The sequence below is a fragment of the Puma concolor genome, chromosome B3 (genome assembly GCF_028749965.1).
Source record: "Puma concolor isolate L17-30 chromosome B3, mPumCon1.1.hap2, whole genome shotgun sequence".
NCBI classification, from domain to species: domain Eukaryota; kingdom Metazoa; phylum Chordata; class Mammalia; order Carnivora; family Felidae; genus Puma; species Puma concolor.
The window spans coordinates 104093683-104237861 of NC_141672.1; the positions used below are offsets into that span (position 1 = coordinate 104093683).

General features: G+C 41.6%; 1 long non-coding RNA gene across 2 annotated transcripts; it reads right to left on the reverse strand.

Annotated features, from left to right (window-relative positions):
* Window positions 1-20165: 20165 nt before the first annotated feature.
* On the reverse strand, window positions 20166-92335 carry LOC147580250 (uncharacterized). 2 transcript variants are annotated; one of them, XR_015251911.1, is made up of 3 exons: window positions 92225-92335; window positions 76061-76361; window positions 20166-21207 (listed from the first exon to the last, which is right to left on the reverse strand). It is a non-coding gene; the product is annotated as an uncharacterized LOC147580250 (long non-coding RNA). The 2 variants fall into 2 exon arrangements; XR_015251912.1 differs by lacking the exon at window positions 92225-92335 and adding an exon at window positions 86317-86437.
* Between the last annotated feature and the right edge of the window lie 51844 nt (window positions 92336-144179).

The window sequence follows — 144179 nt, forward strand, 5'->3', positions numbered from 1 at the left end:
CTTATTGCTGTGTGACCTCAGGCAGGTTACTTAACCTCTCTGTGCCTCAGTTCCCTCATCTGTAAAATAAGGAGAATATTAGTACCTACTTCACAGGGTTGTTACAAGCATTAAATGAGTTGATGTGTACAAACACACTTAGAACCGTATTTGGTACAATTTATTTATTAAAAAAAAATAAATACAGATTTACTATAGTCTTCTCCAATTCCCTCAAAGTTTGCATACAATGAAGACCACCTCCTGACCCAACCTGTGTGAAGTTATCTTTTAAAACTACAAGTGAGCTTTGGTCTACCTCACTGCCTACTGCACTGCATTCAAACTCCTTGGCCAAGTACAGAGACCTCTTACAATGCCTTCTTTCTACTCCTTCAGTTCCTCAGTCTTATCTCCAGTCAGCCTGTGCATTCCAGATACACGAAATTATTTGCTCTTCCCCAAATCCGGCAAGTTCCATGTCTCCAAACTTTGCTCATGCTGGTCCTTCTACATGAAATGCTCATTTCTCTTTGTCTAGTTGGTGAACTCTGCTAAGTCCAGCTCAAACAATTCCTCCTTTAAACAGTTCTTTTTAAATGTTTATTTTGGGGGGGGGCAGGGGCAGAGAGAGAGGGAGAGAGAGAATCCCAAGCAGACTCCATGCTGTCAGCACAGAGCCCAACACAGGGCTTGATCCCACAAACCGTGAGATCATGACGTGAGCTGAAGTCAAGAGTTGGCCGCTTAACTGACTGAGCCACCCAGGCGCCCCCATTTCCTCCTTTAAAAAGCCTTCCGGGGCGCCTGGGTGGCGCAGTCGGTTAAGCGTCCGACTTCAGCCAGGTCACGATCTCGCGGTCCGGGAGTTCGAGCCCCGCGTCGGGCTCTGGGCTGATGGCTCAGAGCCTGGAGCCTGTTTCCGACTCTGTGTCTCCCTCTCTCTCTGCCCCTCCCCCGTTCATGCTCTGTCTCTCTCTGTCCCAAAAAAAATAAAATAAACATTGAAAAAAAAAAAATTTAAAAAGCCTTCCTTCATCATTTCTCTTTGCCTGTCCCTCCTCTCCTAGCATCACCACCCCCTGCCCAATGAGTTATTTTCTATCACCTCCATCCTCTCATTGAAACTATGTGTCATCCATCATATTAGCTGTTGCTCTAGAGTATAAATTTCTAGAGGTCATCTGGTTCCCCAAACATCTGGTAAATATTTATGGTATGGTGGGTTACTATACAATATTGCCTTTCAATGCAATGCTTTCATCTTCAACTATTCCCATTCTGGGTTTTGATTTCCGGAGAAACCCAGGTTTTCTAGTGAAGTCTATCTGGAATCATGTGAACTTGACAAGCTCCCACAGCTGCAGCCAGCTCTCACAGCTCATTCTTGGTAATTAGGAGCTGGTGCTGGATTCCAGCCTTCCCCCCACCACTCCGCCCCCCCAGCCAGGAACTTGTGCAGCATTCAGGCCACTGTACTTTGGCTCCTGAAAGCAGCCTGTTATAGACTTCATTTCTCTGCAAACGAAAAGGAATAAGCACAGATGACTGTATTTTGGATTGGAATATTCGATTGAAGCAATGTGTCTAAATACAGAGCATGAGAACTGTCCCTGACACCTATATTAATCACCACCTCTCTCTGATTCCTTCCCTTTGTCTTAGGGAAAAGGAACACTCTGAGGCAAGTGCTGTGAAAGTTCCTCCTTTACCACAGCTCTGTGTGAGGTGAGTGATCAAACAAGCATCACTGTTCTCTTGTGTAATCACTAAGCACCAGAGTCACAACGCGCTTCTCTCTCAGACTGCTAACAGCCACCATTGTGTTACGCTGTATGGAATATGTGTTTTGGTATCAACATCACATTTTTTTTTTTTCATGTTTTAAAGGTTTTGCTAGGAGGAAACTGCTAATCACGACCCCCTTGTTGGGACTAAAATCCAGTTCTGAAGGGAGATTTCTTTTCAGTCCCATAGTTTTATTTCTCTGGCTTTCATGAAACACAATTTTGGCCCAGTGGGGTCACGAGGATGTAAAGTACCACTAAGACTTCTCATTTCTTTTTCTTTTGAGTCTCTGAAACATTTTATTTATTTATTTATTTATTTATTTATTTATTTATTTATTTTCTAAATTTTTTTTTTCAACGTTTATTTATTTTTGGGACAGAGAGAGACAGAGCATGAACGGGGGAGGGGCAGAGAGAGAGGGAGACACAGAATCGGAAACAGGCTCCAGGCTCTGAGCCATCAGCCCAGAGCCTGACGCGGGGCTCGAACTCCCGGACCGCGAGATCGTGACCTGGCTGAAGTCAGACGCTCAACCGACTGCGCCACCCAGGCGCCCCTTGAGTCTCTGAAACATTTTAAATCCAATCAACCGTCTTCAATCAGCAGAGACCCTGAGTGGAAAAACAAACAAACAAACAAAAAAAACTACCAGAAGCCATGTTTCTTAGACACAGAGACAGAAACTAATGGAAGTACTCTGGGTGGTCAAAAAGTTTTGAAAACCCACAAGTAAGAACTATTTCTTTGGAAGGTAAATAAATGAGGCGTTGATATGTTCTGATCATACCTCCTTTCCATTACTAGGAATGAGGTGCATGACAATAGGCATCGTTACGAACATCAAGGAGAGAAAAGAAGACTCAATGACTCAAAGACTCAAAGAAGATTCAATGACTGTTAGCAGGAATACATGATGATGCCCTTACATGTTTTTCATAGAGGAGGTGTGTGGGTCAACCTGTGTGAACATATGGGAGCCAGCGTTCGATGCCTCTGATTCTGCACGACTCTTCCCCAACATGAACCTTACGAGATATATTGTGTTCATTTTAAGTTACATGTGGGGTGTGTGCTCCAAGCATTCTGTAGTCATTGCCAGTGAAGTGGAAAGTAAAGGCCTCCAAACAGGTCACTTTGCCACTCTTTACCCTATTTCACAGCTTGCCCTACGAATTTTGCTTTTAGCTGTAAAATAGTTCTGTTGTGGGTAAATGCTGGTGTTAGGATTAGTTTATGAGGGGTGCCTGTTAAGCATCTGACTCCTGATTTCAGCTCATGTCATGATCTCATGGTTCCGTGAGTTCGAGCCCTGTGTCAGGCTTCGTGCTGACGGGGCTGAGCCTGCTTAGGATTCTCTCTCTCTCTCTCTCTCTCTCTCTCTCCCTCTCCCTCTCCCCTTTGCCACCCCCCCGACTCATGCTGTCTCTGTCTCTCTCAAAATAAATAAACCTTAAAAAAATTTAAAAAAGAATTAGTTTACTAAAAAAAAATCTCACTTTATTTAATGTGCTTAATTATTTCCCCCAGTTGTGCTATAAAAAGAAGGCAGGCAGGAAACAACCACTTAACTATGTGTACTGTTGGGTGAGATTTCTTACACGAATCTTCAAGGGAGGTATTATTATTTCCTTTTTACGTACAAGGAAAGCAAGTCTTACAGGGTTATACAGCTCGAGGCAAGGGAGTGAGGGCTTAAACCTTCATCTATCTGCTTCGCTAATGCTTCTACTACACTGGGGGTTGTAGACTCACAGCCTGACTCCTGTTTCTGTAAAGTTTTACTGTGACCGTGTCAAGTGTACTCATTTACCTACTATCTATGGATGCTTTTGTACTAGCATGACAAAGTCAAATGATTATAAAATCTACGCATGGCCCATGAGCTTAAAGTATTTACTATCTGGCTCTTTATAGAGAAAGTCTGCTGATTCTCAATCATCCACCATTTCTTTCTTTCTTTTTTTTTTTTTAATAAAGAGAAGGAGAAAGAGAGAGGGAATGAGAGAGAGAGAGAAAAAGAGAGAGAGAGAGAGAGAGTGAGAGAGAGAGAATCCTAAGCAGGCTCCACGCTGCCAGCACAGAGCCTGACGTGGAACTCTATCCCATGAACCATGAGATCATGAGCTGAGCACAAATCAAGAATTGGATGCTTAACCGAATGAGCCACCCAGGCACCCTGATCACCCACTACTTCTTAAGAGCTGTCATTTGTACATTTTTCTGAATAACATATGGGATAAGAAATTAGTGAGGTTTTCTTTTTTCCAAACTTACCACCCCCCCACTTCAATGTTAAAAAATACTTCAGAACACAGGAGGGTAACAAAGAAGAAGGTAATGATGGCTTATAATCCTGTGATCCAGGGATAACTAAGGCCATCCTTCAAAACTTTTTCCTGTGTGTATATGAATACATGCGATTTTTTCCCCCACAATGAAATAATATTATATATGTTGATTTGTATTTTGCCTTTTTCACTTACTATATTTTGGACATTTTTTCATGCCAACAAATGCACATTCATGTCACGTTAATGGCTGTATAGTATTTGATTTTATATTTTGCCATATTCATTTATTTATTTATTTTTTTTTGGCAGCAAGGAGGAGAAACTCAACAAAGTGCTCAGTGCTAGAGTAAGTTGTAACTAAAAACACACTATCCAGGGGCGCCTGGGTGGCTCAGTCGGTTGAGTGCCTAACTCTACTCAGGTTGTGATCTCGCGGTTCTGGGTTCGAGCCCTGTGTCGGGCTCTGTGCTGACAGCTCAGACCCTGGAGCCTGCTTCAGATTCTGTGTCTCCCTCTCTCTCTGTCCCTCCCCCGTTAGTGCTCTCTCTCAAAAATAAAAACATTAAAAAAATTTAAAAAACACTAAAATCATAAAGATTTTTTTAAATTACAGTAAAATTATAGGTTTATTTGCAACTCAAGCTAGTGTTGGGCTCATCTGAACGCAGACAAGTCTCGAGGAATGTGCAGCATTTTACCTTGTAGTCTAGAACCTGTGAGGGCTATTTGACTACTTTCCAGTGACCCATGTTAAAGTGAGCATTTTATATCTGAGACCAGCTCTCAGTTGATATACTGCTGGTTCCACGCCTGAATGTTTTACTTCCTTGTTATGTTAAAAGGGAGGTAAGCATGCTGTTTGATAACATGGCATAATTAGATTGTTATACCAAATAATAGCCACATCTACACTAGCGTTTTGGCCTGGAATATAAAACAGTACATACCATGGAATAGGGGAATGCTAGAAACCATTACATACAAACTCTTCATGTTGCAAACGAGGAAATGGGGCTGAGAGAGCTGGCTTCTAGAACAGTGTTCTTTTAACTATTAAGTGTCTTTGTTCTTTTCATTTTTAAGTTTTAAAAATAGCCAGTTCTCCTTTCTGCATGAACTCTTACTGGGAGCACCAATACATAACATGGGCAAAAGGAGAGCTGCTCTCGCTGAAGCAGGGGGAGGGGTGCAGGGTACCTGCTTGGCCTTCTCTTTGTCCCCACATGTGGCCCTGTGGGTTCAAGACGATATATCCAGGGGCGCCTGGGTGGCGCAGTCAGGTAAGCGTCTGACTTTGATTCAGGTCACGATCTTGCAGTTCATGGGTTTGAGCCCTGTGTTGGGTTCTGTGCTGACGGCTTGGAGCCTGGAGCCTGCTTCCCTCTCTCTCTGCCCCTCCCCCCTCACACTCTGTCTCTCTCTCTTTCAAAAATAAATAAACATTAGTAAAAAAAAGACCATATATCCCGATACTTGCTTGGATCTTGAACCCTACATTAGGCTCATTTCAGGTGTCTCCTTTGTCCTGTCCTTCTCTATTTTATGAAGAGTTTTTATGAAAAGGCATCTGATTGGGAGTTATTTTCTCCCTTGTCTGTCAACTATGTCTAAGTAGGAGGGGAAGAATAATAATTGGGGTTAAATGCATAGAAGCATTTGTTTCATGCAGACTTAGAGACCAGAAAAAAAGATATTTTCCCTTGATATTGCTTCAACATCGGAAAATGTTCTGGCGATGAATGTTATGTTATTGATGGTCAAATATATTCGACGAAACATTCATTTTTGCTATTCAGTGGCACTTGGCCACAGAACAGATCACAGTAAGCAGATCACGAAAAATTTACTGTAATTTTAGGGACATTTTTATTCCAACCTTTTATGAAAGGTGAACCATTCTATTACCTAATCCAGTGGCATAAATAAGAATTATTAAAACCCATCTAGATTATTACTTTATTGATGTTTCTCACCTGCACATCCTATTATATACAATGTTTATCTTGGATGACAATACCTTGCAGCACAAAAAGAAAATTGAAAGCCAGATCTTCTCTAAGAGAAAATCAAGATCATTATGTAAACAGCAGGCGGGTCTCATCCAGAATATGTCACATAAATATCACACCATGAAACAAGAAATGTAAATTATTGTACATACGCTGTAATGGAAAATTGTATTATACATTAGTGGAGTCACCCATTTATCTAATCACAATCAGTTCCCATAAAATCTCATTTAGGAAAGTTGAATGCAATTCAGGGGAGATGGCCATGGGAATTTCAATCAGGGGAACCTGAGTTTGGACCGAGATCTCACCCAGGCCTGTGAGTCAGCTTTTATTGCTTTCAAATACCTTCCAAATCTCTGGAATTATCTGTATCTGAATGGACCAGCCCCGCCTCGCACCTGGGGGGAAGACATGAGACCAGCCAGCATCCATGGCCTTATTTCTATAAATCCTGGTTTAAAGACAATGTTCAACCCACAGTGCCATCTAAATGTTTTCTGGGCTTTCCCACTCCTCTCTGACCAGAATGTGGTCACTCACACTCATTCATTTGTTCATAGAGTCTCTTACTCAAGAAATACGTACTCAGCGCCTTAAATGCTTAGGCTTTGTGCCGTGAGGTGTGGGTCCAAAGAGACGGAAGCACTGTCCCAGACTTCAAGGTGCCGCCAAGTGTAGCGGGGACAATAAAAGTCATCGAACAATCACCAACCTATGTGTCATTTCAATGGTGGATGCAAAAGAGGGAGCACAGCGGGTGCTATGGGAATGCAGAACAGATCTGGTCTGTGGACAGCATGATCCAGGAGTGGCTTCGGGTACGGAAGGGACAAATATCAAGCAGAGGGAACACCACATGTGCAGGTCTGGAGGGGAGAAGGAGCTTGCAGCATAAGAAACACTGGGATGAGGCTGGTGTAGCTGGAGCCCAGGGCACGAGGAAGAGAGGTGTGCCAGATGATGGTGGGACGCCGAAGAGGTAGGGAGGGGCTACAGCTGGCAAAGCACTCAAGACTTTGGTTTGTATCGTACAGGCAATTGGAGACCACCGAAACAATTCTTAGGTTTTAGGGGGTGGGGAGATGAGAGCAGAGAAATACACACCCTGATTTGCATTTTAAAAGGTCCCTCAGAGCACAGATGAAGAGCAGAGGACGGAGGCCAGTTTGAAGGCTGTTGTTGCACTGCAGGGGGAATAATGGTAGCTCAGGAAGGATTGATATGGAAGGGACTGGAGACTAGTGAGTGGATTTGAGAGATACTTAAACGTTTTTTTAAAATGTTTATTTATTTTTGAGAGAGACAGAGAGACAGAGCACGAGTGGGGGAGGGGGAGGGAGAGAGGGAGACACAGAATCTGAAGCAGGCCCCAGGCTCTGAGCTGTCAGCACACAGCGCCAGGCTTGAACTCATGAACCATGAGATCACGACCTGAGTCAAAGGGACGCTTAACCGACTGAGCAACCCAGGCTCCCCAAGAGATATTTAAAAGTTAAAATTAACAGGGTTGGGGATGGATCGGGTGTTGGGGTGTGGAAAGGCAGGAAGGTATCAGGGACACCTTGTAGGTTTGTGGCTTGAGGATTTGGACGTATGACATTGCCAACCCCTGAGACAGGGAGTGGGGGAGAGCACGGCAGCCTTAATGTGCCACCCGGTATGCCTTCTTTGCTGTCCTTACTACCATAAACAAATGATAAGCTGTGGACCAGAGCTATTCCCTATAATGATGACAAATGAAGGGGTTGAAGCTACTTCCCAGCAGTCTCTGAGAGAGCACCGTGAATCTCCTTTCTGAATTTATCAACATAAAATGCGTTAATGGATATTAATATTAGGTCATGGTAAATAGGAATTCAGTTGTATTTGAATCTATCACCAACTGCCAGAGTAGCCTCACTGTCATTTTCTTAGATCTTCAATGGATGAAACACAAAGGCTTTTAAAAGTTTCCTGTATGTAGTGTCTTGATTATGCATTCTGGTGAGAGAGTATATTTTTGATCCATTGTGAACAATAATCATCATAATACATTATAATTAATGGACAATCCATGGCTGAAGGCCTCTCGGCATTTTAACAGAAACCAACCAACAGAGTAACTTATGATCAAACAAGGCAATGTGCCCAAATAAATAAACCACAGATTTGGTCCATAAATAAACTCCTATACCCAGGACTCAACGTTAAAGAAATGCTATATGTGAAACTGGCAAAGATTAAAAAGGTAAGTCGAAATTATTCTTACCTGGAAGTCATGCAAGCTAAGTACTAGGATACAGCCTGGACCTTCAGCTATTTTATGTGCATTATCCCTCTGTGCAGACAACACCTATCAGATGGAAGGCTGCCCATCATCTTTGGTTAGCCTCACCGAGAGAAGCATCAATCTGGCAGTTCCCAGCTTACCTTGCAACAAGGATGCAGGCCTGAGAACGAGGCTCCAGCAATCAGATGCACCTGTAGGACGGACTCATCTGAGCCACCTGAGAAAACTCCTGTGGGTAGAATTTCCATAGCTGCTGGTGTGGTGGGTGGCACAGGTGATCGGCTTTTGGCTTGGCAGAGGCAACAGGGGATTTACCCAAGGGGCTTTTCAGGGTAAATTCCTGGCACAGAGGGAGCACTGGGGGCAGATACAAACGGGGCCCTCTGGTGGTGAGGGAGGCGCCATCAGCATTGGTGAGCCCTCACCTGGCCAGCTGTGGTAGGTGATTTGGGACTTTGGGAAGCTTAGCCTTACACTGCCGCCCCCCACCCCCCACCACTGGTATCCTTCCCCAGCCCTCTCTGGAGAACTGAATTACTTCCACCTAGCTTCAACAACCAGTCACCTTTAACTATATTTGCTTTATCCCTTTCTCCGTGTATGTATATATCTTTTGCTCTCACTTTTGCTGGATCACTTGAAAGTTGTCCACTTCAAAGTTGTTGACCTTCTGACACTTTGCTCCTAAACACTTGCAGAGCACATCTCCAAAGCATAAGTTCCCACAGAACCACAATACTGTTATCAAACCTAAGAAAATTCATACTAATTTCATAATGCCATCTGGAATACAGTCTATATTCAAATTCCTCCAGCCTAAGAATATCTTTTATAATGATTGTTTTTTCCAAAACAGGATCCAATCTAGGTTCAGTATTGTAATTGGTGATTATATGTCTTTAGTCTCTTTTGGTCTAAAGTATTTCTAACTTTTAAAAATGTATCCATGATGTTGACTTTTTTGAAGGGTGACATCAGTTGTGTCATGGACCTTCCTACGGTCCTGATTCGTCAAACAGTTTCCTCTTTGTGGTGTTTATTTTATTCCTCTCTCTTCTTGTATTGCCTATAAATCCAGAGTTAAGAGTTAGAGTCCTGACTGAATTCAAGTTGACATTTTTTGGCAAGTGTGTTTCACCGGAAGGGCTGTGTGTATCACTGATAGAGTGTTCCACTATCTGTGATACTAAATTTGATCACTTGGTTAGGGTGATCACTGCCAGATCTCCCCATCGTAAATGTATGTCTTTTCCTTTTGCAAATAATCTGGTAATAAGAGACCTACTTTATCTCCTGTGAATATCTTCTTCTTGAAAAACTTTTCATCTTATGATTTTAGTTATCTATTTGATAATGTTTGCCTGACAAGATGCTTTTTCTTCAAGATTTTATTTTTAAGTAATCTCTACTCTCAACATGGGGCTCAAACTTACAACCCCGAGATCAAGAGCTGTGTGCTCTGCTGACCGAGCCAGCCAGGAACCCCTGGCAATACCTTTTCTAAAAACTCCTTTTCTCCTTTACCAGACGAAATTAGTCTCTGTTGCTTATAACTGAGAATTCTGACTTAGTAAGCCACCTCCTATTAGTAAGCAATAGCTTGGAACTGGAAGACCAGAAAGCTAGTATTGGCTCATTAATGGGATGTGTCACTCTGAGCAAGTGCTTAGTCTTATGTGTGGCTCTGACAAAACCAGTCCCACTGGTTCTGAATTCAGCCAATTTTTAACTTTCCCCCGCCATTTCCATGACTCTTCCCATTTACGTCCTTTTCCTCTGGGCCATTTTCACATTCAGGGAGCAGTGGGCAATGGGTAAGGGGAAGGTGAATAGGAGGGGAGAAGGACTGAGGCACGCCACTCCATCCCACACGAGGCTGGCCCAGACAAGCCTAAGAAATCTGACTGCCCTACTTCTCAGTTGCCAGCTGCCTCACAGGATTCAAAGAATGATGCAAGGCCAGCCTTCTCTTTGGAGCACTCACAGATTGGTGGACTACAATGTAGGTAGCTTTTGTTGGATGCTTCCATGTGGGTTTCTCACTTCCAACTGAACCTGTCTTTTCTTCACTGTTAATCTCCTTGAGAGAAATGAAGCCCTGATACATAGTGGACACATTTAATGTTATGAAGGTTGAATCAATACCAATGTATACACATATAATCACCCATAAATATACACCTTTCCTGGCTATTCTCACACACACACACACACACACACACACACACACACACACACACACCACTCTCAAAAGACAATGTTTTCACGAGGCGGTATAATCTAGACAGCAGAAGAAACTGAGACACCTGGTGGTCAACTCCGTTGCCTAAATTTCTAGTTAGTCAATCATTTCTCTTCATGATAATGAAGTTCTGTGAAAAAACCTTCATCTAGACCTGGCTTGGAGAAGCATATAGCAGGCAGAGCCCATTTAGACCTTAGAATCTCCATGCAGACCACCACCCACGGGAAGCATTTCTTACACTGTGGCCACTTGGCTGCCTCCAAGCCATGGCACCCCATAGCTGGATCAGTAAATATCAGAGCATCCAAGTCTCCCCGGGCTGGATGGAGGTGACCCCGAAAGTCCTGCGCCTGATTACCAATTCCCGTAGATGCCCTCAGATTTTAGTGTAATTGACGTGTCATGGGCTTCATCCTGTGATTTGTTATGGCCTCATTGATTAACGGGGGGCTGACAGAGCCCAGTGTTTCCCTGCTGTTCTCTCTGGCAGGAATGTTTGCTCAGCAAACAACAAGGATGGGGGTAGGGATGCCAGCTCAGAGACTCTGCTCCCCCTCATGTCTCTCTTCCCTTCTGGGTATCACAAAATCCGCCAGGGCTGGATTAATATGACAGGGGCTTGAGGATGTGGGTCCTATTACCACTGGTCCCTATAGTTTCCTGGAGGAATTACAGTGGCCTCCTTCAGTTTTACAAGTAACTGGAGGCTTACAAAAATTTGTGAGAAGTTACTGATAAAATAAAATAAATAAAAATAAATAAAATAAATAAAAATAAATAAAATAAAATAAAATAAAATAAAATAAAATAAAATAAAATAAAATAAAATGCAGCCTGCTGGCGAAAATGAATCGAGGGTGATCAAAGAAGAGTTTTCTCTGGAGAGGTTTATTAACAGGGAAAGGCAGGAATAAACCTGGAATGATGGAAAGATTTTAGTTCTTGATCGGGGTTGTGGTCACACAAGTGCGCATATGTGTATGTGTGTGGTGTGTGTGCGTGACAGAGAGAGAGAAGGAGAATTCATTGAGACGTACACTTAAGATTTATGCACTTTACTCTGCATATGCTACAGTCTTATTAATTTTGTTATTAAAATATAGCCTGCTGTAATGGAAAGAACACTGCATTCAGGGCCACCTTCCTCTCACTGTTTACATCTTGGCTGCCTTCACTTCTTCGGCAAGGTCTTCACTGACCATCTCCAGAACAGCCCGTCCTCTCCCCTCCGCTCTATCCAGTTACCTGGTTAATTTTCTTCATTGCGCTTGTCATCATCTGGATATAGCTTATTTATTAAAGTACTTATTAGCTATTTCTCACCACTAGAATATTGATCCTGTGGTGGCAGTTCTTTTCATTATCCAGTTTCTGGTGGATTCCCCAGGAAGTATATGTGGTTTGACAGACTGAGGTAGAGATACTTCAGGTGATATTAGGACTCTGTTGTGGGATGAGTATTACTAAAATAAGGTCAGGAGGTCAAGTGATGGTCAGAGTAAAGACTCAAGACTGTGGCTAAAGTCAGGTTAGAGTTCACCAGGCCGAGGTCCAACATCCAAGCCAAAAAACAAAGTCGTGGTCAAAATCAGGCATGAATGGTCATCAGGCCAGCTCCAAGGACAACTCAGATGTGCTGGGCCACCAGTGCATAGTCCGGTCTTTGAAAAGCCATTAGACAGATCAGTTTAGGGGTTTGAGCCAACTTCCTGAGGTGAGAATAGACTTGCGGTTCCCAACCAGGACTGTTTTGCTTTCTGGGGATAGCCAGCAATGTCTGGAGACATTTTTAGTTGTCACAATTACAGCGAGGGAGGACTACTGTCATGGGGGGGAGGGGCGGGCAGGTAGAGGCCAGAGATGCTGCTACGCATCCCACACTATACAGGGCACCCCCACCCATTATGCACAAGGAAGAATTATCCAGTCCAAAATTTCAATAGTGCCCAGATTGAGAAACCCTTGAAAAGAGGATAGGACAGAGAAATTGGGATCTCAGCTTTAAATATGTACAAATACTGTGCTCTTCCACTGAAGGAGGCAAAGGCCACAGATCTTCCAGAAGGGAAAAATATACCTATCTATAAGCATCCTATCCATACTCTAGTCTATAAAGTATTTTATTTTGTGGCTATCTCTTTCTCCATAAGCACCAGCAGACCAGTGTGTAAACAAGCTGGTATTCCAGAATTTAAAACCTAAAACTAGTTTGAGTTTTCCTCACTGGATGGGCACCTAGCTACTGGCAGCTGTGTCTGACAACCAGTCATTCTTGGGCTCCAGGCCAATTTCTTTAATGAATCTCTCTAATTTAATTCATATTTCCCCACCTCTCTTTTAAGTACCACCCAGGCTCATCGAGCCTAATATTGGAACCAAACACATTTAATGGCCGTCCCTTCATTAAACATTACAAGCTCTTTAAGGCCTCGGCAGACAGGTGCCCCATTTGATAACCTAGCGCCCTGGCAAAGTCAATAGCCAGTGCCAAGTTCATCCCTCTGTTTCCCATCTTACAGCTGAGGCTGGAGCCTCGTGGGCGAGACAGGCTTTATCACTGGGGAAGCATAAGTTTTCCAGGCCAATGGATTCAGCGCTCTGGCTATATCTCATGCCTTGACACTAGATGTCAGCGAAGGGTAATTGTTGTCTCAATTTAGAGGCCAGCTCAGGTAGCTGCTGGCACCCTTGGTTCATGTTTTATAGCAAAGGTGAAGTATGGCTCCGTTCCCACTGCACACATATATTACAATAAAAGGGGATATCGGTGCCTAGTGTTTTTAAAGGCTAGTCATAAAAGATGAATAACGAGGCAGTTTAAAGCTAAAAGACAGCTGCCAAGCTCAATGGCCATGATGGATGCCGAACACCCAGTGTGGAGAAAACCCATTCCTCCGAGACCACCATCCAAAAAATTAATTACTACAATTCAGCATCTTTAAATGTGCCACTTAATATACTGCTACCATAATTAAATTTCCAGCCCTGTGACCTTGAGACCATTTCCTGAGATAATAAATGAGATCAAGGTTTAATTGATGCGGATGCAAGTAGAAACTGTCCAAGGATGCAAAGAGCCTCCACACTGTGAGTCAAGGTTGGGGGGTGGGGCTGGGGTGGCTGAGGTGGAGCAGAGTTCTGCTGCCCTGTTGAGTCTGTCCTTCAGTGACGGGGCAGGAGGGAAGGGATGTCTCTTAAACTTTCTGTGTTTGCCACCAGAACACCAGAACAGCACAGTGAGGTGGCAACGGCACAGAACTGGGAATCGGGAAGCTAGTGCTGGGGTCAGAGATGTGTTGCTAAAATTCTGTTTGGCCTTGAACCAGTCATTTCTTCCTGGGCACTGGAAGCTGTTCTCTGTAGGAAGAAGGGCTAGACAACACACTCTCCACAGTTCTTTCTAGCCCTAATGGGCTATAATTCTTTTGGGTAAGCTGAATGGAGAGACATGTTAGTTGGCCCTTTCGCGCTCAGCAACAGAACCCCTGCCTCACCCACCAGCCATCCTTTAGAAACTGTTTGGTAAGCCAGTAGGTTTCTCTATCAACTGTCATGAGTGCTGATGGTGGGTGAAAGGGGTTTGCTAGTATCTCCCCCTGTAGAAGGTCACTGTCTCAAGAGCCAAGTTCCTTGGAGGGCTATGGATGACCCCTTGTCCAGCTAACTTGGGGCATACTTAGGATATATTTAAGGCATGAATCTGGCTAAAATGAAAGCAGAAGGCAATTTTAAAGAGTGGAGCCACATGCAGTCAGAGAGTGGGAGTGGAAGCTCCATGAGTGGAAGAAAGAGTGGGTGATCTTAACCCTGTATGTTGGGCCTCAAGTAGTTTCAATTAAAAATTACTGAACACCAATGAGGCACTAGGGACTGTGCTACAGGCTGGTCTTTGCCCTCAATTTGCTCCTAGCATTTTAGGGAAATGGGAATAAACAAATTCACAACAGTATCCTAGTATAATAATACAGATATGTATAAGGTACTGCTGATCTGGATGGGGCCTTATTACTTTTGTCTTTCTTTAGTCCCCCATTTCCAGTAGTCTTTCTGAATACTTGCCAGTTGATTGATCTTTGCAGCAGTGCCCCCTCCCCAACATAAACATGGAAACTACAAGCCTTAATTCACCATAGCCTAGGAAGGCTCTATGTTAGCCTTTTCCCCCCCTAGATCAATGCTGAATAAATTCCTCAACCTCTCTGCCTATGTGCACGCAGAGCATATCATACATCCAAGAAAGTGAGTTTAGTACCCGAGGGGACATTTGGCAATGTCTGGAAACATTTTGACTATCATAGCTGGGGTGGGGCTGGCTACTGGCCTCTAGTGGGGAGAGGTCAGGGATGCTGCTAAACAACTCACACTGCATAGCACAGCCTCCCCCCACCTCCCCTGAAGTCCTGGTCTAAAGTAGTCTATCTAACTTCAACTCAACCAGTTGAAGAGTAATAAAATCAAGCCTACACCTATTGTGACTTTGGTCTTAGTATATCAAAATAACTGGTTTCACTGATTTTTTACAATTAGTTAATTACTTTCACCTGAATTGGTGGAGTCATAGCACAAAGTGCTGCCAGTTGGTTAAAGCAGATGTTGAGTGTTCCCAGAATCCTGAGCCTCACATCAAGCAGGGGTCGTGGCAATACAGAAGCAAGCTGCGATCAGAGGGGGTGGGGATAAGAAATATTTTTAAGTTTATTTATTTGAGAGAGAGAGTGAGTGCAGGAGAGGGGCAGAGAGAGAGGGAGACAGAATCCCAAGCAGGCCCTGCACTGTCAGCACAGAGCCAGACTCGGGGCTCAAACTCACGAACCATGAGATCATGACCTGAGCTGAAACTAAGTCGGATGCTTGACTGAGCCACCCAGGTGCCCCAAGCCGTAATCAGAGGGGGTAGAGATAATAAGGACATATTTCTTGAAAAAGAAAACTGACCCAAGAACTGAGCCCTGGAGCACTCCACCCATGGGGTCAGGAAGGTAAGGAAGAACCACCTGAGAAACCTTAGGAGGACTGATCAGATCTGAAGACTAGGAGGAGGACCAAAAGAGAGAAGAGCACCAGAGAGAAACTGAAACACATGTTTTAATGGTGTTTAAGGCTGCTGAGAGGTCAACCCAATGGAACCAGTGGATATTAGTACTGAGATCATGCGATACCCTGACAAGAGCTTGTTCTGTGGAGTGGAAGAAGTGATCTGAGGGGGTTCAGCACAGGATGAAAAGAAAGAAAACAGAGACAGAGACTATACACTCTCTTTTGAGGAATTTTGGTATAAAGGGAAACCAAGAAATTGGGCTGTCGCTAGAAGGGGTTGTGAGACCAAGAGGTGTGTGTGTTTGCAGTTAGATGGGAGATCTTACAACATGTTGGCATGCTGATGAGAATGCTCTACTTACAGAAGGAAATATCAGTGGGGACCTGGGTGGCTCAGTTGGTTAAGCATCCAACTTTGGCTCAGGTCATGATCTCACGGTTCGTGGGTTCAAGTCCTGCGTCAGGCTCTGTGCTGACAGCTCAGAGCCTGGAGCCTGCCTCAGATTCTGTGTCTCCTTCTCTGTCTGCCAATCCCCTGCTCACACTCTGTGTCTTTCTCTCAAAAATAAATAATAATTTAAAATTAGAAAAAAGAAGAAAGTATTGGTGATGCAGGAATGAAAGGTGACACTTTGCCTGAACAATATTTTTGAGTTAGTGAGAAGGGATGGGACTTAGTGCACAAAGGAAGAGTTGACCTAGGACAGCAGGATGGACAGTGCATCCATAGTGTGTGAGTTATCTACTGCTGTATAGCAAACTGTCCCAAAATTTAGTGGCTTAAAAACATGAAAACCCAGATTTATTATCTCACACAGTTTGCTCTGGTTAGGCACTTAACAGCATCTAGGCTGGATGGTTCAGGCTCAAGTGTCTCATGAGGTTGCAGTCAAGATGTTGACCAAGACTGTAGCCATGGGAAGCTTTCACTGGGGGCTGAAGAGCCACTTCCAAGATGACTTACTCATATGACTGGCAAGTTCATGTCGGTTGTGGACAGGAAGCCTCAGTTCTTCACCAGATGGACCTCTCCATAGGGCTGGCTGCCTGAGTAGACTCACAACATGGCAGTGATCCAAGAAAGAACAGGGTAGAAGCCTCAATGATTTTATAATCTAGTTCGGAGGCTATACACCCTCAGTGTCTCCACATTCTGTTTATTAGAAATGAGTCATAAAGTCCCAGCCAACAGGAAAAAATTTAGACTCAACTTTTTGAAAATTCTTTGAACGTCAATGAATTTGTGAATATATTTTTAAACCACTACATATAGTAACAGGAAGGAAGTCGTCAGATGCGGGCACAGATGTGGTGAGGGGGGAATCGGTAGATGTTCTCTTCTAAGCACTTCTGTGTTTTTATTGAAATGGTAAGCAAGGCATCGGCTGGGAGTGGGCATGGGGAGAAGGTCTTAGAAGGTGGAGGAGATAGAATATAGGATCTAGGAAACAGTTGATGAGATCAGGAAAGTGAATGGACTGCTAGGACTTCCAGGTGAACTAAGCGTCCCTCTAGGGGATTGATCATAAACTTGAAGGGCAGCAACTCAGCAGTTTGGATGACTTTCTCCAACCCCCAACCAGGGAAATCTGAGGATGTAACTGAGAATAAGAAACCCCAACCTCCATGAAGTAGACCATATTTCCCCACCCCCTGCCCTTTTTAATTAAATGTTAACACACAATTGTTTAAGGAACTTGTTTGTATTAATAAATAACATGTGTATTTGTTTGCTTCTCTCTACAATTTCTTTCATTCTTTTAAGTTTTCCAAAATTAACCACATGTAGGATTTCCCCTCCCTGTTCATTTCACATGAGCAAATGTTCATAGACAGGTGTGAATCAGAGCCTCACAGGGCCCAGAGCTGGTCAGGCCCCACAGGGAGTACTGTTTTCAGGGTGGACTCAGCATTTTAAGAGAGTTCAAGTTTATACTTGATAACCTGGGAAGTCTCGAGAAGAAAGTAGCCAGAATGGCAAAGTGCCATCTTGTTACGGGGAAATGATAGGAGGAGCTGGAATGTTTTGGAAGATACCTGGTCACTGTCTTCAAACACCTGAGAGACGGTGTGGGGTTGCTGCTTCCGGCTGTCTTCAGCTTCTCAAGGATGTGCCAGTCAGGAGGGGTAATTGGGGTGATTATCCTGGAACAGGGTGCTCATCACAGGATGACGGACAGAAGGCGTCCCTTCTGACATACATCAAGAGTTGCTTTTCTGAGAGGATAAGGCTTCTCCATCCAGCCGGATAGAAGTCAATTCCCTCCTTAAAGGGACAGATCGTGGGAACTTATGCATGGGGTAGGTTGGGGCAGTGGGTAGGTTAAGCCCAACCTCGGGGCATGCTGTCGGCTACCCCAGAGCGAAGTTGGAGGATGTGAAAACAAAGGCTCTCATCTTCCTGTTTCAACACTGCCTTCACCCACGACCTCACGCACAGGTGCTATGTGGCCAAGGAAGTGGCTGCGTTACACCGCTGAGGGCCACGCTGGAACTGGTGGTAGAAGTCCCAGCAGGACAGACTTCTGTTCTTGTGAGGAAAACGTCCCAGTAGGTGGAAATACTTAAAACATGAAAAGGACTCCCTACAAGCGGTGAGCTCACTCCCCCTTTCAGGAAGCATCTGCCAGGCTCCTTTGGAAAGAAAGCCTGCAACAGGAGGGAGGTCAGACGGGCTGACTTCACTTCCAAGCCCTCCTCCGCCTCTGCGATGCTGTGATCTGGTCACCTGGGGTCTTCTCAGCGAACAAATGTTTATTGAGCTCCTACGGCGTGACGTCCCGTGTACTGAACACCTCTTGTACTTCACCTCAGGTGTTCTCGGACTCGCCTGCCATGCGGCCTCGGCTGTGGTGCCCAGGTTTCTGCAGCCTGCCATTTTACTATTCATAACGTCCCCCGGAGACATTCATCTTGGTTCAAATTTTAATTACAAACTAGTATGGCCACTGATAGTTCAACATCAGAGACCCTGGGTCACAGGGAAGCAAACCAACTTGTTGAAGCCTGTATTTATTTGGTATGGAATATGACTTAAGAAATAGAGAATGTTTTCTAGAATCCTTCTCAACTCAAAGGGTCTGATGTGAACTTGGCGACTTGTCTTAAATTCTTTATACACTTTTTTGAGGGTATTTTCCAATACACTGCTATTTGATACTACATCGTTGGTGTGGAAGTTTTTCTTTGGCATCAAGTGGACGTTATTAAGTTTTTCATAAAATATGACTTTTGTAATTTGATTTTTTTGATATGAAATATAGTCACACAATTCAAGCTTCTGTCTCTTGTCCCACAGCTGAGTCTCCTCATGAATGACCAGTTACTGGTTTCTTATTTATTCTTCCAATTTTTATGTATATTCAGGCCAATACACATGCACATATTTTTCTTCCTGTTTTAATAATATTTTTACATGATAGCATACTATGTATATCTTATGCATCTTGCTCTTTTAATATATCTTTGAGATCTTTTCATTCCAACATATATATAAATTTATCATTCATTTTTATAGTTGTATAGAATTCCATTGTATGTATATCGCAATAAACAATTTTATACGAGTGTCACATTTATGCGGGCAAGTATATCTATAGAATACATTTTCTGGAAGAGGAAATGTGGCATCAGAAATCACATGCATTTGTAGTTTTGATATACATTGACACCCTGCCCTCCATTGGCCTTGGAGCACCATCCACAATGTATCAGAGTGACTGATAATTTTTTATCACTAAATATTTTTTTAACTTTTTAAATATTAATAAATAACTTCAGATATTTTTTAATGAGGGTTAAGCAAGTGAGATCAAGCTGTATCTACTTGAAACATATTTTCAAGAAAGAGAAATTGGAATCAACATCACTCCAAAACAGAAGTCTATAGAGGAGTGCCTGGGGGGCTCAGCAGGTTAAGCATCCAACTTCAGCTCAGGTCATGATCTCACAGTTTGTGGGTTTGAGCCCCACGTTGGGTTCTGTGCTGACAGCTCAGAGCTTGGAGACTGCTTTGGATTCTTTGTTTCCCTCTCTCTCTGTTCCTCCCCCACTCATGCTCTGTCTCACTCTTTCAAAAATAAACTTTAAAAAAATTTTTAAAAAAAGTCTACAGAGAACATTTTATGACATAAACCCTGAGGTTAAATTTCTATTCCTATCACTCGTGGGTTTAGAGGTTTTATTTCCAAAGACTGAAATGCTCAAGCTTCTGATCTCTCTTTTCTCTTCCTTTGTGGATCAGTTAAGTGGGTTTCTCAGCTCCCCTGACTGCCAGGAAGGGTGGTTCTCTCTGTTGCACATCACAACAGGTTGTGATGATATCATATGCAATGAGCTCTTTCTCTCTCTCCTTGAACTTATTTCTTTCTCCTGGGACTTTGTCTCTTACCCGGGCACACGCCTATCAGTGACCAGTCCCCTTTTCAATTCTTTCTCATTGATTTTTCTTCTCATAATTAGTAGACTCTTGAAACTGCCTTAACCTACATTCCCTATTGTGCTAAAGGGGTCTAGCCTTTGCTTACATCATTTATCTCATGTTGAATTTTGCAAGTCAACCTAGCAGTTCTTGCTTAATAGAGATTTTAGTATAGCTGACTCTTGAACAACACGGGTTTGAACGGTGTGGGTCCACTTACATGTGGATTTTTGTTTTTTGATAAATACAGTATACAACTGCAGATGGATTTTCTCAGCATTTTTTTTCTAGCTTAATTTGCTGTAAAATTCAGTAGATAATACATGTAACATACAAAATAAGTGCTAATTGACTATTTATGTTATCATTAAGGCTTCCGGTCAACAGTAGGCTATTACTAGTTGAATTTTGGGGAAGTCAAAAGCTATATATATTTTCGACTGTGCAGGGGGTCAGTGCCCCTCATCCCCACATTGTTCAAGGGTCACCTGTATATCTCAACAACTGTATTTACATGTTGCCATTCTTTCCCCATCCAGGAGTAACATACATACATGTTCGGAAGGGGGCGCACTCCTTCCAAGGCAGCATGGGCTTGTAGTGGTTGATGCCCAAGGAAAAGAGCCCCAGAGCTGAGGTGACTGGCCTTTTGGCCTTTAGAATTTACTAGCAGCGGCTGCTACTTTAATGGAACAGTGGTCATTGGCCAGGCACTTCACACTCATTAGCTCGTTTAACCCTGGTCATAAACTCATGAAGAGACTCCTGTTATTAATCCTATTTTACAGATAAGGAATCAGAGGCTTACAAAGTTGGAGTTACTTACCCAAGGCCACAGCTCACAAGAGCCCAAAGTCAACATGCAGTCCCACCCCACTACTGGGCACTCACCGGGTGAATTTGAACAAGTTTCCTCCCCCCTTACTTCTCTACATCCTTTGTCCCTTTCATATTTGGTTAAAAAAAACCCTCATAATTTCTCTTTCTTCCTTTGTTTTTAAATAACTGTCATAGTGTTCTCTGTAGTAGGAGAGACCAAGGAACAAGCAATTAGCACTTGCCTTGACTGATGCTCAACTTCTTCTTTTGCATCCTCACCTCCACGTCTCACAGGCTCATTACAAAATCCACTTCCAAACGTGTGGGAGAGTATTTACTGAAACCTGAAGGGAAAGGGAGGGCAAAGGGTAAATCATACCTTTTAGAAACACATTCCTGGATTCAACCAATGTCTGCTGATCTCTAGCCCCATGCCAGATAGATGATTGCGTGAGCCCTTACTTTAAGGAATTGTTAAAAAACCTCCTGGGGTGGGGGTGGGGCGGACAAAGTCATTTAAGCAACTATGGCAGAAGACAGAATGAAAACAAGTGCTTATGTCTCATAAAGGTCCCTCTGTCACCCTGTATCGCATCTCTTATGCATAGAATTCCATAGACAACCTTATTCAAAAGCAAAATTTCCCTTTAAACAGGAAGAACTTGGAAAGCAAGGGAGCATACAAAATTGGTTTCCAAATGATTTGCTAGTGGATTTTCTTTGCAACTTTGATCGCATTGAATTCTCTTTAGTAAATTAGGGTGAGATGTAGAAAGATTAATGAAGGTGCTGACCATAGTATATTGCCTTCTCCACTAACTTAAAAAAAATAAAACTATGAGGACAATATCATGCAAATACAAGATTATAAAGGTGTTCTATGAAGGAATAAAGTTCATCTTCAACAAGGAATCCTATTATTTTATAGTCACATGTATTGAACCTTAGGAGTTAGTTCTATAAGCCATAAGCCCTATGCCTCCCCAAATAAAATAATACACAAAAGTCTGAAAAATTCTGTTACCACTTTCTTTTCATATATCCTGCGAGAAGGAGAAAAGATGGGTGAGAAAGAAAGCTGTCAAATGATGCCCTCAAACTCTCAGTCATCCTGTCAAGCAGATCATAAATAGATAAGACCACTGATAGGTAGACAAAAGCTCAGCATGATCTTGCTAGAAGCCAAATAGGGGAAGCCCCAAACCCAAAGGTCATGAATTAGTCTGATTTTAAATTTTTACATTGTTTAATTATAGGAGTCCAATCGTTAAATTTAGTCAACAAGAAAAAGCCCTGAAGGATCAAAGTACATTGCCGTAGTGGCATTGAACAACCTCTAGGAATATACTTTTTCCCCATCTGCTGCTTAGGTAGCCTGTGCTGTCAGCAGAAACCCCAAGATGGCATTCTTGCCTTATTTTTCTAAATGACTCCTTTGGTTTAAAAAAAAAAAAAAAAAAAAAACCTGTCTGAAATCCTCACGAGGTTGGGTGGCTAGCTTTGGCGGAAGGGGTGGAGAGGGGAAACATGACATTCTTTCTATTATTTAATCATCAGTGTTGAGTGGGTCAAAAAGGCAGTTGCCTACTGGATATGATTTCAGGTATACCATAGAAAAAGCCCCTTGTTCACAATGATTTCTGCCTGCTGGTCAGCAGTAGCCCAGTAAGTCATTATCAGAAACAGATAAGAAAACTGGGGGTGTTAATTATCTAGCAGGGACCCGAAGGAAAAGGACGTAGAAAAGATAAACTTTGGCTGAACCAGAAATTGAGGGGAAATCATCATTGGTAACCTCTTAATTTGATTTTATAGGATAGAGCCTCTGTTCACCTATTATTTAATATTCCTAACAATCCTGCATGAGGCAGCAATATCACCATTCCCAGATTCCATACAAAATGCAGTTCGGGAGATGCTCTGAATTGTCTAACACTGTGCAGAATAATCCCAGAACAGTTAGGTCACTGGGATGATGCTGGAGAGAGTCACAATGGGAGTCATGTGGCCCTTCCCTCTCGGGCAGCTCCTTCCCATTGATATTTAAACATACTCCAACCTTTGCCATCCTTTGCTCTGCTGTGAAATCCAATGTGTATGCTTGAGTCTAGGTTCTCTTGACCTCTAAGCAGAAACTGACGCTATTGATCATTCTCTTCTTCTTAAAACACTCTTCCCCCCTTAAAGCTGAGATACTTCCCTGGTTTTCCTCCTAGCTTCTGGCTCTCCCATTTCAAGTCTCCTATGCAGGCTTATTTGTCTCTACCCAGTCACCATAGACAAGCTCCTCCTGGTCTCTCCTAGTTCTTCTGTCCTTTCCCCTTACCTCACTCCATACATTTCCACTGTGGTAATTGCTAGTGACTTTCCAATTTAGGTCTCCAGCCGTGACCTCTCCTGTGAGCCCCAAACCTACTCAGCACCTTTACGTGGCTATCTCAAAGACATCTCGAATTCAGCATGTTCTGTCCCACACTCAAACTGGGTCCTCTCATATTTCCTAATTAGGTGATTTTTGCCAGCGTCTGAAAATGCTGGCTAAGCCAGAAACCTTCAATTGGTCCTTGGCCCTTTTCTCTTTCTTCCCCCCTACAGCCATCCATCACCATATCTTCTCGGTTTTATCTAAATGTGCCCACTTTCCATCTTTGCCACTGCAGCTATACTAAACCTAAGCCACCACCACCTCTTGTCCACACTTCCCACCCTTCTCCCTATACACTCTGGTTTCTTATTAATCTCCACAACGAAATCAGGGTAATTTTTTCAGAACATGAATCTGGTCATCATTTGTTTCAAAATATGTCAGTGACTCTCAATTGCCCTTGTGATGAGGACCAAAATCGTTAGCATGTTTTACAGGGTGTGGTTTGGGCCTTGCTACCTTTCTAGCTTCATCTTACACCTTCAGCCCCTGTCCCCAACCTAAACTTGTCCTATGTACTTTAACTGTATTGTTTCTTGCTCCAAGGCCCCCACCCATATCTTTTCATCTAGCAGATCTCAGATCAAGGGTTATCTTCTCAGGCAAGGCTCCCCTAACCCCTTCCTCTCTCCCAAGTAAAGTACCTTTGACATTACCCACCTTCAAAGAATGGTTACCAGCCTTCAATGTGTTCATCTCAGTTTGTCACTATGCATTCCTTGACATGGTTATTTGATTAAAGTATACCTTTCCTATTACAGTCTAGGCTTGGTTTGGCTTGCCATTTTAATACTAACTACAAGCATAGGGCCTGACATATAATAAGTGCTCAGTAAATATTTGTTAAGAGAAGGAATACTGAGAAAGGAATAGCAAGATCAACATCTATTTCACTATTTCACCTGATTCCAGTCACACTATAGATTTTCACGGAGAGCTAATATTATCCATATCACACTTCAGGGGTCTTAAAGAAGAATGTCCAATTTGGTTACTTTTTAATGTCATCAAACAAGTCCCATAGTTGGTTTTAACTTAAGAAGCAAGGGGATACAACCTTAAAAATAAACATCTGCTTACTGAAACCCCTCTCTCTCTCCTAAATAGACATCCAGATATATTCCACAAGTTACCAAGTTGGGTTTTTGTCATCGGGAAAAGGAAAGCATTCCACAGACAGAAGGCCTTGTTGGAGAAGATGGATGTCCTTGCTCAAACCAGAGGAGAGCGGACTCAATCCCAGTTGCTAAGAAATGAAAATTTCCCTAGTACAATGTGACTACTGGAAAGTGAGCCGAGAAGAAAGAAACAAGCGGAAGGAGGAACTGCAGTAGGAAAACAGCCATGTTATGTGGGGCTGAGAGTATCTGAGAGCCATCTACCTCAGAAAAGGACAATGGTCAACACAAAAATGTGATAATGATATAAACATACTAGACCAACATAAAACACTCTATAGATTTTCCTTAGGGCTAATGTGAGAGAAAGCTTTCAAAATTAAAGAAGCTACACTCGGGAAGCACACGCTTCATGCTAAATCTAGTAACTGCTAAACCCAGTTCTTGCAGTTAAGAAATGATAGGATTCCTCTGAAAACAAATCTGTAGATAAGGAAATGTGACATTTCAGTGGGCCGCAGTTTTTATTACAAGTTTACACATTGTGGGTTTTCTCCAAAAGCACCTTATGGTTATGTTGATATACACACTGGCTTTCTGGAAACATTTAATTTATTCAAGCTGCTTGTTAGTAGCCAGATGTTTTTTTTTTTTTTTTTATTTAAAAATTTTTTTTTTCAACGTTTATTTCTTTTTGGGACAGAGAGAGACAGAGCACGAACGGGGGAGGGGCAGAGAGAGAGGGAGACACAGAATCGGAAACAGGCTCCAGGCTCTGAGCCATCAGCCCAGAGCCCGACGCGGGGCTCGAACTCACGGACCGCAAGATCGTGACCTGGCTGAAGTCGGACGCTTAACCGACTGCGCCACCCAGGCGCCCCAGTAGCCAGATGTTTTAAAGATTTTACCACTGTGGTTGAATTCAACAACAAATCGGTGGGTTATTTCCTAAACCAATTTGTTTGGGTAGAAATTTAATAGATCTCTTTTAAAGCCCTGAAGTATATAGCAAAATTAATATCTAACTATAAACATAGAAACTCATGATGGATAATTTATCTTTTGCATTTACTTGTCATGTTTATTCATCAAAATCCATGCATAACTAAGAAAACTAAATAAATATTACTTTTCTTTTTTAAAAATTAAAGAGCTCTAACTTCTGATTCTAAGACAAGTTAAATACAAACTCTAAGAGATGTATTTTTAAAGGTAGGGTTTTTTCTTTTTCAGTCTAATTTAGGATCTCTGGGATAAACAAGATGTTTTACATATGCTGCTAGGAATAATTGATAGTTCAAGCTTCTGTGTGTTATACTTGTTAAAATATTTGCATTCAAAAGCAAAGTCAGAATTGTAGCTCAAGGCTATATGTATATCTTTCCTAAGGAACATAAGACATAAATAGCATTTTGAATTGTAATTGTTTTGAAATTATAAATTTAAAGATACAGACATGCAATTTTTTTTTTTTTTTTTAAAGATGATACTGTCTTCTTCATTCAAGCTTTTGCAGTGAATGTGTGTATGTGTCACACACCGGCAGGGATTGCATATAAGAATAAGGTTGAGTGCCTGTCCTTAAGAAGCTCGGAGTCTAGTGAGGGCATACTGACTATAATCTGCTAATTGCAGTGCAGTGTAATAGGTACTGCAATTGTGGTAAGTACTGGGATTTTGGGAACAAGCTGGAGGAGTTGTGTCCTGGCTATTAGTGATACTCACTGAGATCCTGGGGCTTCTTTCTGACACATGCTAGGATTGCATTTCTTCACTTCTTTAAAGTTAGGCATGGCTTACTTTGGCTAATGAAATATGAGTGGAAGCAATGCAAGTCACATCTAGGTGGAAAGGCTTTTTCCTCCATCATGACCAGCAGTAAGTATTCCAGACGGTAGAGGATCCACTGGGCTGGAACCCCAAGGGAGGATGATATGGAGCAGAGCCCCCGGTTAATGTGCAATAGACATACAGTGTGCATCGGAAATAAACCTTTATTTGTTTAAGCCACTGAGATTTGGAGGATGTTTGTTATTGCAGCACAAGCTAACCCCTACTGACTACGATATGCTTTACTCCAGACTTGGAGAACTAGAAGTTTCTCAGTGTGCACAAGGCTAAGCTGAGACCCAAAGAATGAGTAAGAGTTGTCCAGGTAAAGAATTGAAGGGAACAGTGTTCTAGAGGTAAAAGTACATGCAAAGCCTGGGAACAGGATGAGAATTCAGCATGTTTGGGGAAGAGTTTTTTTTTCTTATTTTTCAAAATACAGTAGAGTAGAGCAGTCCAACAGAGCTATTGGAGACTATGCCGAGTAGAGGTAATACTAATTACTTATCAAGGATATTATTCCAAAGCGTTTCTAACTGGTTTATGTGGGCTCTTGGACACAGAATGGAGAAATAAAGAACCAAATTACTGTAAGCCAAAATAATGGAACTTGTCCTTTATGGAAAATTCACCAGCAAAGGTCTCCTCTTTCCAGAAGGGGTACTTTTTTAATTTAAATTTTTAAAATTTAAATTCTAGTTACTTAATATATGTGGTAAATTGACTTCAGGTGTAGAATTAGTGATTCATCACTTAGAGATAACACCCAGTGCTCATTACAACAAGTGCCCTCCTTAATTCGGATTACCCATATAACCCATCCCCTGCCAACCTCCCTCCATCAACCCTCCGTTTGTTCTCTATAGTTAAGAGTCTCTTATGGTTTATTTACCTCTCTCTTTTTTTCCCTTTCCCTATGTTCATCTGTTTTATTAAATTCCACATATGAATGAAATCATATGGTATTTACCTTTCTCTGACTGACTTATTTCTCTTAGCATAATACACTCTAGCTCTATCCACGTTGTTGCAAATGGCAAGATTTCATTCTTTTTGATGGCTGAGTAGTATTCCATTGTGTGTGTGTGTGTGTGTGTGTGTGTGTGTACACACACATCTTCTTTATCCATTCATCAGTCAATGGACATTTGGGATCTTTTCATTATTTGGCTATTGTTGATAATGCTGCTGTAAACATTGGGGTGTGTGTGCCCCTTTGAATCAGTATTTTTGTGTCCCTTGAGTAAATACCCACTAGAGCAATTGCTAGGTCATAGGGTAATTCTATTTTTTTAAAATTTTTTAATGTTTCTTTTTATTTTTGAGAGAGAGAGAGAAAGAGAGAGAATGAGCGGAGGAGGGGCAGAGAGAGAGGGAGACACAGAATCAGAAGCAGGTCCCGAGCTGTCAGCAAAGAAGCCTGACGTGGGGCTCGAGCTCACGAACTGTGAGATCATGACCTGAGCCAAAATCGGACATTCAACCGACTGATCCACCCAGGCGCCCCTCTATTTTTAACTATTTGAGGAAACTCCATTCTGTTTTTCAGAGTGGCTGTACCATTAGAGTGCAGCATTCCCACCAACAGTGTAAGAGAGTTCCCCTTTCTCCATATCCTTGCCCACATCTGCTGTTCCCTGTGTTGTTAATGTTAGCCATTCTGACAGGTGTGAGGTGGTATCTCATTGTGGTTTTGATTTGATTTCCCTGATGGTGAGTAATGTTGAGCATCTTCTCATGTATTTGTTAGGCATCTGTATGTCTTTGGAAAAATCTCTGTTTATGTCAGAAGGGATATTTATATTCCTTATATTCTTGCCTCACTTTGCAGTTACTTCTTTGTATATAGACTCAAATGAATTTTTTTGCCTTATTAAAGTCAGCTGTGCCTGTGTCCATGCATATCTACCATACTGTAAGCTCCTTGAAGGCAAGGTCCACATCATTTTTATTTTTATTGTACTGTATTTTGCATTGTAGGTAGTCAATAAATTCCTATTAAGACAGCTACCACTATTTGAGGAGTCTAAAACCAGCTCACAGCCTTGACTAGCTTCTAAATAACTGCTTGAAAAAGGAAATAAACCTCTGTGCAGAGCTGGGGATATATCCATTTAAAAATGCTCCAGAAACATACTGAAGTCTTTTGATGACAGTGAAGGCTGTGGACTTATGAAATTTGCTGCCCAAGACCTAGATTTTAGAGCTACTACATCCTGGTTGTGAGTCCTCGGGTTTAACTTTCATCAAGTTGGTTTCCTAACTTATGAACTGCAAGGAAAGTCTGCCCTACTCCTCTCTCAAGAATACTGGGGGACCCAAAACATATGAGAATTTTAACGTGCTGTAGAATATGATGTGATATTCAGGTTACTGCTGTTAGCAGCATGGCTCTTGGATCATTAGAGGAAGTGGATGTCATGCAAAGCCTGTGCAGTTGATTAGACCTGGGTTTGAATTCTTTCTTCAATTAATAGTTCAATTTCAATAGTTCCATTTCTTCAATTAATAGCTGCATAATCTTGGTCAAGCAATAAAATCCCAGCATATACCAATTTGCCACTGATTTAAACTAGAATAATGTACTTATTTTATATAAATACTCTTAGGGAAGGCTGGCATACTAGAAGGGCATTGAACTTCGAAATCATAGAGGCAGAGTTCAAATCCCACTTCTACCACTTATTAGACAGGTGACTTGGCATGTTAATTAACCTCTTAGAGCCTCAATTTCCAGATCCATATGATGGGGATGGTATTACCTCGTTTCCCAAGGTTAAGAGACTACCTGAAGTAGAAAATGCTGACTAATTATGCCTCTGAAATGTTAACATATCTGTTTATCACAGAGCAAAGTCCATCCCTAAAAATTCTGAACTCATGCCATTCGTGGAAAAGGCTCGCTAAGCCTCAGAAACTTGTACAGGGGCCTCTTCCCTTATCTCAACATAGAGAAATGACTGAATGAATTTGAAATTAAACCTCTTGTCAATCTGAATCTGTGACTCACCAGACCAGACAAGATTCCTGTTCACCTGGAGGGATCCAAGGCAGCTCATGGGAACTCATCATCTTCCCTTTCTGGGGAGTGACAAGGACTTGTTTTCCCTGGGGTCGTACAAGGAATGTTAGGAGAGAAAAAAAAAGAGAGAAATCTGGGCCACATTCCAATAAAGACCGTGGCACCACATGGGCACCACAGTCAAATTTTTGTCTGTTTTCTGAAGGACACACTCTTGGCCCAATACAATGACTTGCTGTGGTCATCTGTCATGGTCCAGAGAGGAGCAGATCTGCCAGTGTGCCACGTCGCTCCTCACACACAACTGCTGACGTCCGTTCTTGACAAAATGGTATGAGCAAGCTGTCTGCCAGGCCCCTGCATTTGCCGTGAGTGTGGTTTGCACAGTAGCATCGGTATCTCCTGAGATCTTGTTAGAAATGCAGACCCTCAGGCCCCACCTCAGACCCACTATCCCGATCTACAAGTTAACGAGGTTTGTGTGCACTTTGCAGTTTGTGAAGCACTTGGCTACAAAGTCTAAATAATGCCTGACACCAGGTGCCAAAGAGAGCCATTATGTAGGAATTACTGGGGAGGAAACCCTCAAATCTCTTCACCAAGATTCTTAAACTAGACAAGGTCCTCAATTAATGAAGCCCAGGTCTCCCTGCCCTACCACACATGTATACTACTCTGAATGCAATAAAGACATTATTCACTTTCTAACAAGGATCTTTAGATTTTGGGAGTTGCATAAAATCATATAGCTAGGCAGTCGCTAAAATGTAAAATAACCTTCCTTTTTTGTAACTATTGGTTTTGGCTGATAGAAGTCATGCATATAGTCATATTTCAGAGAAATTACCATGCCTTAATGAGAACTTTAGGTTGAAGGAAGACATTTCAGTCAAATGATACTGAAATTGATATGATCAAAATGAAATATGTGGCATATTTATCTAATCAGCTAGAGCTGCAATCGCTAACCATAGTCATTTACAGCTCAATCAACTCATCTAGTCATTATCAGCTAATGATACAATGAGTGATTACTCCCACATGGAGATAATAAGTGAGTTCATGAAAATCAGCACTTCTGTTATGAAAGTGTGACAGGTAGGACTGAAAATAAGGTCTTTGAATGCCGTTAGCGCCTCGCTTACCTGACAAAAATCTAATAGGAAAAAATGGAATGGCAGAGATATAAGATGAGGTACAACCCTTTTGAAAAGCAACTTAGCAACGTGTATCAAGAATCATTAAAAAAAAAAAAAATTAAAAAAAAAAAAGGGGGCGCCTGGGTGGCGCAGTCGGTTGAGTGTCCGACTTCAGCCAGGTCACGATCTCGCGGTCCGTGAGTTCGAGCCCTGCGTCGGGCTCTGGGCTGATGGCTCAGAGTCTGGAGCCTGTTTCCGATTCTGTGTCTCCCTCTCTCTCTGCCCCTTGCCCACTCATGCTCTGTCTCTCTCTGTCCCAAAAATAAATAAACGTTGAAAAAAAAATTAAAAAAAAAAAGAATCATTAAAATGCTCACACCTTTTCATCATGTAAAATATTTCTTCTTTTTTCTGTTAGTTTGAAACAGTATCAAACTTTCCAAAATTGGAACTGGAGTACGAAGAACTTCTCCTGTACCGTTTGAGAGTAAGTTGCTGATAAGATACCCTTGTCATCCTTGAATATTTCAGAGTGAATTTCCTGCAAATGAATACATTCTCCACCATAACCAGAATACAACCTAAAAATTAGGAAATTAACATGGATGCATCACTATCCTCTTCTCTTGTCTTCACACTCTATTCAACTTTTGCCCATTGTTTCAATAATGTCTTTACAGCAAAAATATCCAATTCGGAATTACGTGTTGCTTTCAGTTGTCGTGGCTCTTTAGTTTCCTTCAGTAAGAAACAGTTCCTCCTTCTGCCCTCGTTTTTCATGGTCATGCCACTTTTTAAGACTACAGACTTGTTATTAGTTTGGGTTAGTCTGATGTTCCTTTATAATTTGATTCAGGTTATATGACTTTGGTAAGAATATCAGAGAAGTGATGGCGTGTTCTTCTCATTGAATCCTCTCAGGTGACACATAATTTTGATTAGTCTCATTACTGGTTATATTACCTGCAATCACTTCATTGATGTGTTATTTACCAAATTTCTCTACTGTAAATTCTTTTTCCCTTTGCAACTAATATCTGTTAGGTAAGAAGTTACTTGGAAATGATATAAACATCCTTTGCCTCACTATTTATTTATTTATATCATGTGTTTGTTTAGATTAGTATGTATTTATTCCTCTTTTATTCAATGGGTTTTCATCTGTTACCTCATTATTTGTTTTACTGCTCAAGTTGTCCAAGATTTAGCTAGTGGGAACTCCTTCAAGTTGGTTTTTATATTGTTTTGACATGTCCCTATTATTCTCTGAGGACTTTTTCTCTTTCTGGTACAGGATGTTTTACGCTCATCATACTTTGCCTGCACCAGCACAGGAATCTTCTATTTTTCCAAGACTCCCTGGGTCCCTTTAGCGGAGAATCATATTTAGAAACGAAAATCTGGAAGCTAGATGTGTTCATTGCACAGTGACACTGGGAGCCATGACACCCAGGCCTCTTCAGTATCCAGAGCTAGAGGATGAATATCTATATATATCTAGAAATAAACAGGATAAGGAGAGAGATTTTTTTTTTTTTCAACATTTATTTATTTTTGGACAGAGAGAGACAGAGCATGAACGGGGGAGGGGCAGAGAGAGAGGGAGACACAGAATCGGAAACAGGCTCCAGGCTCCGAGCCATCAGCCCAGAGCCTGACGCGGGGCTCGAACTCCCGGACCGCGAGATCGTGACCTGGCTGAAGTCGGACGCTTAACCGACTGCGCCACCCAGACGCCCCGAGATATTTATATCTACATATTCAACCATGAATACAAACTGATACTTTCAATTTGAATCTGACACCACATGGTTTCTTGTAGTTTTCTTCTTTTCAGTAACTCCCTTCTTTGACAATGAGAAACTGTCAATACATTATTGTCAGTATATTTACTTATCTGGTTAACCCACTTGTGTGTAAGTAATTGCCAGTCACCGCTGCTACCCTTCATCCCCACAGGACACCTTTACTGTCCCTCTCTCAGCCTCCAGGGTTTCCCTCATCCCACCTATTATGCTTTGCTCCATGTAATAGCTTTTATGTTTAGCAGACTTAATATATTTGGAGTTCAATTTACTTATTTTTCAGGAAATTTTAGGAATATTTGATTTGTAGGATCTTATTTATCTCTAATAAATAATAATAGCCAATCAGAACAGAGTTCTCTTAAGTTCTCTTCAAGAGACTTTATAATCTAGATTATTACAGAGATAGGAAAACGTTTTGTATTCACTTTATGAAAGGTAAAAAACTTTCTGAATTGTAGACACATAGACACACATACATGTGGAGAGTGTACGTCTTCAGTTCCACAATTTTATTCAAAGGTTAATAGTAAGATAGCCACACAAAAACTCACAGGTCCAAATATCAAAGAACTGTTCCCTCTCCTGATGAGCATGAAATTCTAATTGGTTTGAGCCCAAAATAGACAAATGAGCAAACAAAAGAGACTAACAACCTAGATTTTCTATTTTTTCACCCATTAGAGAACAGACCTCTATAGTCCATTAATCCATTTACCTCTTTTACCAAATAGTCAGACAAGGAAACCAAATTTCACTATATATTGATGCCACCATAACTTATTCCTCATGTGTGAACCAGAAACAAAACGAAAATATAAAATTAGTGGGGAGAGAGAAGGGGGGAAACTCTATAGGAGCACAGAGGCAGAAAAGTTCAAGTTCTATTACCACTTGAGATTTATCTCTGGAAGCCAAGAAAAGATGTGCCGGGTCTTAATCCACCCCTCACCCCTACCCTCCAGCTCCTCCTAATAGGTGTAACTCTGTGGCAATGCAGTTTACTTGACTCTGACAGGGACAGAGGATTCCGTCCTGGTGGCTGAATTCCAAACTGTTAAAGGATAATTAAAAAGAAATACAGTCATGCCTCTGCTACAAATATCAAGTGAATATGTACCAAAGATTTCAGTTAACTTATTAACTAATGAGGGAACCAGTAAGATATTATAACCCGTTTCTCTAATGACTTTTAGAAAAAGGAAAGAGAAAGGAAAGAGAAAGGAAAGGGGGGGGGGGAAGAGAAAGATACAGAGGAAGAGAAAGAAAAAAGCACTTACTACATAATTTTAATTCAGACCCTTAATCCAAAGGAAAAATCTAAATAAAAAATACAGTTTATGCATAAAGATGTTCATTTCAGTATTATATTTAATAGATGCAAATTGGAAGCAGTCTAATTGCCCATCAATAAGGAAATGAATAAACAATGGTAAACACATGGATTATTAAGCAGTTACTAAAAATGGTGGTTGGGGACCTCCTGCTTAAGAGGGCAATTTGAGCACGTATTGAATCCGAGAACAACAAAATCCGGAAGCAAGTGCATGCTATGATTTCAGTAACCACATATTCCAGCTTACTTGGGACAGTACCAGTTTGTCCTTGTTGTGTGGTTATTAATCTCCGTTTTTGCTTTCAAAAGTGTCTCAGTTTAGATGATAAATTATATGGTCACTTTAACTATCATGGGTTGGCTGCAGGATCAAATCTCATTCTCGGCAATTCTTCTGGGAAACCTCCTAGAAGAGGAGACCACGGATAATTAGAATCTTTCTGCAGTATTTACACTCAGTTTATACTTAGATAGATCAGAGCAGTGGCTGGCATATTATAAGCACTAGAAAATGCTAGCTTTTGTTGTTATTATTACATTTGATGTGACTAGATAAGCTAAGTTCATATAGGGCACTTGCTACAGCTGTTCTTTATGAGAACAATCTTGGACTTGGTACACTGCCTGGAGTCATCTGGGCTTTCATAACGAAGATGTGAACAAAACTCACAAGCACAGAGGTGACGCTCTCTGCTGTAACTACTTCTGCTATAATAGCTCGTTCATTATTTTCCATTGGCTTCTACACATAAGAAAATGACAGCACATTTAAACTTTTCCTTTCTCCACTTCAAAATGTTTGAATAGGGTCTCAACAATTTTCAGACTCATCTGAACTCATACAAGCAGACCAGCACATATCTTGTGGAAAACCTTTGAAAAGACAGAGCAATTCAAGAGAAGGGGACAAAGCTCAGCAATCAAATTGTCTCTTATTACTGAACCAACAGATAAAACTGTGTAAGATTTCAAATAAGTGTTCTCATCAAGATGCAGGAGGAATTTGAACGTACAAAGCTAGAGAAGAGATGAATAGAGCACTGTGCAGAAAATGCAGCTCAAAAAAGATGTTGTAGAGATGAAAAATACAAGCACTGAAGCAGAAGAAGCAAACTACAGGTAATTATAGGAAATTGATCGCTATTGATGTTCTCTCCTGACTTAGAGAAGATTTATAAGAGAAGAGATAAACTTTGAAGACAGGCAGCAAAAATTCAAAATATGTATACTAGAAATTCTAGAAGGAGAAGACCAAGCAGACAGAAGAGAAGTAATAATCAAAAGTTCTATCAGCTGATGAAAGGCTTGAATATTCAGAGCCAAAGGGTTAAGTGAGTGGCTGGCAAATTAGTGAGAAAACTCACACCTAGACAGGTTTTATTGTATTGTGTGTGTGTGGGGGGGGGAAGGATTCCTTTAAGTATTTACAAAGTAAAATGAAATGTCAAATTTCTTTACTGCAACACTAAATTTGAGAAGACAATAGAGCAAAAGCTACCAGAGGGTTGAAAAGAAAGGAATGGGACCTGAAAATCTGATTTCAAGTGTAGAAGCCTCAGAAAGATATAATCAGAAACGCAGATATGTTGAAACTACCAAAAGCATATCTTTCTTTTAAAAGTAAAAATATGTCAGGATGCCTGGGTGGCTCAGTCAGTTAGGTGCACGACTCTTGATTTCCGCTGAGGTCATGACCTCATGGTTCATGGGATTGAGCCCCACATCAGGCTCCACACTGACAGCACAGAGCCTGCTTGGGATTCTCTCTCTCCCTCTTGCGCTGCCCCTTCCCTGCTTACACTCTCCCTCACTCTCAAAAATAAATAAATAAACTTGAACAAAAAATAAAAAAATAAAAGTAAATAAGTGAATCAAAATAAAGAACTCAAGAATATATAAGGCTCAGTATAGAAGAAATGGTAGAAAAACAGAGACAATGCAAATGTTAAAAAGCAGTCTTCAAAAGCATCACAATGTAAATGTAGTAATAATCAGCCTGGATATAAAAATCTCTGCTCATACCAAGAAAAGAAGTAAGACAGAAGGAGAGAAAGGAGGTAATAGTCTGGGAAATTATACAAATTTTATAGGAAGAAGTAAACATATTTTGATGATTGATACTGACAAAGAAACAGGCTCAAACAATTTTTAGAAAATTCAACAATGTAGTTACAGAGACAAGCATACAGAAAAAACACCATTATTACATGGAATGTCAAAGAAACACAAAAGAATAAGACAAGATGGTACAAGAAAGCCCAACCATATTAGCTGAGAACCTCCTAGTTATAAAAAAAGAAAAAGAGAAGTATAAGACTTGAAAAATTGGAGAAAAAATTCAGGTTCCTGGATGGGAAAGTTTCACTTTGTACAAAGGTAAGCTCTTTCCAAATAAATCAATGAAATTACTGCAATTACAGTAAAAAAAAAAAAAAAAAACAAAAAAACTAAGGGAATTTTGGGAGGCAATCTCAACAATCTTATTTCTAAACTTTAGCTGTAAGTATAAATGAGACCAGCAAAGGCTATTTTGACAAATGACAGTAAGAAGCACACAAGAACAAGTCTCTTGGGGCACCTGGGTGGACTGGCTGGTTAAGCGTCCGACTCTTGCTTTCAGTTCAAGTCATGATTTCACAGTTTTGTGGCTGTGAGTTCAGTGTCTACGAGTGCAGAGTCTGCTTGGGATTCTCTCTCTCTGACTCTCCCCCACTCACACGGTCTCTGTCTCTCTCAAAATAAAGAAATAAACTTTAAAAAAAACCTTTAAAAATTTAAAAAGAAAAAGAATAGGTAGTCTCAAAGGCAAATTAATTGATGCAAAACGAGTTAAAATTTGATCCATAATTGCTATATAACATTAAATATATCACAAATATACACTGATATTTTAAGATACATGATGTTCTCATGACCATGGAATGATCAGTGACAACAATGGATGTATATATATATATACTAGGTATTTTCTCGTGCCACTTTCTGACATTCTCAGGTATAACTGATTATATCCCAAAAACAGATATCAAATAATAACCACTATTTTATTTGTTCAATATTTTTCTTACATACACGCCTAAAAATAATTGTTTAATTAAAATTAAAAAAACATTGTTTCATAAACAATATCTCCAGTATCAATTTTTTTTTTCAATTTTAGCAGAACATTTATTATCATTTCATGGAACACGAATTCTCTGTGGAACACAGTTTAAGAAACGCTGCTTGAAAATATAGTAAGATACTACAAATCAACAAGAGAATGATGGTTATTTCCAATAGCAAATGGTCAAAGAACACTAATAGGTAATAAAAAATTAAAACTGGCCAATAAGCAGATGGAAAATATTCAACCTTACTTCTAAACAGAGATAGACATTTAACTGAAATCTGATTTTCCACTTATTAAATGTAAAATGATTACATGTTATGTTCCCTACCAATGAAGATACTGCTCTTACATGGTTGATGAAAATATGTATCAGCACAAACTTTGAGAGTACAATTTATCGTTAAGCACTAACATTTTGCTACAAAACTCTGCACCTGGGATGTAAAGTCTTACCTAAGAATGTTTAGTTCTGTCTTATTTCTATTAAACAAAAATTAGAAAATGGGGAACTGGCTAATTAACTTATGATGTGTGCACACAACAGAACACAAGACAGCCTTTAAAACACTCTGGAAGAGGGGTGCCTGGGTGGCTCAGTTGGTTGAGTGTCCGGCTTCGGCTCAGGTCATAATCTCACAGTTCGTGAGTTCAAGCCCGCGTTGGATTCTGTGCTGACAGCTTAGAGCCTGCAGCCTGCTTCGGATTCTGTGTCTCCCTCTCTCTCTGCCCCAACCCACTCGCATTCTGTCTCTGTCTCTCTCAAAAATAAACATTAAAAAAAATTAAAAAACAAAACAAAACACTACATTAGAGGCGCACCTGGGTGGCTCAATAGGTTGGGCATCTGACTTTGGCTCAGGTCATGATCTCACGGTTCGTGGGTTCAAGCCCTGTGTTGGGCTCTTGCTGACAGCTCAGAACCTGGAGCCTGCTTCAGATTCTGTCTCCCTCTCTCTCTGCCTCTCCCCCACTCACACTCTGTTTGTGTCTCTCAAAAATAAATAAACATTAAAAAAAATAGTATGGGGGCGCCTGGGTGGCTCAGTCGGTTGGGCGACCGACTTCGGCTCAGGTCATGATCTCACACTCTGTGAGTTCGAGCCCCACATCGGGCTCTGTGCTGACAGCTCAGAGCCTGGAGCCTGTTTCAGATTCTGTGTCTCCCTCTCTCTCTGACCCTCCCCCGTTCATGCTCTATGTCTCAAAAATAAATAAACGTCAAATAAAAAAAATTTTTTTAAAAAATAGTATGGAAGAGTAACAATGTCATGAACAAAATCAAAACTACTATAATGAAAAAATAAGATTTAAAACAATATAATTCTATTTATTTTTTGAAATTTTAACAATAGCTATTTTAGGTGACTGAATAAAGTTCTTTGATCTGTGCTTATTTCTATTTTCAAATAGTATTTTTATTTTTTATTTATTTTTCAAATAGTATTTGTTAAAATGATGAATAATCATTGTTGAGATTCTGTAAAACAATTTGGCAATACGTATAAGGGCATTAAATATTTCTGTTATTTGATCTACCAGGACCCAGCCTAAAATAAATATGAAACACAGACAAATGTTTGCAAGCCATGTTACTTAAAATATTATTTACAATAGTGAAAACCTGGAGACAATGCCAATGTTCAACACTATGAGTTGATTTTTTTTTTAATTTAACACTATGAGTTGATTAAATAAATCCTGGTACTGTCCTCTCATAAAATATTAGGCAGTTGTTAAGACACGTGGTCAAGGGGCGCCTTGGGTGGCGCAGTCGGTTAAGCGTCCGACTTCAGCCAGGTCACGATCTCGCGGTCCATGAGTTCGAGCCCCGCGTCAGGCTCTGGGCTGATGGCTCAGAGCCTGGAGCCTGTTTCCGATTCTGTGTCTCCCTCTCTCTCTGCCCCTCCCCCGTTCATGCTCTGTCTCTCTCTGTCCCAAAAATAAAATAAAGGTTAAAAAAAAAAAAAAAAAAAAGACACGTGGTCAAATAATTTTTAACAACAGTGGAGAAATACTTAGGATACAATGTTAAGAGATAGAAGCTGGTATTGAATTTATGTAATCCATTCTGTAAATATAGATCCTATAAGTAAAATAAAGAAATGCACTGAAAAATACTGAGAGAGAATGCACTAAAATTTAATAGGATTCTACCTCAGTGATCTTACATTTTCTTCACTCTACTTCCCTGAAGTGACCCAAACTTTTAGCAAGGAGCATAGATGAGAATGATACGGCTGAAACAGGTGAAAAGGTGGTTCTGAAGATTGTGCTGCATCAAGATTATGTGTGATGAGTGGGAAAAAGAAGACAAAATGAGAGGTACCTTCCGTGTTATGGACTGAATGCTTGCCAAGTCCTGACCCCCAGCATGGCTGTATTTGGAGATGGGGACTCTCTGGAAGGACTTAAGGTTAAATGAGGTCACACAGGTGGGGGCTCTTAGGATAGGATTAGTGTCCTTACAAGAAAACACTGCAGAAATCTCATTCTCTCCCTCTCCCCGAGCGCATGCTGAGGAAATGACACGACAAGAACACAGCCAAGAAAAGGTTTCACCAGAAACTGAATCTTGATCTTGGACTTGGAGTTTCCAGAACTGTGAGAAATAAATGTCTGCTGTTGAAGCAGACTCCTACACTAGGTCAAAAAAGAAATCAGTCTTTTTAAAGTGGAAGGAAATGCTCCAAAGAGTATTGGAGTATTGGTGCTGGAATACCTCCCTCTCCAGTTTCTAAACACAACAGGAAGAGAGCAGGTTATCTGGTGATGAATTGGGGGTCACTGGAACAAGTCTGAATGCTTCTGGAGAAGCACAAACTCAATGTAGGCCACCACGGTGTGGCTGCCCTTGTGCTGAACTATTGCCTTCAGGGCTGGTGCCTGATTTTTAAAGGTCATAGGCCCAGAAACACATTCAGAAGAGATTAACTAGATCTGTGAAGGCTCTTCCAGAAACACTGTCTAGGCTGGAGAGGGAACAGTGCCCTCAAGTAATAACACCTAACACCTTTGCTGTTCCCTTCTACCTCTCAGATTTGCATAGCAACTCTCTTAAAATAACAGATAGGCATTTTAGTGATTATATATCAGACCTCAATTTTCTTTCTTTTTCTTTCTTTTCTTTCTTTCTTTTTCTTTCTTTTCTTTCTTTCTTTCTTTCTTTCTTTCTTTCTTTCTTTCTTTCTTTCTTTTCTTTTCTTTTCTTTTCTTTTCTTTCAGAGAGAGAGTGAGCGTGTGTGAGAGCAGGGGAAAGGGGCAGAGGAAGAGAGGGAGAGAATCTCAAGTGGGCTCCGTGCTCAGCACGGAGTCCAACACCGGGCTCGATCCCAACCTGAGTTAAAACCAAGAGTTGGATGCTCGACCAACTGAGCCACCCAGGCTCCCTTAGACTTCAATTTTCTTTATCCTGCCCCATTCTAAAGAAAGAAAAGATGGCTTCATTTTCCATTTTTGTAAAAGGAGCTAGTAAAGGAGCAATGGTGTCACACATAATCTTATTATCAGGTAGGACACAAAAGTCATAGCGGATGTAAAGACCCCAGTGAGCAAGCAAGAGGGAGTGTCAGGAAAGATGGCAGATGTTTGCCCACTGGAGACTGGGCTGCACACCAGGTTATCAACATTAATGTGCTCTTCCTAAAAATCTCAAGACTTTTTCATTAAGTGGGTAAAATTCAAATAACGTAATCTCTGCTTTTGCAAATTAGCCACAAACCATCTAGTTTCTTACCAATTACTTGATATTTTTATCTACCTCTAAATGTTACTGACCTAAAAAAAAAAAATCTGATCAAAGGCTGTAGAAATTCTAACCCCTGCGGCAATTATTAAATTGGTCCACTCTGTGTCCTATGCTGACAAATTGTTATACTCTAGAGCCTGACGACCTACAAGTGTCTCAATTAGACGCATGGATGTAGCAGCAATGTTTTAAAGTTGTCTACACTTGACTTCATTCCTTTAAAACAATAACCAACCTGCCCAGCCCCTTAAAATCTTCTCAAACCTAATAAATAGAAATGTCTTTCCTTTTACACTCTAGAGCAGATGTGAGGACGACCATACCTCCTGGGTAGTCAACATTAAATGAAGATAAGCACTTTTGCGGAATAAATCTCTTTCCTGTAACCAGCTTCTCACATCAGGCTTCTCCTTATGCTGTGAAGATCCTTGCATTGACATAGAACCTTTTTATCTATTCTACGCCTTCCTCCATGTCTGCCCTAATGGGCCCTGGTGGTCTAGAACCGTATCAAGTGAATCAATAAGGGCTTGATACTGTGTGCCAAACTCTTCCAAAGAGTAGCAGTTAAGACCTCTGACATCTCTTAGGCCATGAAATTGGCCGCTTGAGGGAACAATGGAAATATAAGTTATGGCAAAGTAATTTGGTATTTAGCAAAGTTTATTCCTGTCTTGAGAAGTTACCTGATTGGTATGTCTAGATGTCATGTTTCACACAAGACTGTGAATCTCCCAACATTAAAGACAACTTATGCATTCCTGCTGTCCACACTACAGTGCCAAGCACTGTAAACTGTTAGGTTGAAATTAATTTTCTATCTGGATTAGTAGCAAATACAATGTTGCTATTTTTGTCCAGTGAATTCAGTGAACAAACAGAGGGAACTGAGTGTTTTGGGACCATGCCGATTCCTTTCCTGTTTTCCTACTGTGTGTTCTTTATTAGAACAATGTGCTTGTGTGTGTGTGTGTGCACGTGTGTGTGCGCGCGCACGCGCGCATGCATGACAGGCAAGGTAAACTCTCTCTCAGCCTAAATGACAACAGAAGCAGTCTGACATCTAGCTTTCCTGACAGCTTGTATCTGAAACAGTCAGCTGCAAATTGCTTCAATAACCATTTAAGAGAGGTCATTTTTCTTGAACAAAAGTTAAACCATTTGCCTAAGTATTTATGGAGTTCCTTCCCGGTGCATAGTGAGACCTGGTTCCCCACAGGTGAAACAGTTGTTAGTGCTTCTAACAGCTTCCATCCCACCCAACAGGCTCTACAACAAGCCCTCAGCACCCATCTTTGGAAACATATGAATCTGAATCTCTCCAGAGGGGAGATGAACTGCTCTTACGTCTCTTGGGCTGGTTCTGAGTGTCTCTTGATGCCTTTCCACCCACCTCCTTTAGACCCATACTTTGTTTGCACTATGTGTTTGGTACATGAATGACACCTACATTTGGACATTGTCTCTCAGAAGTACGCTTCTCACCCACTACCAGCTCATGGTCTCAGAACCCTTGACCAAATCAGAGCCCCAACCTTTTTTTTTTTTAATTTTTTAATGTTTATTTATTTTTGAGAGACAGAGACAGAGACAGAGACAGACAGAGCGTGAGTGGGGGAGGGGAAGAGAAAGAGGGACACACAGGTTTCGAAGCAGGCTCCAGGCTCTGAGCTGTCAGCACAGAGCCCGACGTGGGGCTCGAACTCATGAACTGTGAGATCATGACCTGAACCAAAGTTGGACACTTAACTGACTGAGCCACCCAAGCACCCCGGAGCCCCAACCTTCTGACATGCTCCGTGGGCAAGGTCAGACACCTGGAATGCATTTTAGACTTGACTGTGTCACAAATAAAGATGGGCTTCCTATAGCAGTGAAACCTAATTATGCAATTGAAAGATGTTATAAATCTTTTTGTTTTTGTTTTTATTCTTCCAGGCTTTTAAGGGAATTGTAGAAAACAGTACCCATGAGGACCTGGTCTACAAGCAAAAAAAGAGAGAGAAAGAGAGAGAAAGAGAGAGAGAGAGAGAGAGAGAGAGAGAGAGAGAGAGAGAGAAGTGAACGTTTTGTTCTTTATTTGCCCTGTTCGACCAGTTATCCCTTCAGTGAGGTCTTCCAATTACAGCCTGGACAGAAAAAGCCACCTGAAAGAAAGTAGAAACAAAGCTATTTCTTTAGTATTTCTGGCGGTTAAGAACACCAAGGCTTGACTCTCAAGCTGGAGTGTCCTGAGCGTTTGTAAGCACATCCTCCACCCGGTTTTAGAGGTTCTTAGAGGGTTATTCTTTCTCTCCTGCTACTTCCCTTTGCCTCGCCTGTTGCAGAAGCTTAATGAAAAGGCCCACATGGCTCCTATCTGGAAAGTATATGATAAATCACTGCAGACACGATTTCTAATGAATATGTTTTTGGGTGGCTTAAAGGAAAACGTTGTGTGAAAAACACTCAGAACATTACTTGGCACATAATAAGTATTCAATAAGTGCTATTTGTTTATTTATTTGTTTGTATATGTCCCTACCATGGTTCCGGAGAGGATTTAAGGCAGTGTCTGAAAATAATCCCAAAGACTCTATGATATAATCTACGATTCTGGACTCCAGAGTAAAAACATGGACGACATTCTCCCTACGTTTTTCCCACATCTTACCATTCAGCCTGACCAGGTTCTGCTCGTATGTCTTGCAAGACATCTTCTATTTAAATTAATACATGTATCTCTAAAAGTCTGGCCCTCAGAGGGGCGCCTGGGTGGTTCAGTTGGTTGAGCATCCCACTCTTTGGGCTCAGGTCATGACCCAAGGGAATGAGCCCCACATCAGCCTCTTCACTGAGTATGGAGACTGCTTAATGTTTTCTCTCTCTCTCTCTCTCTCTCTCTCTCTGTGCCCCTCTTCCCTGCTTGTGCTCACTCTAAAAAATAAAAAATATATATAAAAAAAGTAAAAGGCTGGCCTCAGAGAAGCAGTCTGCATATTGCACAACCTCTCCATTGACTATGCCACCATCCTTGGGGTTATGGCCCTTAGAGATAAGTACCACCCTCTGTGGTGTAGGCAGAATCGATACAAGTTGGAAGACCGTCAAAAGGATACCTGTGTTCAATCAGACAGCATGTGCCTTGACAGAATATACATATTGAGACAACGCAGGCAATTTGACAGAGCATCTACTCCATTTACGTTCAGCATTATCAGTGAAATATAAGGATTTAGTGTTACTGTGTCATCTGTAGGTTTCATGCTTGTGGTGATGTCTCCGGTCCTTTGTAGTCTTTGCAATATTCCACTTGCAGAGTCCCCCTTAGGATCTCTTGCAGGGCTGATTTAGGGGTCATGACCTCCTTCAGTTTTTGTTGGTCTGGGGAAACTTTTCTCTCTCCTTCTGTCCTGAATGACAGCCTCGCCGGATAAAGGATTCTTGGCTGCCTATTTTTCCTATTCAGCACATTGAAGATTTCCTGCCACTCCCTTCTGGCCTGCCAGGTTTCAGTGGACAGGTCTGCTATTACCTTTATGCGTCTGCCTTTTTAGGTTAAGTCCTGTTTGTATCTAGCTCCTTTCAGAATTCTCTCTTTATCTTTGTATTTCAGGCAGATTGACAGAGAACCCGATCAGAAGTAGGAAGCAGATCATCCGTGCATGTGAGCCAGGGAACTGCAGAGCGGTAACTGTGATGGAAAGCTACCTAGTGCCTCGTGAGGAGATGCCAATGACAAGCTTTTTTTTTGTTAATGATAAAACACCATGTACTTATCAGAATAGATTCCTGAAGTATATTGAGTGGAAAATGAAATACCTCCTCCATCCCCTCACCTCTCTCCCTCTCCTAGCTCATTTCTTCTCTCCAGAGGGCACCTGTTAACAGTTGGAGATGTGTCCATTCTGATCATTTTCTATCCATTTAAAACCACGGAATACACACCAACTGTTTAAAAACACGTAAATAGGATCATATTATATGAGTATACATTTCTACCACTTGCTTTTTTCACTTAGAAATATGTCATGGGAGTTGGGGGGGGGTGCCCGGGTGGCTCAGTTAAACATCCGGTTCTTGATTTCAACCCAGGTCATGATCTCACGGTGTGAGTTTGAGCCCTGCATTGGGCTCTGTGCTGAAAGCTCAGAACCTGGAGCCTGCTTTGGATTCTTTGTCTCCCATTCTCTCTGCCCTTCCCCCACTCACACTCTGTCTGTCTCTTTCTCTCCCGCAAAAATAAATAAACATTACAAGCATACATCATGAAAATCTTTCCTTGACATTATGGTTTAATCTACTTGTTAAAAAAGAGATGTATTCGAAGTATAACTAAACCGTCATTTATTTAACCATTTTCCTACCTATAAATGATTAGGTTGTTTCCAATATCTTGCTATGCAAAAAATGCTATAGTAAACAGCCCTGAATCCATATCACTGTGCACAGGTGTCTACGGAATGACTTGGTCAAAGGGGATAGTAATACTTTACAGGTGCTAGCAAACTTACTTCTGTTATATACTCTGACAAGTTGTATATGAGATTACTTGTTTCTCCAAATCCTTATCAAGAGAAAATGTGATTTGATCCTTAAACGTTTTGTCATTCTTGGAAGCAAAGAAAGCCGACTTTGGATTGTTCAACTGCCCCCTTTCGGTCCCATATTCTTACACATTTACCTGACCAGAGCATGCTTCCTAGAAGTAACACCATGGTAAGAACAGGTCCAGTGGTGGTGCTCCCAGATTTTTTTCTCCAGGAAAATCCGGAAGCCAGTGGGGTGGCGGCCAGGAGACTGCTCTGGAGCTGTGCTTGCCTCAGAGGCCACTTTTTCTTGATATTGTATGTTATATGACTTGGCTTTTGAGACACCGATGAAGATTATGGAATGGCTGAAATTTCTCCCCGTTCCTTCCACCCTCCCAGCTGAGGCAGACGTGGAAGTGTTGGGAAGGAGCCTGCCACCACCCAGTCCGTCTGAAACAGACAAATTCTTGGTGGTGAAAAGAATGTTATATTCACATTCACTTCCACTTATACCACAGCAATTTGCATTTCTGGGGCAAAAAAAAAAAAAAATTAAGATGGACATAAAATGCCCGAGCAGTCTGGTTTTTATTTGACTTCCTCGCCTGGCCACCTGGAAGTGGCTAATGCTAGAATACTTTCATATCAATGAACTTAGCTTCTTTGGGAAATAATTTTGCATTTATAGAAAAAAAAAACCCCGTAGAATATGTTATCCCAGTATAGGCTGGTGAATGTTACAGTTCCTAAAAGGGGCTTTGGAGTTTGATGTGGCATGAACTATATTTAGTTCTGAGCAGAGATAACCACTGGGGTGGCCTACTTCACTATCAGTTTGAGAAATGGCTACTGTACCACATGATTTGGGGAGAATCAGAAAGAGGGCAGCTGGGGTTTTCCTTACTGTGAAATCAAAACACCTCCCAAGTACTTCTTCTTTTAATCCTGAACACAAACTTCCTTCTAATTACACTACCGACCATAGCTGAACAGTGTGAGATCCACTGTGAAATGAATATTACTAATGTAAAAAAAAACCCCAGCATATCCATCTTTTAAAAATTTAGTATCTTAATGTGATCCATGACTTAGTCACCTTTTGTACTGCTTTCTGTTTGATTATAATTTTATCTATTAATCATGTTAATCCAATAGACTCTGCCTTAATCAAATGTGAGTCAATTACCCAGTTCCTCAAATTATATTTTTTAATGAAAGACATTTTTTAAAATTGAATGCCAATTAGGGCCAAGCCAAACTTGTTCATAAAGTTTGGGTTATCGCAGAACAGTATGAACCCTTGATGATACCTGTAATTCCAGTTCCTTCTGATGAGGGCGTGCTGTGTGCTTTTAGACACAGCCATTAACCTCTCTGTAATTCCCGGTTTTCCACCTGTGAAATGAGGATAATGATACTTCTGGCTTGGGAAATGATTTTATGACTCTTAGCTGAAAAATGCAGCTAGAATACCAATTTTTTTTTTAAAAAGCCTTATGTAATTTTGCTCTTAATTTCTTACCATAATTGTTTTTGTTTTTCCTTAGCACCAAACGGCTTTTTGACATCATTAGAGAACTATATACATAACTCCGCCGAGAGGGAAGTCAGACTGGGAAGGGTCTCTGTAGAGCAGATTCTTTACCACGAATGACTACAGATAGAGTGACAAGGATACTCTCCCCACGGGGCCCCCAGAACTCTGCTGGGAAAGGTTGAAATGCTGCTTCCTAGGTCAGCAGACGAGAGCCCCAGGCTTCATCAAGGAGCATGTTACAGACCCAGAAATGGGGAGTGGGGGGGCAAGAGTGCAGAGAGGACTAGCTCACGGTTTAAGGGGCTCCATGGTTGGGTTTCTGGGGTCCTTGTGCTCCAATGATAGTCCAGAATGTGAGTCCAGAGTTATTATGAATTTTCAGTGTGATTCTAAATGGAGTCTACAAACCACTGCTTAAGGATTGAACTGACTATGAGGTCAGAGGCTCAAACCTTGGGCTGGGACAGATCCGGGGCTCATCTCCACCATTTAATGGGAGAGGAAAGAGATCTCATCAGCAGACAAGTGTTTCTGCTTCTGGTCTGCAAAGCTAGCTGCCATTACACTGTCTGAAATTAGGGATCTGGACTTGTCAGGAAGAGGGCTCTTTCATAGCTGTTGAAGTTTAGGGAGGTAATGATAGTGATTTCATTCCCTTTCTTTTCAGCTCCAAGTACCCTCCTCCTCTGGTATTTTGCTCTGTTGTTTAGTTGAAATCACGTTAGTGTATTACAGGCTGATCCAGCTGAGTGCATTCTGCAGAGAAACAACAAGGAGCCTGGTGGTGGTAAAAAGCTCTCCTAATGGCAGGTGGCAGCAAGGCGCATTAGTGCTTCTTGACGGACAGCGAGGAACCACTGCCCGTTTCTACGTTCTGTGCCACCATGGTTCCAAGGAAAATCACTTGTATTAATTAACACCAACGAGGGGCTACCTGGGCAGAGAGCTTCTGGTCCATAAAGAGGCCTGGGCAGCTGGCTGGGTAAACTGAGATGTTCCCATCCTTCTGCTAATACACTTTTGAAGCCGTTCCACTTGAATTGAAGCCCCACATTCCCAAGGTACTCAAGGCCACTTGGAGATAACATTCTGCAGGAGCAGCTATTTCTGAATTGAAATGCTACTGATTGTGAGCAAAACTTCCCATTTGTATATAGTCAGAATGAAAGTCTTTTGCACTCCAGCCCTGTGATTATTTGAAAATCTCTTTTTGTGCCTCCATCAGGCTCTGGTATTGATGGCTGCCACGGGGACGCAGTGTTACTCACTGCCAGCAGGCAGCATGAAACTCAATCGTGGGCAAACATCTAGTGTTCTGGAATGTTCTAGTAACCTTGCTGTTGACTCTGAATGCCTGGATTCTGGGTCCTGACTCTCCTCCCACTCTAGCCCCAGCAAAGGGGCCAGAGAACATCTTGTGAGGAAAAAAGAAAGGCCCTACTATGCTTGAGTTAGATAAATAAAACGTTCTCTTCCAAAATTTACAATTCTCTTAGATGTTTAGCAGTGGAATTATTAGGTCAAATAAAGTGAATACTTTGAGGCTTTTGAGAGCCAAATTGGTTCCAAGGTATTGTGTTCATTACAGTTTAATTCTAGCTATATTTTCTCCTTTGAGAATTGTCTTTGAGGTATTTTGCCCATTTACCATATCAGTTTTCATTTTTCTCTCGTCGATTTGTGTGAACTCTGTTCAAACTAAAGATGCCAGCTCTCTGTAATATTTGCTGTAATTATTGTCCTAAGGCTACTGGGAATTTTCTTCACATACAGAAAATTTTGCTTTTATCAAATAAAACCCATCCATGGAGCCCCTTTCTTTTCTGACTTCTTGGCAATGGTATTTCAATAAATATTTATTAAGAGTGTATAGTGTGCCAGGCATCGTGTGTGCCCTGGCCTCCAAGAACTTGCAATCATTATAGGAGGATATGATGGCATAGAAAATCTCACCATATTGGACTGGGGAGACTTCCATTCTGGAATGATGGCCAGCTTGGCACTCAAAGGAAACCTTTGGCTACTGAACAGTACAGGGGTTCTAGAATTATATCCTAGAAAGGACGCACTCTTGGACATATTGCTAGTTTTACAAGAGGTACAGGAAGACTCTAAAGATCCCTCCTTTTCAAATAGAAAAAGGGTAGGATAGGGCCAAAGTGGCTAGCAACAAGAAGGAGGATGGTTACCTGACCACAACTGTGTTGTAGATGGTTAGGCAGCCTTGGGCCAGCCAGGATGGGAAAGCCGACCTGGCACTACCCTGAGAGCTGGGCAAGAGAGGACCTCCTGTGGGCCCATGTGTTAGAGAAGGTTCTCACATCATAAAACACACACACCAAGTGCCGACACAGCATCATCATACGCTACACAACCACTCTCATGACTGACTCCATTAAGGCTCCAGACTTGTTCAGGATAGCATCTAAACAAAGGGTGATAAAGTCTAACTGTGGTGAGGTTTGGGTTGTTGGAGATGGATACTGCTTTAGAAGGCAGGGAGGATTCGAGGGGACAGAAGACTTTAGGTAAAAGAAAAAGTAAGTTAATCTGCTTGTTAAATCCTTTCCTTTTGAGTGAGTGCAAAAGGTCCTCACACAATAAATATTGCTCCATAGTCTCAAGTGTCCATTTTTTGTCTTTGTGTCCAGTGTGTGGTTGTAGAGGGACTCACAAATTAACACAGTATTTGCAACAGCTGCGCATGACGGTACAGAAAAATTTCCAGTATTAAACAAGTCGTATTACTCTTTCATTCACAGATTTAGAGGCTTAATACAGCACATGCAATGTGTGATACCCACTGATTCGTTATATTAAAAACTAGAGAGACATCAAGGACTAGGTTTCAAATGATCTTACACACATGTATAACAATAACTAAAAATTCTAAAATTTACACTATAAAGTTTCAGTTTCCTGAAATATTTCTGAATTGTATATTTTGGTGGGCAAATATTTACATATATACTTGAGTGCAACTGCAACCGATTTATTTACTTATTTATTAAAGTTTTAAAATTTATTTTGAGGGACAGAGAGAGCAGGGGAGGGGCAGAGAAAAAGAGAATCCCAACATGGGGCTCCATCTCACCAACCCCGAGATCAAGGGTCAGATGCTCAACCGACTGAGGCACCCAGGAACCCTTACTTTTAAATTTTTTAGATCATTAATGTTGGTGGAAAACAAATTATGTAAGTGTCTTGATTATAATATAATAAGTGATTTTTCTGAAAGACAAATTTCAAATGATTTCACTCATGTGGAATTTAAAAAACAAAGCAAATGAGCAATGGGGAAAAACAGACAGGGATAGAGAGAGACAAACCAAGAAACAGACTCTTAACCATACAGAATAACCTGATGGTTATCAGAACGGAGGTAGGTAGGGGGATGGGTGAAATAGGTGATGGAGATTAAGGAGAACACCTGTGATGAGCTCTGGGTGATTTATGGAAGTGCTGAGTCACTATACTGTGCACCAGAAACTACTACTGCACTGCAGGCTACTTAACTGGAATTTAAATAAAAACTTAAAAAAATAAACTGATCAAGGAATTTAAAAGAATAAGTAACTTGGGGCACCTGGGTGGTGCAGTCGGTTAAGCGTCCGAGTTCAGCCAGGTCACCATCTCGCGGTCCGGGAGTTCGAGCCCCGTGTCGGGCTCTGGGCTGACCGCTCAGAGCCTGGAGCCCGTTTCCGATTCTGTGTCTCCCTCTCTCTCTGCCCCTCCCCCGTTCATGCTCTGTCTCTCTCTGTCCCAAAAATAAATAAATGTTAAAAAAAAAAAAAGAATAAGTGACTTTTCGGAAATGAAGGCAAAAAAGTAAATCTAATCAAATAAGTATATAATCAGTTATGAATTATGGTGGTTTTTATTTCATTCCTCAGTCAACATTCACTACCTTATCAAATGAACACCTGGAGAGATGCAATGATAGTTAACTTCAGGGGCGCCTGGGGGGCTCAGTGGACTGGGTGTCTGACTCTGGATTTCAGCTCAGGTCATGACCTCACAGTCATGAGATCAACCCCAGGCTCCGTGCTGGTCATGGAGCCTGCTTGGGATTCTCTCTCTCCCTTTCCTTCTTTCCCTCCCCCACTTGCATGCGCTCTCTCACCCTCTTTCTCTCTCAAAATAAACATTTAAAAAATAATTACCTTCAGTTGTTATTACAATTTTGCCAACTTTAAGTGACATAAAAACCGTAATTTTACACAAAATCTTCTACTTTGTTGGGTGGATGTCTTTTTCAAAGTCGGGGGATATAACATGTTTTATGCATAGTGTGTAGACTTGATTTACAGCTTTTACGCATTTAGATATGGAAAGATAGACATCCCAGTTTTACCCTTTCCCAAGCCGCCAAACATGTCAGGGGAAGACTTGCCTACATTTTCAAGGGGTCTGAAGTGGTCAGGTTGGTGGCTTTTAAAAAAAGTGTCTATTACAGGCACTGTGAAAATTATACATGTCAAAACTTTCACTAGGATACAGTGAAAGAGGTATTTTATACCTTTAAGTGGCTGTGGTGGAAAAGAATTTAACAAATGATGTCTAATTAAAAAGGTTTAAAAGGTAGAACAGAATAAACCAAAATATGTAAAGAGAAGGACACAGCAAAGGTCAAAGCAGTAACCAATGAGAAAACCAAACGATAGCATAAAAGAACCAAAAGTTGCTCTCTTAAAAAACAAATCAAAGACATTTTCGGCAACACTGATCAAGAAAAGAAAATAGAAATAATCACTTCATGGAAGACAAGGGAAAGATAACAATATATACAGGTGAAATTTTAAATATAATTAAGGAATATTACAAATAATTTTATGCCAGTTGAATTAAACAACTAGACGTAATGGACAAACTCCCAGAAAAATACAACTTAGAAAAACTGATTCAGGAAGAATAGCTTCAATTGTCCCTTAATAATAAAAGAAATGAAAACAATCATTAAAAATCTTCCCATAAAGAAAACACTAGTTGAGTTCTAATAGACCAAACCAATATTCAACCAACTGTTCTAGAAATACAGAAAGAGGAAATACTTCCCAACATAAGACTTATTTTTCTGACAAGAATAGAGAAACTGCTCTTTCTTTTTTCATGTTTATTTATTTTTGAGAAACAGAGAAGAGAGAGAGCCAGAGCGCGAGCAGGGAAGGGGTAGAAAGAGAGGGAAACACAGAGTCCAAAGCAGGCTCCAGGCTTCACGCTGTCAGCACAGAGCCCAATGAGGGGCTCGAACTTACAAACCAAGAGATCATGACCCAAGCCAAAGGTGGGTGCTTAACCAATTGAGCCACCCAAAGCTTATATATCTTTGTACCAAAACCAGACAAGGAGAGACTGAGAATGGAAGATTATAGGATTTTTATGGAATTTCAGGTACAGACATATTCGTTTTCTTCAAGAGATTTGATATATAAAATTTCTTTAAATGTTTATTCATTTTTGAGAGAAGGAGAGAGACAGAGTGCAAGCGGGGGTGGGGCAGAGAGAGAGAGAGACTGAATCCGAAGCAGGCTCCAGGCTCTGAGCTGTCACCACAGAGCCCTATGCGGGGCTCCAACCCGCAAACTGTGAAATCATGACCTGAGCCGAAGTTGGACACTTAACTGACTGATCCACCCAGGCGCCCCTCATATAGAAATATCTTTACAACTGTTTAATTAAAAATTTTTCACTTGAATTCATCTAGAATTTACTTAAATATGTGACATGAGCTGAACACACACATATATACACCTATTTCCCAAAGTGTAGTTCTCTCACTAGATAAATAATCTTTTCAGAAAAAGTGAGACTTTATTACCAGGAATTTTTATTAGTAGGCATTTTAACACATGCTGACTCAGTTACTTGGGGTTTATTCCTGGTAAACCCTGATAAAAACAGATTTTGATGCTGACACACACACACACACACACACACACACACACACACACACACACAGTAAGAGAGACCCAGGCAATCATTCAATTTAAGTTAAATTTAGTTTTAAAATTAACCCACTTTATTTGAAGAGCTTGTGTCAATAACTTAGTATCCACCTATCTTTTTAATTACCACAGTGACAGTTTAATTACCATGGACAATTAAAACAGTTAGTATTATTTTGAGTTTTTTATGTTATAGTAGATTATTTCACATTAAAAGTTAAATACCTGTCAGTTTTCATTTCCTGTTAATAAATTCCCACATTCATCAACCTCAAATATCATAACATTTCCTAACACACACACACACACACACACACACACACACACACACACTCAGAGGGAGAGAGGGAGGGAGGGAATGGGAGAGGGAAAAGAGAGGGAGGGAGCCCAAGCCGACTGTTTCAGGCCTTTGCAGGAAAATTATTCAGGCAGCTGGTATCTTGTTGGCTTGGGGTTCTGATTGATGACAGACAACATAATAAATAATCTATTTACTAACTCCTAACAACTAAATAATGCCCTTATTTTTCACCGTAACTGAATTGCCAATATGGTATTGACAAAGTGTCACAGGGCTGGGGTTAAACTGACCTCATGTCACCATTTTTCTTTCTACAGCATCAGTGAAGACCCCAGAAAAGACCCTTATTACTCTGATTAATGGAAGGCACTAAAGGTTACCAGTGAACTTGGTTGTATTTATTTATTTACACTTAATTCACTGGTAAGGGGTGGATGGATGGGAATCCAGCGGGTAATGGAAAACACAGTAATTTTTTTCTGCTCTCCCACACTGTCTGCAAAAAATGACTGCTTTGCATATTGCAAGGTGCTTACTGGTGCAGGGAGCTTCTGATCTCCATTCCACATGGCAAGGGTACAGTGTGTGTGGCACGGAAATGGAATCTTCCCAGGGCTGAGCACAGAGTCTCGCTCCATAAATATTTGTCAATTTGGCTTGGCGACCACAGACCCTACAGAGTAGGTGGTGGCAGAGAGTAACTTTCTATGACTTTGAAGAAAGCAACCACTTAGAATCTCTGATGGTGCCTTCCAAATACAATTGTTCAACACCAGTTTAAAGTTTATTTATTTATTTTGAGAGAGACAGAGACACCACGAGTGAGGGAGGGGCAGAGAGAGAGAATCCCAAGCAGGCTCCACACTGTCAGTGCAGAGCCCGATGCCAGCCTCAAACCCCACTGAACTGCGAGATCATGACCTGAGCTGAAACCAAGAGGCAGAAGCTTAACCAACTGAGTCACCCAGGCACCCCACTCATTACCAGTTTTGGTTTTTTTTTTAATTCCTTCGTCTCTGAATATGCAGCATCATGGTGATCTGCTAACCTTCACCTCCCCTACAACTCCTTCAGTTCAGGTCCTGGGTGGGAGACACCTCTGAAGTCATCTCCCCGTCTCTAATGTAATCCTTCCTTGGCTTCCACAAGACACCAAAAGCCACTGCAAGTCTCAGCACACCACAGGGCCACCACTCACGCATCTACTTCCTCTAACCCCACAGACCCATTTCCTCCTTGGACTGTAAGAACTCAGATGCTCTGCCCCAAAGCCCTAGTATTTTAGTTCCTGATTCAGTTCTTACTTCGCTGATTAGTTTGTATCTTCAAAGTGTTGTCTCCCAATTAGGCTGTAAATTCTTTTGGTATGAGTTTCGATCAGACTTTTAATGTAGCAAGTTCTTGGGCTCAGAGTAGTTGTTTATTAAGCGTCTGCAATGGAGTAACATTTGCAAGAGAGTACAAATTTAACTTCAAATCGTGTATGTGTGTGTGTACAAAAAAGGGAGAGATCTTATTCATTCACCAATGTGTACTCCTTAGAAATATACATCCTTTTGCAGATTGCACTGCAGCAGAAAAACAATTCATAAAAGTGACAAGCTCTTTGAAGCACTATGGAAATAATTACTTATCAAACTAGCTCAATTACATTTCTTACTACTGATTAAGATTAATCTGGACCTTTGTATGAACAAAAATTTGGTTGCTGGGGTGGGATTTTATAGCTGTATCACTATAAATTTATATCCACCATATAAAAATTGTCAATGTATATAATTAACTGTCAAAATATTCCCTAGGGTTAACTGTCAACTGAATTAACTACAAAATACAGTTAGGTTTTAATTAGGCATTTTTAAGGCCTGTAGAATTAGGTGCAGAAAGCAGTATGATGATTTCATATAAAAAAGCGCCTCTTCTCAACTTACAGATTCACATGAAATTCTAAATACATAAATATATACTTTTGAGTGAAATATGATTCCTTTCCTCCGTTCTTCCCTACCTTCCTTCCTTTATTCCTTCCTTTCTTTTTGTAGCTTTGCAACTCATGTTTTAACAGTAAAATGTGAACACTTCTAGACAAGAATATTTGTCAAGGAGGAACTGCCAGTTCTTTCAAAGACTAAATTTTACCATTCCCCAACTTTCAGTATTATTTTTTAAATGTCTATGGGAAAAATCTCTCAGCTATCTGTGACATGAGTTTTTTTCATTATGTTAAAAACAATCTTATCAAATAGTTATGAGCTCATAAATCTGTGAAAAAAATTGGTTGTGGTTGGCAGATGATGACAAACTCAAAATATTGTTTATACATCTTTTGAGATCTTTGAGCATTGCTAATCTACACACACACACACACTGACTACACTAATAAATCAATAAAATACCATACACTTGGCTATGCCTAAGCTACATTTAGAAGTGATAAAAGTTTCAATTATTTGATTGCATTCATCTGGCTATAAAGCATCAGAATAAATTATGGAAGAGGCAGTTTATTTCCAAAGAATGAAGCTATTACGACATTTTAACTGATGATTATTTGATATACTCTCAAATAGTAATTGACCTGATACCAAGTCCCTGGTCATCTGAAACCTGAATAAGTTGAAAATAAAATGTGGAAGTTTACAAAGAGTATTCCACTGTTTTCCAGCTCTCGGTCTGAAATCCTTTTTGGTTTCAGTTACCTGCCTTGAATGGGTGCAATGATCCAATAAACTGAAGATTGAATATAGCTCCTCTTCTTTTTGTGTTACGGAGCCAATCTAACAGATTTTGGAATGATTCCCTCAAGCACTTGAAGAAACTGACATCTTCATCTACTTTTACCTCATTAAATAAAAAGGAATTCAGGATTAACGTATTTTGATTAGGAGAGTTTTGTGACATGGCAGCTTATTAAACAATGGGACTTGGTTTTTTTTAATGGACATTTTTATTTTTTAATGTTTATTTACTTTTGAGAGAGGGAGAGACAGAGTGCGAATGGAGGAGGGGCAGAGAGAGAAGGAGGTGCAGAATCCAAAGCAGGCTCCAGGCTCTGAGCTGTCCGCACCGAGCTTGATGGAGGGCTCGAACCCACAGACCACGGGATCATGACCTGGGATGAAGTTGGACACTTGACCTACTGAGCCACCCAGGTGCCCCCGATGGGACTTGTTTTTAACATGGGTCCATATCCTACCAAGGGGACATTATCACTCCCTAAATCTCAGGCTGTAGTTAAGTATTCCAGTGACCAGGGTTTGACATTCTGCTATGTGACCTTAAACCAGTCACTTAAACCCCATGGGCTTCAGGTTCCAAATTTATAAATAGGCAATAATAATATCACATCCAGTGTGTTATTTGGAGGATCCAATGAAACAATGTATGTGAAAATGCTTTACAAAATATTATACTATCAAACTGTACATCTATCACCAGTGTGTTACCATTATTATGTTTCTAGGAGATACTAGTCCTCAACACATACTGCCCACATAGTGTGTGATATTTATGCGGACTTACAGAAGAGGAAAATGTTACTTCTCTGGACCAACAGCTATACATATCTACCTTTATAATAGCATTTGTTACACACAGGATTTTCTTGACTTCAGTATTCTCTAAGCTTTGTTGGTCAGTTATCTCATCAGTAAAAATATGCAGGAAGCATGCAACCTAATACATTTGTATGTTATACATGTTTTAATATACTGTGGGCCTTAAAAGTTATATACAAATAAGAGTAATTCTGAAAGGATGGAAGAGACTTTGGGTGTATGTCTGTAAATTATTCAAAAGCAAGAAGGAAAATGAAGAGGAAAAAGATATACTCCATTTCTAATGAAACTAAGAAATAGCTAGAACCTCAAACTACAAAATAAGTGGAAGGGTAGTGGAGATTATTTAGGAATACATTAAGAAAGAGGATACTGCAGCACAGATCTTGGAAAAAGAAAAAGTAAACCCACACTTTTGAAAGGTGGAGGTTTACCCTGAGATGGAAAACCTATTATCTTATATGAAACAGCAAAAAGTGAGTGTATATGCTGGCAGGAGGAGCACCCTTATACTTGGTTTTATTCCAGAAGAAGAAAAAAATGAGGCTACGAGAGAAATCACAGAGACAAGTTATACTTGTAGGAAGCAGTTTATCCCTGCCAGAGGGGGAGAAAAGTAAGGTCGCTTTGGAAAAACTTCATGGGTGCTAAACCCCACTGACTCAAGAAAACGAACTTACACACAAAACTCTGCGACATAAAGAGTGTTCCAGTTGGCTTTGGCCCTTCCCCAATGTGAACTTTTACAAGTACCTACTTGAGGAAATACCCATATTGCAGAGATGAAAAGTCAAAAAGAAACAATCAGAGGATTAACGGAGGCGAGGAAAACAATGAAACAAGTCGCAGATAAGCACCAGAAGATACTGCCACAGGGTGGATGAAAAGTATGACCAAAGTTTTTGCCAAAAAATCTCAGAAGCTTGGTGAAACAACTGATTCTATGAAGGAAGAACACAAATCAGTGATGTAACAGTCAGAGAAGAGAGCAAGAGGCAAGAGAGGGGAAGGTGAAATGGGATCTGGCAGAGCTTAGGAAAAAGGTTGAAGGAAATTAGAATCAAAGGAAATTAAAACTCCACAGAAATAAAAGGGGAATTGGAAGAAGCACCAGGGAGACTGGACACTGCTAAAAACACAGTGGGATAGAAAAGGAAGGGGGAGGCACAGGAAGGAAGGAAGGAAGGAAGGAAGGAAGGAAGGAAGGAAGGAAAGAAGGAAGGAAGGAAGGAAGGAAGGAAGGAAGGAAGGAAGGAAAGAAGGAAGGAAGGAAGGAAGGAAAGAAGGAAGGAAGGAAGGAAGACAAATGAGTAAAAGTGAAGAAAGAGCTTAAGGATAAAAAGGAAGACATGGAGAAGGTAGGCAAAGGAAAGTCCACATATGTATAATTGGGGTTGCTGAAGAACAAAGCATTGTTATCAAAATACTTAACATAATTTGAGAAAATTAACCTGAAATAAAAGAAATTTGTATCCACACCAGAAAGGACACACCATATTCTGGGGAAAATGGACTCAGAACAGCCAACACTGAGACATATCCTAGTAAAGTCATTGGACTTCAAGACAACACAATAGCAACAACATTCCTTAGACAGCTGGGCAAAGAGTCATTTATTATTTTTTTAATTAAAATTTTTTTAATGTTTACTTATTCTTGAGAGATAGATACAGCACAAGCAGGAGAGGGGCAGAGCAAGAGAGGGAGACACAGAATCTGAAGAATGCTCCGGATTCTGAGCTATCACCACAGAGCCCGACATGGGGCTCAAACCCACAGACCATGAGATCATGACATGAGCCAAAGTTGGATGCCTAACTGACTGAGCCACCAAAATGCTCCAAAGAGTCGTCTCTAAAAGGAAAAAGGGTGTGCTGGCCTATGACTTCTCCATAGAAGCAGTCAATGCTAGACTGACTTCTAAGTCAGGGGAATAACACCTATGGCAGCCTCAAGAAAAGAATGTGTAACCTAAAGATGTTATCTGGGTAGAAGGACAATAGGCAAATACTTTTGAACATGCAAGAATTCAGTGACTATTGTTCCCATCAGTCCTTCTGAAGGACTAGCTTAGAGGACAAACTTCAGCCAATTGAGATAAAATAGAAAAGGGATCAACACGAGCACTGAATGTATTAGCACTAAAATAAATGTGTGGTTCCGATCACAGAGCAGAATGTAAATATTCTGAGCCCTAAAAATGCAGACACGATATAAGTAACATAAGTTGGGAGAGTAAGGGCAGAAGAAGCTGGAAAATAAAGGCTAAGCAAATTCATACACAAAAACTTGTAGTTAACAGATTTTAATATTAACAAATCAGTTAATATAGGCAAGAGTACAACTTGCCTATATTGTACAAAAAGGAAGAACACTAAGAAAGATGAAATAATTCTTAAAAGATGAGTGGTAGAAAAGAGAAATGGGAAGAAAGGAATACATGTAATTTTTTATGCTCTGAATAAGTTATAATGCCTAAAGAACTCTGAGGGCTCATTATCATATAAATGTAAAATTTAAGGGTAACCGCTTGTAAAAATATAAAACTTCCCTATTTATCATGCAAAAATAGGTAAGGAAATAAAACAGATGTCGGAAGATTTTCACAAAACTATAAAATAGAGAACACAATATAAAAAATAGGACATGAAACTTATCTGTCATACCAGTAAATATAAATGGATTCACTTCACCTAGTAAAAGAAAGTGACTTTGAGAATGGATCACAAAGCAAATCTAAACTTTGTCATACATAAGAGATGTCCCCAAAGCAAAGGGATTCAGAAAGGTTGAAAACAAAAGATGAGTAAAATATACCAGGCAAATGTACACACACACACACACACACACACACACACACACACACACACACGTTAATCATCTTAATGTTAGACAAGACTGAATACAGGACAGGGGTGCCTGGGTGGCTTGGTCAGTTAAGGGTCTGACTTGGGCTCAGGTCATGATCTCATGCTTTGTGAGTTGTAGCCCAGAGTTGGGCCCTGTGCTGACAGCTCAGACCTGGAGCCTGCTTTGGCTTCTGTGTCTCCCTCTTTCTCTGCCCCTGCCCCACTCATGCTCTGTCTCTCTCAAAGATAAATAAACATTAAAAAATAATTCTAAAAATTTTTGAATTTTGAGTACAGGACAAAGAGCATTAAATAACCCCCCAAAATGGGTTTCTTATTTTGTTAGCCTACACATTTAACCTGATCCCAGTAAATACAATAATTGAGTTTATCTTTTCTAGAAAATATATTAATTAGCAAGGTTAGCTAGGGAAAATCTAAAAAAAATAGTATAAGAAGAAGGAACTAGCCCAAAGGAATAAGAAAATCTCTCATAATATTCTAATGATTTAAATAATGTATCATATAAATAGAAATGGCACAGAATTGAAGGTCCAGAAATTGATATACATTTGGGTTTGCAGGGAGCAAAACATCATTCTTAAGAGCAATATAAAACAAAATTACATTGAAATATTTTTTTTTCCTATAATTTGGCAAAGATCAGAAAGCTCAGTAACAGACTGAGTTGACAAAGTTGAAGGGAAAGAGGCATTCTCTTACCTCCCTAGCATGCATATAATCTCTATTGTGAGACATGTGGTAAATTCCATCAAAATCCATATACCCAGCAATTCTATTTCTAATTTTTTTAAAACAGAGTTACTCATACACAGGTGAAACGACCTACGGCATTTCAATACCTTTGTATCTGCTTTGTATTAGCAAAGGACAGAAACAATCCAAAAGTCCACCAGCAGCAGACTGGTTAAGTAAGTTTCAGTACATCGAATGCATATTTTGAAATGATCTCCCAATTACATGAAGTAGAAAAGTAAGGCACAGGTTTTGTATATGTATTATGGTAGCCTTAGAACATAAGGAGGGACAAAAATACAACTATTTACTTGTATGTGCATAAAATATTTCTGAAAAGATTTTTTTTTTTTAATTTTTTTTTCAACGTTTTTTATTTATTTTTGGGACAGAGAGAGACAGAGCATGAACGGGGGAGGGGCAGAGAGAGAGGGAGACACAGAATTGGAAACAGGCTCCAGGCTCCGAGCCATCAGCCCAGAGCCTGACGCGGGGCTCGAACTCACGGACCGCGAGATCGTGACCTGGCTGAAGTCGGACGCTTAACCGACTGCGCCACCCAGGCGCCCCATGAAAAGATTTTTTTAACGATGGGATAAAAATACATACATATAGGCATTTTAAGATTTTCTTCCCAAGCCCCACTGAGCTGCTAAGGGCACTGAACTCTGGGGACTACTGCTCCAGGTCCGCCCTGTTCGATACCATAGCCACTACCCACATGCGGTTTACTGAGCATGTGAAATGTACTAATCCAAATTGAGATATGCTGAAAGTGTAAAATATACACTGGATGTTGAAGATGCAGAACAAGAAGAAAATGCAATAATATCTCAATAATTTTTATGTCAATAAAGAGTTTGGGATATATTGGTTTAAATAAAATGTATTATTAAAATTAACTTTACTTATTTATTTTGACTCTTTTAAGGTAGCTACTAGAAATTTTAAAATGGCATAGGTGGCATGCCTGGTATTTTTGTTGGACAAATGAACTTAGGGAGAAGAGAGGTCATGCTCTAAACCATACCCTGTGTCCGTTACACAACACTACAATAGAGCTCAATAAAATTCTGCTGACGCTAAATACATTTTGTTAAGAAGTAAGCTACTAATTCTTTCACATCATTAGGGACTGTGTGGGCACAGTACGTGGGTAAAGATATCGCTTAAGATATTTCTCAGAAACATCACAGAAGGAAACAGAGTGAAAATATCCACTGTGAGGTTATTTACTCCACACTCTATTCAAAGATTAGGCTGCCTCTATGCACTACAATTAAGTGTTTTCAAAATTGCCTTAAGGGTTAGCATATAGAAATTACGGAGGAATACAGGGGTGCCTGGGTGGCTCAGTCAGGTAAGCATTTGACTTCCACTCTGGTCATGATCACATGGCTCGTGAGTTTGAGCCCCACATCGGGCTCTGTGCTGACAGCTTGGAGCCTGGAGCCTGCTTCAGACTCTGTCTCCCTCTCTCTCTGCCCCTCCCCTGCTAGTGCTGTCTCTGTCTGGCTCTCAAAAATAAACAAACATTTAAAAAATTAAAAAAAAAAAAAAAGAAATCAGGGAGGAGCGTTTGGCCATTCTCAATGTGAATCATCGTTACCATATATGACTTGATGAAAGATAATCCTGACAGCTAAAAATCTAAAGTCTCATGTATATCTAAAAATATTTTCAAGAGTAAAAAGAAGAAACCTACTTAAATTTCCATATACATCTGTCTTGGGTTAGTATGAACTTGAAAGAAGATTAATGAATAAAGCAGTATTTGCAGTATTATTTGAAACAACAGATTTTTTTTCTTTTTACAGATTAAGTTCTTTAAGAGAAACAACCTACTGCTAATTTCATTTTTTATACCAATTGAAGCAAATGAGCCGCATCCAACTTGATGTCATAAATTTAGCATTTTTCCCATTTGGAAGGATACAGGCTTTATTTTTTTCATACACTCATTTATTTTATGGAAAATATAAGTGATTTCAATAAACAAAAAGTATAAATGTCAAAGAAAGAAGGAAGGAAGAAAAGACAGGAAAGAATGGAAGAAAATAAGAAATGAAGGAAGAAAGGAGGGAGGAATAGGGAGGGGAAAAGGATCAATTCTAAAGATTCATCCGTTCTCATTCCAGTCTAGAAGGGACCTAAATCATGCCATATTATAAGGTTGGCAAGACATGTAAAAGGCAACAAAACAACGTGATTTGATTGACTTCATGTCTATTATCTGCAAGTAAATGAAGCAATTACTAAATATGAACCCCCAAAATAAATGAGTAGATATTAAGCCCAGAACTTGAACTGTCTTTGAGTTCTCACTGATACCATATCTTTTGTGCATTTTAGAGTTTAAAATAAGAATTTGCACTTCAGGCTTTGAAAGTGCATGATATTGAGTGTACATAGAATGCCATGCTGCTTCATATGCTGTAGTGTGTCTTTCTTTCCTTCGCTGTCTTTAGTAATATTAGAAATCTTTTGTATCCATCTCTAACCCAGTGGTTCTCAACTGGGGGTAATTTCGTCCTCTCCTGGAGGACAGTTGACAATGTCTGGAGATGCTTTTGGTTGTCACAGATGGAGTAAGAGTGCTACCGGCATTTAGGAGGTGGAGGCTGGGCTGGGGATACTTGTAAATATCCTACAATGCACAGGACAGCCTATCCAAATGAAGAATTACCTGAATCAAAATGTCAAGAAGTTTAAGAAACTTTGTGCTAACCTGAAAGAGACGTCATTTTTGGTTCAAGTCCATTTTCCCTTTGGCAGCATCCTTTAGGAGGTAAACTGAGCCTGCAAATTTCAAAGAGCTGGCCTCAATTCTCAAAGTCTCTGTCTACATGCCTACATAGATTCATTTATCCATACATTCATTCAACATTTCCTAGCTTAAAAAATTTTTTTAATGTCTATTTATTATAAGACATTAGATAAGATAGAGTGCGACATTTTTAATGTCTATTTATTATAAGACAAAGATAAAGAGAGAGTGTAAGCACGGGAGGGGCAGTGACAGAGGGAAGCAGAATTGGAAGCAGGCTCCAGGCCTTGAGCTGTCAGCACAGAGCCTGATGCGGGACTTGAACCCACGGGCTACAAGACCATGACCTGAGCCATCGTCAGTCCCTTAACCAACTGAGCCACCCAGATGCCCCCAGCACTTCCTAGCTTAATTAGGAATAAAAGCACATCATATGTAGGGTAAAAAATATTGTCCAAACTGGGACACTATGGAGGGTTGTTTATTAATTACACTGGACAACAGGAGTAAGTCGAGAATGTTTTTGGTAAATCAGATCACGTGGTCACCTTAATCCGGTGGCAGTATGCAACGTCCAAAATGATAAATGAGCCACAGAGGAACTTCTAATGGCAGCCAGTTGGGTGAATGGTGTTTGGGCCCTGGAACTAGGCATCGAGGCAGAGGTCTAAGAACGTTCCTGGTTTGTGTGTTGATAAGACCATGACATTCAAAAAGAGCCAGTATAATACCATTCCCACTACCATAGGGTTTGGTATTAGAAAGGAAAAAATAGGCATAAAACGCAGGACATCCAAAGGATACCAAGCCTGCTAGAAGGCATTATAAAGGACACTTTTTACAAAAGCACTTACACACATTGCTCACACATAGTAGGTACTCAACAGATGTCTGCTGAAGAATAAATCTCCACAGTCTGATGTGACATGTGAAGAAACCGTCTCTATGTAAACCGTCTGTATGTGTTATTTTAACTCTTGGGATTTCCTAAACGTATGTCTAAGATGCACAAAGTAGTGCTCCTACCCCTTCTGCACCACAACCAAAACTTGCAAATTTTGGATTTGTCAAAATACAGCAAAACTGTTCAGGCAAGGTAAATAAGTCTAAGTGCCAGCACCGTCGCTTTCCTATTTTCTTTTTGATCTGTAAGGTTACTAGGGGATGAGATCATCTTTTATTTATATTGCATGTGGTAAAATTTTGACACTGGATTTTTGCACCCACCATTCTCTCCCTCCATAATTAAGCCTGTAGGGCTGGCTGGCTGATATTTTTGAAAGCAGAGCTTGTCAATTTCTGTTAACACTAATTTAGAGTTCATAGCTCCATATAAGCATGGAAATGCGAGGGCAAAACAATTTGTCTAAAAAATATTTTGAGAGGAGTTGAACAAATTGAGGATCATCTGTGCACTGACTGCCAAGCGTTTCTGTTCCGATTACGGCACCGATCTCACAGTAGTATGGGAGCTCACCTTCTGTGGCACGCACATTTGATTTTCCCAGGTCCCTTTGCTTTGCCCTCCCTTTCCTTCCATTTATGCGCTCCCGCTATAAATAAATGCCTTTTCCCTCCTCTTTGCCATGTGTTGTCTTTTTAATTATGCCCCAAACTCTAATATAGTCAGCCCAGATCTTGTTTGGCCATTAACTTGGGAAGAAAAGAGGCTGCCTCCTGCATTTCACAGGAAACATTACAAGGGCAGACCAGGGACTTTCATCTCTTCCCACCTTCAGCAGACAGAACAATAGGCGGCTATAATCTTGTGACACCCACGCCTAATTTATCCAACCAGCAGACAGGTAGCACTCTGCAATGCTGCTCCTGTCTGAATAGGTGCAGTAAATACTCAGCTTAATAGTAGCGTCTCAGGCAGGAGGGCAACATATCACAGCGTGGCATTTTTATAATCTTCCTGGCATGCCGACAGCCAGGAGCACAGGCCAGCGCGTGTTCCCCCTCGGTGGGGCTTAGGATGCACGTAACTGTTAGACGGTGACACACTGTGCCTTTAAGCAAGTTTAACTGTTTTATATCCCCTCTGATCTGCAGCTTTGTACATCTGGTAAGCTGCCTCTTCAACTTCTGTGGGCACATCTGTGGAGCAGTTACTTGAAGCTTGCTGTGCGTGGTGGGCCTGGTGCGGGGTTTCTTTGTGACTGTCTCCTGTTTATCTGTGAGGAGTTTCTCTGTGACACGGCAAGGCCACAGTTGAATACATCATCCTGGCCAAAAAGACGATAATAACCTTGTGACAGCCAGAAGGAATACACTTAGCAAAGGCCGAAGAGAAATCTTGTCTGGAGAAGCACTGATTAAAAAACATTTATTTCTCCTATGTCTGTGGGTCATTTGGGCTTTGACTGATCTAGCTCTAAGCTTGTATTAGGGTCCTCCAGAGAAAGAGAAATGACAGAAAATATGTAGATTCATGAGAGAATTATTATGGGAATTGGCTCATGAGGTTATAGGAGCTGAGAAGTCCCATAATATGTGGTCTGCGAACTGGAGAACCAGGAAAGCCAGTGGTATTATTCAGCTCAAGTCTTCAGACCTGAGAACCTGGTGCTCTGATGATTGAGGGCAGGAGAAGGTGGACATTCTGGATCAAGAAGAGAGAGTCTGAATTCGCCCTTCCTCCAATGTTTTGCTCTATTTGGGTCCTCAGAGGACTGGAGGACACCTGCCCACATTGGTGATGGTGGATATTCTTTACTCAGTTTAGTGATTCAAATGCTAATATCTTCCAGAAACATCCTCAAAGACACACCCAGAAATAATGTTATACCAGCTGTCTGAGCATCTCTTAGCCCAGTCAAGTTATATAAAATTGACAATCACGAAGTTGTAGGCTGGATCAAGTTCTGTTCCATGTGTCTCACTGTCCTTAAACAAGAGGTTACCCAAGGCACCTTCTTTCTCTGGTGCAATGCAACTTGTTTCAAGTCTTGTATCTCCAGCTCATTTCCCATTGACAAATCACATGGGTGGCCAAGCCCAAGTCAAGAGACAGGGCAGTACATCCTGCTTATGAAACCAAAACAAGTCATAGAGCCAAGCTTAGCATCAAAGAGTCAGGGTAATATATTCCTTCCAGGAAACTGAAGGTGAAGGGGGAGGTAAATATTTGCCAAACAATAATCTAATCTAAAGCCCTGTCCCTGTCTATAAAATGAACAGAGCACAGCTATTTGCTAAACAATGGAATTATCGAGTCCATCAGTGTGGGTTCCATTTGTGGAAGATGCCACAGACACTACGAAAGGATGAGTAGCCACATAATCTTGACCATGATAAAGTGGTCATCTCTATGACCTGTCACAAAGACTCACCAGACAATTTTCAGAGCTCGGTCCTGACTCTTCAAGTCTTAGTGAACTATGTCATGGTTTGAAAGCTGACCTGCAAGGTGTGTGCAGGTATTTAATATTTGTCTCTTCTTTTGATGTTGTAAATTTCATTTGCTCAACAGACCTGTGTTCTGCTCTTTCAGCACTTCTGGTGTCTAAATACTTCCAGAAAATAAATGTGTGTGAAAGCACTTGAGGGTTATATTAGGCTTGATATTCATTTGTAACACCAGGATGGCACATGGCTGGCATCCACTCTGAGCAGCTGAGCGATCATTTGGGAAGGTTGGTGCCCTTACCATACACTTAATGAAATATTTTGAATATCACCAGTGACTGGTTATATTTACAGTCTGTGATTCTGGCTCTTAGGCACATAAATTATGACTTTGGATCTGCTCATCAATTCTTCCAGAGAAACTGTCTTGCCCACGGCTTTGACAGAACATCAGCTTTCGGTTGAATTATAAAGCTCCGCGTCCCAACCACACTTTCCATCGTGGCCACAGCTAATTGGACCAGCAATGGGCACCTGACCCAAAGACAGCTAATGATTATGTTTGGGTCTATTAGGTAGTCTGTTATTAGGTCCCTCTTTGAGTGCGTTAGGCCCATTAGATTTTTCCATCACAGAATAATGAATTGGGAAATGTGGAATAAATCAGATGGCATCAGTGGCTAAAATTCATCCAGAAGTATGAGATTTTTCACTGTGTTTTAAAATCAATTTGTTGGAGTCAATCTGTCTTAGTTATCTATTGTAGCATAACAAATTACCCCCAAATTTAGTGGCTTTAAACAACAATAAACAACTTTATCTCCCAGGTCCCAGGCATGGCTTAGCTGGGGCCTAGTGTGTGGTTACAGTCAAGGTGTTGGCTGAGGCCACAGTCATCTCAAGGCTCATCTGGGGCAGGATCCACTTCTCAGCTCACTCAATGTTGGCAGGATTCATTTCACTGGCCGTTGGACTGAGGGCCTCAGTTTCTTGCTGGTTCTTGGCTGAAGACCTCTCTCTGTTTCTTGCCGTTGGCCCTTTCCATCAGAGCAAGCATGTGCGAGGGGCCGTGGACAGAATCTGAGCAAGGTGAAAGTCAGTCTTTATAAGTTAATCTCTGAAGTGGCATCTGTGTCCGTCAGGGTTCGACCAGACAAGCAGAACCAGTGGAAGATACATGTTAAGAGATTCATCATAAGCAAGTGGCTATGTGGTTGTGAGAGCTGGCTATGCAAGAGGCATAGGGCAGGACGTCAGGATGGACAGTCTGGACTCTTGGGTGTGGGCTGAGATGCAATCCACAGGCTGAATTTGTCCTTCTTCAGGGAAGTAGCAGCTCTGCTGAAGGTCTTTCAACTGACTGAATCTCATCTACCCAGATTATACTTGAAGTCAACTTCTGATGGACTTTAATCACATTTAATACTTTCACAGCAACACCTAGATTAGTATCTGATTCAATAACTGGGGACTGGAATATCAAAAAATTCCATTACAACAGCTTTTCACTTTTGCCACATTGTATTCATTAGAAGCAAGTCACAGGGTCCAGAACATAGTCAAAGGAAGGGTACTACACAGGGGAAGCCAAGATTACTGGGAGCAACATTTCATAAGGCTATCTACTACAGTTACTTGTTTTCTCACAAAATAACTTTTGCAAGGGCAAATGCTTTTAAAAATGTTCCTAACTCTAGAGAAATTTGCAAAGCCATGTATATTTTTTGAATTAATTACAGTTAAATGAATGAGGTCTTATTCAGTGGTTAATTACACAGGTTTGGTGAGCAAACATAGTTTGTAACTTCAAGTGAACAAATTCAATTCTGTACAACAAACATTCTAATAAATGTGGTTTTTCCTAACAAATATTTATAGCCTCAAGGTTACAAGTCAGTGTTCCTCAGAACTACTAAAGCAAACCTCTGAACATTATAAGAAGGTCCTTTGGTCTTCTCAGTTAAAACAAATATAGGCCGAAACTTCCAAAATGACAAAAAAACCTAAAAATCAGTATGGATTTAGCTTAAATTTTATGAGCATTGATATGTAAATACTGACCAATCTTCGTCCTTGTATTTTTAAACATAAGATATTGGGTATCCCAGTACTTTGCATCCTCAGAATCTCTTGTCAACCAGTTCCTCACTTAAAGTACTTTATTAAGGATCATTAAAAGCAATGGCAAGTGAATTCTATAATTTTAACCAAGGTGGAATTAAAATACTTGGTGCTTCTAATGCTCCATTTCTACAGTCTAGGGGAGGGAAAGACCAGTGGCCGTTCCGGACCATGAAGGGCCAAAATTACGAGCAAACCGAAGCCATGAATGAGCTGAGCTTTGAGATGGAATAAAAGCCAACAGAAAAGAGGCAAGCGAACACATCTAGGTGGAGACCAAGGACAGGAGAGGGAAGGCAATGGCAAGACACCAGAAGGAAGATCATTGACCTTTCACTGCTAAGGCTGCCTCGAGTTCATCTCCTGTCTCCACCATTTCTGGCCTGGACTCCTCCTCTTGGATACTCACTACATCCCCTCCCTCCATCCCCCCATGCCATCAACATTACTTGCTTGAGTGTGTCTCTGTCCTTGTCTTGAAAACGGATGATCCATGTTTATAAAACGGCACTTTTAAAATCAAGACTTTAAAAAATTGTGGTAAAATACACATACCGTAACGTTTATCATCTTCACCCCCCTTTTAAGCATACAGTTTAGTGGCAGTAAGCACGGTGACATTGTTGTACAGCCATCACCACCACCCATCTCCAGAATTTTCTCCTCTTTCCCAACTAAGACTCTATACCCATTAAGCAATCACTCCCCTGGCCCCTAGCAACCACTAATCTACTTTCCATCTCTATAAATTTGACTACTTTAGGTACCTCATAGAGGTAGAATCACATAGCATTCATCCTTTTGTGACCTCGCAGAATGTCTTCAAGGTTGTAGCCTGTGTCAGTTTCCTTCTCTTTTAACTGAGTAATGTTCATTGTACGTATATGCCACGTTTTGCTGATCCATTCATCTGTAGATGGACAGTTGGACTGCTTCTACCTTTGGCTATTGTGAATAATGCTGCTATGAACACAGGTGTATGAATATTTTTTCTCTGCTCTCACCTCTTTTACATACAAATCCAAAAGTGGAATTGATGAATCATATAGTAATTCTATATTTAACTTGGGGAGAACTGACATAGTGGCTGTACCATTTTGAATTGCCATCAAGGTCCCAATTTTCCTCTATTCTCACCCACATCTCCTAGTTTCTGGTTTTGGTTTTTGGTTTTTGTTTAGATGGCAGCCATACCAATGAGGGTGAGGTGGTCAAAGGAAGTGCTAGTAAAGAGATGCATGAACTAAGGTGGAACTAAAACCGAAACTGACGGGATTCTGAAGGATCTGTTTGTAGCTGCCTTAGCAACTCTGCTTCTTTCCGCAGCCCTGCTTCGTTTTTTTCTTATCCTACTGACTGGCTTTTGCTGCTTACTTAGGGTTTTCTGCTCTCTCATCACTTTGGCTTGCATGCGGCCTGTCATGGCTCTTCTAGTCCACTCTACACTCTGTGACTTCTTCTTTTTAAATTTTATTTAAATTCAAGTTAGTTAACATACAGTGTAATCCCGGCTTCAGGAGTAGAACCCAGTGATTCACATCTGACACATGACACCCAGTGCTCATCCCGAAAAGTGCCCTCCTTAATGCGCATCACCCATTTAACCCAGCCCCCCACCTTCCTTCTCTCTACATGCTGTGACTTCTTGAAAACATCTTCAGATTTAATTCCCACTGACACCCACTTTGGACTCTCATTTCCCATACTGATGGTCAGAGAACTGATTATTCTGACCCATCATTTTGATCATGGACTTGCCCAGGGATGGGCTAACCTAGAATTATGTGACTGCTCTGGCCTAGTCAGCCATGCCCAGAAGGGTACAGTCGCACTGAAAAATGACTAATGAAGCACTGAGGACGGTAGGTGGGGCAGATCCCTTAGAAGGAAGGGTATGCGTATGTGTCTGTGGGTATACACATAATGGGCAATGAATGGTTGCCATATACTGAATGGTGTCTTCATAACATTTCCCAGCATCAATTCATTCATCAATCAGTACATAATGAGTGCATATTTATACTATAAGAGGTAGTGGGCTAGGCATTTATAATGCTCTGAGCACTGGTGTAAGAGAGCACTATACTGTGGGACACCACAAAATGCTAATGGACTTCTCAAAAATTTTGAAAGCTAGTTACAGATGAGACATCTACCTCCACAAAACTTTAAGTTGCAATATAAAACACCAATACTGTGGATCTGTACGTAATTTCCTGACCAACTTTCTAAAGAGCGCGGTATACATTAAGTGTTGTGCATTCTGAGGGATTGCTACAGTATGAAATTATCTGAGAAGACTTTACGGAGGACTTGATCTGGGATTCTAAGGATGGCAGGTTTCACAGTTAGAGAGGTTGAAGAAAGCAACTGATCAGTCAACAAATATTTACTGCATGCTTAACCATGATTACGTACTGTACTAGAAGCTGAAGACACAGAAGAAAGTAAGACATTCTTCTGAAGGGGTCTGTAATCTAGAGACAGACAAACAAAAAACAATAGTGGCAGACATCAAGGTGGCAAATGATGAGCTATGTTTCAAAAGAAAAAAAAAATCTAGCCTTTGTTATCACCAACACAAGAAATCCAAGAGACATGACATGGTCTTTGGAAACTAAGGCCACCCTTGCAATTTACTCTGGCTTTGGGAAAATGTATACTCTTCAAGCCCCACAGAAATGCCCATCGTCCCCATGGGTCTGCCACCACCTGTCTCTGGATGGGACAGAGAAGGGACAGGCTGCTCTTGGGTTACCTCCTACAGTACTCTTCAAAAGCCCATGCAGTATTGCTACTTTCTAGAGGCCGTTGGCTGGGGGCAGAAGCTCATAGCTCCGTCTAGGGAGACAACGCTAGTCAAAGGGGAGAGCAAGAGGCTGGAATACAGCTGGGAAGAACGGAGCTTCCAGACGGACAAAGGCCATGGCCAGGGCCGCGGCGCTCCAATCTTTCATGGAACAAACCTCATTTTCTGATCTGCTTAATATTCTGTAATCAAAAAGCAGCCCTGCAGAGGAGAGATGATAATAGATACTTACTATACAGACATTATCTTTTCTGTTTGTTTTTAATTTATTTTTTTCTTTTTTAAACCATGAACTGTTGGTTTACTCTAACACTTAGTGTTAAAAAATGAATGGTGGCTTGCTCTATATTCTAATGCTGAACAAGCATTCTCATTTATAATAACCCAAGTTTTAATGACTCCAGAGGGCTTAGTAAACAAAAAAACCTTTCGCTAATGCCACATAATAATATCATCAACAAGTCCACTGCCAGGAAGGTCCTGATGTTGCCTTTACATTCGATTACCTTCTAGCTCTCAGTCCAGACTTTCTGAACATTCAGAATAGAAATTTCTTGCTGGTTAAAACGAGGGCTACTTAATTCAGAAGCAAAACAGGTCTTTCTCTGGTACAAAGTCTCTACTTTTTCTCTGGCTGGCTCCAGGCATAGGGAGGTAGTTCCCAGGCACTTACCTCAGAGCAGCTTTAGAAGAAAGGAATCTGAACTTGATCCCAAATAAGCTGGGGGACCAGGAAGGGGAATGGGGCAGATGCACTTATTTATTTCAGCGCCTTTACATAGTGATGAGGTCCTTATTTCTGCCTTCCCCTCAAGCCTCAGAAATCCTTACAAGGGGGCAGTAGGATCAGATCATACATTTAAATTTTTTTCAAAGATGTCAAGCAATTCCAACTTCTCTAATACAGCAACCTTCCAAAGGCACGATAAATCTCCAAACCAGAGACAGGCTTCTCCCTTTAAAATTTTAGCTGGGAAAGACTGATTATGTATTTAAGCTTTGGAGCTGTGTAAAGCTTTGTTAGGCAAATCAGTGACCAGACCGTCTCTCCTAGCTCAAAATCTACAGCTCCTATTTATATATGATGAATCTTCGAGGACTTCTTAACAGAAATCATCATCAGTCCTCTGCATATCGTCCACAGAGCCAGGGACTTGGTGGAGCTGATGGCAGACTCTTCACTTCAACAAGCCTCACTACTATAATGGAAATCCAAAGGCCTGGAAACAATGTACGTAGTTCCCTGACTAATTTTATTATGCAGACACACACTTAATGGCTCCCGTTACAATCGCATCCAGGGTGGGAAACAGTACTGGATTGTGACCATCACACTAAATCGACAAGGATTATCAGTCATTAAAAAGGAACCAAATTACCATCAAGCAGTAATATTTTATACTTATCAAATCTTCTGCTGGTCAAGGTCCATTACTGAGCGACACCATAAAGGCAGGAACCATCAGCTCATTCTCCAGAACATTTAAATCTCTATTGTATTTGTGTAGGATATAATTTCTGGTAGCAATAAAGCCTAATAAAGGTTATACCCCAATGAATAGAGTGTTAATAAATTGACCCATGACATTTAAATGGATAATTATGTTTGAGATAAAGGAAGAATCTCTTGTTTCCATGAGGAAGGGTTTCAAGTTGTGCCCAACCCAAGTTACCCATCAGCCACAGGATGGTTCTACATGGCTTTACAGTGCTATAAAATATTAATTTTGCTGGTTGCCATTGTATTCGATTAATTATTCATCAGGCCCTCCCAACAACTCCTATCTATCAGAATCATCAAGGCTTAAATTTAAAATGTTTCCACATGAGAAGAAATTGTATGGAAATTAACTGCCACCTGTACTTCTATGCGGGAGTTAGAAACACTAAGGTTTATCTTCCCCTCGGCCCCCTGCCACAGTGTTGCCTGCCTGTCATGAGATGTTATCTTCACTTGGTGGAGAAGTGAAGAGTCGGGGAGCGATTAGGAGGCTGAAGGAGCTGTTACTGAACATGATGGATTAGATCCAACTGGAACAGTCCAACATATGTTATGTACTGATGCCTCTCAGTTCTCATTAGGACTATGCCACAGACAACTAGCAAAACCTATCGGAGAGAAACAAAACAAAGCAGAAATGCTGCAGGGGTTGCAAGCACGGCCCCCCTACAGTCTCTTGGGCAAGGCTTCTCCTCTGTCTTTCCTGTGCTGCATTAGGCTCAGGAAAAAAGACTTTTCTTGTGACACAACTAACACTAACTTGTTTCAGTAATCAATTAATATTTAATTTGTGCATTTGTTCAACTAACATTTATGCATTCATATTATGTAGCTATTAGACTCTCTTTTGAGAAGAAACTGGTTATGTGTTCTCACATAAATCAAATGCAAAAAACGTTATTAATTCTCAGAAGAAATCCCAGAGAAGCCAGCCCCCAAGACTGCCATCTCTTTCAAAGCAGGGACTCGCTTTTATTATTCTTTAGATGCCGGGTGCTTAGCAATAAATCTTCAGTAGGTAAATGAATATGGTGGGTTTTTTTGAGGAAATTTCCCACCAACGATATGGTAGACTAGAAACCCCAAATAGATCTCCCTGTATAAATTATAGAAAACCTCCTTTAGAAATGCACTGTTGAGCTGGAAATAAAGTGAGGAATCCTCAGATGACAAAAATATAGTGAAGCGGGAGTTTGTATAGCAATGATGTCAGCTTTCATTCTGGAGAGCTTCTGATGGAATCTGGTGACTTTGAGCTTCCATTTTGACTGTTGTATAGGAAAAGGGAGACAGAAGATAAAACATATAGCCTACCCAAGATCAACAGTCTAATAGGAAAGCCCTGCATAAATCTGGGATCCTTAAGAGTTATAGCATAAGAGAGACAATGAACTAGAACAGTAAACCTGCAAAGGGGGACTAAAAAGAAAATTACGTTTCCTGACCTTGGCAATGGGAAGAGGGGGAACAAAACTTTTTATAACCACAAATAAGCCCACACAAGGATCTGCAACCCAAATCACACTTTCAGAATATTCTGATAAGGATCAGGCCAAAAATTTAGTTTAACATGGGATAAGGAAACTGGATGAAGCAAATGTTAAACCCTCTATAGAAGTACATGCTTGGAACCAAGGCTTTCAAAATATCCATGAAATCTCAGTTCACAGTAAAATAATGATATAATTATAATCATCATCATCATCATCATCATCAGTAAAGAAGCAAGATACTACAGATGACAGCTAACAGAAATGTCAATCAGGAGAATACTGGAATTTTAGATGCAAAATAAAAATAATTATATTTTAATATATTTAATATGAATAAAGGACATGGAACTTTAAAAATGATATAGCAGATGTGAAAAGGAACCAAAGAGAATATCTAGAAATAAAGTACTGAATAACTAGAATAAAAACACTCAGTAGACAGAACAGATAAAGCTAAAGAGAAAACTAGCCAAATGACAGAGGTAAGAAATTATCCACAATGCCATGTGGATCAAAAATAATTGAGATGACATGAAAATACTACGGAGAAGGTAAGTTATACGGAATACATATGCATCATCAGGGTTAAAGAAAGAAGCGAGAGAAAACATAAGACAGATTCAGAAGACAATGGATGAAAAATTTCCAGAAATAACAAAAAACTCCAACCTTCAACTCCAAGACCCAAAACATCTCAAGCAGGATAAATAAGGAGAAATTCACCTGTGGACAAGAAAATAAAATCTCAAAACACCCAAGAAAAGGAGATGATATTAAAACCAGCTATGGAAAAAAGAGTTCATCCTCAAAGGAATGTCGCTTGGCCTGCAGCTGATTTTTCAACAGCCACAACACAATCCATAAGACAAGGAAATGACCTATTGTTCTGAGAGGAAAAAGAGAATTGTTAAAACAGAATTCTGTACCCAATAAAATTATCTTCCGGGAGCAGAGTAAAGATACTGTCAGAGGAACAAAATCAGTTTGCTACCAAAGTACCAGCATGAAAGGAAATTCTAAGTGATATTCCTCAGGCAGAGGAAAAATGATCGCCAAATGAAAATTTGATATTCAAGGAGAAAATGTAAGCAAAGAAACTGATAAATACATAGATAAAAGTAAATGAAAATTTTCTTTATAAAACAACAATTATCCAATTTGTGAGACTCATAAAAAATGAGATTTAACTTATAGGAAGAAAACAGCCAATAAGTTAGGATGGGAATGATCACTTTAAAATGTTCTAAGTTCCAGGGTGCCTGAGGGGCTCATTCGGTTAAGTGTCTGCCTTTGGCTCAGGTCACGATCTCAGTTCACTAGCTGAAGCCCCACATAAGGCTCTGTGCTGTCAGGGCAGAGCCTGCTTTGGATCCTCTGTCTCCCTGTCTCTGCCCCTACCCTGTGCACGCACACCTTCATAAATAAATAAATAAACAAACACACAAATAAGTAAAAAAAAGAAAAGAAAAGAAATGTTCTAAGTTCCTTATACTGTTTTGAGAAGGGTAAAATATTAGCTTTGTATTTGAAAACATTAACTACTTATATGTTTAAGGAAATCAGTGAAAGTATAGCAACAGAGCATAAAATTCCCAACTTTGGTGACAGTAAAAAGAGAATGACGGAAAGATAAACATGATCAAACCTAAAAGAAAGGCAAGAAAGGGAAAAAAGATAAACACAATATGAAGGACAAATGAAAAACACAAATGAACCCAAACATCTCACTAATCTCGATAAATTTATAAGACTATCCAGTTAAAGGACAAAGATTTTCAGAAAGGATTAAAAATGTAACAATTATGAATGACTGTAACAATTTATAGAGCTATAACAATAATATAACATATAGTAACATAGCTTTAAAATGTGTAAAGTGAAAACTGACGGAGCTACATAGAGAAACTGAAAAAAATCCCACCGGTATCTTTCTCTATTTTTCATAAGACAGATAATTGGCAAGAGTGCAGTAGATCTAAGCATCTTTAAGAAACTTCACCTGGTGGATAAATATGAAACACTGTACCCAACTGGAAAGCTCCCATTCTTCTTGTATTCGTTTTCCATTGCTGTCATAACAAATTAACACAAACTAAACTTAGCAGCTTACAACAACACAATTTAATAACTCACACTTTTATAGGTTCAGAGTACACATGGGTCTTACCAGGCTAAAACCACGGTGGCAGGACTGCTTTCCTTCCTGAAGGCTCTGGGGGAGAATGTAATCGCTGGCTCATGCAGGCTGTCGGCAGAATTTAGGTCCACGCATTTACAGGACTGAGGCCCCCATTTCCTTGCTGGCTGTTGGGCTAGTGTTGTCCTCAGCTTCTAAAAGCCACACCACATTCTTTGGCTTGTGGGCCCCTTCATCTTCAAAGCCAGCAATGGTGGCGGGAGTCCTCCTCATGCCTCACCTCTTCTGCCATCTCTTCCATCCCATCTCTGACCAACACGAGAAATCTGTCCTGGAAATCAAGAAGAAAACGCTAAGCTGACAGAACATTAGGAACAAGTTTTTTAAAGTCCTTTAGAAAAAAAGACACAAGAATGGCAAATGAAACAACAATATGAATAGATGCGTAATCTCATGAGTAATTAGAAATATAAATAAAAACCACAATGAAATCCACTTTATACCCACAGGATTAGCAAACATGAAAAACGTTGAGATGCTGGCATGGATGTGAAAACCATGTGAAACAATGGAAACTCTTAGAGAGTTTCAGAGGCATAACCACTTATAGAAGCCAATTTTGAATTTCAAAGTAGTTACACATACACATCTTCTATGATGTGGCATTCTAACCCTAGGTTTGTACATCGAACAGTGGTTCTCAAAGGGAAAGTCAGTGGATCGTGTGTCTTAGAATCAATGGAGAGTTTGTAAACATGCAGATGCCTGACCTCCACAGAAGGATTCTATTTTTTTTTTAATGTTTATTTTGAGGGGGGGTGGGGCACAGAGAGAGAAGAGAGAGAATCCCAAGCAGGCTCTATGTTGTGAGCACAGAGCCAGATATGGGGCTTGATCTCGCAAACCGCGAGATCATGACCTGAGTCAAAATCAAGAGTCAGACACTCAACCAACTGAGCCATCCAGGCGCCCCAGAAGGGTTCTTGATCAGTATCCTTGGGGATAAAGTCTGCGGATTTTTGTAGTGCTCCAGGCAATGCAAATGCACGCTGAAGTTTGAGATCTACTGCTCCAGGGCATCTCTTGCCTGTGTGTGAGACACGTATAGCAGAATTTATAGCTGTACTGCTTTAAATAAAGAAAAGAAACTGCCCAAATATGCATCAATAGTAGGATGGATACATAAATTATGGCAAATTCATAAAATGCAAACGAATCTAGTAGCTATACGCACCCACAGGTTGAATTTCAGGTACATAAAAGAATGGAGGAGGGGAAGCAAAAGAGTTATGCAATATAATTACAATATAATATAATTACAAAGTGCTAAATACAAGAGTGTGCAAAGGCAAACTATATAATTATATGATTTAGGGAAACATACATATAAATTTTGGGGTACATACATAGGGAATAATAAGAACAAATTGAGGATAACAATTTCTTCTGTGGGGAGGGAGGTGGATGGCAGTAGGAACAGGCCTATGGGACTTGTGGGGACACTGGTCATGTTTACAAATGGGTGTTCGCTCTAATGTTGTTCTTTATAACTTACACAATCGATACAAATATATGTATGTAGGTATTCAATATATAATACAAAATTTTTAAACGGCGGGGGAAGTGGTTGAAGAGATAGGGATTAAAAGTTGACTGTTCACTTAGCAAACTTGTTACGAATGCTTCTGAAAGTGCTTTGGACAACTCTTTAAAATATTCTTACTCTTGATGACCATGATGCTGGTCTCTAAGGTAGAAACTACAAAAAAGGAGAGCTAGCAAAGGAGGGCAGGGGGAGAACTCTGCAACATTTGGGAAAACACCTCTAGACTTTCCAAACAAATTTTACTGACCTGTCAACACTTCAGATAATTAAGAAGAGGTCCTAGAGAGGACAAACCACTTGATACTGAGTGTGCCCTGTCTTATGCTTGATCACGCTGATGGTGAGCAAGCCAAGTGTCAGGCAATAAACATGACCTTCTCAAAGACCAACTTTCCCATCGTGCAACCTGCCATGGTCCTTGACAGATATTTTTCGAAAGCTGCTTCTGACTGCACTGAACCTATCACTTATTTAATGCTATTTGTGGCATGCTAAATAATGCAGCGTCTGCAAATTTCTCATTTTTCTTCTGTGAGAAATATCCTGGTTGAATCAGTTCTCTCATTTCCCTAGTTTTATAAGGCCCAGTATAAACCAAGAGCTAATGTTGAAAAATAAAAACGATGAGGAGCAGTACTCTCATGACCAGACTCTTCCTTTCTGAAATGGCATCTTTCTTTTCCTTCCTCTACTGCACTGAAGGACGGAGAGTCCATACTTCATCCCTATGAAACAGAACAAGATCCACGTAGAAGTGCTTTCTAAAAGTAGCCCTGAGATGCCAGCTAGAAGACTGTGCCAGGCTGGCTATAATAACAAAGTTTATTATGTTGGGCTTTGTATTGCATTTTCTGTGTTTGTTTGTTTTTAAGACCTGACTTTCTTCCTATGGACAGAGAAAACCCAACAGACCTTAAGTATCTTTGCTAATTTACAATGTAGTTGTAGTGATCTCTTGATGTGGAGCAAATACAAAGGATACATTCACCACCCACCAAGAATAGTCACAATGAGGAGCCCTAGATGGGTGGGTTTAGAAGAGAAGGGCCTGTATTTATTTCGCTCGCTAACTTAGAAGCACCTCTTCACAAAGTCTGTCCACTCCTTAGACCACTAGCATAGTCAAACCTTTATACATACATGATCTGGGAGGCTTGTTTTCATGACCCGCCTTTGTTAATGACAAGCCGTGTGACTTTGAGTGGATCACTCAACAGCTTCCGCATTAGTCAGGGCAAACTGTTACAATAAAAAGTATAGCATCTCCGTGGCTTAACATGACAAACAAGGCCTTGTCACATATGCCAAAGTTCAAAGCAGGATGGACAGATTTCCTCCAACAGGTGACTCGGGGACCCAGGCTCTTTCTGCTGTAGTTCTACTATCCTCACAAATGGTCTCCAAGGTCACTGTAGAAGAGGGAGGAAGGAAGGCATGGAGAAGTCTCACCCTCTCTTAATGTTCCAACCCATAAATGACACATTCCTCCCCTCACATTCATTTGGTGAGAACTAGTCACGTGGCTCCATCTACTTATAAGGAGCTGGGAAACATAGTTTAGCTCTGTGCCCAAGAAGAGGAAATGGGGCTGCTGAACATCCTAATTGCTGCCACTGTCTCATTATTTGGGGCCTCATTTCCTTTCTCTCTAAAGTGGGGATAATTGTTTCTGCCGAGCCCTAACTCAGAGAATAATGAGGAACATGAGAGCATTAAAAAAAATGAAAGCATGATCTAAATAAGAGATACTGAAAATACAGGAAAGCGCTATCATTTCTAACACTGAGTTGGGTCCAGGACCCAGGTTTCAAAATGACTCCATGGAGCCTAAGTAGGTCTGTTTATTCAATGCTGACAGAATCCTAGACTTGATTTACAGGCAGGATTTCGACAGACACCCCACCCATTTTGTTTATGATGAAAAGGATGAAGTCCCAGAGGAAGTGATGCCAGCAAAAGTTTTACATTAAAGGGACCCTTAGAGATTTTCCACACCATTAAAAGTGCAAAGGATAAAATGTTGGAAGCTGACCCGAACTTAGAAGGAAGTGTAACTACTTACCAGGGCACAGGAAAGATGCTTGTTCTCCATCATGAATTAGATGATGAAAAGCAAGCAAGCACTGTTTGAACTCACCTTAAAAACAAAAATTATGTTTATCTATCTTTGAGAGAGAGAGAGACAGACAGACAGAGTATGAGCAGGGAAGGGGCAGAGAGAGAGGGAGACACAGAATCTGAAGCAGGCTCCAGGCTCCGAGCTGTCAGCACAGAGCCTGACACGGGGCTCAAACCCACAAACTTTGAGATCATAACCTGAGCCGGTCAGACGCTTAACCAACTGAGTCCCCCAGGCGCCCGTGTTTGAACTACTGATTAGTTCGTTACCAAGTAAACAGCTTGATGCTCAGTGTTTCTAATGTTTTAAATCACAACGCACTAAGTGTTAGTTTTACTACTTCTAAATTCTCCTTAAACATTTGCAGTCAACAGTAAGACAGATTTTAAATGTTTTGACAAAAATTTTTAAAGGTCATGAAAACAACTGTCATTTTTTGTCACCGTTATTCAGGGTGACTTGCTCAGTCATTTTTACACTTCGGCACTACCATGCAAAGTAAGGACTGCCTGTATGGTGTGCTGATTTCACGTATGTGTTTCACTTAAAGACTTGTGCCTGAGAAGAAAAGCATTTTTAATATGGCTCGTCTTCATTAGAGCTCCCATTCTTTGGGAGACCGTTTTGCCAATGACAAGATGATTAACACTAAGTAAGCTTATTAAGATCTAAAAAGGACTGTTAGCTGCAGAAAAATAGTTTCTTCATTGAAGGGTTGTCAGCAAGTCTAATTTATTAGCTTGTCATATTCTGTGAGTGGGAACATAAATCTCGTATCAGGGACCAAGATGAAAAAGCCTAGGAATACCTGCCATAGCAAAATTCTCCACCTTCTTCCCAAAGGTAAACATATACATCACCTTAGTCTTCTAGGTGGGAAGTGTGATCACCTACATCCAAAAATATGAAACTCTATTATGGATGTCATGTGAGTGAAAGCTGCACACCAGAAGCCTGATTTATAATAGCACTGTAATGCCAAAAATGGGCTAAAAATTCAAAATGCTAACAAACCACATAACACAACCCTTCTATGAAGTGTTTATACTACCTAAAGTAGTATAAATGAGACCAGCCATAATAATCTCCTTGGAAAAATAAAGAGCTAGGAGGTGTTTATCTAAAAAGGTTAGGGAAGTTTTAGGTCTGTGGAATGGATTTTAGGTCTTAATCTCTGAGTCATGCTGAATTCAAACCAGCCTGAGAAAAGTGGGAAACCGCTGGCTCAAAGGCCAGGGGGTCTAACCTCAGGCCTGGCTCAGTTCGGGTTCCCAAACAGTGCCAGCAAATACTCATCTTGCCATCTCCCGGCTTCCTTTTCAGGGCATCTCTCTCAAGAGGGCAAGATGGCCACCCGCAGTCCCAGGCCTGTATCTTCTGGATCAACAACTCTGCGAAACAGAGCTCTTCTATTCCTAATAGAACCACCAAAGTCCCGAGACTCCTCTCATCAAACTAACTCGAGTCAGGTACCACCATGGATTAGTTACGGTGGTCAGAATTAGAACCTAGGTCTACCCTGGGGCTGGAGAGGAGGACAGCATGAGCCCACAGTGGGGCAAACCGCGTTGGCGGGCAGTGGAAAGGGGGGCCCGAGAAAAAGGATAAATGAAAATAGGGCAGGAAAAAAGAACGGATGACCACAATGGAATGACACGGAACCTGGGAGTTTAAAGGACCTTAGGGATCAAATTCCAGACCAAACTCTACCCCTGATGAAGGGATGCAGGCTACAGGACTCTGAAAGGTAATGATTCCGTTTCTGCTTTCCCTCCTCTGGTGGCAGGGAAGCTGATTCCATGGGTGAACAGTTCTGGTTGTCAGCGTTCTTACACTGCTGCCCAAATTCTCCTTGCTGCTCTTTCTCACTTGGGCCCAATTTCTGTCTCCAGGACCACAAGAGAAGCAACTCCATGGTCCCTGAAGCGGTGGACACAGCTAGTGGCATCTTCCCCATCAGTCTTCAAAGGCTTCCTCCCCAACCTGCATGCATATAGAGTTAGGAGGTGTTTATCCAAAAAAAGGTTAGGGAGGTTCGGTCTCTGGAATGGGTTTTAGGTCTTAATGAATCACTGCCTCGTGTCCAATTCAAACCAGCTTTAGAAAAGTAGGAATCCACTGGCTCACCCCCCCCCCCCACGTACAATTAGAGGTGGATTAACTGTGAAGCTCCCAAAATTCAGACATCAGGGCCCCTTACCAGCACAAGATGCCGCAAGCACTGAGAGTTACAAGAGGGTCCTAGGAGGGAAGGGGAAGCCAGGGCTCCACCAGAAAGCATTTCTACTTAAATATTTCTGGAGCTCTCAGAAAAAAGGGACCTGAATCTCCAAGTTCCAGTAATTTGTTGTGATCCTCATTCAAAATAAATATTCCAATTCGTATCTAATTGTGTATTTGTAATTTTGTAGTCTTTTTTTAAAGTTGATTTATTTTGAGAGAGACAGAGATAGCATGAGTGGGGGAAGAGCAGAGAGAGAGGGAGAGAGAGAATCCCAGGCAGGCCCCACGCTGTTCAGCACAGAGCCCTACCTGGGGCTCAATCCCACAAACTGTGAGATTATGACATGAGCCAAAACCAAGAGTCGAACACTTAACTGACTGAGCCACTCAGGCACCCCTGTATGCTTTTTCTTACAGACCTCCTCCTCTCAAAATTGTACAAACTTAGCCCCCCGCCCCCTCCCCCCAATCTGGATCTGCTACCATAAGAAGCCTCTCTCGTCCCTTATCAGGCTTTCTTAGGACATGGTTTGCAAGTATTTTATTATCCAGAGCAGCCTCCAGCTTTTTAGAGGTGGAAACCTACAGCTGGACAAAATGCTACAGTGATGATCTGGCAGGTAGAGTTGGAGAGGGTCTCACTGCCTTGTTCTGGTGCCTCTGGTTCCATTACTGCAGGCCAGGGTGGTGATGGGGTTAGTCGCAGACATGCACCACATGGTTGGTTTGCTTCGTCTGTGTTCTGTGTGAAACACCGGCTTTTTTTCATCCTCTGTTGCCTTGACCAGTAGAATTTTCAGTGAGTGGAAAGATATTCTTAATTGTCAAGGTTGGTCTGAACTATTTCCTCGGATATGACCAACACTGCCCACTTTGAGAGACAAAAGCTAAAACCCAACAAAAAAGATCTCCAGAATGCAACTTCTGGATGCAAAGGGAACATGAACTCTTACTTGAATCCATCCTGTCTGCCACCCACACCAGTTGGTACACTTTAGTCAGAATGTTTACAACTAAAGGTGATTTAGCCCGACATTTACAGAGACTGACTCATAAAACTAAAATTCTCATAGATCATAAGCAGCCCTAAATGTACACCTCTAGTTTTTGTTAAGGTGACCACCCAATAGTTTTTATGTAGTTAATAGCTGTTAATGAGATTAAATTTTTTATTTGCCCTATTACTGAATTTGGATACAACTGATCAAAACCAAGCTTCAAGTATTTTAACAAAAGATGCTCTTCCATATAATTGAAATACATGGAAGGGCTAAAAGAGTAAATCGAAGTGGATTTATACTTATCTTGGTCTGGCCCTTTGCTCTGGCCTTACTGGATATACCACTATGTTCTCTCCAGCTCTGAGGAGTTAGAAAGTGTTCATTTAGCACTGAGGGTGGCAAGTGGGTTTCAACAAGTGAGCAGCTTTGAATCACTAGTAGTGACCTGAAGCTTTGTAATGACAAAGACTCTGAGACCAGATCTCCATGCATCAAAGGAGTTCTGTGATCAGCTGGTATTGTCAGTCATGAGCACCACAAACAGAAACGGGAGCATTCATGTTGTATATTTGCCATCTGTGATCAATTAGATTAAACTCCCCTGAGGTTAAACACCTGATTCATACCCCACACTGCATTTGGCAAATAGAACTTCATGATTATTGAATGAATGAATATGGGTTCTACATTTTGCTTTGTGAAAGATATGCAACAGAAGCTCTATTAGCCAACATTCAATTAATTACAATCTCAAAATGGATTACCCATTTCCAGAATCCAGTCAGAAAGTGGAACAACAATGAAACCTATATATATTTAGAAACTAACCTTCAGGGTTTCAGTCCACATTGAATGCAATTCCCCAGCTTTTCCTGATCTGCAATCTTACGTCTTACTTAGCGATAAGTGATTGAATTTCAGCCCTGGGACTTGGAAAGACCCTCAGTTATCAATTTTTAAGATCACTAGACTATAGTTATTAAGTCTGGAAAATGGGCCCAAACATTTCAAACAGTGAAGTTTTATTTATTTTTATTTTGTTATTTAAAATAGAAGGGCTCTTGGTTAGATAAATGCTCAAGGACAGTAAACTCCTTAGCTAGACTGTAAGCTCCTGGAGGGCAGAGATGGTATTTGATTCAGTTCCATGTTCCTGTTATTGTCTAGTACGTTTCCCTGAATACTGGGATGCTTAGTAAATACTTGCTATATGAATGAATGAGCAAATATCTGTGTTGGGGGGGTGGGGGAGGTCAGTGTTCTCTATATGTTCTGTCCTTGAGCCCCTTTGCCTTTAAGCATTTATCTGAGAATTTTCCTCTCTGACAAAGGGGAGACCAGTGACATGTAAGGTATCCCAGCTTTGGACAATGTAAACACTCTTTAGAGCTAATCAGAGGAGTGTTAGCAGCTGGGTGGGGGCCTGGAAAGGATAACCAGACTAAGAATTCAGAGATCTGGGTTTGAGACTTTGAACTGCTTGCTCTTTGACTCTCAGTTTGCACATCTGTAAAATGGGGAGAATACCTTGTCTTCTGAAAGTTGTAGAGAGGGTCAAACAAAATACCTGAAAGTATTTTGAAGAATGATGAAATCTCCATAAAAACAGGGGACATCAGTTGTTCTTATTCTGCAGCTCAGTGGCCACACAGCTTTGGGCACATCCCTTCACCCTCACCCTTGATCTCTTCATCTTAAATCTGAGAGGGTTGGACTAGATGCTCTCGAGCAGTGCTTTCAGCCCTCATGTTATGTACACACAGCTGGGGCTTTCAGCTCTGGCAAGAGGAAAGAGGAGGGCTGGATCAAATTCTTTCCTGAACAGACTCAGACAAACCGTTTGATGCTTTTGCCCATTTACAAGAAGCAGCCAATCGAGGCAATCAAATTGCATTCTAGAGAGTGAGCCAGAGGAAAATGCAATGTTTCGGTAGTCACAGTGCTTCATCTGAGAGTCAGAGAGGTGCAGAAACCAAATGAGGCACTCACAGAAAAGCAGGGGACAGTGTTGTTTTTAGGCACTTGCTGACTCATGCACTTTGTTGGATACTTTAAGTACATTCTCTCAATTAGGTCGCACAACAATTATTCAAATTAACAATTTACCCACCCTCCAGATGAAAGCTCCCTGAGATTCAGACATGTTAACCCAACCCGGGAAAGGATTTAAATAAATTCAGGGCTGTTTGACTCCCAGGGTTTTCCTTGTACGATTCCACTGCTAAGGAGCCAAAACAAAGATAGATGGTTCCGAAGCAGAATTGCGTATGCCGGGAGGCAATGGGTGTGCGCTGTCTACAGTCATTGGCAGGCACAAAACACAGGGAAGAAAAAACCTAAATTAAAAGCACCAGGGGCCTCCTGGAGACACTGAGAACGGAGCTCAGTGAGCGCCAACTTCAGACGTCACTCGTGCCACTAACGACCCACTCCCACACCTCAGACTTGCAGATTCAATGCAGCAGTGGGTTCATCTCAAAGCACTTCTCCAGGCGTGAATCTGCTCAGATACCTGCTCTTCCAGGCTGCAGCCTTCCTGGTTCAGTGCTGAGGGACCAAATCCCCAGAGGGAATTTCTAAATTACTCAATTCCCTTTGCCTGTACTTATATCCTAATGATAGGGCATTAAGATGCAAATTACACAGAAACTTAGTAAGCAAATCATGTCACTTTCTAATGGTTACATCAATAAAGGCTGCCGAGAGGCACCACACTGTTGCCAAACCCCAGGAATGACTTCAAAGGCCCACCTGCAAGCCCCGGGCACAGTGTGTGCTAGAAATTCTATCTCACCAAAGTATTTATGGTCAGGGATTCTTTCCTCCCCAAGTGGCAGAACGGCCTGATGCTGTTTCTCCCAGCTTCCAATGCTGACGGCTCTGTCTGTGCACATGTGTGGGTCCTCAGGGTGCTGGTGGTTTTTTGCCAGTGTGGTTTATAACGTTACAAAGGGGAATTCAGCCTCCTCTGAGTAAAATACTTCCATCACCAGAACACGTTTCAATTTCTGCTTGTCATTTCTATCGCTGCCATTTGTCTCCTCCCTCTTCTGCTTTCCTTTTTCCTATTTTTCCTTCCAAGAATTGGCTGTGATCCCCTAAACTAAGCTCTTGTTTGTTTGTACCTTGCCCATATAAAAATCCATCCTATTAAAATCATTGGCTTTTACAAGCAAATTTACTTTAGCAACGATATCTCAGAAGGTCAAACTATTCATTATACATTTCAGAGTCTCTGGCCCTTAACCAAGGACCAGTACAGCATACAGAAGTTTAATAAATGCTTGACTGTAAAATATTACAATCCCTTCAATTTCACCATCGAATTCTTACTTACAGGATTATGTTCTTGGAAAGCCAGAAGCCCTGGCCTCTGGTCATAATTCAGTTCCTAATTAGCTGTGTGATCCTGGACAGATCATTCCCCCTCTTACTGGGACTTGCTCTCTTCATCTACAGAATGACTAGAGTGGTAGTTTCTGCATCTTCTAGATTAAATTCTGTAAGGACAGAGCTCAGATCTGTGGTGCCGCCTTTTGTAAAGATCTAGATCTGCAGGATCTAGTACATATCTAGAATACAGCAGGTTCTCCATGACTATTTGTTAAATGGGTTTGTTAAGAATGCTGTGATTCTGGGTTTTAAATCAGTGGCATTGTTCAATTGGACTTTGAACTTGTATTTGCTGTTACAAACAAAACTATACCCAATTGTTTCAGGTTTTTTTAATTTTCCTCTATCCAGGACTCAGATAGATGCTCTTCTGTACATTCGGGAAGCTTGTGAGTCATTTCACAAACAAAACTCCGTATCTACCTCCAAGCTGACTCACTGGCTTCCTGGTGTGTTTCTCACCAAACCAGATGATGGCCACACAGGCAGTAAGGCTTTGGAGGGCAGTAAAGACATGGTGCCCATATGAAGAATTCAGGTCAATTCATCTCAAAGTAAGTATTTACCGGATGCCTATTGAGACACCTAATGTGTAATGTTAGTTTGGAAAGGAAGCACATACCAAGACAGCCATTTCTTGGAGCCCTTGATAATCAAAGATCAAGGACAAGTCCATCTGGACCACACAGCTCCTGGATCCTATTTTTAGATCCTACTTGCAGTGTTTGCCACTTTCTTGGAAGTCATTCTCACATTCACAGTTTAGACACAGTCATATACATACCATTCAATTTTATCTCCTAATCGTAACATTGCCTTGCGCTGTTTTTCTATCTGTCTCACCTAAGTTTGAGACTTTTAAAACATGGGTCCAGAGACAGGTTTCCAAAAGGGGGCCACCAGTATTGAGGATTATGTGCAAAGTTTTATGTGTATGAGCATTTTTCTGAGAGAGGGTTTGTCGCTTTCAACAGATTTCCAAAGGGATCTGTAACTCCAACACACAAACTCTCAGCTCACTGGCTGCTAGAAACCCTGGGAAGAACTGCCTTGATTCCAAGAATCTCCATGCACTTCTCCAACAGAGCAGTCAAGCTGAATGTACAAAAATTCAAATTCATCAAGCGAGCTGAAAAGCCAAGAAAGCAAGCAAATGCCAATTTCTCATACTCATTCAGATATGAGGGGGAAAACCCAACTTTCGACTAGGAATAAAACTGGAGTGCTCAGAGCTCCTTCTTACCAGTTTTTATGATCCATTTGGGTGAAGCACCATGAACTAAAAACCTGGGCCAGCCAAGCAAACAGCTGAACTTGAAGTAGATATTGGATCCACATTGTTGGATCCAATATTGAGCAAGTGAAGTGGAGGCAAGCGTGTCTGCCCTAAAAGAATAATGGCCACTGAGGTCTGTGTGGGGTGGTCTTGCATACTTGACCCACAAGCACATGCACACAGAGGGCTCTGGCCTCTAGGGTTCCTGCATCTCATGCTGTGCTGCCTCAGCAGTTTCCAGAGACAAGAGAATCATCCAAGTTATGGTGTACTCTCGTCTCCTCTTTTATAAATTATGCATCAAGGAAAGAAATTCATGGCAATTTTTTGATGAAAAAATACCCCATACAATACCCCATATGATAGACAGTCTAATTTTCTCTTAAAGGTTAGGAGAGTTTTCCAGAAGGAAATCTGGACCCCCCCCAAGGTGGGGGTAAAGTTGGTAGACAAAAAATACGGGCGTGGTTCACAATCAGCTGTCTGCCTGCCCCAGGCCCTTAAGACAGGGTCTTCTGCCCACATTGGTTGTAGAAACTGTTAACAAGGAGACTGAGGTGTTATCCTTCTCTGAAAAGCGCCAGTCTTCCTGCCTGGCTCTCTCTTGCACTGCCTTCATCCCTCACTTCCTGGGCCTACCCGGCTCTGAGCTTTGGGCTTCATTTCCCATTCCTGGTTCCGCTCTTGCCTCTTACAGAGGAGGACTAATTTGGCTGGTCCGGTTTTAATTTTTTTTTTTTTAACGTTTATTTATTTTTGAGACAGAGAGAGACAGAGCATGAACGGGGGAGGGTCAGAGAGAGGGAAACACAGAACCTGAAACAGGCTCCAGGCTCTGAGCTGTCAGCACAGAGCCCGACTCGGGGCTCAAACTCACGGACCGTGAAATCATGACCTGAGCCGAAGTCGGCCGCTCAACCACTAAGCCACCCAAGCGCCCCATGGTCCAGTTTTAACCAACTTCGAGTGTGTGCACTTGCTTAAGGACAGTGGTACTGAGCTGCTCTCTTCTGGCTATTCCATCTGGTGAAGTTGGGGTGCTCAGAGGGCATAATTTGCATAATCTCCATAGCCAAGAGTGATTCAGAAAAACCTTGAGAATTCAAAGGTAAATAGACTCTAACTTTATGATATTGAAAAATAATTTTGTAATTAAATGTATATTAATTTGCAAAAGATTCTGTTTGAATGCCTATCTTTGGTGGTTCCACCTCGTCTCACCCCTCCCCCCGATGCACAAAAAACCATGCTATTACATGAATGGCCCGTCTATGTCACAACGAGGAGGTCTGACTATTGAAAATATAGTAAACACAAAATTCTACCAAGCAGAGTACTGAGGAAGTAAGGAGTTCTAGTTACCTGAAATTTCCAAGAAAATTCTGGTTAAAAATCCTCATTCTCTATATCTTGACACAATATATAGATTTTAAATAATTTGCTCTAAGAAAAATAACCAGAGGTACACAGAGACTGCCACATTACGTATCGTAGGAAAGACATCTATGCACAGTGAATGACTTAAAAGCGCACCAAGCCCCTTGTGTGCACCTGAAGCCAGTGGAGAGCAGAAAGCAGTCTATGGCACTTCCTGGAAATGTGGCAGGGCTGAGCCATCAGCCGTACTTAGAGGCGGCCAGTTTCCTAATGTGTCTTCATAATTGGGTTTCTCTTCTTCCCTACGTTACCCACTCTGCCCTTATTCTTGCTCCCTATGATTGCACTTATTAATAAAGAACAGCACAAAACCAACTCAAGTCTGCTTTCTGGAAAACCTGGCCCACAAAAAAATTTTACACAACTAGTGATTCTCAATGGCTTTTGGGTAAGGGTGTGTGTGTGTGTGTGTGTGTGTGTGTGTGTGTGTGTGTGTGTGTGTATGTGTGTTATAATTTTGCAGGCAAAAGAAAGGGAACCATTCTTTTCTCCCCAATTACTTATTACACCTCTCCTCTTCCCACTCTGCATCAGTTAGGGGCCAGTCAGTAAGTAAAAACAGTATCAAGAGCTTGGACAGAAACATTTAATATAAAGACGTCCTAACTAGTAAAGGTGATTAATTTCTAAAAAGGGGTAAAAGATAACTTTAAGGAGTTCAGAAGTAGCACATCCAGAGAGCAGTGAGAGGAAGGAACTAATAACTCGTCCTCTGCAAGGGTAAGAACGGGTCTGCTCGTGGCAAAGATCCTTGCCAGAAGTGTGGGCTGGAAACAGCCTGTAGGAGCAGCCAGTCAGGTGGTGGAGAAACTCGCCAGAGGCTGCAGAGGGGAGCTGGTCCATAGCAACGGTCTCTGGGTAATGGGAAAACCTGCCGGAGGCTGCAGGCTAGTGGAGCTGATCCACGCAGGATGCTGAGATGAACACCACGCAGTCCTTCCACACAGACCTGCTGGCCCCAGCACCAGGAAGGGAAATACCTACCCCTTTTCGGCTTCAAAGTGCCACACCAGCACCTTGTATTAACAGAGCCTAACACCCAGCCAGCTGGCAAAGGAGAAATGTCCATGGGGTCTAGCTCTCAGGTTCACCAAGCAGAAAAGAAAGGTGTATTCAAAGCTGAGAGGTAGGGGCGCCTGGGTGGCGCAGTCGGTTAAGCGTCCGACTTCAGCCAGGTCACGATCTCACGGTCCGTGAGTTCGAGCCCCGCATCAGGCTCTGGGCTGATGGCTCAGAGCCTGGAGCCTGTTTCCGATTCTGTGTCTCCCTCTCTCTCTGCTCCTCCCCCGTTCATGCTCTGTCTCTCTCTGTCCCAAAAATAAATAAACGTTGAAAAAAAAAATTAAAAAAAAAAAAAAAAAAGCTGAGAGGTAACGGGTTGGCAACTGGCACACCCACCTTCTCTGTGTGGGAGACATTCACTCTACAATGACAAGTTTAAAAATGGGAACTAAAAATATACGCTCTATGTAAAATATTACCAATGATTACCATTTAATAACACAATTAAAATTTATTTCTCAGACCTGTCTGCATTATCTGAATTTTCTGTAGGTAATCATATATCTTATTTTTATCTGGAGAAAAGATTACCTTAAAAGATTCTCACTCATTACAGTTTTACTGAATTCTGTTAGTAAACATGAAACTCATTATTATGCAAATATACACATAAGGTTGAAAGGGGCTTAGGGACATTCATTCATCTCTAAAGGGCAGTGTTCTGGAGGACATGCCAAGCAGTCTTGAGTCTGATTAGCCCAGAATCTCTGGCCCTACCATTCACTCTCAGGCTGCTTGTGTATATTCCACGCTACACATGTAACGTAAAAAGGGCACAAAGTGGGATGCCTGGGTGGCTCAGTCAGTTAAGCATCCGACTCTTGATTTTGCCTCAGGTCATGATCTCACAGTTCTTAGTTTCGAGCCCCACATCTGGCTCTCTGCTGACAGTGTGAAGCCTGCTTGGGATTCTCTCTCTCCTCTCTCTGCTCTCTCTTTCTCTCTCTCTGCCCCCACCCCTCTTGCATACGATCTCTGACTCAAAATAAATAAACAAACATTTTTTAAAAATAAATTAAACAAAAGGGCACAAAGCAACAGCATTTGCCATTTACCGTGCTGGTCAATGGCAACAACACTTACCATGCTGCTGCCCTTGCAAACTTTCTGCTGTCGTGGACACTGGAACCCGCTCATCTAGATGTTCACAACGTTTATCTTTCCTTTGGCTAAAAGCCCTTAGAGTCTGCAACTTTCCTCCTGCCCTTCTAGGTAGCTTTCCTGGTCTCTCACCAACCTCCCCAGGCTTTGAATTTAAGCTAGCAGAAATGTCAAACCAGGTAGGTTTCCTCTGCTCTCCCCACCCCCCATTTCCTCCCTAGTGTCTTTGTTCACGCAGAACCTCCACCCAAACTAACCATCTGCTCCTTTCAACCAGCTCCTCCGGTTGTCCCTTAACAGTCAGTTCCGGTGTCACCTTTTTAGGAAACCACATCCCATGAAGGATCCAGGGAATCCAGCGATCCTGCTTTACCTCCCCGGGTCTGTGCTCAGAGCTGCTTCTTGGTACCCTCAGCCTTTAGCACAATGGGTGATACAGAGTCGGCACTCAGTGCCTGTTGGGGGAACTAAAAGGTCTCCAGGCCCTGAGCCGATAGTCCTTTCCTGCCATTCGTGCCCTGGCATGAAGAGCCTCTGTCAGAAGGAGAACCTGGGCCAGAGGAACCGGGGGAGCAGGTGTCATGTTCTGGGGACTGCCAGCTCCTTCCTCTCCTCATCAAGCTTTTCTCAATAGTGACAGGCAGATCGGCAGAAACAGACACACCTACTCCTAAAAACACAGATTTCCATTTAAAAAATACAAGAGGAATAGAAAGAAGCAAGAACTGGAGGCGATTTTTACGGGTTCAACCTGACATGGTTGAGGGGCCGGGAAGAGAGCGAGCACTGTCTTCATAGCCGTGTTGAAAGCTCCCGTTCCCTGCACTCTCGCGAACTCTGCCCACAAGTGCACACAGTCACCCATCTATCACTTTCACCTGAAATATATAAACAGGTGAAGCTGAAATGAGCTTGGATGCCTTAGGTTGTCATTATCATACCCTCCGTTTCCCACCCAGGAGACGCCATCACTCACACAACGGAGCATGCTTTCCTGTACGCACAGGCCTCTTCCCAGCTTACAAAGCACCTTCCACATATGTCAGCTCATGTGACTGTCACCCAAAACATTGTATGGGTAAGCAAGTTTCAGGAGGGTGGATCGGGTTGTTAGCAGCAAGGACCAAGGGTGGCTGGGTGTCCTTGTGATGTCACAGGTAAGCAATGTAATGCCCCCCCCCCCCCTTGGTCAGACAGGCTGGTGGGGTTATGGCCTCCCTTTCACCTGTGTTCCCTTCTCAGGGAAGTCCCTTGAAGAGAGCCATGGGCTGCTTCTAACACCTGCTGACTCATGACACCCAATAAGTACTTAACATACAAATGAATGACTGAAGGATGTCTGGTCTCCCTTTAAATACTTTCTCATTAAACTAGTTATCCCAGCGCAGCCTGATGGATACAAACTCTGGAGAAAAGGATTTCCAAATCCAGGCAGAGCTAAAGCCCTGTGCAGGCTTGCAGCAGAGAATGAAGGAAGCCAGAGAAACATGTTGAATGTAGTCAGGCACAACCTGTCCTAGCAACCGCCTCCCTCTCTATAAAATTCAGTCTCCCTCCCCCATCTGTGGCTGGAATGTTTTTCTCATGTTAATTTCAGATTCTAAATGTCAAGATGGTACCTTTCCTAGTTGCCTACAGGGTGCCCCCACAGGAGACCCACGCCAGGAAACTTCTGCCACTCTCCAAAGAAAGGACAGTGGAATTCAAACTCCCCAAGCTCTCCAGTATCTCACCAAGTTTCCTGGTTACTATTTTAGGGAAACTTAGATTTCTGGTTCCACATCTGGCTAGTTTTGCTCGATGGAATGTATAATCCTGTTTCAAAGGTGATTCTGATTAATCAAAGTCCTGGTTCATTAAATGGGGGCTCTTAGTCACAGAAAGAAAGAAAGGAAGGAAGGAAGGAAGGGAGGAACAGAGATACAGAGGGAGGGAGGAGAGAAAGGAGGGGGAGAGGGAGGAAAGAAAAGAAAAAAGGTAAGACGGGCAGGAAGGAAGGAAGGACAGAAGGAGGAAGGAACGGAGGAAAGAATGCTTACTCAAGAACACAAAGCTGGCCACCAGTGTTCTCTCAGGGGGCATCTTGAGAAAGGAAATCGATGAGAGGAGCTGTGGTGAACATATGGGAAGTTCCCACAAAGACCATTGCTGTGACGAGTGGGCAGGCAGAATGTTGCCAGTATGTGCAATCTCCCTTAAAAAAAAAAAAAAAAAACAATAGCACTTGACGATGAGGAGAATTACATAAATACGCAACAAATGTTTAAATAATTGAAAATCTTTAATATTTAAAAATAAATTTTTAAAAGTTGGTATCAGGAGCCACTACTATTGACTTTACTCAGTGGAAATTTCAAAACTACCTAGATAACTTGAAAGTCACCTTTAGACCCCAGCTGGTTGTCACCTATATGACATATGTGGGTCATATTTTCCTTTTGCATAAACAAGAAGCTCCTGCTGGGTTTTTCCCCTGTCTTTTCGTTTCTTTCACACTTTGTATCTTTAACCAGGGTCTAGCACAGAGTAAGAACGTAATAAGCAGTTGTTGAATTTATGAAAAACATGTAATTGGAACCGTAAGTCTGGGATTCCAGTTCCAATCCTGCTACTGGCTTTCTACGTGACTTTTGAGAAGGTCACTTTATATTTCTGGGTCTCAGTTTCTCTATCAGTAAACTCAACACAATAGGGTCAGTGACATTAATGACAGCTAACAGTGACTGATCACTTATGTGCCTGGCCCTGTCCTCATCTGTGCCTGCATTAGGTCATTTGACCTTCACACTGAGCCCATGAGTTACACAGGAATTCTTTCTTTCAAGTCACCTCAGGCACAGCTCTGAAAAATCCCCAAACAGGTGCCCCAGTGGTCCGCAAAGGCATTTCTAAAGAAATTCAAGTATCTCTGACTGGAACATGCAACAGTCTCACCCAGGTCACTTTTGGGCATGGAGCCATGAGCCTTGCATCAACTGTAAAATCCTTTCCTTTGTACGTTTCAAATTAAAATTTTCTCTCATCCAGTGAAAACAATGAGCAGCAGAAGTGTGCAGGGAAAGCAGTGGGGGGAAATTGGAAAGGAGAGAGAGATGGTTAGAGATGGTCTCTGTTTGACTCTGCAAGAATGAAGGGAGGCAGAAATTCAGGAATCTACCCAAGGAGACTCCACTGAGCACCCCACCCATCATCCAAGTGCATCATTAGCCAGGATAATTGACAAATTAATTCACTGAGATAAATTAATTCACTCAGTGTTTTGCTCATGATACACTCTAGGATAACAGGTATGGGACATGGCCAGAAAGGACAGGGATTAACAAAGATGTCATTACCCAGCTGCCTCCAGGGAGCCCAACCTTGGGCTCCAGTCAGTCCTAGCAGGGCCACCTTCCCTCAGACTTGCCAGTTTTAAAGCTGAGCTGTGGGGGCCCCTGTATGACTCAGTTGGTTGAGTGTCTGACTTCGGCTCAGGTCATGATCTCTTGGTTCATGAGTTAGAGCCTTGTGTCAGACTCTGTGCTGACAGCCCAGAGCCTGGAACCTGCTTCAGATTCTGGGTGTCCCTCTTTCTCTGCCCTTCCCCCACTCACGCTTTGTCTGTCTCTCAAAAATGAATGTTAAGAAAAATAAAGCTGAGCTGTGAAATAATTTTTGCCTAATTCAAGATAGGCATCCTTGAGAATCCTAGAAACATTCTGTTCTCAGTCCCGTGCAGTTTCCTCAATGGGCTATCCACTTGGTCAATGCTCCTGGGGCTGTGTCAGAAGAAACAGTAGGAGCAAAAAGGCTTTCTTTCAGAGAGCTTTCAATTAATTTGGAAGAAGATATTTGAACAATGACTTCACTGGGAGTCCAGCTGTTGGAATACTGAACAAATTTCACAGCCATTGTTTTAATACTGGCCATGAAATTCTTGGTCAAATTCTACCGGGAGACCATCACCCTCCTTGGGCCCCATCCCATAAGGGATAAATACATTTCTTCTGTCCTATTTACTGCACCAGAAGCTATTTTTGAGAGGGTCAAGTTTAGCGGTTAGACAGCTTGACTCAATCTAGAGAGACCCAAGTGAATCCTGGTGCTGCCATGTACTAGCTGTGACACTATGTGTAAGTTTTTTACTGTCCCCGAGCTCCATTTTCCTCACCCATGAACCCACTTCGATATCTTTCACAATTAAGACATATAGGGTTGTTCTGAAGACTAAATGATACATGAAAAGCTCAGAGCACAGTCCCCAGCACACAGAAAACAGTCAACCAACCGTAGCTGTTTATTATTAATACCTTCATTATCATCCAACCTCTCCCTTCTACTGGAGTGGACCTGGTGGTTTGGATGAGAGACTTCAAAACTGCAAACTCAGACTAAAATATATTTGTTTTTCATGTTAAGTTCTATTATCATGGATGGAATTACATCTGTAGAATGCATTTCGAAGGATGATTAGTACATTGAACTCTATGGATACTGAGTGTATGCGCACGCACACACACACACATTTACACACATACACACACACACACACTGAATCACATTCCACAGGTATGGATTTTCACAAGGCATATACTTTCAAATGATCAACTTTCTTAACAGAATAGTTTGGGGCTTGGGGATTGAGGCGATTGCCTTGGAACGCTTGACATTCTCTAACTTGGAAACCAAAGATAAGTAGGTCAGTTAGGAGCAATTACAGTTTGGAGGAGGAAGGTTTGGTATCTCTACAATGATGCTACATTGTTTCTAGAGTGTCAGCAGCTGTTTATGCAGGAAGATTTCCCTCCCTCTCTAATGAATGTAACATCAGAGGGAAGAATTTCTAAATCAACACCAGGGAGGCACAGCTAGGGCTCTCTGCAAACTCATAGCAGAAAAGGAAGGCAGCCAGAAACGTATAGGCCACCCACTGGACTGCTCGAGGCCTGCAAGTTAGGTCAACTGAACTGACCTGTACAAGCTTCACTGCAGGTGACAGGAGGCCAGAAACACTCTCACTGTGGGATGTCAAGTATGAAAGGCAAGTTCCCAGGGGCTCTCGCCTTTTATTTTGGAGCCATTTGCTTCTAACACACACTGCCTTGCACTAAAATTACTCTGTTTTAAGGCACATGAAAAGATGCTCAATGTCGCTCCTCATCAGGGAAATACAAATCAAAACCACACTCAGATATCACCTCACGCCAGCCAGAGTGGCCAAAATGAACAAATCAGGAGACTATAGATGCTGGCGAGGATGTGGAGAAATGGGAACTCTCTTGCACTGTTGGTGGGAATGCAAACTGGTGCAGCCACTCTGGAAAACAGTGTGGAGGTTCCTCAAAAAATTAAAAATAGACCTACCCTATGACCCAGCAAGAGCACTGCTAGGAATTTACCCAAGGGATACAGGAGTACTGATGCACAGGGGCACTTGTACCCCAATGTTTATAGCAGCACTCTCAACAATAGCCAAATTATGGAAAGAGCCTAAATGTCCATCAACTGATGAATGGATAAAGAAATTGTGGTTTATATACATAATGGAGTACTACGTGGCAATGAGAAAGAATGAAATATGGCCCTTTGTAGCAACATGGATGGAACTGGAGAGTGTGATGCTAAGTGAAATAAGCCATACAGAGAAAGACAGATACCATATGGTTTCACTCTTATGTGGATCCTAAGAAACTTAACAGAAACCCATGGGGGAGGGGAAGGAAAAAAAAAAAGAGGTTAGAGTGGGAGAGAGCCAAAGCATAAGAGACTGTTAAAAACTGAGAACAAACTGAGGGTTGATGGGGGGTGGGAGGGAGGGGAGGGTGGGTGATGGGTATTGAGGAGGGCACCTTTTGGGATGAGCACTGGGTGTTGTATGGAAACCAATTTGACAATAAACTTCATATATTGAAAAAAAAATTGTTTTTAAATGCCTTCAGAAAAAAAAATAAATAGAAAATAAAATTACTCTGTTTTACAACTGGAAACATCACAAGACAACATTACTGGATTGGCCAGTGAATAAAAAAAATTCAAGGAAAAATGGAAGATACAGAATATGTCACTTCATATGTAGAATAACCAGAAAAACCATCTCATTGCTAGGCTTCATAGCTTTAATCCTAAAGCAGGGCATTCCAGATTCCTCCACCTCAGGGCAGTAATCTACAAAAAAAGGCAAGGTAAGACTCAATTCCCAATTTAAACCTTAATTCAGATGCTTCCTGATTACCAGGACCTTTTCTTTCCTAGCACAAGAAAGATAAGTTCCCTGAAAGTTCCTGTTTTCACACTCAGTCACCTGATCACTGAGAGTGATCCTGTCAGTCATTGTACTAAGAGCAGCCCAGGGATTTGCCAGACAGCAAAAGGATGTTGCCACCTCTGGCTTCCAGCTGAAGGCTCTGCAAGTCACCCTCCATGTGTTGGTTAGCATACAGGACTGTTCTGGTCCCCTCCACCTGCTCCTGGCCCCGTGCAATGCAGCCCAAGGCCAGCCTCCAGGAGACTGTGGAGCGCAAACCCTAGGGATCCCAGGTCACCTCCTGTCAGTGGCCCCACCCTCTCCCCCTTCCTAGTAGCCTCAGAGGCAGGGCCAGGTTCTCACCACTCTCAGCATGGAGAGGTGCTAGAGTGCAGGCTCTTGGGTTCTCAGCTCCCAAAACTGCCAACTGGAATCTTTTCAGAAACAGTTGTATTTCCTCTTCTTCACTGCCCCCTTCATGCACGTTAGTGCTCACGTCTCCCCAGGCTGTCCTAGGTCTCTCTGCCTAGGAATTGAGTGAATCAGTAACACCTTACCACAAATTAAACCAATGTGTCACGTTGCCCAGGGACACACACATTCTAGAAGAGACCCGGAGAGTGAGGCACCCAAAAGAATGGTGGACTTCCAAGCAATGGGTGGTGGATAGGAGATAGTTTCAAGCAGGGGGGTCCTTCCGATGCCTGGGTAAAACCTTTCCATGTAGGCAACTGTCTCCTCTGCCATGTTAAGTGGAGTCACTTCTTCTTTTTTTTTTTTTTTTAATATATGAAATTTATTGTCAAATTGGTTTCCATACAACACCCAGTGCTCATCCCAAAAGGTGCCCTCCTCAATACCCATCACCCACCCTCCCCTCCCTCCCACCCCCCATCAACCCTCAGTTTGTTCTCAGTTTTTAACAGTCTCTTATGTTTTGGCTCTCTCCCACTCTAACCTCTTTTTTTTTTTTTTTTCCTTCCCTTCCCCCATGGGTTTCTGTTAAGTTTCTTAGGATCCACATAAGAGTGAAACCATATGGTATCTGTCTTTCTCTGTATGGCTTATTTCACTTAGCATCACACTCTCCAGTTCCATCCACGTTGCTACAAAAGGCCATATTTCATTCTTTCTCATTGCCACGTAGTATTCCATTGTGTATATAAACCACAATTTCTTTATCCATTCATCAGTTGATGGACATTTAGGCTCTTTCCATAATTTGGCTATTGTTGAGAGTGCTGCTATAAACATTGGGGTACAAGTGCCCCTGTGCATCAGTACTCCTGTATCCCTTGGGTAAATTCCTAGCAGTGCTCTTGCTGGGTCATAGGGTAGGTCTATTTTTAATTTTCTGAGGAACCTCCACACTGCTTTCCAGAGTGGCTGCACCAATTTGCATAAGTGGAGTCACTTCTGGGCAGAACTACAAGACCAATCCTCCACATGATAAGGTAGTGCTGAGTAAAGCAAGTATCAAGATATCCTGTTTTTATTTCATCGCTCCCATGTGTTCATACAGGTCCATGGGGCAATTACAAACCAACATACTGATATACCAGGTAGGAAAAGCAAAGGCAATACTTATGTGTTAGGGGGAAGGGCAGTCTGGGTTGTTGGGGCCCTGAATCCTCACCTCAGCTCTGCCACCTTCCTCAGGGACTGAGGACAAGTCACCTAACTTGTCATACCCACCCCGAGTCTCAGTTTCCTCATCTGCATGAGGGGATGACAACACAAGGAGCCTCATGAGGTACTAGGAGAGTCCAATGTGAAAATCCATGTGAAGGTACACTGTAAACAAAAAAAGCACTCTGGTCACCATAGCTGGTGTCATCCTCAGATTCATGAAGGATTAAATGCTCTTTGAGTTTGCAGCCATGGGCACGAATCTGTGAAAAGTACACAGTGGGGGTGGGGTGGGAAGGAAGGAGAGGTTGTTTCATGTAAGGGGTAATCTTAAGAGCAAATGAGGCAGGATTCCAAAATACTTTTGGATGTAGGTCAGTCATAGCATACATTAAGTTGTGTCTTGTTTTGAGAGAAAAAGAGGACTTGCACATTGTTTAGTCACTTTTCTCTGGCTCTCAAATCAATGCTTTAGTGCTCACGGAGCACATATGCTGACTGTGCCTTTATTTCATCAGAAGTGAACAGACACGGCTCTCCATGCATAGTAAGGGATGTTGTCTAGTTGAGTGCCAACAGCTGTCTCCGCAGATGTCAACAACAGCTGCATTTTGTCATTCCAAGATGTGAATCTCAATTAATCTCCCTCTCTCCTTGTTTTTGGAAACTTTGACATCTCCATATAAAGTGATTTTCTCTTCCCGGTTAAACTCATTACTCCCAGATGTATCTGGTCACCTCTACAAAATTAGGTTCAGTGTGCTCAGGAATTGGAAGTAAAAATTAGCTTTGATGTCAAATTACTAGTAAGAGAAATCTCAGTCAAAGCATAGATCCAGTTTGCTAATCACCTCTAGCAAAGGATCTGAATGCATCAGCCAGCTAAATCACCTGGCCCCCACAGAGACATTTCAGCAGGAAATCTGTAAATAAAATGGATATTCACTATTTCATAGTGCATTTAAAAAAATTTTTTTTCAACGTTTTTTATTTTATTTTTTGGGACAGAGAGAGACAGAGCATGAACGGGGGAGGGGCAGAGAGAGAGGGAGACACAGAATCGGAAGCAGGCTCCAGGCTCCGAGCCATCAGCCCAGAGCCTGACGCGGGGCTCGAACTCACGGACCGCGAGATCGTGACCTGGCTGAAGTCGGACGCTTAACCGACTGCACCACCCAGGTGCCCCTCATAGTGCATTTTTAAATGACAGGTCTGGGGGCGCCTGGGTGGCGCAGTCGGTTAAGCGTCCGACTTCAGCCAGGTCACGATCTCGCGGTCCGTGAGTTCGAGCCCCGCATCAGGCTCTGGGCTGATGGCTCGGAGCCTGGAGCCTGCTTCCGATTCTTTGTCTCCCTCTCTCTCTGCCCCTCCCCCGTTCATGCTCTGTCTCTCTCTGTCCCAAAAATAAATAAAAACATTGAAAAAAAATTAAAAAAAAAATAAATGACAGGTCTGTATAGCAGGGCCATCACTCTACAGATGTAAAAAAAAAAAAAAAAAAAAAAGGCAACTTAGTTGGAAATGAAAACAAAGGAAGAGGTCTGTGAGAGCTGAACTATGATTCTAAGAGTGGAGACTGCTATTCAGGTATTCAGGTCTGGCCAATTGGCACTGTCCAGCTCTGGGTGCTTGTTCTATCCATCACAAAGTACCTAATGCAGTGGTACTTATGGGCACTGTTCAAAATGAAATCCAAATACCCAACAGAGCAGAGCAAATGCTGATGTAGACAGACATGTTCCTGGGGAGAATTTTTTAGTCAATGTCTGCAGGGCAAAGTTTTGGCTGTGCATGTGCTGGACCTCACTATGTGCATTTTTAAATGTATATTTGTAAGCTATAGGGTTGTTTCTGTTTTTGCTTGCACACTCATGACTAGTAGAAACTATCTAACACAGCAGATAATGGGAACAAGAATGAACTAGGAATACTGGGATGCCTGGGTGGCTCAATCTGTTCAACGTCTGACTCTTGATTTCAGCTCAGGTCTTGATCCCAGGGTTGTGGAATCGAGCCCCGCGTTGGGCTCCATGCTGAACGTGGAGTTTGCTTAACATTCTCTCTCTCCCTCTACCCCTCTCCCCTGTGCTTGCTCGCTCACTCTCTCTCTCTCTCTCTCTCTGAAATTAAAAAAAAGAATGAACTTGGAATGTTCCCTTATCCTCACATTCAGGGAGTTTATCACCAAGGTAAAGCCTGCCTGATCTATGAAGAAATAACTTATTTCTGCTAGTACCTTCTGTTCCCTCAATCCAACAGAGAGAGATAAGGAAAGAGGCATATGTGAAAAGTACCACTAGAAATAATCAAAGTGGGGCTTCCCTGCTACCAAACAAGGTGGGGGGATAACTTTGGGGGTAATTTATACAGGTTCATCTGTTAATTTATACTGCCAATTCTTAACCATCTCCAGAGGATTGATACCACAATGACCTTTCCTTGTCCGGGACCAACCTGTTTATCCCAGTTGTCCATTAATAGGATCACCCCCTCTACTCAAAGACATGACATGTTCCCTTGCAGAGGATGACAGGGAAGTATTTAAACCAAAACAACTGTGTGTTTGTTTTAGCAGAACTTCCTGAATCAAATTATTAAGCAGAAACTTAATGTAAGTAGAAAATGCTAGAGCTCTGACCAGAATGCCTCAGATCCTTTTTTACTGTGAGTCTGTGTCTATGTATGAGACACACACACACACACACACACACACACACACACACACACACACACACCTACACCTTTTTGGGTGTTAGGTTTTCACTTCCAATAGCCAGCACCTTCAGCTAGTTGGGGGAGACTGCCCTCAGCCTGCTTTGCTTCATATCTGACAGCCAGCAATGTTCAGTTATTGAGGCCGTTTCAGGCAACCTTTTAGCTACCAACAGACAGAGGAGTATGAAAACTTCCTCTCCCCAGACTCAGACTGGGACAACAGACGGTCCAGATGTCTCCAGCAGAGCCAGGCAGAAGCTACATTCTGCAGGGTTCTGCCTGAGATTACATCCTTCTGTGGCTTCCTCTGCTTGTCTGAAAGAGGGGAGTTCCTGTAAGTTGGCAGAAGTGATGCTGTCTGCCCCAGCATGGAGTAGAAAGAGCTAAACAGGCACAGAGGGACTCAGGAGACTCAATGGGCCCTCAGTCGGGGCTTCAGATTATCATCCTGCTATAGTCCTTGGGCTTCTGGGGCAGTAGACCCACTGTATGTTCAAATGTAAATCCAAATGACATTTTAAAGTCATTTCTGTGGCATCTCCCATGAGAAGAAATAGTAGCAAGTGAGGTTAGGAGATGAAGTATGTGTCGTGAAGAGGACTCCTAGCAAGTGTCTTTCTTAGTCAATGGTCTAGGAGCGAGTACTGGTCATCAATCTCGCCAGGCCTACATGACTTGTTTGGCCTACCAGGAGTGCCCTATGCTTGCACCAGGGAACTCACTGTTCCCACGCTCATCCTTCCTGAATGTGGCTCGGATCCACCCTCAAGACTTATTCCTTACACCGGACTCTGTCCTGCCTCTGGGTCCTCAGCTCCTAACTCAGCTCCCCATTCCCTGGTTTTATTCTCTTTACTCTTTGTAACTCCACCCAAAGATGATTCTAGGGCTCCTCAGCTCTAAAACTGAAGGCCCCTTGGAGCAACATCCCACCTGGCCTGGGTACTGGAACTCTCCTGGAATTGACCCCACTGGGATGATCTACCTCTTATGGCAAGACTTGGCCTGATTAGTGGAAAGAAACCACTCACCCTCATTTGACATACTATACTCTTTTGTGTCCCCTCCTACTGAAATAGAAGTCTCATGAGGGTAGGATTTTTTTTTTTGTCTGCTTTGTTCTCTACTGTGCTCTCAATTGCCAACACAGAGATGCTTAATAAGTATCTTCTTAGGGGCGCCTGGGTGGCTCAGTTGGTTGAGCGTCCGACTATTGGTTTCGGCTCAGGTCAGGATCTCACGGTTTCATGGTTTCCAGCCCCGCATCGGGCTCTGTGCTTATGCTGTGCAGCATACTTGAGATTCTCTCTCTTGCCCTTCCCCCGCTCATGCTGTCTCTCTCTCAAAATAAATAAATAAACTTTAAAAATAAATAAATATCTTTTTAATATATTTTGTAAAAATTATTTTTAAGAACCAAGTAAATGAAGAAATATCACCATCTTCTTAAGATCCTCTTTTTGTACTACAGTCTGTTTTTGGCCAAATTTCAAATTGAAATATAATAAATTACCCAGTTTGGTTTCCCAGTATTTCAAGAGAAGGAAAAGGGAGGTAAAAGGAAAGAAAGAAAGACATGTTTAAAGTAAGTGTGATGGTGTATTAAATATAATCTTTAAGATCAATGGAAAGAAAATATAGTATTGGGGGAAAAACTTGGATCTGGAAGAGTATTCTTTAAAAAATGCTGTTGTCCAGCTAAGACATATATGTAATCAAACTGGTTTCAGCATGTTGAAATTCAGTGTTTTTACTTATGCAAGGCACTAGGTATAAAAGCCTATCAATGCTTCAGAGAAAATGTAGAGAAAAAAGTACTCCATCTTATGGTAAAAGTTGTCTAATTGCTTGCCACTGTAGCCCCTAGTTCCACACATTTAAGTGTTAAGAGAATATTGAGTGGGCTGGCCTTCATCAATTTCCTTTGGGTGTACACCATGACAAATTCTTGTCTTACATTTCCAGCTTGTCTCAGCCTTCACTGTTGACAATTCTAGATGGAATAGCCAATCCAGGTTGTTGACTGAAGATTCCCAAGCGAACTGAATTACATAATACAAACAGCTAACAAGAAATGTTCAGGGGTCCTACCTGAGTAGTGTGTACCAGACCAACCCTTGTACCTTAGGAAGGCTGGATAAAATGAGAAACTAACAAAAACAGTTATTTTAAAGTATCAAGAGCAACCAAGGCAGCCAGGACTAGAAGGGACATGGAAAAGCCAGCAGGGAATTTGAAAGTGATAACAGGGAAGGTAATAAAGTCAGTAAGGTGACTTATCATATCAGTTACTACAGTGGTTAGATATCAGTTTTGCTGGGGAACTTTGACAGACCCATGCAGAACAAGCCTAGAGTTTTCCCAAGTAAGGAGCAAGGAGTCCATCATCTATCTATTGAGAGCTGCTTTTACGAGTGTCTTAGTTGGACTGCTATGACAAGGTACCACAGCCTGGGTGGCTTAAATCCCAAGCATTTATTTCTCACAGCGCTAGAGGCTAGAAGCCTGAGACCAGCATGCCAGCATGGCTGGATTCTGATGAGGGCCCTCTTCCTGGTTTATAGCAGACACCTTCTCACATATCCTAACATGGTTGAGAGGAAAGAGATCATTTCTCTTGTGTGTGTGTGTGTGTGTGTGTGTGTGTGTGTGTGTGTGTGTGTGTGTTTTCATAAGGGCAGTAATCCCAGTCACAGGAGCTCCACCCTCAGACCTAATTACCTCCCAAAGGCCACACCTCCAAATACCATCACATTGAGGTGTAGGTTTCAACATACAAAGTCTGGGGGAAATGCAAACAGTAAGTCCACAGCAGGGGGCATTAATTTTCTGTCACGTAAGGTTCATGTGGGCCAAATACGCAACGACAGCTAAACAAAACTCTCCCAGTAGAGAGAAGTGTATGTTTTCAGTAATCAACTTCCAGTGTGTGAAGTTAACAAAGGTACAAAGTTAATGTTAATGTCAGTGTCTGCTACAGCCTTTGACCCAGTAATTCCACTCTGAGGTATATATGCAACAAAAATGCATATATCTGTGCCCCAAATGGCAGGTACAAGAACATGTATAGGAGCAGGACTTTCAATAACTCCCAACTGGGAACAACTTAATGACCACCAGTCATTCAATGGATAAAGACATTGTAATGAATGTGTACAATTTCTGCTGCTTCAATGCTAGCCCCGAAAAGTCTTTCTGCCTCAGTTCTTCTCCTGTAGTTCTCCCCCCTGCCTTAAAACCCTCCAAAGGGGTTCCATTTCACTTAGAATAAGGTACAAACTCTCTCACACGTACCCTGCCTACTTCTGTGCTCTTTTCTCTGTCCTTCTCGTGCATTATGCTCAACAACAATGGTCTTTTCCTGCCCCTCAACATAATCACACGAGTTCTCAGAATCTTAGAGATTGCGATTCTGGCCACTTGGATGCTCCCTAGACCCTCTCAACATGGTTACTTCCTTCTCGTACATTGAGGTATAACGTAAGTATAGAAAACTAACAAATCCTAAACAATGAAAAAGCACAGAAGACCATGACAGGGCCTGCTTTTTTGGAAAGCAGGGCCTGAGTTTTGGAAAGAAAGTCCCTACAGCTAACGAAAGGGGAATGGTGTGAATAAGCCAAGATGAAGGAAGACTAGTGTTGAGGTGTTTGTTAGGAGTGAAATAAGAAATGATTACAACTTGAACAAAGGTATTGGCAATGGGTAGGGAAAGGAGGCAACAGAGACATTCAAGAAGAATCTACTTGGTGTCTTGAGCTACCTGTGGTGAATTATAGAGACTCTAACTACCTTACTGTTATTGGTTTGTGGATTTAACCTGATTTAGAAATAGAAAACTCTCTGTAACTTGGATTACAGCTTAGTGTTTTTCACCAATTAGACCTGTAATTTGTTTTTCTTAGAAAGCCTAAGGTCTTGGCCACACTAACTCTTGGTTTAACTTCCCTCATTCACTTAAAAACCTGATTATTTTTATGCATGATGTTACTAATGATTCCTTCCTCATCTTGAATCCCAGTCTTGCTCCTGTTTTTTCCCAGTATATGAATAAAATATTGGAACTGCTGACTAATGACCCTTTATGTTCCACTTTGAGATGTCTGAAGGAATTATCCCAATGCCCAGACATCTCTATAATGTCACACTTAAATTACAGGCTGAATCTTTAAAAGGCTGTCCTCTGTTGTAAAGGATATATTATCAGGATGTCATCAGACCTAATTTCCTTTTAGGAGAAAGAATAGAAATATTATCTTTTAATGCCAAGAAAGTGTACTACTTAAAATAGGCAAATACGTAGGTCAATGCTTTGACTTCGGTTACCCTTAGTCCTAGGTTGAAAGTGCCTTCTCAGAAGAGTCTAAGAATGAAGGGGGATGCTTGTTCTTACTCTTGTTTTTAACTGCTTTAGTTTTAGAACTCTGACATGATGCCATTTTCCCTTCTTTTGCTTTTTTATGAAGATACTGGCATTGTACTTCTTCCCATAGAGGGCACCAGTGGTTGGTATCAACTCTTTGTTACAGAAACACACTGCCTATCGGGGGATAAGGCAGTCACTAAAATCTTTTATCTGATATAATAGATTCTGTATAGAAATCCAAGAGCAAGGGTCCACAAGGAACTTTCAGTCATCTCCATCCTGCACGATAACCAAACCAACAATAATAACTGCAGCAGGAGCAATTGTATTGACCTTAGGGATAATATAGCTGATATGATCAAGCATTGACTATGTGCGCCAGGTACTGCTGAGTACTTTACACGCTGGATCTCATTTGGTCTTCTCAACTCTACAAGGCAGGTATACCATCGTTATCCAAGGTCACTCTGCTAGGAAGAGGCAAAGTGAAAATCCAAACCAAAGTACGTTTGATGCCAAAGAACATGCTTTTCACCACTCTATTGTACTGTGAGGATCTGAGCTACTACGTAGCTTGGTATTCATAAGCTTAACCCATGATGGCTTTCTCTGTGTAGGATATATCTTGGACAGTTTAATCTATATTAAAAGGAAACAGGACTTGCATTGAAACACATAGCCCTAAATGAAATGTCTCAATCTAGTGACTGCATGACCAATAGTCATACAGATCTCAAAGTTTCTAGGATAGCTCAAATTCATAGCATCATTTCCCTGTATTCCCATAAAAAGCATCTCAATTATTATACCAGAGGTCTCAATTGTTGCATTAGAAAACTATGGTTGGGCTAACCACACTGGTCTTAAGCCATGAAAAGGAGACATTTGTCTTTACCTTGAGAGTCTTTTAAGACCTAAATGCTACAAAGCTCGACCGACGTTGACCATGCTCCATCTCAGAGGCGCATCACGTCAAATGTTTTCATGTTACTGTATATTAACTCATCCCCAAGTAATGTTTAGTGTTGTTGCAAAATCCCCAAGTTCTATCTGGAAAATGAGAAACTGTTTCAAGTGCAATGGGCCCTTCTCTGAAAATGTCAAAATTATTCCAAAGTTCATCTTGGAGGAAAAAAATGTGAAACAAAAGTAGGCCCTATACTTTAAAGTGTACTCAAGGGGCGCCTGGGTGGCTCAGTCGGTTAAGCGTCCGACTTCGGCTCAGGTCATGATCTCATGGTTCGTGGGTTAGAGCCCTGCGTCAGGCTCTATGCTGACACCTCAGAGCCTGGACCCTGCTTTGGATTCTGTGTCTCCCTCTCTCTCTGTGCCTCCCCCACTCACATTCTGTCTCTCTCTCTCTCTCTCAAAAATAAACATTAAAAAAAACTTTTTAATGTACTTAAAAAAGCTTTAACAGTACAAACAGTATGGTACTGGTGCAAAAACTGACAGATAAATATGAATTGATAGACATCACTATATCTATGTCTATACTGAACTACACATATGATGAAGGTACAGTCACATATTAGTGAAAAAGTGATGAGTTATCCCTTCTGTAGTATGAGGAATGTTGGCTTTTGGGAAAAACGTTAGATCCTCATCTCAAACTATGGCTATAAGTATATCTTATGTGGTTTGAAAACTAAGTGTAAATATTGAAAACTTAGTCTTATTTAAGCTTTTTAAATAAGGGAAGAAAATACAGAGAAATATTTAACTTTTCTTAGATCAGGCAAGGAATGCCTAAGTACTAGAAAAATGTATGAAATCATCAAGGAAAAGGTAAATATATTAAACCACCTTAAACTTAGAAACAGACATCTAACAGTCATAAAACACCAAGAGCACTCTAGAAAAATTATTTGCAACAAGTACAGTAGACAGAGGAGTCAAGTCTTTATATATTTTTAAACTTTCAAATAAATATCACAGTAGGATAAAGGTAACATGCATGAGAACTAATAAACCTATCAACATCCATAAAACTGTATTAAGGAGAGTTACTTATATAAAAAGGTCAATGTCAGTGTGAATGTATTAAGATAGACATTCTCATATATCAGCAGGAATGTATATTATTATTACCACCGTTCTGTACAGCAATTCGGCAAGTATATTAAAGGCATGAAAAAGTTCACAATCTTTGTCAAAAAAATTTCAAATCTAGCAATTTTGGTGACAATCTTATATACAAAGGTATTCATCAACAGATTATTTATATTGCTCGTGACTAAAAGGAACCAAGGCTCCTTGGAGAAAGACCTGGTTCCAGAGCACAGGCAGAAAATGTAGACGTAAGCCTGGAACACACTGAGCCAAAAAGCAAGGAAACACACAAACTAATGGAGAGATGCCAAAAGACAGGGAAATCAGCTTGAAGGGGTGTCCTTCAAATTTGAGTAGCAGAACATTATTATAGTTGACTGCAAAACACCAAGACAAATCCATGAGTCCATGGCAATACTAAAAGAATAGTAAAATAAAACAGAGAGAGAAAAACACAACTCCTTTATCTTACTCATTAAATTAAAACTTAGAACATGAGAAGTATTCATCCTGCCTTTGAAGAGGGAAAACTCTTCTTTCCAGAAGACCAGCAGCTATTAAATGTAGGTGAAAGAGAAGAATTAGAAAAATCACCATGTGAAGCTCCCACTAAAATAACTCGTCTGGGCAAGAATCACTAAGGATGCAAAAAACTATTAGGTGAAGAATTGTTAGGGAGCAGTATAGTCATGATACCAAAGAAGCACCCCATAGACTATGGACTAATTGCAAAGGGAAGAACACACCTCTAAGCAAAGAAATCTAGTGTTCATCACCTTAATCAAGCAGTCAAACGTCACTCCATTGATCATGGGACAACCTTATGTTGTATCCTTCTGATGATGAAGTCACCTGTGAAGCATCCTTGCCAAAACTGTTTACCCAAATCTAATTAAGACTTTAGTCCTAACTTCCAGTTTACAGGAAACCTAGAGGCTGGGAGAACACGTTAAATAACATTACAAGGGAACAGTCCGACAAATTCAGAAGGCAGAATGTTCTATAAAACAACTGGTCTGGTATCTTCAAAAAGTCATTAATAAAATAAAACTAAAAAAAAAAAAAAAGTGGGTGCCCTATTCTAGACTAAAAGAGACTAAAGAATCAAAACCAAATGCAGGGTGGAACCCTTCATGGGATTCTGGCAGGAAAAAGGGAGCTATGCAAACACATCAGGGACAACTGGGCAAACCTGAATACGGACTAGATATTACATCATACAGGGAACTACTGCTAATTTTCTTAGGTGTGACGAGTGTACTGTGATTATGTAGGACAAGGTCCCTCTTTTCAGGAGAGGCATGCTTGTCTTTAAGAATGCAATCCTATGGGGCGCCTGGGTGGCGCAGTCGGTTGAGCGTCCGGCTTCAGCCAGGTCACGATCTCGCGGTCCGTGAGTTCGAGCCCCGCGTCAGGCTCTGGGCTGATGGCTCAGAGCCTGGAGCCTGTTTCCGATTCTGTGTCTCCCTCTCTCTCTGCCCCTCCCCTGTTCATGCTCTGTCTCTCTCTGTCTCAAAAATAAATAAAGGTTAAAAAAAAAAAAGAATATTTCTGATGAAGGGACGCCTGGGTGGCTCTGTCGGTTGAATGTCCAACACTTGATTTCAGCTCAGGTCATGATCTCAGGGTCATGGGATAGAGCCCGTGTCAGGCTCCATGTTGGAGCCTGCTTGGGATTCTCTCTTTCTCTTTCTTTCTCTCCCTCTGTCTTTCTCTCTCTCCCCCTCTGCCTCTCTCCAATGTTCACACTCTCTCTTGCTCTCTAAAAAAAATAAAAATAGGGGCGCCTGGGTGGCGCAGTCGGTTAAGCGTCCGACTTCAGCCAGGTCACGATCTCGCGGTCCGGGAGTTCGAGCCCCGCGTCAGGCTCTGGGCTGATGGCTCAGAGCCTGGAGCCTGTTTCCGATTCTGTGTCTCCCTCTCTCCCTGCCCCTCCCCCGTTCATGCTCTGTCTCTCTCTGTCCCAAAAATAAATAAAAACGTTGAAAAAAAAAATTTAATAAAAAAAAAAAAGAATGCAATCCTATGGTGTTTGCAATTTACTTTTAAGCAGTCCCACAAAATAATTAGAACAATTCCATACATATATCTGTATCATGTAGACAGACACACATACACACACACACACACACACGGAAAATATGGCACAATATTTAAAAACCATTTAAAATATGGGTATGCATTGTACTATTCTTTCTACTTTTATATTTGTTTCAAAATTTTCGTAACAAAAAATTAGAAAAAACATCGTAAAAAATGGCATCATATACATCTCAAAATTGCATATTATCATACAACTCAATACTGAGCTATAGGACTCATCATACAACTCAAAATTATGATGTTAATGAAATTAGGGTACATCCATACGGTTGATATTATACACTTATCAAATAACTTTTCAAAGAATTTCTAAACACATAGGCAAATAGTTCCAATACAGTAGTAAGGGAGATAGACAGGAGGCAAGACTTTATATGTGGTATATGGCTTGATCTCACTTTTTATAGACACTGAACATACTTAATGAGCAACTATAATGTGCCACGAACTCTTCTACCTGCATTAAAAAAAGGAAATACACCTAATGTTAATAAGGTGGCCCCTGGCTGCTAGAGTTCTAGGAAATCCTTATTAGTTTCTAATACTCTTCTAAAATTTTCAAATTATATAATTTTTATAGTAAAAGTAACAAGCAACAAGTTTTGCTGAAGTATAGTCATCAGGTATTTGATATCAGTAACGGCTAGCATTGGCTATACACCTGGCTTGTGACAGCCCCTCTTCATGTTTTCCAGGAGCAAGTCTGCTTAGCCCTCCCAATAATCTCTTGAGGTATTACTTACACTCACAGAAATGGAGCACTGAGAGGTTTGGTAATCCACCTAAAGCAATGATTCTTAAGTGGGGAAGGCAAGGACCCCCAGGAACATTTGGCAATGTTGTGAGACATTTTTGGTTGTCACCCTGGGGACGGGGGAGGCAGAGGTCAAGGATGTTGTTAAACATCCTACGTTGCACAAGACAGCACCCACAGCCAAAAACCATCAGCCCCAAATGTCAATACTGCTGAGGGCTGAGAAATCCTGACCAAGATCACTTAGCCAGTAAGACAGAGTCCAGCTTTGAGCCCAGGTGTCCTGATCCCCCGGCCCATACTCTTCACCACTCTGTACTGCTCTTAAACACGCTGCCATAGCAATGTTTTGTCACTAAATGTTGCAGTGTTTCTTCATTGAGAGTAATTATTAGTAACGATAACTACTGCTACCATATATGATGCTTTGTGATTTACCAAAAAATTTAAGCAAAAAATAAAAACAAGAATCTTTTTCTGAAAGTTCAAAAGGTACATTTGATGTGGTAAAAGGGCACTCCACTGGCATCATTCTTTTAAAAGCAATTTTGCAGTTGGCATCAAAATCTTAATATTTATAACCTTTATCCAGATATTCCACTTTGAGAATTCACTCTAAGAATATAAATCGAAGTATGACAATATCCTGGTGTGCAAATATGTATTTTTTTGGAGTAGAACCAAGAAAGGAGGTTACCCAACTGTCTAATAAAAGAAGAGCCTAACAGGCTGGGCACTTGTGCTTGAGCGAATCCCTGTGAGGATGTGGAAAGTCATGTATACGAGAATATTAGGAGAACAAAAGAAACAGAATGTAAAATCATGCGTGTGTGTCTGCAAGCATGTTAAACAGTAGCATCGTTTACAAGACGAACACGAAACACTTTGCCGGAGTTGCCAGATTAGGATAGTAGGGTAAAGAGTGATTTCTTTGTCTTTTTTTTCCCTGTCTTTTATTTTCAAAATTGTCTGAAATGTAGCTATGCATTTTAATGGGGTAAAAACAATCACCATATTTTTAGATGTACCTAAATCCTGGGAAAATGATCTCTATTTTTAATGGAGGCCCTTTATAAAAGCTGAAATATGTGTAAACAAGCTTATGACCTAGATCTGAGCACTTTAAAAGTAAAAACAAATCTGAGAACAGAGCCAACGGTCCTCCCAACACATTCTCTATGTCGATATTAGATGAGAAAATCTCCTCTCTGGCAATCTTAATGTCTCCTTCTCCCTCTATAATGACTTGATGCATAAAAATTAATCTTTTCCCTCCGCTTTGATCCCTGAGCTCCTTAGCAAAGATTCCATCTTGCTCTATAACACATGATGAAGCATTTTCCCTGTTATAATGTGACAATGGCCCTATTGAGTACAACAATTTGAGTGTGAATGTGCCACAGCCAAAGAGGAAATCTTAAGAGGCAATTCCACCTAGAACTATTTGGCAAATGCATAAAAAAGTCACATTAACACTGTCTTGAAAAACAGTGCCCTTAACAAAAGAACACAAAACAGAGCTGGGAATGGGGGTGGGGGGGAGGGATGGGGAAAAGGAAAAGCAGAGGTGACAGGTTCCTGGGGTTCTATCTCCAAGTGCTGGTCCTGTAGATCAGTCAGTTTGGGGGGGGGGGGGGAGTACATTTGAAAACTTTCAATAAAAATGATTGTCAAGGCTCGAAAAAAAAATTCTTTAATTAGTTTACTCAAATATTAAGTCTGACATCTAGAAACTCAATATTAGCAAAAATGTGATAATTATGGCTGGAAGGGTTTTTTATTGAATGTAAATTCATGAATCACACTTTTGGCATATCTCACTCCCTTTTGTTCTTTCTCATACGCCTTCACACTTAACCGGAAGCCTTTGGGCTCCACTCTAAAATCTGATCTCAAATTCACCATACTTCCTTTTGAAGCAGTTGCAGTTCATCAACAACTATGACAAAGGACTCTTCTAGTCCATTCTGACGGAAGATACAACCTTGAGATATCCTCCAGACTTGGGGGTACCTGAACCTTCAGAATGCCCAGGCTGCTCCAGAAGAGACTTTCTCTATTACATGGCATCCCACATCACACCATTTGCCCACACGGAGGGTTCTGTGTTTTCCAGCAATTGTTTTGACCCATTTGGCTGCCGATTCAGTGAGTGAGCTTGCCAACAATCTAGCGATTGGCTCTAAGGGGGAGAACAGAAACACGGAACATGTGTTTGGTGTTAAAGTGGGTCAGATCTGCGCAAATAGACATTGGTTCATTTTACCCTCACAGTATCCTTATCTTATAGAAGACGATCCTGGGACTAGAACAGGTCAAATCATTTGTCCAGCATCATGTGAAGAGTGAATGGCACAACCAGAATCCGAAGGTTGGTCGGCCTCACATCAGAGCTTATGCTCTGCCCGCCCTGGATTTGTGGGGGCAGGGTGACGGGAGAGTGCACGGCCCCGTAGCACAATGTGGATACACAGCACAGAAATTAATATGCCCAGGCGCAAATGTGGGCTGACCGTGCACACCTTCTTCCAAATATCAACATATCATTGTTTGCTCTTATAACAAATATGAGAAACTGGTCATGTTTGGTGGTTGGTTTTCAGGGGGGGGTGTTGGGGGTGGCAGCCACTGACCAATTTTCTAGGATTCTAATTTCAAATGCCTACAGGGGCCAAGCTTTTCTTTTTTTTTTTTTTTTAAGACATCAGGAAGAGGTGAGGACCACAGCCCCCTAGAAGGCGTATGTATCTTCTAAAAGGACGGAGCTACGTGACCAGTACCTCATTTTACTACGGGCAATTGTGGACCTAGTATGTAGAGCTCTGAGTTTTTCTAAAAATGCCAGAAATAAGGATTTTTATGTGAGCAATCCCGATTGTTTTTAAATGTTTTTATTTATTTTTGAGACAGAGAGAGACAGAGCATGAGCAGGGGAGGAGCAGAGAGACGGGGAGTCACAGAATTTGAAGCGGGCTCCAGGCTCTGAACTGCCAGCACGAAGCCCGACACGGGGCTCTAACTCACGGAGTGTGAGATGATGACCTGAGCTGAAGTTGGACGCTCAACCGACTGAGTCACCTAGGTGCCTCCAATTTGTTTTAAAACTGGCAACTATTTAAAACAATTTTTTTTTCAGTTGTATGAACCAAATAAAACATATCTATCTGGTCTTGCCTTTGCTTTGCACCTTGTGGTCTAGATAATATACCTGTGCTACAGATGATAAGATATGAGGGATTTCAGGGCAGGCCTGACACAGGTAACGGACTCAGCTTAACTGCTTCCACCACACAGGGAAGGAACGCACTGTTCATTTTAGGCAGTGTTTGTCATTTTAACATTATTATCTGGAAAAAGGAAACAATCATCACAAATTCTCTGTACAATATGTATAAATTTCAAAACCAATGGTCACTAACGTGGGCAAGAGGTGAGAAGGATTTTACAGTTTAGCAAAACAGAAAAACTAGAAAGAAAGGACACATCAAAGAAATGCTTAACAGAAGTCGCATTCCAACTGCCAACAAGACACTCATCACAGGGTTTCCTGGAAAACTGTGTTTTGCAGAGGGAGCACATTTCCACCACACATCCTTTCCCCTACCTCTTCCCTTTCCACCTCATCACCACCTGGTTTCTCAGGGTACTGATTCAGACATAGACCAATTTCAGCTGCATTTTATTACTAAAATCTTCCTCTTGCAAATGAGGGAGTTGAAAGGGAAACAATCTGGTGCTCCTGACCACTGGATTATGGCTCAGGCACCCCAAAGTGCATCTTCAGACAACCCTACTATCCAGCAGGATGAACACTCTTATACAAAAATATGCCCAGATGGAAGTGTCTGAATGCACTTTTTGCTTGCGTAGACATACAGATGTAGGGACATCTCATAATGCTGTGTGGAGAACTGGAGGGGATGAATTGCAATGAGATCATAGATGTAAGTTAACATTTGGGAAAATCCTATGTTACTAGTTTGTCATTAATGTTTTATTTATTTGTTTTAAAGGTTTATTTATTTTTGAGAGAGTGCACGGGGAGGGGCAGAGAGAGCGAGGGAGAGAGAGAATCCCAAGCAGGCTCTGCGGGGTCAGCACAAAGCCTGATGCAGGCCTTGATCCCACCAACCATGAGATCATGATATGAGCCAAAATCAAGAGTTGGACACTTAACCAACTGAGCCATCCAGGCGCCCCCTGCTGTTAATATTTTAAATATCTTTGGGTACTACCATACAACAAATTAAATTCTAGCAGTAAAATACCCACTCTACCCACTAAATGAAACCACTCTACCACCATTTGTGAAAGGAAGCTCTGTCTTCTCCCTGGTTCACCAGGAAGAGGCGAAGAATTCAATGGTCTGGGAAATTTGTTATCAAGTCCAAGCCTTCAGCTCAGGTCCTTGATTCTGAGGTCTGGGATTTCACTGGTAGTGCCATAGTCGGATAACACAGCTTATCTTGGGCAAGACTATGCTACTTAAACTGTTATGGAGGGTGTGTCCCAGAGAAAACCGACATAAAATTTCAATCTCCACCCCACTCTTAACTAACTGGGTGAACCTTGGCCAAGTTCCTTAATATCTCTTGGCCTCATTTTCCTTGTCTCTAAAAGTAAGGGTGAAGACGTTAAAGATCATTGTAAGCCAACTTATTCAATGTGCTAAGTCAGAAAGCTCAATACCAAATATGTTATAAACCTCATCTCACTTATTATCTATTTTATCTATTTTATCTACATTAACTATTAATGATAACATTGATAATTTGCGAAGTTAATTAATAACAACTGACAATGCCATCTTCACAGGAGCATCATGATTAAGTGATAGAGTATAGGCTAAAGCTCTTTGCCAACCAAGAAGATATACATAGATGTTAATTATAGCATATTGTTGGGGCGCCTGGGTGGCTCATCGGTTGAGCATCCAACTTTGGCTCACGTCATGATCTCGCAGTTTGTGACTTCAAGCCCCACATCGGGCTCTGTGTTGACAGCTCAGAGCCTGGAGTCTGCTTTGGATTCTGTCTCTCTCCCTCTCTGCCCCTCCCCCACTCACACTCTGTCTCTCTCTCCTTCAAAAATAAACATTAAAAAATTTTAATTTTTTTAATAGACCGCAAATGGAGTCACTTATGCTAAGCCCAGCCCCATGTCACCAAATGGAGACTTAATCACAGTTTCAGCTCTCCCAGAAATGAAATCTTAGTTAATCTGGAATCGCCTGATATCTGCACGAGTGACGTAATGTGTCCAACAGACTCTTGCCATCCTCTAAAGGAATTCTGCAATAACCAACCTGCTCTTTGGCCTAGTATAACTTCCTCGTTCCCACTCCTGTCTCCCTATAAAACTCCTGCATTTTGTATAGCTCCTTTGGGGCCCCTTTCATCTGCGAGACTGGATGCTGCCTGATTCCAATCAGTTTTTGCTCAAATAAACTTAAAATTTTTAACATGACTCAGTTTATCTTTTAACAGTTCTAGTATCAGAAAAGGGAACCAAAAGAAACCGTTAGGGGTCCCTAGGCACAACAAGCAACAGACATGGGCTCCTTGAGCCCACTGTTTTCTGCTGTCTCTGGAGGTCACCTGCAAGTCCCTCTAGGATCCTAGCTTCACAGCTTTTGCAGTATGAGCTTTGGGACTTTACTTGAGCATTTCTTTTTCCAGACTGGGTCCAGAAACCAGCTGGAGTAGGATTAGCTCCAGGGTTAGACTGGTTCTGACTAAGAAACTGAACCAGGTCTGGAGTTGGAATGGGTCTGGCTTAAGCTGGAGTCCAGTGTGAGGCCTCAGGTGAATAAAATGTTATTTTAAGGCTGAACAAACAGGTTAACCTTAGCCAAAGATAATGTTGAAAAACTCTGGCCACAATGGAGAACTTTTAACCTAAATATAGTTACCCATTTATGAGGTATCCTAGAGAAAAAGGGGTCTCAGCCAACCACTCACCATAAAGGATAGAGGAAGAACTGTTCTTCCTCCTCTATAGTTTCTGGTGACCAGGAAGAGACCCACTGGGATACCCCACTTGATCCAGAGCCTGCAGACAAAATCCTGGGAAAACTGGCAGGAGCCAGCAAAGGGTAAGAATTCTTACCAAAGTCAGTTCTCTCAGATCTCTATCTGTAGTGCTTGGTTGAGAGAGAAAGATAAAATTTCATGCTATCTCTTCCTTTCCAAATTCAGACTGGCAGGCAAAAATGCCTGTAAGAATTAGGTCTTTGAATACTCAACATTACTTAACATCAGAGAAATGAAAATCAAAACTACAATGACATATCATCTCACACCTGTCAGAATGGCTAAAACCAGAAAGACAAGAAATAACAAGTGTTGATGAGGATGGGAAGAAAGGGGAACTCGTTTGCACTGCTGGTGGGAATGCAAACTGGTGCAGTGACTCTGAAGAACAGTATGGAGGTTTCTCAAAAAGTTAAAAATAGAACCACCTTAAGATCCAGCAATAGCACTACTGGGTATTTGCCCAAATAAATACAACAACACCAATTCAAAGGGATACATCCATCCCTATGTTTATAGCAGCATTATTTACCATAGCCAAGCATCCATTGTTTAACAGGTAAAGAAGATGTGGAATATTATTCAGCCATAAAAAATAATGAAATCTTGCCATTTGCAACAACATGGATGGAGCTAGAGAGTATAATGCTAAGTGTAATAAGTTACTGACAGAAAGACAAATACAGTATGATTTCACTCCTAGGTGGAACTGAAGAAATAAAGCAAATGAGCAAAAGGGAAAAAAAGGAAAAGGCAAACCAAGAGACCAAGTCTTAACTATAGAGAACACAATGATGGCTACCAGAAGGGAGGTGGGTGGGGGGATGGGTGAAATAGATGATGTGGCTTAAGGAGAGCACTTGTAATGAGCACTAAGTAATGTATGGAAGTACTGAATCACCATATTGTACACCTGAAACTAATACTACACTGTATATTAACTAATTGGAATTTAAATTTTTTAAAAAATGCCATCGGAAAAAAGTCATTTAAAAAGCCATTTTACCCATTGGGTTAATCCTTTCTCTCCTAGGGACAGTTCATGCTTTTTTGTTCATCTCTTCTTGTGTCCTGAGAACTTGGTTTGGCAAGTGTCAGGCTGGGGCCCCCAAAATATGGCGGGGGAGAAATGTGGGTTGTACTCCACTTGCAGCTGGGGTTCTACTGACTTTTGCCAGCTGTCAGGGAAATTATCCAAGTCTTTCTTTTGGCTGCCTTAGGGAGTCACTCTGGATCTTGGGAGGACAGTATCTTTTGTACCCTATTTGGGGACACCTCTTCAATCCACAAGTTCATTCACTACTGCCAGGACTATTTACTATTTGTACTGGCTGTAACCTGACAAGATGTTTGTTTTGTTTTGCTTTTTTAACCTGAGATGATATTTGAAAGGATTATTATTATTTTTTAAGTAGCTCTATGGTCCAAAGTTGGTCAAATTAGAAGCTGTTATTAGGAGCCTGATAGGAACTTTTTTTTTTTCAGTCCTTCTCCCCTAAGCTAAAATTAAGCTATGTATCTAGCAGGAAAGAAAAACATCTGAAGCCTTTAGTGGAGGGATTTACGAAACACCCCAAAGAAACACAACCTTAAATCTAGAACACAGCAAACTTCTGATTAAAGATTTCCCCCCTGATATAAAAAGGAAATTGAAGATAATGTAATTGGATGGTTGTGACAGCCTCTTGATACCATTCAGGTTGCAACCCAACTCTTTGAGGAATTAAAGACAATTGTACTTGTCTTGCAAATTTAGTCTTTATAAGAATAGAAATGTGGCTCTAGAAATAATTCAAAGCCCACCTATCCTTTTAACCAATCCCCAAACTTCTCTATTCATCTCAAAAGGCTTGCAGATACTGTAAAATATCTGAATTTAGGAAACAAAAGTCCTTCTTGGAAATTTGCATTCCTCCTCTGTGCCTTTTGAGATGTTAAGTATTCTACTTGGTCTTCCCGAGGAAACAAGTAATTGTTATTGGGGAGGGGTGGGGGAGGAAAGGCTATTTAAAAACTCAGCCTACAAAAAATCTTAAAAGTTTCTTCCACAAATACAGGTAAAAAGTTTAAAAAGGTAACCCCTTAACTTATGCCATCTGCCGCATATGAATACAACTGTTCTTTAGAAACTAGTGAGTTTTGCATTATAATGCCCGTCTTGCAGCTTAAAATTTTAAATGAAAGCTATAAGATCTCTTTATATCTGTAACTGTCCATATGTTTATCTATGTCTACATATGTAGGTTATAAATGTGGAATTTTTGTAACACTGGTCAGTATTGTCAAAATTAATTTGTAAAGAGCTCTATTTAGAGACAAACAAGTGTTTATATAAAGTATACTCTCCGAAATATAGAAACTAATCCAAATGTTTTTCAAGTTCACATCATTTAGGATAATCTTTGGTAAATAAAAGCAAGTTTAAGTTTGTTAGTTTAATTAAAACACACATCTTTAGAATTATCAGCATTAAATATAAATTTATTTTTATTCTACTTAGGTTTACTAAAATTCAAATAAGCTCATGTTACCTCTGTTATAGAATCTGTCTTCAAAAAAAGATAACTTGAGATGATGATTAGTTGTTTAATATCTTATGAAATGTTCATGTAAAAATAATTGTTAAAAAAAATGATTTAAACAGATGTAAGATAAAGGTTTATAAGTAAACATTTCAACAATAATTATACTTGATGTCTACAGACAAACAGTTTCCAAAATCTTTTTGGTAACTTGAATCTTAAAGTTATACTGATATAAGTTCAATGATGGATATTCATTGAGTATCTAGGTCATTTCCAAATAATATAAAATATTGGAACATTAGTTACTGAACATAGGTCTATCCACTTTTGGCTTTCTTTTACAGAGGAACTAAAGGTACTTGGGCCTATTAATAAACATATTTATACCACACTGTAAAATTTACTATGGGGAAGAATATGCTTCTAGAAATTATAAACTCGTTTTATAAATTTGCCAATCCACAGAATGCTAATGTAACAGTCCCCCATTACCTCTTAGTTTTCACTAGAAATTAAAGAATCTAATGGCAAAAAATTATAATCAATATATGTAATTAAACCACCTAGATATAATAATAGTGAAGGGATAGAGTTATGTATGAAAAGTAGATAAGAACAGTAAAACGATTCCTTGTTCCAGAATGAGAAAGAAGAAAACATAGGACAAAATCTGAATGAAGGTTAAAAAGTTATAGAATATTTGTGGAAAAGGATCTCGGGCAAAGAGTATTTTGTGTGGTCAGGCTAAGATTGGAATGAATTTATTTACATTTTTAAAGAATGAGTTTAATATCAGAAGTACACTGATAGAAAATGAGAATTTTGTTTTCTATTAAAAAGACAACGTTTAATTAAGTTATTGGTCTGCTCTTTTTTTTTTTTTTTAATTTTTTTTTTAACGTTTATTCATTTTTGAGACAGAGAGACAGAGCATGAACGGGGGAAGGTCAGAGAGAGAGGGAGACACAGAATCTGAAACAGGCTCCAGGTTCTGAGCTGTCAGCACAGAGCCCGACGCGGGGCTCGAACCCACAGACCGCGAGATCATGACCTGAGCTGAAGTTGGATGCCCAACCGACTGAGCCACCCAGGCGCCCCATTGGTCTGCTCTTAATACAAAATTGTAACCAAAAGTTTTTCTTTGGTTGGACAGCAAAGATTTTGTGTCCAAATCTTACCAAAATAATTTACTGGTTTTTTAATTTTTTTAATGTTTATTTATTTTTGAGAGACAGACAGACAGAGTGTGAACAGGGGAGAGGCAGAGAGAGGGAGACACAATCCGAAACAGGATCCAGGCTCTGAGCTATCAGCCCAGAGCCTGATGCAGGGCTCAAACTCACAAGCCCTGAGATCATGCCTGAGCTGAAGTTGGATGCTTAACCGACTGAGCCACCCAGGTGCCCCTTTACTGTTCTTCATGTTGTTTTTATCAGGTCTTTCATTACTCAAGAAAACCTGGTCTTCTCAATCTTAAGAGTCAAGTTTTGCTCACAACTCTGTAATTTTCTGTATCTGCCTTTTACAACTTCTACTGTCACCTTGGTTAAATAGATAAAAGTATTATTTCATAATGATCTGTGATCCCATCTGTCAAATGTTCAAACCTTTTGACATTTTCTCCACACATTGCCAATGGAATTTCTTTGACTGCAAACTAACTCTGAGATTTCTCAGAGGGTCCCTGGAAAATCGCAAAGGATTTGTCTCTCACCTTGTAAAAGACTGATATTAAACTAATTAGGTGTATTTGGCATGTTAAATTCTATGAGAAGCATAGTGAAATAAGTGATGATAAACCTTCTTAGGTTTGTATGAATGCATGTTATTAATATTAGTGTTCTAAAAATTGCATGAAATTATTAAAAATCTGTCTTGGTATAATGTTATCAGTCATAATTCCTCTTATTATCTTAAAATGTTGTATGCCATAGGAATAACCAAATTTCCTTGTCAATTCTATTATAATGAACTCTCAGCAGGTCTTTACCGGCATTTTTAAAATTCTTTGCCATTTTGCAGACAGTTACTGTTTTACTCTAATGCTTTTGCCAAAAGTGAGATTTATGGAAGGGATGCTACTAAGTACTCCTGACCACTGACATAGTGGTCAAATCACAAGGCACTAAAACTTGGGTGTATATTTCATTACTAAAGAAGACTCCACTTAACATCTGTCCCATGCAAATGCTTGAGAGATCTTAAAATCAAATTGACTAGGAACAAAAGTATCTGACACCAAGGTAGACTGCTTCCTCCAAAAATGTCAGATTAAGAACATTTCTTTCCATTCCTCCTTCCCTCTCTGATCATCCTTTTCATTCTTATACCACGAAAGTCTTTATGATTCTTCTGTTCATCTTTTGTCTTGCTCTGGCCTGGACAGTAATGCCAATGTTCACATATCTCAGTCCATGGCAAGGGGCATAGTAATCCAACCTACAAACAACTGTTGGATTTGCTATCATGCTAGGTAACCTGTAGTTATTCCTTTCATAAACGTCTCCCTGATTTCTAATACCTCAGTGTCTCTGGAACAAACTCAGCCTTCTATTGTGTGAGGACTCAAAACCCTGTCTCTGGTTAACAACCTTGTATCTAGACTCTGTACAAAGAAAGGGACATAATGCAAGGATAACCAGAATAAAAACCACCTATGCAGTCTAAAGACCCTTGAATTTTACTGGCTTCCCTGCCTATCACCTTTCCATTCCTGAGCCACAGACTCAAATGGGAATTGCCAGGAGTCATTCATGATTCAAAATCTGCTTCCCTTGGCAGATCCCGACTGCCCTGGATAGGAGTATGTACAAATGAGGCTGTGATCAGGAACCTTTTCTTAACTCTTGAAGGTACTGCAGAAGCTGCTGCTAAAGTAACAGCTGCCTGATGAAAATCCTGACTCTCAGGGCAGAGTTGTTTTTGATAATAGTATAGTCTTTGACAACTTTTTACCTAAGTGGAGTGGTGTGTGTGTGTGTGTGTGTGTGTGTGTGTGTGTGTGTATGTGTGCGCGCGCGCGTGCGCTATGGCCAACACCATTTGCTGCACTTGGATTGACACTTCTGGGGAAGTTGAGACTCCACTTATATTAGATCACTAAATAAGCCAGTTGGCTTAAGAAAGTGACTCTGTCAATGGGGTCTTTCTTTGACTTATTTGATTCTGATTGTATTGAGTCTTGGGAGCCATGGTTCTGAAGTGCTCTCCTAACATTGGGAATTATCCTGCTTCTAATAATTATAGTAGTCTCCTTGGCACACTATATTCTCTTCAAAAGCTTCAAATGCATGTTTGCAGCCACTAACCACCAAGCAAATGGTCTTCCTAAGACTAGAACATCAGAAAAGGAACAAGGAGAATGACCAACTTAAAGAATGCGAACATGGTGCCGTGATCTGTGAATGCTGCAAAGACATTCAACAAAAAGACATCATGTCCTGTGAATATCACACAGAGATCAAGCAAAACACTGCAAGAGCTCCAGGGAGGTAACAGGGAGTAGTGCTAATGCCTTAAATTTTGATCACATCTCTCAGGCTAAAAATCTAATCAAAAGAGAGAATTGTTAAAAACAAGACAACAGGCGCAGAGTGGAGTTGCTTATGCTAAGCCCCATGTCACCAAACCAAGACTTGACTTAATTACAGTTTCAGCTCTCCCGGAAATGAAATCTTAAACCAGTCCATCACTGAATACTAGTGAGGTCATCTACGTGATAGACCTCTGCCATCCCCTAAAGCAAAGGTTCCAATAACCAACGTGCTTTTTTGGCCCATTAATACTTTCTTATTCCTACTCCCTTCTGCCTCAAAGCGTCTTTTAGTATAGTTCCTTAGAGCTTCTTTTCTATCTTCTAGATTGGATGCTGTCCAATTCCAATTGATTTTTACTCAAAAACAAACCCTTAACAATTTCAATATGCCACAAGTTTATCTTTCAACAATGTGCAGTAACATTTCAGAAGTACCCAGAAAAGTTGATGGATTACAAAATTCTTGTCTGTGCACTGAAATATCTTTATCAGAGATCAAATTATCTTTTACTCCAAAACTGCCACAGGGTTTAAAACCAATGGGCCTGGAATCTCTATTTGGAGATTTTAGTGATCCAAATATCATACCAAAGCATACGTAATGGATCATCAGTGTTTTCCTAGGCATAGGCTTTGATCAGGTAGAAGGTATAGAAAGAACACATAGTCTCAGAAATCTGGGGGATGTGGGAGGAGCAGGTGACAGTCTGGATCACAGAGGGGGTATGGTGTGGAAAGGAGGGCCAGGAGGGCTGGAGCTGGCTGGCTTTGAGAATGGACTTCTATTAATGGAAAGAGGAAGTTAATTCTTAATAATAATAGTAGTGGTAACAACAACAACAACGTGATAGATGTTTCCTCAATTACACTACCAAATATTTCATGTATCAACTCGTCTTATGGACCTCCCACAGCACCATGCCACTACAATTACATCAGAAGTACCACTTTTAAATTTTAAAAGCTGGGAAAATAAATCAATCAAAAGGTTTCATTAATTTGGACATCAATATGTTGGAATGTGTGGTGACTTGAATCATGGTGAGGCTGATGCTCCCCTTTGCTTGGCAAACTGCCTCTTCATTGATAATGCAAATTGTCACTGCAAACAGCATCTCTGGGGGGCGTTTAAAGTGCTTAAGGGAACACACTGTGCACTTCAGAAGCGTTCCTTTTATATGCAATTAGTCTGTTCATGACACATCATTCTTATCTATTCATTAAAATAAGTCCCTGGCTTAGTTGGAAGCATTTTATGGATTTATAGGATCACAGAAGCTCAGGACTGGCTGGAACCCAAAGGTCATCCAGTTCACCACCTGCTGGTGGTCACTTCTCTCTCCGACATCCATGCCTGGGCCACCATTGTTTCTGATCCTGTCCACCAAACGGTCACTCTTCACGTCCTCTGACAGCCCTGGGAAAGATCATGGACTCTAGAGTCGGGAGGATCTGAATCAAATCCTAACTTCATCTTTTACTAGTTACTTGAGCCTCAGTTTCCTCAAAAAGACTGTTTGCACTGTGGCTGGAGTATAGCATGGTCTCCCAATACAAACAGAAAGTAGATTAGTATTTGCCTGTGGGTCAGAATGGAAGGGACTACACATGGGTGGGAGGTTTCTTTTGGGGGTGATGGAAATGTTCCAGGACTGGACTGTGATGATCCAACCACCCTGTAAATTGACTAAAAGTCATTGAATTGTAGGTTCAAAACAAGTGAATTTTATAATATGTAAATTATGCCTCAATAAAGCTGTTTTTTTTAAAGACGATACAAAAATACATAGGGATTTAATTTCCTTTAATTACAAAAAAAGCCCAAGGTGCTAACCTAATGGGGGGGGGTGGCAAGGAGAAAGTATATGTGACTAGGAAGCAAAAAGTGTTTTAGAAAAGATTCTGCTTTGTACTCTCAAGAAAATTACAGAAAAATTGTCTCAAAAGATAAAAAGTAGATCATAAGGCAGACTGAAGAAAATACATAGTTCTACAACGCCTTAAAAGAAATCCATGAGATCAATGTGTTTAAGAATTCAGAATCTTTTGAATTTTAGAAAGGTAATATGGGGCATTTTCCATAAATTACATAACACCCCCAACAGGGTGTGTGGCAGCATCTCATAATTAAACACATTAATATTTCTTTAATGAAATGTATGAATATTCATACTAAGTAAGATAAATACAAGGCTATAAATAGACTCATGTCAGTTCAGGCGCAGTTTTACCACCCAGGGAGTTTGCTACAAATTTCAGAAACATCTTGGTTTGTCAGACTTTTGAATTTTTTAGGAATAGAGATTTGGGATTGTGGTGATTTTGCCATCACAGTCATCATGACCTTGCCTTTGACGTTACAGATGCTTTAGTGATTGTAACTTGTCTCCCTTCTTTCCCCACTGACTTATTCCTGAGGACTGTAACAGTCTCTCCCAAGAGAGACCCTGAAGTTTTGGACCAAACGTGGGGATAGACAGAGCTTAGAGGAGAGTGAGATAACTGAAAGAAAACAGGATAAAATGGAAAATTTAAATGAGAAACTGTTCAGGATGGAGTGGTGAGAGAAGATCAAAATATTTTAACTCAGGGTAATGGGTAGGGAGTATATGCTTCAAAACTAGCACGAAAGCCCAGGCAGTAGAAAAATGAATGTTTCAGGTCATCAGTAAGTTCTGTATCATTTGGCTTATTTCAGAATTACCCTACAGAAGTTTATAAAGCCTTGGAAATGATTTACCACCTGCTCTTCTCTAATCTTTGATGCACTGTGTGAGTGACCCTATCTTCCTACCTTCTCAGTGGGCCCCTGGGCTCAGCAGGGGTCCAGGGCGCTACAGCACCATGCCCAAGAGAGCCAGACTTTTACCTCAGTCTGGTGACAGTCATGTGACAGCCCACCATGGCTGGGCAGACCACAGCCTGTGTCCCTGAGCTTCAGAGCAACTCTTTAACTAAACTCCAAACTTCTTAAGGGCAGGAACCCTGTGAATCAATGTATTTCCAGGGCCTAGCAAGCTGCTCAACAAATACGTATCAATTAATTGAACGGATTTAAGAGCAAACGGATTTAAGAGCATTTAAGATCAAATAAAATTTTGGTAAATGCCAAACAAAAGTAGTCTGACAGTTCACTGTTTTGCAGGGACTACCAACCCTTGCGCTAGGGTCAAAAATAATTTCATGGGGTGGAGGGGCGCCCTGGTGGCTCAGTCCGTTAAGCATCTGACTCTTAGTTTCAGTTCAGGTCCTGATCTCACAGTTCGTGAATTCAAGCCCTGCATCGGGCTCTGTGCTGACAATGTGAAGCCTGCTTGGGATTCTCTGTCTCCCTCTTTCTCCCTGCCCCTCCCCTGCTCCTGCGCGCGCGCGCTCTCTCTCTCTCTCTCTCTCAATAAATAAATAAATAAATAAATACACATTTCAAAAAATTATTTCATGGGAAGGATGCTTTGCTTTGGGTTCTCCTCATGCTACTCCATGATATGTGTTCTAAGTACCTGCTTCTCCTTGTGGACATCCAACATTAGGAGATGTGGCAGGTGAGCTGATTCTATATAGTGACTCTTAGCCAAGGAATCATTAACCAGTGGCAAGACAAGAACAGAGCACGCATTTTTATCTTTAAGGTATTACCACATGAAACGAATTCACCACATTATAGGGCAAAACAGCTCCCACTTTTCCAGCAGAGAGCAGCTGAGAGGTTGAGGTGAGGGGCAGGCAAGTGACTTGTGTTGATGCTGAATTTCCACCACAAGCAAACAATTCGTGCTTAGACTGTATATTTATCTGGGTTGTCTTGGCAGACACCGAAGGGACTCTGGAGGGGCCGGTAAGGCCTTCCCAGCCAACATGTGGCCACTGCTTTAGGGACACGCAATCTACCACAGTCACATGCCAAAGAGATTTAGAGAAATCATCCCAAGTATCTGCATTTTCCTCGGGACTCTGTTTACCTTATTACCATATCTCCCCCACCCCACACACGTAAGCAACGTCATCGCAGACGAAATCACAGTATCTCAGACTCTCAGTTTTAGGTGAACAGACCACCCGTGTGATTTTCCTACACCTTCTGATGGAACCTCCAGTTGCAGGGAACACGAAAGCCAACATTTATGGACTTTCTGATAAACGCCTGGCATTTTATGCATCTATACACTGTTCGTATTATTTTGTATCCCTGTAACGACTTACCTCGGTTTCCCTCTCCTTTCTACAGATGAGGAAACAAGTCAGACACCGCAAGTGACTTTCACAGGCCCCACAGCTAACTAGAGAGTGAGGGTACGAACTCCCTAGTCAGGGGCGCCTGGGTGGCTCAGTCTGTGAAGCATCCGACTTCAGCTCAGGTCGTATCTCATGGTTCCTGAGCTGGGTGTCAGGCTCTGTGCTGACAGCTCAGAGCCTGGAGCCTGCTTCAGATTCTGTGTCTCCTTCTCTCTCTGCCCTTCCCCCACTCATGCTTTGTCTCTCTCTCTCTCTCTCTCTCTCTCTCTCTTCTTCTCAAAAATCAATAAACATTAAAAAAAGGAAAAGAAAAGAAAACGAACTCCCAACTCAGAGCGCTTCCCGCTTTCTGCTTGCCAAGGGGCCGAGTCTAATGGCTCCAGAGTATGGGTGAAATTGCTGCCCTTACACCTTTCACCTGTGGCCATGTGTCCGCCCTAGGAGGCCTCGGAGCTCAGGTGTAACAGCTCTTGCTCAGGCCAGGCCCCTCTGATGTGTGAAGACAGAGCTCGGGTCCACCCTCCTCAGGCCAAATGTCTTCAGCTGTTATCCCAGAGCCAGGTGTCCCCCTGTAGAGGGTGCTTCCCTGCCCTACAGGATGAGGACAGGGCAGGGAGGCCAAAGGAGGACGCCATGAGCAGCTGCAGTTGATTATTTGGTGACCGGAAAAGCATGCGGAGAAACGGCTTTGTCTTTTGACACCTTGAGTCTGAAGCCCATGTCGAGAAAGCTGCTCATCTCTGTTCCTGTTATCCTGGTGGGAGACAGGAAGAGAGGTGCATGCAGGATGGACTGGGGATGCCCTCAGAACACCGGGGCCTATCTTTTTTAGCCTCTATTTTTTTTTAGGCTTTTCTGTTTTGCTCTTCCTTCATCCTTTCCTCCTTCCCTCCTTCCCTTCCTTTTTCTCCTCACAGCATCACATTACAATAGAAATCCCAGTGAACTGAGAATCTAAAAGTCAGGGTTCAGAATCTGGCCTTGAGCGTCACTGCTGGGGTGCCCTTTGGCAAGTCACGGCAGCTTCTTGGGCCTCACGTGGTGCCTTACTTCTGTTCGGAGAACTAGAATGACTCACATTTAGTGGGGACAGTTACACTACAGGAGGAAGCATGCAGAAATGTATATTCTGCATGAAATGCCACACACCACGAGGGCTGCTTGCTGCATGATGGAGGGGAGTGGGAATGCCCAGTCACAGCACTGACCACGGCCCTGGGCTTGTTCCAGAGGTCTGCACGCGTTATTGAGTATCATCTCATATGGTGGTAGAACCTGAAGGAATGTGGCCTGGAAATTTCACTTACCAGTTAGCAATAACAGGAGGGAGGACAGGGCTGAGGACATTGTTTCAGGCAGTCATTTATAAAGACCCCAATCATCTGGGTGTGGTTTCAACAGAGGCACATTAGGTAAGTTATTAAATTAAATAAACATCGCAGATGAGACACCCATTCAGTTAAGTTATCACGCAGCCAAAGAAAATCACATTGGAGAATATTCAATGATATGGCTGCAGTATTTTTAAGTGAAATAAGCTGGCTGCAAAACAGAATATACATTATGAGCTTTCCATAAACATAGAGTTTACAAAGGGGAGACCATACCCCAACATGTTTGCTTTCGTTATCTCTAGTAGAACTGTGGGTGAATTTTATGATTTCTCTTTGCTTACTGGTACCTCACTTTTCTGCAATAAAGATGCATTGCCTTTGCAATAAAGGATTTTTTTTTAAACAAACAGACTCAAACAAGTCCAAACTGATCCATTCATTCACTTCTCATGTCCTGACTATAGTGCTTGGCCCAATGACTTCTCCAGCAGCTGTGTGGATGTATTTCTTGTAAATAAACTGCATCTTTGTCCCTGAATTCTAGGAGACTCAGCCCTATCTCAGCATTGGCTGAGAAGTAAATTGCTCCTCTGGCTACCCTGGAAATCACTGTCCGCAGACAGTTTGCATACAAGTGAATTAATGAATCTACACCGGGCTGTTTTTGAAGCCTGGTAGGAATGCTCAGCCATATTGTATAATGCATACACAGATATGCTTCCATGAGAGCAAAGGCAACTAGCAATCATTCTTGACAACGCATGTGTTGTGCATGCAGGTATACGTATACCCAGCAAAGTATGAATTCGCAGTGGCTATTAATATATATGTCACAGAGAGAGATGAAAGTATGGTTTAGTAGAAGACCAGGGCACTGAGAATGAAATGTTTGTTCTGGTCATCTCCTGCAACTTGTTCGAGACCATTCTGCCGCACGTGCCTCAACGTACTCTTTTGTGTGGGAGCCACAAGCTGGTCTCGCGGTAGCAGCACCGACCTTTAAATAGACAAAGCTGAGTCTGAGTCCCAGGGATTTGCTTTGATGGTTGTTTATTTAACTTTGGGAGCCTCCGTTTTTCTCTCTGCCCAGTGGGCAGTAATGCCTTCCTTGTGGGGTGTTATGCCTGGCACACAGGAACTCTTCTGCAAATGATAGAGAGAATGACCTGGCAACTCTACCTCCCACTTAAAAGGAAGAGATGAGAGTTGGGTTCCTTTGTATTTCACCATTGAAGTTCTGCAGCGTGCCACACGTACACAACGTTGAGGATCAGCAACAAGGCACACTGCTCACCTGAGATGCACCTGAAACAAAAGGGTCTCATGCTTCAGGAGCATCAAGAAACAGCCTGCTCCAAAGATGTGCTTTATCTTGATAATAAAGCTTCCTCTTTCCAGCAATGGAACTTTTATATGTTGACAATGTTAAATAAAGATCTTTCTAAAATATATTTTACAATAACTATCCATTATCCGGGCTTCTTAAACTGAATATACTGACCTACATGTAAACTTTCATTGATATCTCAGGTCCCCGTTATTAGGCTGTGGGATGACAGCTCTCTTCCTGCATTACTATGTATGTGTATCCTCTCCCTTCCTTGGTGCTAGTTCTTGTTTCTTTTGCTGCTATTGTATCTGCCTTGAAAAACAATCCTTAGCCCTTTCCAGTTGTAAAAAAAATCTGGGCTATACAATTATCCAATGCAAACTCCCTCTTGGAGAAATAAGCATATTTGGAGAGGTGAAGAGAAACAGTGGAGATAAGTTTTCTTCAAGGTGTTTAATAGACTATGGATTGGGGAGCTGAGTAAAAGAGCTTAATAGGACTTGGATGGCAAATAAAAATCAATAAGGATAAAATAAGTCTGCTCAACGAAAGAAAGTATATGGCTTGAGTCCAGCCACTGTGTGGCACTTCCTTTCCCGAGACCCTCAGAAATCTTTTCTATACAGCCCTGGGATCAAGAGGACTGAGGGAGCTGGGAAACTGACCTCCAGATAAGAGAGCTGCCTATATGCACACACTCACACACACACACACACACACACACACACACACACACACACACACTCCTCATATGTGCATACACAGATACACACGCATACACAAATGGAGGAGGAGATTGGGTCCCTATACAGGCTAGCTCAAAGAAATAAGCCCCATTTAACCCCTGTTGGCTTAAACAGGTCTTTTTTTAAACGATGCACTTTGAGATAACCTGGAGGAGATCTGTGCTGTGAATGTGTTAAAGGGCTTGAGAAATCTACACCAGAGGGAGTCAAATCCTTATTCTCATTTCCTGCCTATTCCCGCAGCCACTGCCTCACACACCTATTGAAGAAACATGACTTTTCTCTCCAACACCACAGAACACCTGCCAGAGAAGGAACAAATACAAAAACTTGAACAGCATCTCAAGAGTGTTCCCCCTTTGCTCCTCACCAACTACTGACAATCAATGTAAAAGTAATCCTAGTTTTTATTTGAAGCTATCTTGGCTTTAAAGAACCTTCCAAAAAATGATTGATGCGATGAATTAAACCCGTAGGTAACCCCTGAAATCTGCTTTGAATAGCAACAAATTCCTAACAATATCTTCAACGCCTGCAGCAATGAAATCTAATCTCTGAACTCCTAAAGGTCAAGATTTGCTGTCTGGTAGCACGGCTCAAGAGTAAATGCTCCCTAATGCTGCACTAGGCGATTGCTTTGCACTCCAGACAATGTCAATTTTGTCCAAGTAGCTGCAGATGTGTCTAGCATTAAGTCAGAATGGTGTCAAGGGCCCTTCTTGAACACCGGCTGCTTCTCAGAGAAACTGGTCCTAAAGCCCTAGTCTATTACAGTCCATGCCCAAAAGGCAGACATTTAAGGCTTAAAGGAGGATGGAGAATAAAGCTGCATTAGATTTTTTAATGTTTCTGAGTCAGGAGACCCAGGGGAAGAAATTCTCTGGTGATCCAAATGTCCTTCCCTCTCCCCTCTCACCAACATTCTTTTGGATTTCCTGATTAAGGTGCTGCCACAATATCTATGGAGTCCTACCCTTGAGCTGCTTTCCTGATAAACCATTCATCACTGCTCTGGCCTGTTCCAGCTATGGAAAAGCTATAATAGACTAATGAACCCATTAAATTAAGAAGTGTATATGTTACAGGAAGTAATGTACCACGGGAAGGCATGCACTGGGGGCAGGGGAGTGGAGATGGAACCATCCTCTGAATAGAGTACTCAGTATAATGAAGTCTGCAAATGTATCAGCTCCCCCATCCCCAGCCTTGCAAAGAAGACACGTTCCCCCCCACCCCCAGGAACACAATACACCTCTTTAGTTTAAATGTTGTTGTTGTTGTTTTTAAAAGCAGGAAAACACTGTAACTGATTTGAAATCGTACTTGACCTAGCTCTGGGTGAAGATATTTTGGTTTTTAAAATTGGTAGGGCTTTTTTTGCTTTTGAAATTTTGTAGGGCTAATGTGTAAGCCAACTAATAGGTCTCATAATTAATTGATAAAACCGTACTCATCGGTCACCATCAGTGTTTCTGCTACTCTGGAATAATCTACTTTTAATACTTTTCCTTCTACGTTCTTTTCACCCTGTGTTAGCCTTAAAATAAGTAAAAGTCTACCTGGGGCAGGTTGCCATGAGTTCCCATTGGTGTGCCCTGCCAGTCTGTGGAGGAAACGGTTACGTCATTCCTCGTGTCAAACAAGACTCTTCCTTTTGGTAGAACCATTTCACGTTTCACGTGGCAGCATCCGTGAGCCAGGATGAGGGAACATGTGACATAATTTTCCAAACTGAATTTCCCCTTAACAAAAGGTAAGTAACAAGTGGCAGCCAGGTTACCGCCAATTCTCTTAGAACTGCCTTCGTCCAAAACCCCCATGGCAGGGCACTCCACAGATGAAATGTCATTTATGGGCGCCTGGGAGGCTCAGTCTGACTCTTGGTTTCGGCTCAGGTCATAATCTGACGGTTCGTGAAATCAAGCCCTATGCTGGGCTCCGCGCTGAAGGGGTGAAGCCTGCTTAGGACTCTCTCTCCTTCTCTCTCTGCCCCTTCCTTGTGTGCACTATCTGTTTCTCGCTCTCTCTCAAAATAAATAAATAAACATTAAAAAAAGAAATGTCACTTGTTCCATGAAATCAATAAAAAGCCAAGCCTAATTTGTCTGCATCAGGAAATGTGCTGTTATTGATTTTCTTCTTCACTTCAGTCTTGATTGCATGAAGCTTCTGACCCTCCTTTTCTGCCGGGAACTTGCACTGGATGCCAAGCACCACCTGGGAGGAATGCTAGCTGAGCCCAGGGGTATAAACTCAGATTCCATGTAGGTAACATAAATGAGTAAAGAGAGCAGATATAATACAATAGTGAGTGGTAGGACCTGTGGTGACTTATCTAGTTTGAGCCAGGTGGTGCCATGTAGAAATGCTTCCTTACATTGCTGGATCATCCGATTTTTTTAAAGAGAAATACAGATTCTACTGTGGGTGGAATCTCCAGATTGTTAAATATTGGCTAATATAGGCAAACAAAAATTCAGCTGCCTACCAGATCTAGCCCTTGGGATGTCATTTGTGATTTCTGCTTTAAACCCATTTACAGTTCAGCTCAAATGGGAAGTCATCTATCTAAACAGAAGGGTTGGTAGGGAGATCAAGAGTGGTGGAGAGGCAGCATGAGATTTGCCTATAATTGGACCAGTTGGGGGAGAATTCAACCTGCATGTCCACACAGGCCTGCAGACTGAGCAAATTCCAGGATTCTACATATGGGAATGGGTTCAAAGGCCTCTTACTCTAAAAGTGGGAATACGGGGCTAATTAGTGCCAAGAGAGGTCAAAACTAAAAGATGTAGCTAAAGAGGTTAGGAAAGGTGAATTCTGAGTACAGACAGCCCAAGGTCTAAACTGAGGATGCTCTTATGGACTGAACGCTTGTGTCCCCTCAGAATCCATGCGTTGAAGCCCTAATCCCCAATGTGATGGCATTTGAAGGTATGGCTTTTGAGATTTAATTGGGTTTGGATGAGTTCATGGGGTTGGAGTCCCCCTGGGATTGGCTGGTGGGGGTGCAGGCATGTGCTTACTCACCCTCCCTCTCCCAGTGTCCCTCTCTCTCTCTGTCTCTCTGCCACGTGCGGATTCAACAAGAAAGCGAACACCTATAAACAAAAAGGGCCCTGACCATGCTGCCACCCTAATCTCAAAACTCTAGCCTCTGGAACTATAGGGAATAAATGTTTATTGTTTAAGCCACCCAGTCTATGATAGTCTGTTACAGCGGCCCAAACTGATTAAGACACACGCTCAGCAGAATTTATCACACCCACCAGTTCTGATGGACTGGGCTGATAGGCTGCTGGGTGGCTGGGAAGCTAAGGGGAAACAGTGCTGAGGAGAGCAGTACCTTAGTGCAGTGACTTGGCTATTCCTGGTCTAAAAGAGCCTAAGATTTGACGGATGACCAATTAGTTCTTACTTGGGTGGATAGTTCTACAACATAACCACGGGCCCTCAGAATTATCTTGCTTTGTACCTTTAAGTCATGTTTATAGAGATTCTACAGAATACATCAGAATTTGGACTTACATCATGCATTTTGAAACAATAATGAACATTCATCACATCGGCAAGAACAGTTAAAAATATAGATTCTAAATTGAGCGATTCAATATCTGTCATTATAAAGCAAAACACTGAGTGATAACATGTAGAAAGGTGTATCTGCCCCGTACATCGCCCTTAATATTTGAGTCTTAGAATTACGTGAGTCTTTTATTCACTCTTTGGAAACCCACTGAAGTGGACACAGGAGTGCACTACTCGCATTCCCCTCCAGGACCTGGCAATTCACTCTCCCAGCTGCTGGCAGTGTTGCCTACTGATGGCTCACAGCTGAGTCCTCTCCAGGACCTGCCTTCAGCCACGGAGCCGCTCCTGGGGGCAGCCTCCATTCAATGGCTCATCGAAGGAGGATAAAACGTCTTGACCTCCCTTGCTTCAATTGGAACAACTCAGAAGGGCCATCCTAGTTCCAGAGCTCCTGTAAGATCACCTGAAGCCTCTGCTGCAACTACCTCACAGTTCAATACCTCCCCTGCCCAATCCTACCTCCTTCACTCTCCATTCTGCACATAAATCTCAGAATCTGTTTCCTGGAAACTGATATACAACACGGATCAAGCTGAAATATATATAGAATAAAATATCAAAGATGCTGTATGCCAGGCAAATTTTAAATCACTTTCCTATAGATGGGATAAAACCAACAATTTAGGGAAGCAAGGAAGTTATTTGTCAATAATACCATCTTTACCTATGTGTAAGAAATACATGTTGTTTCAGTTTATCTAGGATGCTCCTCTATTCATCTGGGGGACTTCTCCTCACATCATGAGATCTGAGGAGCAGGTGGCAACTGGTGGTACCCAAGTCCCTAAAGACAGGAGTAGGCAAGTGACCCTGGTCTGACCTATCTACAGTGATTAGTCCAAGAGAAGGGCATGTGACTGAGGCAGAGCGAAGCAGAGTCATTCCACAAGATTTAATGGTACAGACCAAAAAACACAGGCTCTTTCTTCTTACATCATAAGCTATGATAATGTAAGCCTAGAGCTGCTAGTGGCCATGCACTTCACTCCCATTTAGAGCGGAAGAGAATAAGGCCAACACACAGAGAGAAACAGAGCCAAGAGGGGAAGAGGTAAAGAGAAAACTGTCTATGCCCTTGGATCCAACTGTGCCTGAAGTCAGAACCTTGGCCATTCCAATTACATAAGCCAAAAATATTCCCCTTTATTTTGCTTTAGCTGTGTTGAGTTGGGATGTCCATCGCTTGCTGCTGAAGGAGTCCTGACTGATTCGTTGCATTAATCATCCAGAGGCAGATTAAAACAAAACCAAATAACAATTAGCATTGCTATAACAGCAAAGTAGAGGTCCCTAGCATCAGAGGCCAAGAGCTGTACCAAATCTGAGCAAGGAATGCAGTCATGAAAAGGAGAGGATGCATTCTGGGGGAGCTCTTGGTGAAAAGCTCAAACCTAGAAGCACTCTTAATATATAGGCAGAAATAAAATGGGGTTTGCAGTATAAAAAAGTCACGGATGACCCATGAAATAAAACAAATGGGACAATTAAAACTCTACCTGGTATTCTTAGAGTGGAGGAAACAAAGTATTGAATTGAGGTCGGGAGGTATGGAGGAGGGAGACCTGACTTGGGGGCTCAGGCTAAGAAGGCTGATAGCAGTGGAGAGCGCTCAGGTCCAGGCAGGCAGTCTGGAGGAAGGGGCTGTCAGACTCATGTTAGTGGAGGGGCCTTCCATGTCAAGAAGGAAGCAGGTGACGAGGGACAGTCCCAGTGGTTTACCCACATCCTGCAATTCATAAGGGGCATAGTAGCTGTGAAGCTAACAGAAATTAAACTTCAGCACTCCTTACTTGCAAAGCCCTTTAAAGATCTTATGAAGGGCTCTTGTAATTTGCTTACATGATCATATATGTTTGTAAAATTTGCAAAAGTAAGATATGTTAGCCATAGTTGGTTAACAAGAAGTTTAAGATGCTGTCTCATCTGATTTCCCCTCTTTCATACTGAGCCTTACGTTCTGTGGTGTTAAAGTGGTCACAAGCATCTTGGGTATCCAGCTAAGGGGAAGTTGAGTTGGGGACCCATTTTGATTGCACTTAGTGGATTATATTTATGTTGTTCAAGGTCTCTTCCATGCACAGTTATTCCAGTATTGCTTACTGTCCTGGGATAGGAATGTCTTCCAGGAATACTCCAATCACTTGCTTTGCTGGCTCGTAATGTGCAGGGCAAGAGGTACAGAGTCATGAGAATGTGTCCTTTGCCACCTGACACCAAACATGTGGGGGTATGGAAGGAGAAAGACGTTCTGAAATATACAGAGCCAGAAAGTAGTTCCATGGAATATCCTTCTGGTCATCAGATGTGGACAATTATAAGAGGATCCAGTTCCCATCACCTAGTCAGAACAGAATTTGCATCTCCTGTCAACAATAAACTCAGTAATGCAGGGTACATGACGACTACACATTTTCCAGAATTCTGGTAAGAATCGCGTGATTTAGAATATATAAGAATCCTTGTGTTTACAGGCACAAACCTTTAGCAATCGTCCAAATGGCTGAGGCTTTTATGTGACAAGCTATAAGCTGTATGCATTTTCACAAAAATACTGAATCAAGTAATAAATTTGATTCATCTACAAAACACAACATGAATAAGGATACCACAAAATTCATATACTATGTGCCCATAAAGAGGGCTTTAGCAACAAAATGGTTAACGTAGGATATTATTTCAAAGAATGTTTAAGACTACTCCTTGTACAAGAAAATGGGAAATGTTCTTAAGTCTTACAGCTCTTCAGTGAACGAAACGGAGTGAAGTTCTTCCCAAATTTAAAAACAATCCTAAAAACGGACGTATATTACCAGTAATAACTTGTGAAGGTGGACAAAAAGGTCCTCTAAATGGTAAGTGAAAAAATTTTGTCAACCATATTAAAGGAAATTATCTTTGAGGAAATTATTTTTCTCTATAGAAAACTTTGCAAAATGGTCATTTGAGAATGCAGCCAAAGTGTTTGCAGCTAGAAAGTACTGGGGAGAAAGTATTATGGGAATAGGCCAAGCAGATAAATGAGTCTAATTAATGTTATTTGTCTGGGTCTGTGATGCTGGTGGTATTTTAAATTTTATCATTTATGTTGATTTCTATTATCCTTCTAAGCAAATACACCCACTCCTACCTAATTTTATATCTGTAACTTTGTATTTTCTGGTAAGGCCTCCATCACGCCCCCACAAAACCTGTTCCTGGGTTTGGATTTCCTCCAGCGGACAAGAGCCAAAGGTTAGAGGGGATGACACCTTGAACCAGCCCTCCCAATCCCACCCAATAAACATGGCAAAGGTCTACATTTTTGTTATGTGCATTCACAACCAGCCGAGTAAGCTTTGAGACTTATTCCTTCTCACAACATCTTTCTACCTGCTTTCTGAAACTCATCTGGTGCCTGGTCTTAAAGAATCCTTTTTTTTTTTTTTTTTTTACAATTCAGCTTAAAACGCAAATGTTTGCTTTACTGAAATCTTCAGGGTAGATGAGTCTCGTTTCTCGCTGTTGGGAAGGTGTGGGGGGTGGACAACAGGATCTGAGGGAAGAGGGGGGATGTGGAAGAGAGAGAGCAGGGAGGAAGATGGAGAGTGAGGACCATCCCTACCTGGGGGAGATGGAAGGATACAGACAAGAAAAGCCTGGGAAGAGGGAACAACTTTTGTCCCCTTACCTCAGCGCAGCGGTACCAAATGGGAGCTGTGCACCCGGGGGTTGCCGGCAAGCAGCTTGCCAGCATGGTAACAAGGCGGCATGATTTATGAGGTGTTTTTGAGCCCAGCCCCACGTCCTATAAAGAAGGTTCACTCCCCAGGGATGCGTTAATCAAGGAGCCCTGTACAAACACCACTTCCTGTGGGATGTTAATAGTGTCTAAAGCAGGAGAGAGAGAGAGAGAGAGAGAGAGAGAGAGAGAGAGAGCGCAGGGAACCATTGTTTAGGGGCGAGGGACATTAGCTCACAGCTGAAAAATAAAACTTGCCTTGTTGTAGAAAAGGCCCCTTCGCGAACAAGTGAATAATAAGCAAGTTTCTTATGTAAGCATTTTGACATGTGAAAAGTAGATTCTGTACTTAACTGAAAAGCAAATACTTTCTTCCAGCTCCTAAGCTTCTTGTGATTAGGGTGGGCTTAGAAACATGGAGCGGGCTGTTCTACCTGTTCCAGCCAGAGAGCTGGACTTCAGCTGTTTATTTACATGAGTTGCTTGTGTACGTGGGCTGTTAGGTATAAAGGAGGAAGGTGGGGCTTTTAGGGAGATGACTGCCACCTGTCCCCACTCCCCTGGACCGGTTTGCAGGCCCAGAAGGGAAGGGTGGGGCCAGAAGTGGAAGGAGCCGTTTCCAGGAAAGATGGTGTGAGGTTCTGAGCCTAAGCACTGCCGTGGGAGGCTGAGAGCTGAGGAGAGGAGAAAGATCCTGGCTCGGGAGCATCAGCACCCGAACCCAGACACTGGCATTTTCCTAGGGCACGTCAGCAGGGTGGCACTCAGAAGTAGCTGTACAGGGAGGAGACTGACAAGGAAGAGTGACAGCGGTGAAACAGGAAGGGAGGGAAGGATGTCGTGACTGAAGCCGATAGACAGACGCACGAGCCAGATGCCTAGCTGACCTAGTCATCTCTTTGGCATTATTCTCCTTGAGCTACTTCCTAACCAGATCTCACCAGCCATAAGACCAGGAAAAATGAGATCCCCAAGGGAAAAGAAGACAAGAGGCGATGTTCCTCCAATGCCTAAAGCTAACTGCCTATGCAGACAGCTCTGGGGAGAGGACTCACTCCTGCATAGAGGGCAGCCCAGAGCCATCTCTTCATACCAGTTACAGGGTAGGGAACAATCCAAGAGTATGAGACAATGGGGTCAGGACTCTCAGAGCCTAACTACAGAGAATCTAGAGATAAATTCTAAGAGGGAGACTCTAGGAATCTACCCTGAAAAGCCAGCCTCAGTGTTTCTGACTTAATCTCCAACCTTGGTGGGAAGTGGAAAGAGGGGAGAAGAGTTTCTTGAGCCCTGATATCCCAGCTGCTAACCAGAACCTTAGAACTCATTCTCCAGGACTGAGATTTCCAACGGGTCTATCCCCTAGGGGTAACACCCAGGTTGGACAAAGGACAAATCTCTTCCTTCTGTCCCTCAGTCTCCATCCCCTCGGAACATTATTGTATCAGTCAGAGCTGTTATGGTTGCAAATGGCAGAAATTTACTGAAACTGACAACAGCCACAAAAATTGGGGAGGGGGGAGACAGGAGATTATTCATGCATGTCATTGAGATGCCTTTACTTGTCTCGGGGCTTGGCTAAATAAAGGGTCTCAAATGATTTTGTTAGGACACTGTCTTTAACTCTTGGTGGCTCTCTTCTGTTGGGTCAACATGGTAACAAAAATGGCCCCAGCAGCTCCATATTTACATAAACCTTACAGTCTGCAATCTCAGAAAGAGAGAGACTCTTTTTTCCCAAAATATTAGCAAAAGTAGCAAGCAGTCTCTCAAAGATCAGGCTGGGGCCATGTGGCCATCCCTGAACCAATCACCATATCCTGGTAGTCAGGGATTGGTCAGCTGCAAATGGGAATGAGACTGGCTCCAAGTGAAGCACATGGACTGAAAGGGGAGGGGCAGTGATTCTCCAATGGAAAACTGGGAAGTGGCATCAAAATATGAGAGAAGAAAAGCTGGACGAGCAAAACAGATATGCACCATAATTATTATGCACACAAGAGCTAATTTAAATGATCAGAAAGGGCGTGTTTGAAGGAGACGGGAGTTACCAAAAATACTCACCACAGGTATGTGATAGAGAGGAGGACATTCCATAGCTGTTTTGTGGCAGCAAGAAAGAGTTAGGTTACGGGCGTGCGGTGCTTACGCCAGTCTCAGGTCTTTCATGGCTCTTACTGGCAAACAAAGCCCTTTCTTCTTCAACCTCCTCGTCTTCCTCACTGACTGTCTGCATGAGTCACGGACTATCTGTTCTGATCATGACAGTTGGGGCGTGTTCCACGTGCACTGTCATATTCTAGCCAGGACTGTCCTGTCTTCAGCTCCCTTAACCAAGAGGGAGCACACTAGACTCTTCCTTGCCCAGGGGTAGCCACTGACCAGAGAAGAGATGGGTACATGATACAAGAGTGGTCCATCTATGGGCTAGCAGGTGACTCCATGAGGTGCCCTAGGGGCAACAGTAATTAACCACTGGGAAGCTGGGGAAGTACCCTGTTCCTGGGGCAGCCTCTGTTCTTTGTGTTGCTTTTGCTGCTAGTTCTAGTCTACGTGACCCCTCACACTAACTGCCACCGCCTTTTTTCTTTGGAGATTCTTAAAAAGTTTAGTCACTTCAATGTAAACCTTTAACACAGAGCAACAATTCACCACACCCTAGGGGCAGCAGCTTCGGTTGTCCCACGTCCTCTCTGGTGACAGAGAGGCAGAGTTACAGAGCAGAGTTACAGAGCAGCCCAGAGGGGGGACACCATTATGGCAAATTCTCCGTGTTGTCTTCAGGAAACACAAAGGCTCACGGCAGCAGACAACACGATGCGTATGCAGCGGCACACTTGGGCCCTGTCAAAGGCAACTGTGGTAGATCGAACCCTCTTCAGGTCAGGAAGATGGCCCAAAACAGCCAAAAGGGTAGAAGGGGAAGAAGGTCAGGACATCCAACAGTACACAGGCCTTATGCCAAGACAGTGGCTTATTAGAAATACTGCAGCCAAGGGGCGCCTCGTGGCTCGGTCGGTGAAGCGTCTGACTTCAGCTCAGGTCATGATCTCATGGCTTGTGAATCTGAGCCCGTGTTGGGCTCTGCGCTGACAGCTCAGAGCCTGGAGCCTGCTTTGGATTCTCTGTCTCCCTCTCTCTCTCTGCCTCTCCCCTGCTCACGCTCTGTCTCTCTCTCCTTCAAAACTAAATAAACAAAAAAAAATTTTTTTAAAAAGAAAGAAAGAAAGAAGAATGAAAGAAAGAAAGAAAGAAAGAAAGAAAAAGAAAGAATGCAGCCAAAACAAGATAGAAAGGTGCTTGAAGCCACCTACCTCTGCCCTGGAAGATAGGTATGCTTCAGGAAAAAGGAAAGGGAAGGAGAGGGGAGGGGAAGAAAAACAAGAGAAAGCTATGGATAAGAGCCAGTATAATAAATTAGAGAGAAAGACATTGCGCCCAGCCACATAATATATGAATTTCCTCAGCTTGTCAGCTTGTCAAAAATGGAATCTTGATTCCTCTCTGTCAATGTCAAAGCTTTCCTGCTTAGTTAACATTTATAGGTGCAGGCAGGGAAAAGGTGAGAGCAGCACTTGGTAAGTGCTGGGGGAACACTGCTTTAGAAAAGCACATGAACCCTTTCGCCTGTTCCAGCTCCTATGGGGGAGACAGAACAGGTGGGCTTAACTGGCTCTGAACAAAGTCCTTGAAATTCCCTAGAAAGCTATGCAAGCAGATGTCACTCTCTGGCGCTAAGTGTTAAAGAGGTGTCTTTGTAGCAAGCCCAGTGAAAGGTGGATGGCAGATTTGGTTCAACAAAACTAAGCTTCCGCCCTCACGTTACAGACATTTGAGGACACCCTGCCCCAGAAAAAAGACACGGTACTCACTGTAAAAGTTTACAACTGAAGTTCTAAGTGTGCCACCTAAGAGTTGAAATGAACCTAAATGACATCTTGTCAGAACAGTAATTCCATCAAAATTATTCTTCCCCCACGCCCAACCAGTTCTTACACTTTCTGATCTTTAAGGCTAATTCATGGTTCCTTACGGTGTTGTGGAAAGACGAAAGTTCTGGATTTGGATTCTGTTTTCATCATCTACAATTTGTACGATCCTGGGCACATCGGTTATCTCTTCTGGGCCTCTGTTTCCTTCACCATCTGGTAGGACAACTTTATGTCATGTCTGCCTCACAGGTTACCATGATGACCCAAGGTTTTCATTTGCCCGACATTTGCCAGACACCTGCTTTGTACCAGAATAGGTGTCCAGGTGAGAAGATAGGAAGGAATACAGATTTGAACTAGACTCAGCTCTGACCCTTGGGAACTCACTGGGCAGCCAACATACACGAATGTGCTCTGTGAAGAGAACATTCACAAAGAGAAGCCATGTCCATTTTCTGTTGCACAACCTGTGGTGGTCTTCTAGATTTATCCTTCTAGGTAATGTCAGTCTACTTCCTCCAGGTCCCAACACCTTTCTTCTAACTCACTTCTGAGTATGGCTTCTAAATGAGCTTCCCTTGCAGGTAGAGAAGTTTCCAGTTTCTCTTCCAGGTTAATCTTTATTGAGAGGGCCCCTGGAAACAAGAGCTTTTCTCCTTAGAGACTCTATTCCTGGGTCGAGGATAGATACTCAAACCAATATGAGCCAATATACAGACACAGCATCTATCCAGGAATTCAGAACTTAGACACTGAAAGAGGGACAGAAATAAACAGCCATGTGCATTGGCGGCCTTTGAATACCAAGCTCCAGAATGGAGATCCATCACATCAATATGTGTGTCCCCAGAGCTGCCCCACAGACTGTCTGGGAGACTTCCTTCTACTGTCTGTTTTATTTACATTAGTATGAGTGGGGTTTTGTTCCTTGTGAACCAATGATCTGTCTGACATGCTCTCCCAGCCAAGCATAGCCCTTGGGCACTGGCTGCAGGCTGGCCTGCAATGTCCCAGATTTCTGAGTTTAGCCCAACAATGACCTATATGTCATTTGGCCTATATGTCAACAAACTGTATGTCTGTGTACTGCAGCATATAAGGCTGTAGCCATTTTTTAAAATGGAAAACATGTGGGGCCCCTGAGTGGCTCAGTCAGTTTAGTGACTGACTCTTGGTTTCAGTTCAGGTCATGATTAGGCTTATGAGATCGAGCCCCACGTCAAACTCTGAGCTGATAGCATGGAACCTGCTTGAGATTCTCTCTCTCCCTCTCTCTCTCTGCCCCTTCCCCACTCTTGCAGTCTCTCTCTCTCTCCCTCTCAAAATAAATAAACATTTAAAAAAATAAAAAATAAAATGGAAAAGATGTAAAAGAATAAGCTCTTGTAGAACTAACCCAGTATAAACACAGTCACCTTGTGTAAAGACGCAGCTGAACCAGTGTCAACAACATTATCATCTGTCTAAAACATTTAACCCAAGTCAACAGTTTTAGAAGGCAGAGCTCTGGTCCAGGCCATCAGACTAACTTTCTGCCTCAGTTTCCCTGCATCACACTCCACCTTGCCAATAGTACCAAAATTGAGCACTGAACTTTGGCAAGAGCCTTGAAGTTCCATTGGGCCCATGCTCACCCCTTCTTCCAAGTGGACACACCTCCCAGCTGCAAGCTGGTGTCCCACCATTCATTCAATCATTCTTTCACTTAACAGGTAATTATTTGATGGCGACTAGATGGCAGACCCATGCTTGCCCTGAAGAGACAAGACAGAAAAAACAAAATCTGTACCCTCAAGAGCTCTGTGGAAGGCAGAAGAAACCTACCCTTTAATGAATAATCACAACACTGCATGACGAATGCAGCATTTAAAATATGTTCGAGATGGAGAGCTAACACAGAGATGAGAGAAACCAACAACATCAAGGAGGGTGACGGGAAAGCCTTTCCAGAAAAAAAAAAGCAACTTGCTTTTGGAAGGTGAATATGAGTTTGTCATCCAAAAGGGTGAAACTAAAGGGGGAGAAAGAAGAATACTTGAGGAAGAGGGAATAAAGCATCTCTCAGGACCATAATCCTTCAACCTCTGTCCCTGTCCCTCAGGATCAGCCACCA